Here is a 144179-nt window from a genome sequence, read left to right on the forward strand (position 1 = left end):
AACTCTAGATCAAGTATCAGAGGGGTAGCCGTGTTAGTCTGGATCTGTAAAAGCAGCAAAGAATCCTGTGGCACCTTATAGACTAACAGACGTTTTGGAGCATGAGCTTTCGTGGGTGAATACCCACTTCCTCAGATGCATCTGAGGAAGTGGGTATTCACCCACAAAAGCTCATGCTCCAAAACGTCTGTTAGTCTATAAGGTGCCACAGGATTCTTTGCTGCTTTTACAACTCTAGATCAGTAATTCACACCTGCTGGGCCACTTCTGTTTTTTAGTAGTAACACCCAACCACAACAGGCAATTCTATGTCTGTGTAAAGTAGGCAGCTAGACACACCTGAGTTTGCTTTTGCAATTAAATGATATCTTAGAAGACTAGAACTCAGCTTTGAGAAGCCCTCTACACTTCAGAACTGTCATTACTGCTGCTGGAGTAGGTGACAAATAGTTTCCTAAGAGAGGGCTGTCCCCTCTGCTTCAGCAGAAATGAGACAACTACCACACTGCCTATCAGAAGCAGCAGCAGCTCACCTGCCCCTCCCAGAACAGGCATAATGCTGGCCTTTGATAGGGCTCACCTGCTGGAAACTGATCATTCTGGGTGATTTTACTGGAATGGTAGAGGGCTATATGCTGAATATTTGTGCCCTTGTTTTTTTTTGTTCCAATGTCTTGCGTGATGGTGGGGCCATCAGGATTGGCTCTCCAACTGCGCTTCAGGGTCCTGGTGATGCTCTAGGCTTCTCTTCCCTATGCCTCGGTTAGGTCAAGAGAGAATGCTAACCATCTAAATTGTATGAATGTACCACTCATCCTGCTGCTACCTTTGAACAAAACAAAAAACCCTCTTTACTATAAATTGAAATCACAAGGAGATGATAAAAACCAGTACCTTGCAACATCTGTAGCCAGAGGGCTCTGCATAGCTTTCAAGTAAAAGTACTTTTTCCATTTGCTAATACCCTCAAACTAGGTTCTTTAAATTTTACTTCTCTATAAAAGCATCTCTAGACTAAGCTTGGCCCTCCCACCTTGGTAACACTGTTGGCTCTAATTTCTGCCATGCACACTCATTGCTTTTACCAGTTTGCACCCAGATAGCTCAAACTTAGGGCTTGTCTCCAATATGCTACAGCACCCCAAAATACTGTGCTGTAACTGCCTGTGTGGACATTGAAGTCAGAGGTACTTAGTTCACTTTAATACAGCCTTCCTTCCAACAGGACCATGTTAATATGAACCAGGTACCTTTTTTATTCCCACAGCATCCACACAAGTCAGTTACAGCACAACATTTTGGTGTGCCTTGGAATTCACCCTCCCCATTGTCTATACTGTGGTTCAGCACAGACACTGCTGATGATACACAAGAACAAACAAAATGTAGCTCCCTCTCTTACCTGTGCTGAATCTACTGGACTAGCAGTAGTAAAAAGCAGTACAAATGACTAAGCGCACCCAGAGAGCTGATCCATTGAGTAAGAAGATCTCATGCTTTTCAAGGTACAAAGCCATTTTAAAAAATTGTAGCTAATTTATACAAGCAAAATATTGAAAAGTGCTTATGAGGAGGGAGAGGAAGCACCAATGTAGTCCATGATGATAAAGTGGAGATAATACCCTTTTCCCGTGAGTAGCTTTTTGTACAACATAAATACTTGAGAACTTACCTGGAAGAGAGGAGAGGATGACAGGCTGAAACCATCTGAACCAGGCTGCTTTCCTAAAGGAAAAGCATCTGCATGATCAATAGCTAATTTAGCATGAAACTTCACATTTCCAAACACTTCTGCCTGGGTCTCAGGTTGAGCTTTATCCTGGGGGAGTGAATAAAACATTGCCAGAATAATTTAGAAATAAAGCCTGAAAATAGTACTCTGTGTGAACTAACCATTTACATATCAGGATTTTGAATCTGTTCAATAGGCTAGGTGAGTCAGCCAGGCATCCGTATTCCCCGGACTGTATTTGGGCACATATCCATCAGCCTCAGTGCAGAGAAACACCTTCTCAATGTTACAGGTGAAAGAGTCTCCTAAATTCTGAAAAGGGTCAACCATCACTAGGCCATAAATTTCAGACCCTAATAAAGCAAATTAAACACTTGGTAACCACACAGGAAGTAATCCATTTCATACATGCATCCACTGAAGTGGGTATTCACCCATGAAAGCACATGCTCCAATACGTACGTTAGTCTATAAGGTGCCACAGAACTCTGCCGCTTTTACAGATCCAGACTAACCTGGCTACCCCTCTGATTCATTTCATGTTGTACAAACAATGGTAAATCATAATAAAACCAATGCAATGAGACCTATGGCTGTGCAGTCCAGAAATGATCATGTTAAGGTCTCAATTGCCTGTATGCATGTAGTTAAATATAGTACCTTTATTACTGATTTAACACTGGCTACTAATCTGCACTAGTTACTGCACCGTAAATAGTGTTTCCTGGGAAAGCAGGCTTTTTTACTTTTCTTCTCACTAGGGGGCAACCCATAGCCACATAAAAAGGTATCCAACATGATAGCTATTATGATCACGTAAACTACTGATCTATGCAGTGTTGGTGTAGTCAAGTCCATCCCAGGATATTAGAGAGACAAGGAGAGTGAGGTAATATCTTGAACTGGATCAACTTCTATTGGGGAGAGAGACAAGCTTTTGAGCTTACACAGAGATGGTCCAATACAAGATATTACCTCCCATCCCACCCCCAGTCTCTCTAACAGACTGATCTAGCAGACTATCTTGGTTTCATAAGGAGGTCTTGTGTTGGAGACCAGTTACATACATAATGAATTGTGCTGTAATGTTGGCATAATTGAACTTTATTATGAATCCCTGAAGCACATCCAGAACTCCAGTCAGTGCACAATGTGAAAGTAGGTAACGTGTGCTTAAATCTTTGCACTGGCTTCCTGTTTCTGGTTGCAATTCAGTGTGGTGGTGATTGGGTGAGGCTCTCAGTTACTTGAAGGAGTGAGCTGAAGTTTTCTGGTGGTAGGATCTTTCCACTTAAGAGGTCCCATCTGTTTTGAATTTGCTCACACCAGAGCTACAGTCTAATAACATTCAAGGGAAGAATCATTTGTTTTGTTTAGCCTTTGATAAACATTTAGAAATCCCACACCCACCAGACAGATGCCTCTGTAATAGATGTTATAGAAATGAGTAAAAGAAATGTTCAGTTTTGTTAAAAGTAGTTCTATTTCTGTGTCCATAGCAGATTAGCAACATGTAGTACAATGGGGTGCGGGCTACTAAAAGATGTATTAACCTTCAGTAAATGCCACATCTGTTCCTTCCCCAAATCCCATGGAGCCGCTGGATATCCAGAGCTCTTTCTTCGACAGCAGTAACATTTGGGTATTAAGACTGAACTCAGCTGCTACTGGGTCACTGACCTGTGGCAAAAAAAAACAAAAAACAAAAAAGCCCTGAAATCTAGCTACAGTTTTACAAAGGTCAGTGTTTACTACAGATTCTGTGATGTTCAGTTAATAGGATCACTCAGTATTCTGTACATCTCAAATCCTAACATAAAATTAATACATGCAGGGTTGCTGTACAGGATAAAATGGGATAAAATCATCATTTAAGAGCTGTATGAGTTCTGGCACTGGTCCTATGCTGATAATGTGTCGTGAAAAAGATCTGTGTAGCTTTAAAACCTCTCTCTTTCAGCCTATGTTCCTCTAGTGTGCACCTTGCCCCCACTCCTTCCTTCTGGGGCTACCACCCCACTTCTCCTACGCCTGTCAAGGTTCCCACCAGTTGAACCAGGTCGGGTGGCATCGACTCTAGGAGTCAGAACATGACCAGTGAAGCTGGATTGATTACACCAACTCATTTCACATATGCCAAACAATCAATAATGACTTTTGGTCATATTCAAACTAACGACCTAATCTCCATGTGTCACAACCCAATCCCCTGAGTTATGTTCCTCCATGTATTAAATTATTATTTCAGGAAAAAAGCCAAACCCTACTGCTATAACCTTAATAGTGCATATTTGCATAGGTCTGGAAATAATTCAAAATTATTCACAGCGCAACCATAACCCCTTCTTTAGCACATAAATCATTGTACAAAGTCTTAACTTTCTCTATGTACCTCTATGAGTAATGACTATGCTACTGTGGAAGGCATATTGTTTGGTTTCTTGACCTTGTCTGCTTAGAGCCATAATGCTGATTTGGTACATTTTTTTCATTTAATTAATTAGCATATAATAAGAGTCCTATTTACACTGACAAAGATTTTTCAAAACTGAGTGCCTAAAATTAAGCATAAAAATTCTTCCTTAGGCACCTATGTTAGGGGCCTAATTTTTAAAAAGATGAGCACTCTGCAACTCCCATTGAAATCAAAAGGTACTGTTGGGTGTGTAGCATTTTTAAAAATCATGCACTAATTTAGGTGCCTATATAAGGATTTACAACACTAAATTTAAGATGTTTGAAAATTACGGCCACACTGCAGATTAGTGGGAAGACAAGTGCTCAGTTATGCAATCCTCTTGCTTACCCTGCTACCTAGATGCTCCTCCTTTCAACAGAAAAGGAGAATCTGGTACACATAAGACATCCTATAATACAGCAGAGGTAATTAATGGAATGCTATATTCATTCATACCATTTAATTATTTTCATAAGCACAGGAATATTCTAAATTTAAACAAGCACATGTCCATGAAAAATCTGAATGAAGTGTCAAATGTACAGGCCTGATTTCCCACTCCATTACAGCCAGGGTCACCTCAGTGTATTTCCATAAAATTAAGCTGAGTCTCAGCATTAAAAAAATCTGGGGTTCTAATGCTAACTGTTAGGAAAACAAATGATCTTATTTTCAGTCTGCTCAATTTCTAATATCCATGAACAGCTCTCATAAACATGGTGTAAAAATGATGAAGTAGTTAAGCCATAGGCTATAATAAATTGTGAAGGAAGCAAATGAAATATATTAGTTTAATTGTCATGGTACAGTGTAAGATACACCAGACAAACACAGCTCTACAGCAATTTGAATACACTAAGACAAGTAAGGCATTTAAATAGGTAACCTTAAATAAAAATGCTGTACCTGTTGGAACCTGATATTCACTTCAAAGGTGATTGGTTCCCATAGGTTACAGATGATAGGAAGGGTATATTCCTGGTTAGGTGCAGAAGTACACGGGATACATTTTACAGTGTAGTTACCAGAATAGTCTCATACTTAGCACACACACACACACACACACACAAAATAGGCATAATATTAGAAAGCAAACACTTCTCCATAGTCTCTGAACAACCGGTGCTTCAGTTCAAACTACAGGGCACTACCACTACCTTCATTGTAATCCTTCAATCTAAACAGCATGTATATTAAAAAGCATAGGTCTTCTATCTGTTATCTTCCTACTTAACAGTGTCGTATGTACACAAGGACACCCAATTGTAAATACTTTGCTCAGGGAAGCAGGATAGTTCAATCAGTAGGAGCCAGAACTGGGAGTCAGGAGACCCAAAGTTCTAGTCTGAGCTGTGTAACTGACCTGCATATTGAAAAAGCTATTATAATTTCTTCCTTTTCATAAATTTTCCTGTTTTAGCCAATCCAACCCTAGGCCCCAGACCTGCATTGTAATCCACACAGCCTGTCTGCACAGATTACAATGTAGAATCAGGGCCATGATTGTACCTATTTACTTACATGACTCCCATTACCATAGCATCAGATTTCTCTGGCAATGACTCCCTCTGGACAAGTCACTTAAACTCTGTCTTCTCTTAGACAAATCATTTACTCTTCTTTTCCCACCCCCCATCTGTATACTGGGGATGATAATATCTATACACCGCACCAGGGAGTTGTGATCATTCATTATGTAAAAGTAAAGCAGCTGGAAGCTGGCAAGCATTAAATGATCATTTTTGTTATATCCTTGATCAAATCTATGTGAACAGACAGACTGATTTTGTAGAACCCAATGCAGAGACAGCTTTCATCGGAACAGTCTCCCCAAATTCCCACTCTGAATGGGAACTCACAGCAAAGTCCACTGCTGCACGGGCTGGTGGAAGGTTGGTTCACTTCGTAACAGACTCAGTGTGAAGGTGAGGTCAGGATGGTCAGCAGACATCACCATAGATGACAGAGAAGTACCTGAAGAAGCAAAGGGTGAGTTATATCCTGGAAGGGATCAGCATCAATCAGCACACTGTGACAGAGGCAACAAGATGACACAGGAATCTCTGCCATCCCTGAAAAGAATGGTTTCAATTTCTTTTCCACCCCCCATCGGTTGAAACATGCTCTTTGTTATAAAACACCTCCCGTCCGCTGGGAACAGACAGTGCTCTTGATGTCTGTTGGAGATACTAGTCCAGGAGAAAAGACCAGGTACTTACCTGAGTGAGACATTCCAAGCTGTCCTCAGAACCGAATCTGAGTCCTGAAATTCACCACCAATCTCCCTTCATCATTGATTTGCATGCTGGTTGGGTAGAGGGAACCTAGACAGAAAAAAGCCACTGTGTTAACTGAGAATGGTTTTCCGTTTCCTTTTTGAAAGAAAGGCTTTTCGCTAGTTTCAGTATTTGGAGAAATGAAATAGGTTGCTACGATTTGGCACTCTCTGGGTGATCTAAACCCTCCTGCATTATAGAACCTTACTGTGACAGACAGACTAATTGACTTTAATCGAACCAAGGGTCTGCTCCACTGGGATAGATTCTGAGTTACATTGATATAAATCAGGGGTAGCTCAACTGAGTAAATGGAATTACTGGTGTAAAATAAGTAGCAGTGGGAGTAGATTCAGATCCAATCAGTTTTTCTTCAAGCTTTAACACAAAGGCTTCTGGCTCAATTTCCAGTAGGATCCCTCTTTTGCTGGCACTCAACCATTTCCATTAACGCAGGGGCTTGTCCATTGTTTTGTAAACCTACATCCATCCAGCACTCTAGGGGTTTACCCTCCTAAATATGGCCTCTTATCTATTTCTAAAATGTGGCTGCCCATTGTTTTTACACATTCTGTGGTAGATTTAAAGCGGTATATGCTTGGGAAAACTTTTAAAATATAGAATTAAAAACAAACAAACAATCTTATTCCTTGGGTATTTTAATAGTGGGAATTGGCCTTGATGCTGCTTTTTGTCTGATTCTCAAGGCCAGGAGGTGTCTTGATTAATCACACAAACTGCCATATGCTTCCACAGGAAGGAAGGGGGCCATGATGGGAGACAGTCTAAAAATAAGAAGGAAAGCAGCAAGAACTGACCTTGGAGCTCTGATTCCAGTGAGCTGCCTATGCCATCTTTCCACAGCATGGCGGTATCATATACAAAGGTGAGTCTCAGTTCAGACTGCAAGTCAAAGTGCTGCCAGCCACCAATGGCAGCAAGAGAGTGAAAGATGTAGGAGACATAGAGGGGCACCCGCAGTGTGACATAGGATTGTACCAGATTTAACACCTGAAAACCATTGGGGCAGAAGGTTACTGTACTCGTGTCTAATGCTGAGAAGTTAGTTGCCAAACTTTCATTCTAACTTTCATTGTACTTTGCTAACCATAAGAAAACACCTCATTCATTTTATAGCTTCAATTAGACAAATGTATGGAAATGTCTCTCTTTTTTTTTTTTTTTTTTTTGCCATTTGCATTGCTTACATTTCAGATCTTGCACACATTTTACGCGGTGTGTTTACAAATCTACTTTCCACCATTGTGAGTGATTTCCAGTGCATGTCAAAGGAAGAGAGTTACGGCACAGGCTGAAGCACATCAGCTCTGGCCACAGCTCTCACAAGATACAAGACATGCTAGCATTGACCTGAGAGTTGTTCCAAACACTACAGTTGTTCTGGGATACATAGACATATCCATTATGGAATCAGTATTCACAAGCTCACCTTCACTAGTGAACTCTGGTACACCTCAGCCCAAGACTGGAAATGAAACTAAGCTCTGGAAATGCACTAAACTCTTCCTTAACCAAAGCTTCTTTTCAAACTGACACAGCTGATGTCTTCTCACACTTAGCACTAGCAAAGTTTTGTTTCTTTTTATTTTGTTTCTTTCAGAATTGATTACAAGTTACATGGTGTTAGAGATTGGCTGCATCAAAACACAGATTTGACAACCACATACTTTTAGGGCATTGAAAAACAGAACATAGATCGAGAACCCAGTTTTGCAAATGGCACCTGTCTTTATAGTATATTGAAGCAAAATTCCAGTCTGGAGTCTCTCCTCTGTTTTATGCATGATGGGGTTGGAGTGGAGTCTATAGCTATATACACATACATACACACACACTATTATGACAGAAACCAAGATGCTGGGAGCATTTGTAACAACAAAGAACCTCAGCACAGGAGAATGAACCATGTGTTGTAATCAGGGCCTGATTCAGGGAATATAGAGCCAGAGATGCTCTGAGGACCTTAGTATCATATATTAAATGACATTGTGAGTGGCCAGGGGACTTTTCATTTTGGAGTAGGGGGCAAGCTTTAGTCTCATTGGACTTTTCATTATGGTGATTGATTATAATTGAACTCAATTATATCAAGGCCTTTTCTAAACCACCACTGGGTACAGTTGCTGGCATGGCTGGACATTCTATTAACTCATACATAATACAGTCTGGGATCATGGCTGGTTTTTCTCAGGAAAGTGGATGTGTGCGTGCGTGGTGTTTTTTTAATTCCCCAGCATCCAGGCCTCTGGCTATGTTTGTCACCTGTCTGGCAGCACTACCAAGGTGCAGTCATTGCTAAAATGACTGAGCACTGTGACTCTGTCAATAATTAGAGCTCCCAATTTAGGAACAGCTGAAGGGGTGCCTTTGCTTTCCATAGCAAACAAGCACACAGAGTTATGAGGCTTCTGACAATACGTTAGGTATATATTATCGACAGGGCCAAATTCTGCCTTTGTTTGCATCAGTGTAGCAATAAAGACAATTTGGCTGATATTGTGCATGTGTACACACTTGGAAGAAGAAATATTTTGGGTCAACAAAAAGAGCTGAAGTCTACAAGCTTATTCACACCCAGGTTAGGAGCAGCAGCCAACAGGAATCATGCACGGCTGTGTATGTGTAAAACCCACACTGAAAAATGAATCATGGCAGCATGCAGAGGTACAGTGCCCAACAGTACTGCTCCCACCTAGTAATAAAATAAATAATACCACTACCCAGCTCTTGTGTTGTTTTTCATCAATAGCTCTCAAAGTGCTTGTTAATGTGTGTAAAATGGTGGGGGAAAGAAAATAAATGGCACAGAAACTCTTATAAAGGAGCAGTTGTTTTAAAACCAGATCTTGTCTCACTTCCTAGTTAGGTTAGTTGTCAGGGTTTACTAATGAACAGAGCACTGCTTTTATTTAAGCCAGGAAAGAGAAGTATTCTATTGGAAGTCAGAGAGGAGTGAGGTGGCTCTTCTACTTTCCATCTCTCTCTTTATTTCCTCCTCACACTACTTCAAACAAAATCTAGAAAGGAGATTTGTGCTTAGGAAAATAATCACCATGGCTATACTGGGCTAAATCTGCCAGTCCAACTGAGCTGCTCTCAGTATAGTATGGGTGGAAGGACTATAAAGGCAGCCAGAAATCAGAAGGGTGCAAGGTGAGCTGGCTACACTCTCTACACCAGGTGTCAGGACATGCTATTATTTATCCAGCTAGGTGCCAGTTTGCAATTTCCAACCAATTGGTGCAAAGCAGCCAGACTGGGAGCCAGGATCTGGCCCACTGTCTCTTCTCAGTGGTATTTCAGCAGAAGTTGCCCTCAGAAGGGCACTCAGCACTTCACTGGATTAGCCATTAGTGAAGAGACTAATTTAATGAGCGGAGTAACTGATGGAGAAGCTATTTATCAAAAAATGAAATACAGGAAACCGAATGGGTTTTGGGGACTTCTGAATGTCTCTAAATGGTTCTAAAGGAATTGTGCCCAGAACAGCTGAACCTTTCTTGTGAGAAGTTGTATCAAGTGATCTGCATAGCGACTAATGCTTTTCTTATAAAATAAATGTTTCTTGCTTGGACTTGGTTCTTCAACATTCTGTCTCTGAGGCAAGTGCTTCCGCAATGACACATACCTGGCCATCTGTGCCAATGGAGCCACCGCAGTCAGTCAGCAGTTCAGACATAGCATAGTAGCTGTTGAACTCCCAGAGGCAGGCCTCCAGGTTGAGGTTACGGTAGAAACGCAAGGTCTTAGTAGATCGCAGAGAGTTGCTGTACTGGTAGGGTGAGGTTTCCCCAATCACTTCAGGGTTCTTGGTTTCATCTGTAATGAAGCCATGCTTGGTCTGGATCTCATTATAATCCAGCAGGTTGGAGCACTTGTTGTTGCCCACACGAGTGCCATCAGGGCTAAGAGTCAGCTCAAAGTTGGATAATGGATGAGTTGATATGACAGGCAACATTCTTGAAACAAAATGCACACAGTCCAATTAGCATTCTCAGCTGAAGAGACTGATTGGTAAAATGTTCTAAGCGTCTTACAAATGTACTGACAATGCTGACATCATAAATGGGTTAGGGAAAACTTCATCCTTCTGCTACATGGGAACATTCTGAAGCTATAAGGCCATATGTATACTTCTGTACGTTTGTGAGAACGGAGACCGTATGTATGTCGTGAATTAACCATGTTGTTTCAGAAGTAGTTTCACTATGGACTATGAGCATGTGAAGTATGCTGTGTATATTAGCTGTGCCTATTTCAGGTTATCTTTTTTTGGTGGCTCACTATTTCTTGTCTATCAGTGACCCTGAGTACAAAATCTATTGCTGACAGCAAACTTTACATTTCAGAAAAATTTGGCTTTGACTGTTAAAGGGTTAAATGCATATGTCCCTGCAACTGCCTAGGTACCCAGTCCCTGCCACTGTAGCAGTATGGCAATAATGCAGAGAATTGCATGGAAACCTTGTTCATACTAGGAAACTGAAACATTGCTGATCATAGTTTTTTCAGCAATGCTTCAACCATGTACTGGCACTGAAAAGGTTTTAGGCCTGAATGTATAGCAGACAAAGACATTTTGAACAGTTTCACTGAGTGTTACCGAAACTCAACTATGCTTCCTATAATAGTATTGGAAATGATTTTGTCGTCTCGCGAAGGCTAATGCCTACGTTATTGCTGGAAAACATTTTCAGCAACGGGCTCAGTTTCCTAACAAAGACCAGTCTAGATAGGGTGTCCAGTGAACAAATGAAAGCAATTTCCATGGCAAACCTCTGTTCTGCAAACGTAAGAGGTAAAGGCCTTGGCTATACTTCGAACCATGCTACTAATAACTGTGCTACAAAACATTTAACACACATGGTTCTACTAGACCACATAACAACTCTCTTGTTCAAAGATGGCTGTCAACCACATTTTCCCCCGATCAGTCCAACCAGGCAGTTGCTAGCAGAGTTCTAACACACTGGTTTTTAGACTCAGGCTAGCCCAAACTGCAGCAGCTACCTTCTGCAGATAGTCTAGAGCATGGTTTCTAAACATGAGGTTGATTCTCCTCTCACCTTGCTGTAAGCCAGGAACAATACTGTTGAGCTCAGTGGAGTTACACCAATGTAAATGAGAGGAGAATCCAGCACACTGTGGGTACGTCTACACTGCAAAAAAATACCTGTGGCTGGCCCAAGTCAGCAGGCTTGGGCTTGGGCTGCAGGGTTATAAAATGGAAGTGTAAATGTTCAGCCCGAGCCCAAATGTCCACACTGCAATTTTATAGTCCTGCAGCCTGTGCTGCACAAGCCAGAGTCAGCTGACAAAGGCCAGCCATAGGTATTTTATTGCTGTGTAGAGACAGCCTGTGTGTAACAAGATTTTTGTAACAGTTTCAGTTTTCAGACGTAAACCATGTGATAACATACTAGGCTGTAACAGGGTTTGAAAACAGATTTAAACAAAGCACGTTCCATACTGTGGACAAGACCTAATGTACCACCACAGGGGAACACCTCTCTGACCAAAAGCCTACAGTGCTGTTTCTTTCAAGAAAAATCCCTCTTTGCCAGAAGCAATGCTAAAATTTGTTATAAGGTGGGTACGTGGCTCATGACTGCCACTTATCTGTGACTGCTGGAGATGAAACTCCAAGGCAGCATCTGATCATTTCTGTGGCCTTTTCATGCTTACCATCCATATAAGGCATTGTAACAGTTAATTTGATCAGGATGGGGTGATCAGGATCATCTGAACCCATGTAGCTAATCTTGGCTGAGAAAGGTTCTGCTGCAACTGTTCCTGGGATCCGAGGTTGACAAAGACCTGGGGGGAAGGAGAGCTCATGAAGAGTCTGTTAAATTGTGACACACTGTCTAAACGAAAGCAAGTCAGAGCTCATTCTACATGTCTATAACAGGGCTGGATTAAGACAATAGGGGCCCCGGCACACCATAATGTGGCGTTCCTTGTGGCTCCAGCTCTACCCTCCTGTCCCTGTTGGAGCCCTGGCATTTGGGATGGAGCCATGCATGTCCACTTGGAGTGGTGGTGGCAGGATGTCTCCCTCCCAGAGAGGCAGATGCAGCAGCAAAGGCCTCCAATCCCCTAAACTGTCAGAGAAGGAAAGGTGGCAGGAACGGGGCCTCCCAGTATACCCCAGCAGCCAGGAGGTATCTAGGCACATGGGGGAGTGGTCCAAACCTGCTCCTCTCTTCTCCACCTGCCACAGAGTAAGTATACACTGCAGCTGGAAGTGAGCCTCTCAACCCAAGTAGACAGACTCCCGCTACTGAACATGGCTGCACTGGTGGAGGCTTGGGCTAGCCACCTGAACTTGAAACGGGGGGAGGGGGGGAAAGGGTCAGGTGGGTCTGAGCTCAGGTGTCTAGCCTGAGCCTCTGCTGGTGCAGCAATGACCACTCTGCTATGATAAGAATGCTAGCACGAGCCTGCTAATACAAATCTGTCAAATTGGGCAGGGAGGCTCAGTCCTACCTGCAGTGAGGACATACAGAGTCCTCTACCCTGGGGTATTGCTGACAGAGCCCTTCAAAGTAATGGGTCTTGGAAATAACACCCCACTGAGATGTATGGGGCAGTTCACACCATCAGAGCTATTGTTCCTGGCTCTCTGCAGACTCAGGCAGACCTCACTGCATCAGTTACACACACTTCCGTGTTTTCAAGCTCTTCTTCCCATGCATCAGACAGGGAAACTTACATGCTTTAAAAAACAGAAAACAGAGATTCTGATCTAATCAGTCACATAGTTCTTCAGGAGCTGAGGCCCTGGGCATGGGCCGACAGTGCCTATGTTTAAACCAGCCCTGGTCTGTAGATATCTAAATGGTCCCATGGTCAGAGGTCCTTTGTTTCTTCTAAGCTGGCTTCACTGCTCTCTACTCCTTGTCGGTAACTGTGCTGTTTTGAGGTTTAAAATAGAAATATCCGTATTTGCTGCACATACATATAACGTGAAAAGCAGAGGACACATTCAGGAGTGATCCTGCTGTTTGGTTCACTAGAAAGAGATGCCAAAATGAATCATTGTCTCCATTCCACTCCCGCCCCCAATGTCAATCACACTTGAGTTATGGGTAGACCCGAAATGCTGACATTACAGGGCTGATGTGGCATCTGCCTTTCATTCAACACATTACCACATACTGTCTTCTCTGTTTACTGTGTAAATAGTGCTTAGCAGTTCCTGACCCACATCACCATTGGCACTGACAGCCCGTGCTGCACACTGGACCCTTGATCCGGACTGGAAGTATATGGAGTCCAGGGAGATGGACTTGGTGTTGGTAAAGAAGGTGTTGGAGTGCACTTCCTGCATGGGGCTGGTGACACCGTCGCTGCCACTCAGAACACTGACAAGCCAGCGGTACAGGGTCAGAGTATCATTTATGTTTTCAGCAGCACAGAGACCTCCAATCTTGTCACAATCTGAATACTTGGGATTACAAGCCTGCAGGTCAACAGACACACAAAATATACAACTTTATCTCTAGTTGCCTGTGTGCTCTGGGAAAGCTAACAATTAATTGCTGTTCTAACATTCTTCTGGTAAAGTTTCAGTACTTAGCACCCTCTTTTTACAGGTAGAGTGCTCTGTCACACAACTCAATTGAGACAGGAGCAAAGGTCTGGGACTTCAAAATTTAAGAGAGGAGGAAGTGTGAAAAACTCTTCAATTTATCATATACTTGTTAATTGCATCTCCCTTTGCTGCGCAACCTTGGAAGGTAATGGGAGCTACACGTGCTCAGCACCTCTGAAAATCAGGCCACTTACTTGTGTGTCTAAAGATGGAGTTGGGTGCTTAGCTTTAGGCACCCAGGTTTGAAAACTCTGCTCTTAATCTCTCTGTATTTTCATTCCTAATCAGTAAAATAAGGGGACTGATACTTATGCCTTAGCTATACTTATCGTGGTCTGCAGGGTCTGAGTAACTACACGCCACAGTGAAAGGCAGGCTGTGTCCACACTTGTCACTGTGGTATGTAGCTACATGCAACAGTGAAAGGCTCCAGAAAGATGGAAGCAACAGGAAAAGGTTCTGGCCAGGGGGGAAGCAATAGGATACTTTGCTAAAAATAGCAGTGTAGATGTGGGAGGCACTGGTTGGGTCTGTAGGGAGTTGTGAAGGGTGGGAGTTCAAGCATGAAGGACCTTCTACTTGCTTAAGCCATGCCTCACTATCAACACTGTTATTTATACCTTCGCTAGCTGGGTGCGCAGTGTCTGTACTCTACACACCACCGTAAGTGTAGACGCACCTTTACATACCTACTCACAGTGGGATTGTGAGCCTGAATGATGAAGCTTTGAGCTCTAATCCTGGTTCTGTGAGACCTTCCAATCTTAGTTTCCCTGATTTTACTTACCCACCTTTTCCCAGGTGCATTGTGCAGAATACTAAATAAATGTCTGTACCGCACTTTGAACCATAAACCACTATGGAAAGGACTAATTATTATTATTTTTATGTATAACAATATAGCTACACTGCTGTTACCCTGTTGGCAGGCAACCTTAAGAGAGCAGAAAGTTCACTGGAGGCTTGATTCAACTGCATAGGTAACTAATTTTATATGGCCTGCAAGTTCTTCCTAGGATTGCCCTTATAAAAAAATACTATAGTACTCTATAGCATTCATTCAAACCACTACACTGTACAAAAAATGTAAATTACTACAATGTCAGAGCCATTATTGTAGAATTTACTAAACAAGCATGTGCACCCTTGGAGTTTTTTTGTTTTTTTTTAAATCATGGCTATGATTGCCAGGCCTTCCCAAGCTCACTCAGGTCTAACAGTAGCACACAGTAACTGGCTGCTACTTGTAGTTCTTATCCAGGAGTTTTTTTCTCTGTTTGCAGCCTGAAAAGCACCAAATGCCTTTTAGACCATTAGTAAGTAGTATCGTTTAGACAAAACCATGCAGGAACAGTTCATACCGTTACACACACAATAGGGTAACCAGTAGGAGGATGTGGGTTCTCTTTGCTTTTAGAAGTGTCATCGTACACCAGAAGCGATACACAGAAGCTGGGGCACAGTTGGGAAAGTCACATCTGCAATGCTGTCCATTTCTTCGATGTACACAATGGCTTTGTTCATCTGAATTGAGAGAACAAAGAGGCTACTACTGCAACTGACAGGGAAAAAGTAGTGCTGCAGCTGGACTTCTGCCTCTGAAATTCATTCAGGTTTTTTCCCCCCACAGAGTTTTCTTCAACTGTTGCCCATTGATCCTGCCTATAAAAGGATCGTGTTAACCCTCGCCTGTGCTTTGAGTCTCTCTGTAGAAGGTCCGTTCATGCACAATTAACTATTAATGAATATTATACTGTCCCTGTGCCTGAGAAGGGAAAGATAATGATTGGGAGCAAGAGTAAAGATTAATTCTAAATGTTTGCTCCATATGTACAGGTGCCATTGATCCCAACAGCGGCATGGGCATGAATCAAGGTAAGTATAAGGTCCTGGGGGCAAGATTTTTTATGATGGGTGGTTAATGTTCGGCTCCTAAATCCACATTTGGGTTCCTAAATGAATTCAGCCTGATTTTCAGAGGTGTTTAGTACCTGATGCTTCAATTGATTTCAAAAGTGCTTCTGGGTGCTCAATACTTGAAAATGTGGCTGCTTATTTAGGTGCCTAAATACAGATTTAATACCTAATGTTAGGCTCCCAATTTTAAAAATCTTGGCCTACTTTGAGTTTACCTTGGTACAAGTATAGGAATGGTACAACATATCCTAGAATTGTAGTATTTATTGCGATACATGCACACACTATTACATATACGTTACCCACATATCTCTTGATGCCAACTGGCAAAGGGCACAAGAGGTACATAAGGGTTACCGTAATCCCCAGGGCCTGGTATTTACATTCTAGTTCTCAAAAGAGTGTCCTGTGAAGTCTCAAATGAAAGCTTGTGTCATAGTGGGCATCAATATCACTGCAAAACAAGTGTATGGATGTTGTGTAAGGAGTTATGTCTATATATTGAAAATTATGTTCTTAAGGTCTGTGTCTAGGGACTGGTCACCAGCAAAGTGAAAAAAGGTCTTCTTTCATGCAAGAAATGTTTATTTATCTGTCTGTTTACATGTAAATTAAGTATTGTATGGTTCACAGTAGATCTCCTCTCACCAGTCTGAACTGAATACTAAAGAGGAATTATGAAATCTTCAAACAGAGGAAAGGAACAGGAAGAGGTAAACAGCAGGAAGAGGGAACCCAACCTTGAGGTGCACCTCAAAGGGTGTGCTGATATATTTAGGGGTTCAAAGACGCACCCTGGCATCCTTCACCTAGTCAGTAAATGGACAGTAAATTTGCTTCATGAAAAAAAGGGATCTCAACCAGACTTGGCTGAAAATACTGGAGAGAACTTTGAGTGAGATAAGCTAGTATAGACAGAAGGATAAGGTTGTTAATTAAGCTTAGTCTCTAGGAAGCGTGTTATGATTTTGTTTGCTATATAACCATTTGTTTCCAATATTCTTACTCATTATCTCTCAAATCTCTGTCCTTTGATAATTAACTTAGTCTTGTTCTCACTATAAATGTATCTAAAGTGCTGAGTGTTCAGCAGAGCTGTGTTCTAAGGTAAGCTGTGGTGTACTGAGCACAGTGAGCTGGTAAAAATGCTCTGTGAGCATTCAGTGGACAAGGGGCTGGACACAACAGGGAATATTCTGAGGACTCAGGAGTTGGTGTGTGCCTGTCGCTAACCTGTATGGAGAGAGTGAGGCCTGCAAGGCAGTGCGTGTTGCCAGAGGCTGGTGGTTTCAGGGAGCTGATCCACGGAAGGCACAGTCAAGACTTTCTCGCACTAAGGGCAGGTGGCGGTGAGGTGCCTCACAACCTTAGGTAGCCCCAGGAAGTGTCATAATATAGTTACAAAACAAGAAGATGTAAAAAGAGCTGAAGCCAAATCCAGTCTCTAGAATACAGTCCAAGGAACCAGGACCCGTTGGGCTGCAGTAGTCCCCACACTCACAGTGCTTCCCTTCTGCACTTCCATGGAGTAGAAAGGAATGGCCAGTGGCTCCACATCATCTGTTTGTCCCAGACCCACCTCAGTCCTGTCCCCAGATCTCTGCCTATGGAGATTCAGAAGGTGTCTTTATGGAGCCGTACTCTGCAGTGCTGAGGGATATGGAACACTGCTCACGACCCCACAAAACTCCCTGTCAGCACTGCAGAACACTACTATGTCTGTTGCATCCAGAGCCCTCCACACCATGCAGATTGTCCTTTACAAGGAGTCTGATGGCTGAAAATACATAGCACTGACATGGAAATATTAAAAGCTGGGTCCTAACTATTGTAGCAGCCTCTGTCATGGTTTGCCATGTCTGTAACTGAGATCAAAGTCAGTAGACTGCTGCAGAAAGATTTGCATTTTATAAAGGCAGAGAGCAGAAACCAATGTCATATAGATGAGGAAATCACTGCATTCCTCTTTTTCTCCCTCTATCTATCACATCTGAATTAGGGCCGTTTGACAATCACATTGAAATTATGGGATTCCCAGGGCCATGGAATTCACTGTTTCTGAGGCCAATTTTCTAAGTTTGATACATGCATTTGTATCTAATTCATGTGCATCTGCACAGCCAGTTAGGGACCTAGCTGACCATGTGAAAGAATGAACACAGGACTGTCATGCATGTGTTGGCTATTTAAGCAACCAAACAGGCACACCGAAAATCTGAGGCTACAGCTACACTTAAGCCAGCATGTAGAGCACAGTAACTACATGTGTAGATACATGCAGCAGTGAAAGGCTCTGCTAGAGGAGAGGCAGCAGGGAAAGGGTCAGGCAGAGAGGAAAGGTTCCAGCAGCTCTTTGTTGCTGGAGTCTTTTCCCACCTCCAGACCCCTTCACTATGGCAGGGAAAGGCAGAAGGGAGGCACTGCTTGGACACGTAGAGAGCTGTGTAGTATATATATGTTGGGGGTTCAGGTGCATAGGGCACTCTACTCGCATAAGCCATGCCTCACCTTCTATATGCTCTTTATACCCATGTTAGCTGGGCATGCAGTGTCTGTACTCTACACACTGCCCTAACTAGAGTGTACTGCCTGAGGGGAAAGAATGTAGGAAGGGGGAGGCCTTTGAAAATCTGGAGGTCAATATTTCACAAAATATCCCTACAATTACTACATATCATCACAGGGAAATTTATTTTGAAAAACTTGCAATCTAAATTTTAAAAGTATCTGTTATTAATGAATAAAGGGATATTTAAAACATTGACTGAGTTTAAAAAACAAGCATACAAACCAAACCAAACAGACATAGCAAAATTAAAAACAAGCAAACATCATTACCAGTGTTTCAGCCACCATATTTTCATCTGGTTTCAAGTGGACTGTAAATGCTTCTCTCATTTCTCTCACGCCATCATATAAGACCTCAACTTCAACAATATGTTCAGCTTCTGCTTCCTTGAATTCAATGTCTGGTTTAGAGAAAGACAAATTAACCTCTTTTCCTAATCAGCAGAATCACTGTTTGCTCTATCACGGATGTTCAAATGACACATTATGTTGGAATGGAACACTCTGGCTTTTCTGTTGGTTCCAAACATTCAGAGTAGGCTCTAAAATATATGAGCTCATTAAACTGTTGAAGTGGTTCTGCTGAATGACTGAGCCTAAGTACACGAGTCTACTTTCATCTGATACAAGATACATGAATTGCTAGAGTCATTTTTTAAAAAGAATTAGGGAATTATATGTAAAGCCAATAATGTTGCTGCTTGCTATACTTAATTAATTTGAACAATAACTTTCTGAACTAGCATTTCAATAATTCCATGACAATCCTTACCATCAGACATTGGATTATAGTCTTCCCCAGAGATGGCAGAGCCATCTTTTGTGTGGATTCGCACAACAGATATTTTTGAGCTGTCACCCAGACGTAAAATGGGGATCTTTACAACTGCAATCTCTCCAGACTCCTGAGGCTCCTGAATGCTGTGTTTGATTTTGGAGAACTTAATCACTGGTTCTGTACGGGAATTGAAAAAAAAAGTCATTCTTTTCCATTTGGATCAAGTGCAAAAGTCATTAATGGACTGCCAATAGACAGCTTACATGAGAAAAATGGGCCAAATTAACCTGGAAAGTCAAACAAATGGGCTGACTATTTTGTATCTTTTCTTAAAAAGAGAATGACTAGTACTGTGGTTGAGAAAAAGTGGGTGAGGTAATAGCTTTTATTGGACCAAATTCTGTTGATTAAAGAGACTTAGGTTATATCTACACTACCGCGGTAAGTCAACCTGTGCTACAAAGCTGGAGTCAACATGCCTTAGGTCAAGTTATCGCAGGGTCTACACCACGGGGGGTCAATCGGAGAAACTCTCCCGTCAACTTAACTTATTCTTCTCATCGGGGGTAGAAGAAGGAGTCAACTGCAGAGCGGTCTGCTGTTGATTTGGTGGGTTTTCACTAGACCTGCTAGATCGACTGCCGGTGGATTGATCTCAGAGCATCAATCCCGGCTGTAGTGTAGACATGCCCAGAGACAACCTTTTGAGCTTATACAGAGCTCTTCTTCAGCTCTGGGACAGGTATCAGAGATCACAGCTAAATGGCAGGTGGAATGATTGGTAAATATAAGTGCTAACACACATAATAAGGTACCATTCAAAATGAAGTGGGCAAGTAACACCTGTAGCCATAGGAATAAAGGGGGTGTGTGGGGTTAGGCTGTGATAAGGCCACTGTACTTTCTTATCCAAGAGTGTACACATATAGGACTGTGTAAAAGGGTGCGACTCAGACTGAAAGGGTTAAGCAACTTGCAGGTTAAATGACCTAAATTCAACCTTTAAAAACATATTAGAAAAGTATGTAAATTGTAATTGGGGCCATTCCTTATAAATAGTCAAGAAAGCCACGTTAGACAGACCAGTGCTTTGAAATGTAGACTTGTATTGTTAGAGAATTGGAAGAAGATAGTGATTGTATTGGTCTGTGTTTACCTATACTTTGTTAGAGGTTAACAATATAACCAGACAGTTCCTGTCTGTCACTATATTCTATTGATTCAGAGATCAAACAAGGATATACCCCCCACCCCAAAAGCAACCACAAGTCACACAGGGTCTTTTCAAACCCAGTGTCAGACCCTGCTGCTGTCTCAGTTTCCCTACTCTCATATAAACTAGCATGCCAACTCACCAGTAAGAGCATCAACAAAGCTCCTACCAGTGTCAATATTTCATTTTTTCCCTAAGGGGTGCATTTATTGTTCGAACGCAAAATTCAACATCATGGGGAGGATGGAGACATTGGAATCACTGCTTCATCTGGTTTGTTCTGGTGGAACCTCTGGATCTGGTGCATACTCGTCCTCAGCTGGATCTGAGGACAGGTCCAGTTGCCTTCTCCAAGGGAAGAGAAGGGGTGACTTCCTAGCAGACTGGACCAATTCTGAGGGATAGTACTGGTTCCCCAGGCTCCAGTATGGCCAACAGGATGGATCAAAGTGAGGTTGTGGAGGTCTCCATGGCAAAGTGTAGCAATAGTTTTGAGGCAGATGATGAGGTGGAGGTTGGTCCCAAGCTGGTGCAGACCTTCTTCCCAGGAAGGTGCGTCTTTGGAGGAGGGAGTAATGATTCACAGGACAGCTCAGAATTTTCTGATGAGGAGAAAGCCAATTCCAGATCCGATTCCAGTACAAATGGTGCCACCAGAGGGAAACTGTAGCCAAAAGATGGAATGGGAGACAGACCCCTCAGAAAGTTCAGCTCTCCAGGTGGAGTCAGAACTTCTCTCAAAAGGGAGGGATCCAATGGAATAGGAGACTCCGGGTCTGGGACAGCGAAGATCTCCTCAGGAAGAGCATGGGTCTTGGCTCTTAGGTCTGTCCGAGTTGCAGTAGAGATAAAATGTGCCACAGCCATAGAAGACAAAGATGGTAGCGTGGGTAACCAATGCTCTTGGTGATCGGTCTTCATTGGTGCTGGCAGATCCCAGGGTTTGTGTTTGGGAGGTACCAGAGGCATCAGTGCTGCTGGGTTGTGATCCGGTGCTGACGGAGCCCTAGACTTGTGGGCTTTCTTGTCATGCCTCTGAGACTTAGTCCATCCTAAGTTCTCTTGGGCTGAGCTTAGAGACTTGCTCATCTTAGGAAGAGCTGTATCTGACTTATTGAAGTGGATTTCAAGGAGGATTTGCTCTCATGTTTATGAGATTGCTCCCTGCTCTCCCGACAAGACCCTGTGGGGATAGACTCCCTTGCTTCTGAGTTGAACCTTGTGGTAGGAGATGCACTTCTTGCTGAGTCAGGCCAATGCACAGTGGGGGTCCCTCGCCCTGGGTCCAACTGCAGCCTCATGGGCCTGTCCATTAGGTGCTTCCTACAGATCTGAGTGCTTCCCAGGTACGACTGAGGAACAACCAGCAGGTCCTGCAGCTTGTCACAACGTGGGCTTCCCTAAAGCAGCACAGGCAGTGTTGGTTGTCATCACTGATTGAGAAGTACTGTAGGCAGGAAGCAAAAATTTTGAAGGCCCGAGTACTGAGCATAGTCCAGTACTCAAACAGGGTACCAGTTGGGGGGGTGCACCCCAGGTCAGAGAGGCTAACACTAAAATCTTTCAGATAAAACTTTAAAACTCTCCAACTTCTAAAAACTAATTGCAGATATTTAAACATATGTTCACAGATAAAAAAATAAAGCTGAAGCTTTGGACTCTGGAGGTTCCAACCCAGACCATGCTGTGGTGAAAAGGAACTGGAAAGGTGGTCAATTCACACTGCCCTTGATCTCCTTAGTTGGAGGCACAAAGTAATCCAGGGCACATGTGTGGACCAAGAGACACTGCTTTCAAAATTCTCTTGCTCTGGAAGCATGGGGTGCATGCATTCCTACAGTAGAATACACATAGGGACCAGCACTCAAAGAAGCACTGCTATTCACCATGTATCATTACACAAGAACAGAGGGAAATTCAGTGAAATTGAAAGGTGTTAAATTCAAAACCGATAAGCAGGAAGTACTTCATACAATGCACAACTAGCCTGTGGAACTCATTCCTATAACGTCGATATCAGAAGCTTAGCAGGAACAAAAATGGGTTAGACATTGATAAGGGTAGCGAGAATATTCAGAGTCATAGCAGTAAATACATAACAATAAACAACAAAATGCTTTGAAGGGATTAAACTTCTTGCTTCAGGTGTAAGCCAACTTCTAAACTATTGGGATTAGCAGGAAACTTCCCTTAGGGATGGGTTATTCAATAAATGTCAACTAGAGGGTTTCTTGTCCCTTCCTTTGAAGCATCTGGTACAGGCCTCCGTTGGCAATGGGATACTGGACTAGATGGACCAATAGTCTGATCCAGAATAGCAAATCCTACATTCCATCTTGCAGCTACTGCTGTAGTACTTCTTTGAATCTGTATATTTAACAACAAACACAAAGATGCTTAAAAACTCACTGTCGTCTTCATCCTTAATCTTGATCAGGGTCTCTTTTTGCTCCCCAATGGAGGCACCAAATGTTGAGGTACTTTTTGGTGTTCCAAGCACTAGTCTGAATTCTTGCTCTTCTTCATAAATTGCATCATCCTCCAGTATTTACCACACAGGGCTTCTCAATCTCTCCTGCAGACAGGGGATAAAATAGGCATTATGATCACCCTCATATGTGCTTACAAATCAACTGCAGCACAAAAGACCCAGGATAAAAACCAAATGCACCTAACTAATTTAAAAAAACAACTAATCTCAAAAAAGTGGAAGCAAACAATGTAGTTCTAGGATAGGGTAACTCAGGCCTTTCTGCTAGTTCTGTTTGATATCACTCAGCATATTTTCAGTATGGTTTTCATACCTTCCAATATGACAACTGGCACTAATGGGTGTCCTCAGGAGCACTCAGTTGAGAGACCAAGGGTTGAGTGATCACATAGACTGAGCCTCCTCCTTACTCTTAGAAGGATGGTTAGGATTGAGGTATATTGGTGGGGCAGCATAAAAAAAGCTCTTTGGTCAATAGAAAATTCTGTCTCCTGGGCTGTTAATTCCCATTAACACCTTTCATCAGTGTTAAAATATACTTTGAGAGACAAAAAGATATCCACTGAGAACTAGGACAGAAAGCCATAGTTACAAGCAGTGAAGGAGATCACTGACCAGGTAAAACTCATTTTGTCGGAAAATTAAGAGTGTCTTTAAAAAAAAAAAAAAAAAAAAAGATAAAACCGGGATCCTCATGGATGGGTCCTGTGGTGTTTAGGTGCAGCCCTGAAGAAAGCTGCTTGCCAATAATCGCGCTGTGCTCCCACTGAAAGCATCAGATCTCTCTTACCCTCATGTTTTCTGTATACATACTCTGCTTCAGAAGGACAGCAGGGGAAACTCACTTACCTAGTTTGATTTCCCTTCCTTCCCCATTTTTGGATATAAAATATTTGAAAATGCTGAAGACTGAAGCTGTGGGTACAGAGCTCTGCTGAAAGCCTGTGCTGCTGCAGCTTGTGACTTAATAGCCAGTTGGCATTATTTACATTGAGATTCTGCCCAAAATGTCCTAGGCGCTTAGCTTTTATTCATCAGCAGATGAGTCTTTTCCTCAAAAGCAGTGAGAGTAACTATTCCTTCTGAGGATCTCCAGTTCTCACGGGAGAGATTTTACCTGGGAGAAACACCAGTACAGAGTCATCTGCATTTGGTCGCTCCTCGTAGTCCATCATGACTTGAGCAGAACCTTGGCAAGTGTAGCAACGGATGGTAGATTTATGGTTAATATCACCACTACGATAAATGACAGCCACTAACTGTCCATCTTTTTCATTCACTGTGTACCATGGTTTCTTGAACTGGACTTTGGGTACTGAAAACAGAAGACTTTACACATTTCATTGTAAAGTCCACATGATAAGAATGCCCATGACATATGGACAGAGGATGCTGGTTACATTCTGGAAGAAAAATTTAGGACATGTACCCATTTCTCCTCATGGCCATCTACAGCAATCAAAAGGGGTTCAGCTCAACAAGTGCTTTTGAAATAATACAGATTTTAACTCCTGAAGAATTAAAACACTTTCAATCTGTATTGACTCAGCCACTGACCCAGTTTATTCTTATCCTGCTCATCTTATCCTGCTGTCTACACAGAACACTAGTCTCCACCAGAGCTGTGTAAACATTAGTCCACATTAGCATGCAGTGCACTGACTGGCCCATATGGACCTTGCTGGTGCACATTAATATAGTCTATTTCATACACTACTATACTGATGCTCACTTGACCAGGGAATTTCTAGTTCACACCAGCAAGCTCCACATGGGTCAGTCAGTGCATGACACACTAGAATGTACACTCCTCTGGTGTGAAGTAACACACCTTCTAGACAAGCCCTTAGACTCTACTGACCTCACTGCCTTTCTTCCAAAAAAAGCAACCCCAAACCAACCCAGCAGCTGAAAATTTGGTGTATTTTCATCTAATCGGTTTCTGAATGATGGGATTATTTTTGGTAAGTATTTACTAAGGCGTCTTTTCCATTCTGAGATTTAGGCATGGAATTCATGCAAAAGGAATTGAGCAGCACCCTCTGAAGTCAGTGTCAAAGCTTCAAAAAGATACAGGGTTGGGCCTGGTGGTTGCAAATTTACACAGCGTAAGATTGGAACTAAACTTCGAAGAGCATGTTTAAAGACCAAACTGGCCTAGAACTATGTAACTTCATTTATTTATTAAAATTAATCCGCAGAAATTTGAGACCCCAGGTGATTATACCTGGTTACTTATCAAGTAGCCAAGTGCTCTGAAAGGCATTGTGCAGATTATTAAATGTATGAATTTTCCGTTTGTTATCTCATTGTGAGCAATGCAAGTCAGTGAAGTAGTCTTATTCCTAACAAAAGAGGCACTACATGTCATTTGATAGAGCTGCCTTTAAGCATCAAGATTTGTACAATTATGTGCGAAACCTCCTTTGAATTTTATGGTCCAAAAACTCTTATACCAACAATGTAGCTGGATAACTCACCACTTTTACAGTTTCGTACTGAAGGCCTCAGCACCATTGACACAAACATTTATTTAATGACCAAATTCACTCAAGTGCAGCAGGCCCCAGTGAATGAACTTACAGGTAACTCTAGAAGGGCAACATGAGCCATATATACTTGTCCAAAACCACCATCTTCAAGCACATAGTGACCCAGTGAACAGGCTGGAGTATGGACCACAGATGAGCTGTGCTACAGACTTACTTCATCTTGTGCATGGCGTCCATTTTCCATCATGTCAGTTAAGGCAGAATTTCACTATAATGAACGGCAGTACATAATTATACATGTAACAGCTAACACTATTGCCAGAAGATTTCCTGGATCTTGTGTGTGCACTTTAAGTACTAAAAAATTTTAAAAAGCTGCTTGCTTTACACTTACAGTCAGTAATGCTGTCATTGATGAAGATAGTAGTTTTGCTAGGCACCCCAAGCACTGTGCTCATGCGCATACGGGGAACCAGCTCAAACTTCTCTGGACCCTCCAAAACAGGCTGCCCCAGGTCGTCGAGGATAGTCACTCGGAACACCTGCATCTTGATTCCAGGAGCAAAGTCCAGATTCCTGCTGATGCCCACGTAATCAATTCCATCTGTTTGGGAAGCAAAAAGTACACAGCCACTCATTGCCATTTATTAAGATTTTACCATTTACTTGTAGAATATGTTCACAAAATCAAGACAGTCTGTGCCTTATTTTTCTGAAGAGTATTTATTTTGGATTTTTGTCACCTGTAAGTTTAAAAAAAAAAAGGAACAAGCATAAAAAGCAAAAAACAAACAAAGGTCCTGATTCTCATTTGCACTAAAGGCTTGTCTACCCAGCAAGTTACTGTGTGGCAAGCCAGGGTGTGAATCTACAACACACTAGCTTGACGCGCAGTAACATCCTGTATGGACACAGCTACAGTGCACTGAAAGTTGTGGAGGGCAGATTGTCTTACTACAGTACTCCCAGCTGCACTCCAGGACTTGCTCTGTGCCGTAGCAATGTCCACACCGAATGTTGTTGCATGGCCAGTTGGCGTGCTGTAGATTCACACCCTGGCTTACCATGAAGTAACATCCTGTGTAGCAAGCCCTAAGGCCACTTTACTTCACTCTGGCAGTACAAAAGGACTAGATGATCATAATGGTCCCTTCTGACCTTAAGTCTATGAGACTAAAAATGTGTCTCTTTACACTGCCAAAATGGTGTAATGCTGTAAATGAGAAACAGGCCCATAGTCCATACAGTTTTAAAATAACTATTTGGTCAATACATTGAGCATCATGCCCATGGACCGTGTTTGCTCTTAATAGTGAAATAGAAATACTCAGTGATCAGAAGCAGTTTCTGAAGTATTACTTTACAGGTCAGCATTTTAAAAAGAAAGGAACAGACCTACAGTAATTCCACACAATCACTTGGGCTGGAAGGGGCCGGTGAAACCCATCTCCAGCACAATGCCAGGATCACTGTACTCCCAAAACATCCCTACCTCAGGATCTCATCATTAAGTGTTGACTTTCTATATATATATATTTTTACAGTAACTTCAATACTGGTGAAAAGCACTAGATTGACATCCTCTGGGGATGGATATTTGCTATTCACAGAAGAAGTAAAATAAAGTCTTGACTGGAAGATTTTCATAGATGGTAACTCCACTGCTTCCCTGCCAAGCACGTCCCACAGCCAGACTGATTTTATTCTAATTTCACAGCTCTGCACTATTTATTCCAAACCTTTCTCCTTCACCGCAGCTTAAATGCACTATTCATCACCTTTGATCAATGAGAGCAACCATTTTCCCTTCTCCTCACAGCAGACTGAACGTTATTGTTTATACGCTGCTATCATTTCTTGCTTTGGCTATCTTTTTGGCAAACTCTGAAGATAGTGAGTTGTCAGATGTAAATCTCGGCAGTGCGTCACTGCAACTCTCACAGTTCTTCAAACATGTTATAGGCACTACTTCTGATTAAGAACTTAGTCCTCACCAATTCTGAGCTTTATAAAATGTTATTTTGATTTATAAAATCATTTTAGTAAAAAAATTTCTTTGAAAAGTTTCTTAACCAATATTTCCTGCTTGGGTATCTCACATAGATCCAAATGGAATTTCATCAAACTTTACAAATATTTGGAAAGTATGAGAAATTTCAGAGGAAAATTATTTTTTTCAGAAACAGTAAATGCCTGAAAATAAGGGGTTATAACTGAAGTGCCTCCTCAAATCAGACATGTAACATCCTGAATGCAACATTATTAAATTGCTTTGTAGCTAGCAGAGAACCCTACAGGAATCCAATATCGATAAAAGCCTCCATTTCTTCCTGAACTAACAACGAGCCTTAATATTTACCACACGCCATGTGTGGTTGTCTAATTACTTTCCTGACTTAGGGCTAGTCTACACTGGCAACGTGGCAGCACTTTAACATGCCTTGTGTGGTCACGGCGCAGTGCTGTGAGAGCTCTCTTCCAGCACTGTTAAAAAAAAAAAAAAAAAACAACAACACACCTTGAGGAGCGTAGCTCCCAGTGCTGGGAATGCAGCTTCCAGTGCTGGTGCACTGTTTACACTGGCACTTTACAGTGATGCAACTTGCTGCGCTCAGGGGCTGTTTTTGCAGCGCTGTTACAGAAGTTCCATCCAAACCTTCATTTCTCCTATTTCCCTGTACGAATATCATAAGTTATTTAATTAAATGCCACTTGTACCTATTAAAGCCCTTTATTACTTGTTATTTTGGCAGCAGCAGTGACCATTTATCACACACTTATTAAAAAAAGAAAAGACCACTTTCAGCTTCATTAATGGGAAGGTCACTGAAGCATTATTTGTCTTTTGCCAGCATATCACCCATGAGGAGGAATGAATGATCCTATTTTCTGTTTGCTTCCCAATACCTAGCAGTTACCACAACTGCTCTTTATGTTACTGGCTGCTTAATTAAATTCAAACAAACATCATCCCAGCAAACTCCATCCTACCCAAATGCTCCCAAAATCCCTCAAAGAGATAGTCTTTACAACCTGGCCGAGAGATGAGCTATTTTGCAGATGCCGTCAACAGGTCTGGGCTACTTTGGAACAAAGTGCGGAAGGGAAGGTCTCAGGGCTCTCATGGAAAATGCAGTGCTAGCAGTTTCCTCTCTAATAACTGAGGGAAATCCAGCTTGTATACCCTCTGTTCTCTGCAGCTGTGGCAATATTAAATGGGAAAGAGGTAGTCTCTAAGGTAGACTGACCCCAACCCAGTGAGGGCTTTATAGGTTAAAAAAAACAATTACACCCTAAATTCCAATCATGAAGCAACAGGCAGCCAGCACAAACCACAGCGCACTGGTGACATGTGATCCTGGTGAAATACAGCAGGTAAGGAGCAGACATTGCCATTCTGCCCCATGCAGAGCTCATTGCAGTAATCTTATTACAAGGTTAGGGGGTTGTTATAGAAGTGGATGGGTGAGATTCTGTGGCCTGCATTGTGCAGAAGGTCAGACTAGATGATCATAATGGTCCCTTCTGACTTTAAAGTCTATGTTTCTATGTTATAAACTCTTTACTAGAAGCAGCAGGAATAAAGCTATCCTGGCCACTGTATGTTATGATTATCTAAAGCAACTGGAGGCCTAACAACAGCCCTAAGTTGCAAACTCAGGTGACCAGTGGCAGAGAAACATACACAAAGGGGACAGTATTGTCTGTGCCATCTGTTCTAGTTGCTTCCCCCAGCCTATCCTCATCACTTCAGTGTTGTGTGGATTGAGCTATAATCATCTTAACATTCATGCCCCAGACTCTACCAGATGTTGGTGAATGAAATCATCTGCACTGTCTGAGTCACACATCAAACTGGGTATCATCTGCCTGCTGAAAACACCAGATAACACACTTCAATAACCCTGCCAATAGCCTCACACATGCACATTGAATCAGAGGAGTATCCAGAATGAACCCTGATAGCAGCCCATGTGAGTACAGATCAGAGAACAATCGGAACAACATTTTTTATTTGAAAGCAACTCAGCCTCCGCTGATATTGGCTCCGTTTTCCTGGAACGTGCAGTGACAGAGGCCGGTTTGGAGAGATCTGTTCCAGTTCTCCAGACACGAACTTCAATGTAACCCGCACTTAGAACTAGAAAGCAGGTTCTAAACATAGGGAGAGAGAAAGAAGGGAACAGAATGGAGACAGTAAATTTTCCAAAGAGCCTTTTCCAAAGAGCCTCATTTGTGCACGTGTAAATATGGGGACATGTACTTGCACTCTGCAGGCACACACAGCTGGTCACCTTCTACCACCTGTACGCCCACTTTCGATGGTCTTAACACCTGCATGGAAACAAGTGTCAGAAACTGCACCTGCAAAGCCCATTGACACCAATGGAATTTGCAAGTATAAATTCCAACACTTGTGAGCACACAGGTATTAAATAATTGAACATGTGCATGCTGGTGTTAGAGTGTGGCAGAGGCATGTATGTGCATTTTTTGTCCTCACAAGTAGAGGGCATGCTTTGAAAATGTGCTTTTAAGAGTGAGAAAGTATTACATTTCCTGAAGGTTTCTGATTTTCCCCTCTGTGACTGGCGTAGTTCAGTTGAAGAACCTCAGTATTCACTCTAGCAGTTTAGCTTCACACCAGTTCCAAAAACTGTACTGTATGTCGCCAACAAAGACGTGAATCTGTGGGGGTGACCCTCACAGTATCTTTTCTTTTAACTAAAATAAAGTCGAAACATATCTGAAACTTGCTATAAAGCAAATTAAAAAAAAAATCCCCAAAAATACCAAGTCAAAGGGATATGTGCATTGGGGGGGGAGCAAATGGAACTTCAGATATTAAAAAAATCTGTTTTTAATTACTATCAAAGCAAATTTTTGACATGGACATAGCAGCTTAAAATGTAATCTTTCTTCTCTCTCTCCTGCGACCCTCCCCCCGCTGCCAATGTGACAAACTGGCCTTAATTTTTAATGGGGAGGGGATGGAGTCTTAAGATCCAGATCAGAAAAAAGTCCAAAGTTAAAACGGGCTTAAGCAGTCACCCTGTTGTTTAGAGAGTAAGAGATCAAACATCACAAGAGTTTAGAGTAAGAGATCAAGCACCACATGCATCCGACGAAGTGGTATTCACCCACGAAAGCTCATGCTCCAAAACGTCTGTTAGTCTATAAGGTACCACAGGACTCTTTGCTGCTTTTACAGATCCAGACTAACACGGCTACCCCTCTGATACATCACAAGACTGTTTCAAACTAGCAGTAATTTAGCAGCTTTTAGCAAATCAGGGTGACTTGTGGAGGTAAGCAATGTCCTCTGAGTCCCAGCCAAAATGCATGAAGCCTGCACTGGGGGTACTTTGCATTATAGGAAGGTATAACACATCGTACAGTGTTTTCTAGCCTCTATTCACAGCTTCAGCTACTTCTGTCATCTAAACAATAGCTGTGTTTATATTATGACATGTATTATCTGAAATCAGGGTTACTACAGCTTGACAAGTTTTTCCCATGCTACATATTATTACCGGTATGTAGTAATGCCTAGAATAGGTAACATCTGTAAGATCAAGGTAATACGATCTGTTTTCACACTGAAACCGGCACCTTTTTAATGGTAACCACTTTAGATGCCAGTTTAACACTTTGCACTTATACAGAACCTTTCAGAGGAAAGCTGCATAAGTGCCATTATCCCCACTGAATCATTGGGGAAACTGAGGCCCAGAGGGGCTAATGCTCAAATTCCCATAAATGGCCAGTAATGCAAGGTGGCTTGGTTTTCGGTGCCCAGTTGGAGACAACTAGGGCCTGATTTTCAGAGATGCTGAGCCTGCACAGTGCCCAATGACTTTAGCTGTGGATGCTTAGCACCTTTGAAAATCAGGTCCTAGTCAATTATGTTGGGCACCCAAAAATGGAGGCACTTCAAACTAGTAACCACTTTTGAAAATTTGGATATAAGTGACTTATCCAACTCTGCACAGGGGGTCAGTGGCAGAGCCAGGAAAAGAATTTAGCTGTGTCTTTCGAGAACGAGAGCAGTATCTTTCAACTAACCCTTGCCACAGGCATTATCTACTTCATATACACACATACATGCATACATACAAAAATCGAAACATTTGCCATCCAAGCTGTCAGCCATCATTAGGTACATGCGGGAATTGTGTCGAGTCACAGAACTGTAAACTCTTGTGTTACTTTACTAACTGAGTAAAACCTAATCATCACAACAGACTCTCTGTTGTTGTAGAGGAGACAAGGAACCTAGCAGGCATTATTAAGGAAGGTACAAGTGTTCCAGCTGAGGCTTCATGCATATTTATTTCCAGCCTTTTGACAGATTAGATTTAAATAGACCAAAATAAGTTCTTCCTCAACAGTCTGTGTAGTAGTAAGACTGATAGACATTTTGGGATGGAGAAATCCAAGGAGAGATTTCGATATGTAACCAGGGGCTTTTATTTACAACAGTAAAGGCAGTAATCACTTCCCTTTTTTCCTTCAGAAATGTGCAGACTTATGTAGCATTCAAAACAGAAGTTTTTGGCGCTCTGCTGGATCACATTTCAGGCACTATGGTGACCATTAATTACTACTCCATTAGAAACCCCCACCTCCACCACCAAAAAAAAAAAAAAATTAAAAAAAAACCCACCAAAGGTCTTAGGAACCTCCAAGATGTTCTGACATTGCTCTAGAAAGTAGATGAGAGTTTGATGATAAAGTAAATGACTTCAAGGTGCCCTATTCTCCTCCCACAGAATATGAGTTATTCCTACTGAAGTCCTGGGGAATTATTCACATCCTGAAGGGGAAGAATAGGATTCCAGATATCTAAATATTTGGGTGCTCCTTCCTGGCACATCTCTCAGATTAACCAGTGACTAATAGTGCACTATACACCAAAAAAAGGGGTTATTTAACAGTGTAGAGCATAAAAAGATTAAGTCTACTGAAGTCAATGGAGAAATTCCTGATTTACATCAGTGTAACTGGAATCAGAATCTGACCCATTGACTCTGAATGGACAGGGAATAAACACTTTTTTTTTCAAAAGCTCAATATAAATAGTTTATCGTAATCATTCTAATTGCTTGGGGAGTGCAATTTTATAGAAACTGTGATTTTACTGATCTTGTTCACAAAGTACACTTGTCATTGTGCAATGTATTATAGTCCCTAGAAGGACAGCTAATAAGCTCTGCAATTTCTCTTCTCTTCTCTTCTCTTCCTCCCCACCAAAAAAGAGATTGCCCCAGGTACTGGACTTATTTGAAATTAGCCTGGTTCATTTGCTCTATTGACATAGAAACTGGCTTTCAAATACCATATGTCCACTTTCTCACAAATGGCTTAACAGGTTTTGAAGTATGAATGATAAATTCCTTTAAAATTTCAAGAGATCAAGCAATTTAATTTCTTGCAGTCCAGGATAACTGTCTCAAGCTAAGCCTTCAAATGTCAGGCTCAATGGTGCAAGTAGAAATCATTTCTTGCCTGTACACTGCACTCATGGGAGGGACACATGATCTCCCTATGTGACCCACCACCACCACTCCTCCCCACCCTGCCTGGGGCCCCCAATGCTCTCCCAGTCCCCTCCCCATGATCCATATCCATCCCATGTTACCTGGGTGGGGAGGCTCAGTCCTCCCACAGCACCAAAGACTTATGCTGTACAGACCCCAGGCATGACGACTCAGGAGAGGCAGCTGGTGGAGGGCTGGGGGCTGGCTCCTCCTGTGTCTTTTTGGTACACCGTACCACCCTACTTATATCTTACCAGTATGGCGTACCGAACCACCCTACTTGCACCACTGGTCAGGCTCCTTAACTAAGAGAAGAGTAGCATTTTCTTTTTTTAATGCACATGTTGTGTCTACAAATACATGTACTACAAACTCATTACAACTTAAGGGATCAACACTGCTTCCATTGAAAATGAGCCTATAGTTTGGAAATGGGACTTAATGAAAATTTGATGACCTGTTTACTGCATTGTTCTTCCTCTCCTGATGCTTTCTACTGTTTGTCATCTCCATTGTAAAACCTTGTCTTAAATTGGATTGTAAGCTTTTTGGGACTGTCTCATACACGTGAAGTGCCTACTGCAATTAGAAAATGATCTAGATTGGGACTTCTAAGCCTAAGTCTAACAACAATGAAAAACAAAAATACGTATTAAAACACTGTTCTTAATTTCTAATATTTGTGGATACTGTAAGTTTCTAAAGGACAAGCAACTATGTACTTCTCATAATTCAAATGAATTTGTTTTTCATGCAAGAGAATAGTTCCTTGTGTTCATGTACATACAGTGTGTCCTTAGAACAGACTTGGAATTTATAGCATTATCAGTATGATGTCAGTTTGCGAATGTCTTTTAATCTAGATATACTTGTTCTCCTAGAAGTAGCAGACATACATAGTCAGTAGACTATGAAACAGACATGACCTTAAGGAACACGACACTTGTCATGCCTCATTATTACAGGGCTTTAATTGCTTGTCTCTGAAACATAATCAGCTCTCACTATGTGGACCTAAACATACTGCCAGTACCCTCTATACAGTTGATCTTAAAAATAACTGGAGAGGAACAGAAGCCTATCTAACATATCCTATCATCTGTCTTGATAACAGATAACAGGGAGCTAGATTCCCAACTGAGTTAAAGCCACATGCTTTTTGTAAAATTATAACTGTGAAGCCAAACCAAACCAGTAACAAATCTACTCTACCAGATCATTTTATTTGGCCTGCTGGTAGGGTTGCCCCTAGAATTTATTTATTTATTCATTTTAAGATTGAGCCAAGGCACTGAGGGAGGTCTTTTAGTACAGCTGCTCCTGACTCATACTGCTTGGCTTGGCTCTGCTTCCCATCAACACTGGCTCCAACTCCACCTCACAGCACCCAAGTCCAGTGATTGCCTCCCCACAGGCTGATTGGCTCTTCGCTCCCAAACAATCAGGTTCTGGCCAGACCCCACCTAGCAGTAGTGCTATGGTACCTTAAAGCTGCCCATTCGTGATCTAGATTACAATCTCAGTGACACTGAGGTAATCCAGAGCAATCCTATGGAAGAAAATGGTCTCATGGAGGGAACACACTTCCCTATGGTTCGTGAGAAAGCCAGTGCAAATCAGATCCCATGTTACACCAGTGGTACTTACAAATTCTGCAAAATCTGGTTAGTTAAATCACCATAACACATAGCTAATTCTGGCCTGGGGAAACTGCTGCTGAGCCAAAGCTTTCAGTGACACTTATTATGAAGACAAAGAAGGGGAGCACCGCACAGCATTGGAACTGGGGAGAGCAATGAGCCTAAGCTGTTCTGCCACATTAGCATTCATTCATTGCCAGTGTACTGAAGTCACAAACTCTCAGCTCAGATCAGGATGGCAAACAGCACCTACAGACCATAGTGCTCAATCCCATGGGAGTTATGACCTACTGTGTTTCCTTACAATAAAGTATGCTATGGTTCTACCTTAGAGCTACAGGGCCAGATTTTGGCCTTTTTGCACTGCTCTGATGGCACAAATGGGTCATAAATCTGTCCACAATAGAAATCTGGAGATTCTCCTTGACATGGGTGCGGGTCCTTACAAGAAAACATAATGTAGAGCAGTTTGCCTGGTTCAGTGCATGTGATGTCGCCATCTAGTGGCTGTCCGCAGAAAGCAACAGTAGTACTTTAGTATAGTTGACAAGGCCCTGTGATTTGGTACCAAAATTGCTAGACTGATCCCTGGGGATGACTGTGGAATCTGTATGAGTAAGAGGCAGTGGTTTGTTACACTGATTTTATTTTACAGCTAACTCTAAACAGAAGAATCAAGAAAGTATGTTGGTCTTAAAACTCTACAACAAGCCATTTGACTCTGAGATCACGCAGACCTAAACAGAGAAATAGACAGTATAGCATTTTTCTCCAGGATTTAGTTTGTATGGCCTTGCCACATAATCCCTGTAACAGCGCATTCACCATTTACCAGGGAAGGTTATGTTAATTCTTATGGGGGAATAGGATGAAACTCTACCTTTCTTGTTTGTCCCCAATGACCTGATCAAAGAGATTCCCCTAGTTTTAATGACCATGATTTTTTAAAAGAAAATTCTTTGCATTAAGGGGACATATGCTAGTATGTACCCTAAACATGCCTGGGGAGAATTTTCAAAGAGAAACATATTTGGATTTTAAACAGCTGATATTAAATCAAAGGGGGTGAAGAGATTCCAGCCAAAGTAGTTTATCTTGAAATGCAGTGGATTAAGAAAGAAAGCAACTCTAACAAAGGAGGTCATTCAAGTTTTTTTATCCTCTTCTTTCCTATCCGTTTCCGTTCCTGCCAATAAAGAAACTATCAGTTTAACTATTATCCACTTAATTACATGAAGTAGAATGGCTTCTAAGTGAACTAATAACCTGTACTGATGGCCATGAATTGCCATAAACAAATCATTCATTCAAAATCCATATCCTAGTTTTCAAAAAGGCCTATAAAGTGTTTGCTCGGGGCAGACAACCTGGCATTCCCTTAACTACTGAAAAAACAAAGTTATGGTCCTGAAACCTGTTCTATATGTGATGCTACTAAGGCACTACCAAAGAGCTGATGAAGTTTTCTGCTTACTTATAAAATTATAAATTGTTTGCATCTCTTTCTTCAAAGCTCATTATTGAACAACTGGTTCCTTTTATTTGGTTACACATAGTTAGACAGCATGTTCCCACATAATATGAAAATGATACAGAACCTAGAGTTTACTAGGATATGATCAAGGGCCTCATTACAAAACCTTCATTGTCTACTTGCATGTAGAGAACCTAGATCAAAGGACTAGCATTTTGTCTTGACTACCTGTTTCTGCTACTTCTTTAATATTTGAACAAACAGTTTCCTTTACTTAAATACTACCTGTGATGTTACTGGTATGTGGAGTACTAATTAGCTTTAGATATCCTTATGCTTTAAACCTTTTCATCTGTTGAGTTATACCAAACTGATTCCTATGGAGGCTTCACATGAGTCCCGAGACCTAATTATGAGCTTTCTCTAGGTATTTATAACACATATAAGATGTCAATACAGGTACAGAGTAGCATAATGAAAGCCCCGATCCTGCAACAACACTGGCAGGCAGAGCCCTGCATCTGTGTAGAGCCCCACTGACTTCACCTGCACATGCTGTTGCAGATTGAAGCCTAGGAGAAGTGACAGAAAAGTCTAGAAATATTATTTCAACAAACAATTACAGGTCTCTCTCATTATAAAGCTCTTCATTTTAAGGAACCACTTGACATATGCCTCTTAACTCCATTCAAATTCATTTCAAGCTCCTTCTAACATTCACTCCATTATAACATGCAAAATATATTTGTATCCCAAGTAAAGATGTGTCAAAACTAGAACCTCAGCTTTGAAACCCTTCAGAGTCTGAAGGAGTGCATGACAGGATATGAATTAGCTCCTGTGATGTTGGTCCCATGTCAGAACTAAAACCTGAAGGGGCCAATGTTTGGAAGCAGCCAAAAATTTCACAAGATTTTGGTTCAAGATGGGGAAAAGAATGGAATCTGGTGAATCATGGAATCTGGTGATCTCATAAGATTTTTGAGACTGGGCAGAAAGCTCACTGGAGCTACTTGCAAGATACTAGTGCTGTCTTGTACCCATGCTAAAGCTAACATGGATCTGTGTCTGAACACCATCTCTTCACCTTTTCTCTAGCCCCAGTACTAGACTTACAGAAAGGGAATACTGCCTCAAACTATTGCACTGGTGATTGAATGGCTGACATTTACCTCAGCTACACCATCTTTACTGTTAGAACAGATTTTCTGTAAGACATTGTTTAGTTTGTTAAAGGTGCCATGTAAATATTTAAATAGCACTAAATGCTGTAATAAAACTTTTCTACAAACACCTGTAATTTTTACTGCTAACATCTGAATTCACTTTCTTTCTGTTGCAAGGAGAAAGCTTAGGTTGCGTACCCTGTGTGGCTCTGTGACTGTCACTGACATGCTGGAGCTCTAGAAACTCTTATGTCGATCAGCCCCTTAGTTCAAGGCTCTAGTGATCAAATATATCTCTTAGTGCTGACACATTTGATAATGGACTATCCGATAACCCAAACCTGTTCCATTAAGCATTTTGAGAAGTGTAAAGCAACAGACACAAGAAATGAAACCCAACACTTTGTGTCTTTACTGTCAGGAATCCTCTGGAAAGAAATCTTTTTTTAAAAAAAAACTCCACAAACCTAATTCTTTGGGTTTGATCATGCACAGTGCAGTTACTGAGTGTTGTGCATACCAGTGCAAGGTAAAAAATGATTACTGGTACAGGTTGTGCACATGGAGTCTGATCCAGCATTAGTGAGAGAAGTGCAGTGTGGCTGACAAGCTGCTCATGACTATTAAAGCATAAAAGAAGGCCTTGCTAAGCTTCTTATTATAATGATAAAGATCATGCTTCTACCTACCTAGCTACCTAGCCCTCCAAGGGTCAGATCCTACGCTCATTGAAACCAATGGCAAAACTCCGAGTGACTTCAATGGTATCAAAGCAGCCCCACAGAGGTTAATATTATGCACTCATTGGGTGCTCAAGTCTGTCTCCTCAGACATATCTGTTCTCTACTCACTTACCTCATTTGTACCCTGTGCATTTGCAGCTAAGGGCGTTCAGAGCTGAGACAGTCATCCATGCTGAATGGTACAATGGCTAGCACTTCCCCTTAATCTTATCTGCCCCCAAGTGCAATCTCTACTCACATTTGTGCTGGACTGCAACAACCTTCTGCACCACGCAACCACTCAACAGCATCTTTTCTTGTAAAATCAAATGCTTTTTATACACAGAGGTGCCTCTGTTTGAACCAACTATGGACTTTTTTGGCTTAGCTCACACTCCCCAACACTGACCATTTCTTCTAGGAGTGCAGCATGCAGGAATGTGGATAATGGATAATTTCATGCACTGGATCTTTCCCTTCCATATCTTGTGTACAAGCTGCTGCTGAAAGCTGACATCCTAACTCCGGAGTAACAAATGGAAAGACAGGTACCTATAAAAGGGGTCAGCTTGTGTACTACAGTTCCCAGAACACAATTTACCGTGCTGAGGCCACAACAAGGGTTTTTTTGATATTGTACTGCAGTAGGACAACTGTTTTGAATTTAAAAGGCCACAAGCCTAAAATGTGTTCTTCTTCGAGTGATTGCTCATATCCATTCCAGGTAGGTGTGCGCGCCGCGCGTGCACGTTTGCCGGAAACTTTTTACCCTAGCAACTCCAGTGGGCCGGCAGGTCGCCCCCTAGAGTGGCGCCACTATGGCACTAGATATATACCCCTGCCGGCCTGCCCGCTCCTCAGTTCCTTCTTACCGCCGTGTCGGTTGCTGGAACTGTGGAGTGCGGCTTGCTGTCCTCCACGTACCTAGCTCTCCTGTACTCTCTTCGTAGTCGTAGTTGTAAATAGTTTTATACATAGTTTGAAGTAGTGTATTAGTTAGTTGTTTATTATCTATAGTTGTTTAGCTTGTTCGCGGGTGGGCTGTTGCCCTTCCCGGCGCCCGGCACCGGGCTCATGCCTGGTTCGCCGGGCTTCAAGCAGTGCTCGGCATGCAAGAAGCCGATGCCAACTAGCGATCCCCACGACGCGTGCCTCAAGTGCCTGGGGGAATTGCACATCAGTGAGAAGTGTCGTATATGCAAGGCCTTTAAGCCTCGCACAAAGAAGGAGAGGGATCAAAGACTCTGCGCTCTCCTAATGGAAGCGGCACTGACTCCGGCACCGGCGGCGCAACCGGCCACTTCTACTCCGGCACCGGACCGCGCCGGCACCGGCAAGACTCCACGGCACCATCCATCCCCGGCACCGGGAGCAGATCCAAGACCCTTGACGTCTGCAACACCATCGAGGCAGGCTCGAGTGGAACGCCCGGCGTCTACCTTGGCCACGGCACCACCTGCAGGGCTGCTGTCGACTCCGGGTCCGGATGCTCCGTCGAGTCCAGCCCCTCCTAGCTCCCCCTTGAGATCAGGGGTCGAGCTGTTAGTCCCATCTACGCCAGAGACCTTTGCCTCGGCACAGGACTTGATAGCGCTCACGGAGCCATCGCAGCCTCAGAACACGGCACCGCCGGGACGGGTAACCTCCAGAGGCAAACCGATGCTGAGAGCGCTGTCTCCGGAGTCCCGGCACTGATCGCCCCGGAGATGTGAACGCTCGCGCTCGGGGCGCCGCTCGCAGTCCCGGCACCGTTCTCCCCGGCGGTACCGGTCGCACTCGCGGCGCCGATCAGCATCTGCACAGTCCCGGTCTGGCTCCTCTTACCACCGGCACCAAGACTCTAGGAGCCGTTCACCTCGGCGTTCAGCTCCTCGGTCGACCTCCCGGCACCGAGCCGGTGGTAGGTCCCGATCGTGGTCAACCTCCTGGCACCGCGTCGGTGGCAGGTCCCGGTCCCCACTGCCATTCCGGCACCGCGCTGATCGAAGGTCGCGGTCCCGCTCTCGGCACCGGCCTCGAGGCAGATCCCGATCCGGATCCCGGCACCGACTACCACGCCGTTCCCGGTCCCGATCCCGGCACCGATACGGGTCGCGGCACCGATCCTCGGCACCAAAGAGAGCGTCGGAGTCGACATATAGAGAGGCCTATCAAAGTGGCTCAGCGCCTCCGTGGCCTTCAAGGGAACCATCCACGTCCTCTCAGGCAGAGAGCACCTATGCGTTGGGCCAGGACAGACACTCAGCCCTGTTTCAGGACCCTCCACCTCAGGAACGAGGGCCTCAACAGTGGGGGTTTTGGACCCCATGGGCGTACCGCCAAGCCCAGGGTCCACAACATTTTACTCCCCGCCCTGCGGCGGAACGCAGGCCACCAGAGGCAACGGTGTCTAGGCCCCCTCCCTCCCCAGAAGCAGAAGACAGGTCCAGCCACCAGGACCCGGAGCTCCCTCCAGTGATGGAGGTGCAGCCCCAGACAGAACCCTCCGTGGACGCTCTGTTGCCGGGGGTTTCCTCGTCGTCTTCCCCGGATGAGGCAGTGGCGGGTACCTCGTCCTCCAGCCCTCCCCCTCTAGATCTTAGGGCACACCAGGACCTCCTCCGACGAGTGGCACAAAAACTGGACATTCAAGCAGAGGAGGTCTCTGAAATCGAGGACCCGGTGGTGAGCATCCTCTCCGCCGATGCACCCACCAGAGTGGCCCTGCCTTTTATCAAGACTATTCAGGCCAACGCCGCTACTATCTGGCAGTCACCGGCCTCCATCCCTCCGACCGCTCGAGGAGTGGAAAGGAAGTACATGGCCCCCTCGAAGAGCTATGAATACCTGCACGTTCACCCGACACCCTGCTCCCTTGTGGTCCAGTCAGTGAACGACAGGGAGCGCCACGGTCAAGAGGCCCTGGCGCCCAAGTCGAAGGAGGCGAGACGGATGGACCTCCTGGGCCGCAAGGTCTATTCAGCGGGGGCGCTACAGCTCAGGGTCTCGAACCAGCAGGCCCTCCTTAGCCGCTACTCCTTTAACTCTTGGGTAGCGGCGGGAAAATTTGCAGAGCTGTTACCACAGGATACCTGCCAGGAGTTTACCACCATCCTGGATGAGGGCAAAAAGGTAGCGAGGACCTCGCTACAGGCCTCCTTAGATGCTGCGGACTCGGCCGCTCGGACCCTTGCCTCGGGGCTTACGATGCGCAGAATTTCCTGGCTTCAGGTCTCTGGCCTTCCGCCAGAGCTCCAGCATACGATCCAGGACCTCCCCTTCGAAGGCCAGGGCCTGTTTTCCACTAAAACAGACCCCAGGCTAAAGGACCTTAAAGACAATAGGGTCATAATACGGTCTTTGGGGATGCATACGCCTGCAACACAGCACAGGCCATTCTGGCAGCAGAACCAACAACAACAGCGTCGACCGTATCCTCAGTTCCGTCCGCGGCAGGACTTCACTAGGCGCCGCGGCAGGAACAACCGACGCAGACAGTCGGGTGGCCAAACGGGGCAAAACCAAGGCTCCGCCAAGGCCCCTCCTGGACCCAAGCCTTCATTTTGAAGGTGCGCCCGAGGGCACAGTACCAGTTTCCCCTTCGGATCCTTCCCCGCAGTTTTCCAACCGTCTTTCATTTTTCCTCCCGGCGTGGACCCAAATAACATTGGATCGTTGGGTCTTGCGTACTGTGCAGGCCGGTTATCGCCTGCAGTTTTCATCGCCCCTCCCCCTCCCACCATCCTCATCCCTCTTCAGAGACCCCTCTCACGAGCAATTCCTCCGTCAGGAGGTGCACACGCTCCTCGTCAAGGGAGCCATAGAGGAGGTTCCAGAGAGCGAGAAGGGCAAGGGGTTTTATTCCCGCTACTTTCTAATCCCCAAGTCCAGGGGGCCTCAGGCCTATCCTCGATCTGCGGGGACTCAACAAGTATATGGTGAAGTTGAAGCTCCATATGGTATCCCTTGGAACCATCATCCCATCCCTGGATCCCGGAGACTGGTACGCTGCCCTCGACATGCAGGACGCTTACTTCCATGTCGCCATATTCCCCCAGCACAGGCGTTTTCTCCGCTTTGTGGTCGACCGCCAGCATTACCAATTTGCGGTCCTCCCGTTTGGCCTCTCTACGGCCCCGAGGGTATTCACGAAATGCATGGCAGTCGTCGTCACACACCTTCGGCGCTGCCGCATTCACGTGTTCCCCTACCTCGACGACTGGCTGATCCGGGGCACATCGGAGCTGCAGGTCCGCGACCACGTCCGCAGGATCAGCAGCCTCTTTGCTGCCCTCGGCCTCGTGATCAACGTGGACAAGTCTACTCTGCTCCCCACGCAGAGGATAGAGTTCATCGGGGCCATTCTGGACTGTACCCTTGCCAGGGCCTTGCTACCCTTGCCCAGGTTCCAGTCGCTGTCGGCCATCATTCTGCGCTTGCAGGCGAACCCGCTGACCTCTCTAAGAACATGTCTGGCCCTCCTGGGCCATATGGCGGCCTGTACGTTCGTGACAGCGTATGCCCGACTCCGCATGAGGCCTCTTCAATCTTGGCTCATCGCGCAGTACCGGCCGGCCAGACATTTGTTGGACACAGTTGTCACCGTTCCCCAAAGGGTACTGGACTCCCTTCGGTGGTGGCTGGACCAGTCCGTAGTCTGTGCGGGGCTCCCATTTCATCCGCCCCAGCCCTCGGCATCCCTGACTACGGACGCCTCAGATCTGGGTTGGGGGGCGCACTGCGGCGCCCAAAGAACTCAGGGCTTGTGGACCCCTCAGGAACTGGACCTCCACATCAATATACGGGAGTTGAGAGCGGTCCGTCTTGCTTGTCAAGCGTTCGTCCATCACCTTCAAGGTCGTTGTGTCGCGGTGTTCACCGACAACACGACGACCATGTTCTACATCAACAAGCAGGGCGGCACCAGGTCCTCTCCCCTATGTCTCGAGTCGATGCGTCTCTGGGAGTTTTGCATAGCACATGCCGTTCACCTTTCCACATCCTATCTCCCGGGAGTACGAAACACTCTAGTGGATTGACTGAGCAGGTCCTTCCGCTCGCACGAGTGGTCCCTCCGTCCAGACGTCGCCTTCTCACTCTTCCAGAGGTGGGGTCGTCCCCGGATGGACCTCTTTGCGTCCAGGGAGAACAGGAAATGTCAAGCATTCTGCTCCTTTCAGGGTCGGGAGCCCGGGTCTATAGCGGATGCCTTCCTGATCCCATGGGCGACCCACCTGTTTTACGCGTTCCCTCCCGTTCCGCTGATACACAGGGTTCTCCTCAAGGTGCGCAGAGACAGAGCTCGGGTGATTCTCATAGCCCCAGCGTGGGCCAGACAACATTGGTACCCCATGTTGCTGGACCTCTCAGTAGCCAACCCAGTTGCCCTGCCCCTGCATCCGGACCTGATCACCCAGGACCACGGCAGGCTCTGTCACCCGGACCTTCCGTCTCTGCACCTTACGGCATGGCTCCTGCATGGTTGATAGGCTCCGAGTTACGCTGCTCTACCCCGGTTCGGGAGGTTCTCCTGGGCAGTAGAAAGCCTTCCACCAGGGCTACTTACTCGGCTAAGTGGAAGCGTTTCTCCTGTTGGTGTTCGGAGAAAGGTCTTCTCCCTATGGAGATTCCCATCACCACTATTCTAGACTACATCTGGTCCCTCAAGGCCCAGGGTCTGGCGTTGTCGTCCCTCCGGGTCCACCTAGCGGCTCTCTCCGCGTTTCATCCTGGAGTGGACGGGTGTTCCGTCTTCTCCCACCCCATGGTGGTGAGATTCCTGAAGGGACTGGAGCGTCTCTATCCACAGATCCGCCCTCCTGCCCCTTCATGGGATCTCAACCTGGTCCTAACTCGGCTCATGGGTCCTCCATTCGAGCCGTTAGCTACTTGCTCCCTGCTCTATCTCTCATGGAAGACCGCCTTCCTAGTGGCCATCACCTCAGCTAGACGGGTGTCAGAACTACAGGCCCTCACAGTAGATCCCCCGTATACGGTCTTCCATAAAGACAAGGTGCAGCTGAGACCACACCCGGCCTTCCTTCCCAAGGTGGTCTCAGCTTTCCACATTAACCAGGAGATCTTCCTCCCCGTCTTTTTCCCAAAGCCCCATTCGTCCCGCAGGGAGCAACAGCTCCACTCGCTAGATGTCCGTAGGGCGCTAGCATTTTATGTGGACAGAACCAAACCGTTCCGCAAGTCCCCCCAGTTATTCGTGGCGGTAGCGGACCGGGTCAAGGGGCTACCGATTTCCTCGCAGAGGATATCTTCCTGGGTTACCTCCTGTATCAGGACCTGTTATGACCTGGCCCACGTTCCGACGGGCCGTGTGACTGCTCACTCTACCAGAGCACAGGCATCATCGCTGGCTTTCCTTGCCCGCGTGCCAATTCAAGAGATTTGTAGGGCGGCGACCTGGTCATCGGTCCACACATTCGCTGCCCATTACGCCCTGGTTCAGCAGTCCAGAGATGATGCGGCCTTTGGCTCTGCAGTGCTCCAGGCCGCGACTTCTCACTCCGACCCCACCGCCTAGGTAAGGCTTGGGATTCACCTACCTGGAATGGATATGAGCAATCACTCGAAGAAGAAAAGACGGTTACTCACCGTTGTAACTGTTGTTCTTCGAGATGTGTTGCTCATGTCCATTCCACACCCGCCCTCCTTCCCCACTGTCGGAGTAGCCGGCAAGAAGGAACTGAGGAGCGGGCGGGCCGGCAGGGGTATATATCTAGTGCCATAGTGGCACCACTCTAGGGGGAGACCTGCCGGCCCACTGGAGTTGCTAGGGTAAAAAGTTTCCAGCAAACGTGCACGCGCGGTGTGCACACCTACCTGGAATGGATATGAGCAACACATCTCGAAGAACAAGTTACAATGGTGAATAACCGTCTTTTTCAAGTTTTGGGTTCAGTTACTGCAAAATATTTTGTCGGACTGTGGGCCTCCTGATCCTCCACTGCCTTGCGCTTTGGGTAGTCATTTACATCTGCACAAAATGGGGACATTGTGGGTGTGGAATGGGAATCAATCAAAATAGGAACCCTTCACATGTGTGATGATTTATACCTCTGAAAAGTACAAGGTGAAAGGCAGTGGAGAAGCAGGCACCATGACTGCAACCTTGCCACTAGCTCCAGAGTCCTCTTTCATCTGTTTTCATCCTCTCCTCTGCTACTTCCATTAGGTTTTGTTGCAGCTCAGAGGACTAATAGAACTGTGGCATGGTGCACCTAGTCATGAGTAATTTGGTCAAAGAACTCTGTGCTAAGTTACCAGAGAAATTAAACACATTATTTGGGAGGCTTGGGCATACTCTTTGTATCTGTTGTTTTTAGCTTTTAAAAAGTTATCATTATTATTCCAGTAGGAAAGAGGCATTTTTCTGGTTTGAGAGTGCCTGCAAATCCCATTAAGTGTAACAATTTGAAATGTCAATTTGGCCCAAGTGTTCTGTCCAAAGCTCAAATCCAACACCAGCTACCAAAATTTGGGAAGACAGAAAGTTGTTCAGCTTCTCCTCTCTAGATCCAAAACCACCTATGTAGTTTTGGTTTCCAGATCAGATCCCACAACAGCAAGGGCCTGTTTTCTGGATCCAGTTCAGATTTGGCTGAATTAAATCATCCAGTCTCAGAAAACTTCAGTCATTTTGGATCAAACTCCTCCAAGGACAATTCACATGACTTCTGAACCTAAGCCCAAACCCTAGTTCAGTCTGAGACACAAATGTCAAACCATAGCTGAAATTAAATCCAGATTTTGTCTAAACACTACCTCCTCAGACTACTATTAGCTCTTAAAAACTCCTCTCTTGAAATCTGAAGGGGACATGTTTCACTTTGAAGTCAATGGGACTGTTCAGACGCTTATAGATAAGCATATACTTAACCTGGACTGAGGCCTTAGAAAGTTCTATGACTGAAAGAGACAAGCAGAATAGCCTGATGCCAAATCAAGGACCGATAAGAAGCATGCTGCAGAACAGTGGCAATTCTCAGCTGCACCCTTTGATGGCATTAAGCCTGAGACAAGCACATAGCATGGGAAGCAGTTTTTAGCTATAGCGACTAAGTGGATTTTTTTCCATGAAGGTAAAAAACCTGGTTTTTAAATCTGGAAAATCACTTTTCTTTTCATGGGTGGCTTAATTCCTCCTTTATGCTCTCTTCCTGTTCCCAAAATAGGATAAAGGAGCAGAGATGTCACTGTCAGCAAAAATTATAATAGCTTTTAGACAAGCCTCATCTAGTTAAAGACCATTACATTTTCATTAACTTAAATACCTTGGCCAAATTCATCCCTGATGTAACTCCACTAGCTTCAGGAGAATTACACCAGGGATGAGTATGACCCGTTCTCCTCTTCTCTTCATTTGAGAAAACAACATATGATCTGTCCACATATCAATTTGCTAGTGTCTGTCTTGAATAGCTGACTTTCTGCAGGACAGGAAAAGTTAGACAAAAACAATACTTAATAGTAATGCTTGTTTCTGGATCTTGCTTTTATTAACATCTCTGCTTCATTTAACATAGTGAAGTAAATTTTTATTGTGGTGCATAGAAAGTTAGGCCCAAAATTCCCAAGAGTATTGAAGGGAGCGATATGCCTTGAGCCTCACTGAAAACACAAATCACTGCTTCAAGAGTTCAAAGATGCCCTACTCCTACACCTGACACTATGGAGTATAGTAAGGTGATGTGGTTAGTTAGTACACTAGCCTGTTGCCTCTAAAAATCAAGGTTCAAATCCTGTTTCTATCACAAGTGAAAAACTGTTTTATAGTCAAAGCCTAAACCATAAAGACTCTCCTTACAAAATCTCTGCCTAAAACAGCACAATTAGATTCTGATCAAAAAAGGACTGGATTAGCATGGATAGCGAAGATTAGTATTGAAATACATCCGATAAACTATGTAGCTATAATACATAGCTCGTCCTTTGCTGTCTTTGTATCGTATTACCAGATCCTGAACCAAATTCTTTCTCGTTCTTTCTTACCATCTCATAAAAACACACAACATCCATATCTTCCCAATAAAGTGATTAAACTAAACATATCAGGGTACAGTGTGTCATAAAATAAACGAGCCATTCCCAGCTGCCTACTATCTACTTCTAATCTTCAACTTCACCTAACAATATACAGTAAAAATTCTATCCAGGGCATGGTACTTCAGAGAAAAAAGTCTAATGCTAGATATGGATTGCATTCCAAAAACTAGACTAATCCTACATCTGTGCAAAATATTCAAAATAAGCATAGACTTGTACCTCGGTGATACAATAGTCAGTCTAATCTGATAGATCAATCCTTGGTTAATAAAATTGCAAGACTACTCCTAGACAAGGAATAAAATTCAGTGTAATCCTGGACCCTTTACTTCAGTAAGAAAATAGCTAGTGTAAACCCAGATCTATGATTCAGATAACCATTTGATCCTATATCTATACACTTCAATAGAACAAGCAGTTACTCCTAGGTCTATGCCCTTGTATCATAAAATAGTTTAACCTTAGCTCTGTGTGATGGAAAATATGGTGAAAAAAAAAAGGCACCTAGCACAATAAGATCTACAAGGGAAAACCCTACAGAATAAAATTACTTCTGCCTACTCACCATCCTCTGTGCTAGCTAGGATTACCACTTTGGTGCTAGAAAATTTAGCACCGATTTGCCCACCCATCGGCATGCTCAGTGTGACACTGAAGGTCTCATCTTCCTCATACAAGGAATCATCAATAATGATGATGCAACAGGTTTTCTCGCTCTCATCCTCATCAAAGTTGATGATGCTGGTATGATCTTCAGGGCAGGAGATGTAGTCAGAATAGGATAACACAGTGGAGGGATTTGTGCCTGTGGCAGAGCCTACATTGGGGGATGGGAGAGAGAGAGAGATAGAGAGAAAATGAATGAAAGGGAATCAGAATATTGAGGATAAACCAGTCCTTCCACGCTGCAACACAACAAAAAATGGTTTAAATGTATTTTATGTTGGTCCTGAAGTATAAATATATTAAAAGCAATTACTTAAACATAGTAAAAGTTTGTTGAGTTCTCACAATTAACTGCATAAAGTGTTAATATATTTCATGTCTTGAATAATATGCATGGAATAATGGGTAGCTACTTGCATTTTTATTCCTATGTGTGTGTTATCAGAAGAGTAAAAAACACACCTTTTGCTTCTTGAAGTTACATTTTTTTAAGCTATTATAACTCATTTGACACAACAGTGAACAAATGCATTCCCTTTGAAAAGTACTTTTAAGTTGCAGCACTGCTTTTTAAACTAACATCTATGGGTCAGATCCTGCAGCTCTTATTTAAGCATGACCATGACTTCAAATGGACTTCCTCAAGTATAGATGAGAGCAGATTTTGGCCTATAACATATTAAACATTACTTCTGATCTTTGTTATACATGATACTCAAATACTGGGTCAAGAGTGTATATGCAAAAATTAATATATTGTAATGAAATAAATCAACTGTTTCTTTTTGTCCTGGCAGAAGACGACAATTTCATTTTATCTTCAAGTTAAGAAATCACACAGGTGCCTGGATTGGACCCCTCCCACACTGTTGAAAGATGATGATCAGTAGACAAATCTACATCTTGACAAATCTTCATAAATCCTTTTGCTCATTAGAACTGCTACATTTTTACTATGAACAAATCCTTTAAGGATCAACCTTGTATTGCACACCCAGAATGCTCACTGAAGTTTAAGATCAGGATCTCAGTCAAACAAATGGTAGGAATTCAGACTCTACTTTCATCTCGCTGTAATTACTAGGACATAAAAATCACTCTGGCTTACAAATATATTTACTTAATCTAAACACTGTGAGCCAAAATTTAAGACTGAGATGCCTAAAGTGAGACAACTAAATCTATATTAAACACCTTAAGTAGCTGGCTGATTCTCCAGAGGGCTGAACAACTCATTTTGCAGTGACGCCATGGTCCCCAATGTGCAGACTGCGGTCTTTCATGTGTCAGACGGGTACATGGAAGTGAGACTTTCAGGGATAGGAATGCATTAGAATCAAAAAATAACAGTGAAGTGGAGACTGCCACATTTAGGGCTTTGGATAAAACCCTGTTTTACTTGCAACCAGTTTGCTGGCCACATAGAACAACATAGCAATTAGGTAATTGACTGACTATTTGAGTAAAATGGCCAGTATTGCTTAGGCCAGACAGATTGACAACCTACAGGGATGCAAAGTCCTAAATCGCTCAGTGAGATCTTTTGTACCCCAGGATACCACAAAAGAGGGAGGGAGGGGAATGCTAGTAAAGCCCTGTAAATCTCTCGTAAGGGAACAAATGACCTTTGAGACCTTGACTTTCTAAAGATTCCTGCCAGTCACAGAGGCTTTCTGACTATGACAGCCAAGGTAAGGAGCAAAATGGAAGGAGAAGACTTTAAACAGACTTTCTGAACTAGAAATTAAAAAGAAAAAAAGGCTACACAACTGAGAATGAGCTTCCATTTTTCCTGCTCAGAGAGCAAGCAGAATGTTGATATCACAAGCTTTGATTAGCTGATAGAGGACTTCTTTCTACATGAAAAAGAGTCTCATAAAAATCTCCACATTTCACTGCTCAGACTAAATGCCAGCATCTATCTAAGTTTCATTTATTAATGGTCATTGCCTTATCTTTATGAGATCTAGTCCCCTAGTACATTTTATTTTTCATCATCAAATAGTTTTCTGGTATTGTCATAAACAGATAAGTAAGAGTTAATAGAACAAAAGTGCTTCATATCTCTTTTGCCTGGAAAGGGTTAACAAGAACAGTGAGCCTGGCTGTCACCTGACCAGAGGACCAATCAGAGGACAGGATACTTTCAAATCTTGAGGGAGGGAAGTTTGTGTGTGTGCTGTTAGTGTTTGATTGTTGTTCACTCTGGGGGCTCAGAGGGACCAGATGTGCAACCAGGTTTCTCTCCAATCTCTCCGATACAGGCTCTTATAAGTTCAGAATAGTGAGTACTAGGTAGATAAAGCGAGTTAGGCTTATGGTTGTTTTCTTTATTTGCAAATGTGTATTTGGCTGGGAGGAGTTCAAATTGGTATTTTGCTGAAAAGATTTTAAATTTGTACTTGTATACTTAGGCTGGGAGGGTATTCCCAGTGTCTATAGCTGAAAGACCCTGTAACATATTCCATCTTAAATTTAAAAAGATAATTTTTACTGTTTTTCCTTCTTTAATTAAAAGCTTTTCTTGTTTAAGAACCTGATTGTTTTTTTATTCTGGTGAGACCCCAGGGGACTGGGTCTGGATCCACCAGGGAACTGGTGGGGAGAAAAGAGGGAAGGGGAAGAGAAAGGTAAATTTCTCTCTGTGTTAGGATTACTTTCTCTCTCAGGGAGAATCTGGGAGGGGGAGAGAGAAGGAGGGGAGAAGGTGGATTTTCCTCTCTGTTTCAAGATTCATGGAGTTTGAATCACAGTGATCTTCCAGGGTAACCCAGGAAGGGGAAGCCTGGGAGAGGCAACGGTGAGGGAAAGGGAGCTTGTGTTAAGATCCAGAAGGACTGGGTCTTGGGGGTCCCCGGGCAAGGTTTTGGGGGGACCAGAGTATACCAGGCACTGGAATTCCTGGTTGGTGGCAGCGCTACAAGTACTAAGCTGGTAACTGAGCTTAGAGGAATTCATGCTGGTACCCCATCTTTTGGACGCTAAGGTTCAGAGTGGGGAATTATACCATGACATGGTGTGCAGCGTGTGGGATAGATAGATAAGATAGAATCTGAAAGCCATTGAGGTTTTATTTCTCTCCCTGCTATCTATCTGCAGGCATACTGAGAGGTTTGGGTTTAGGAGCAAAAACCAGTAGGATTTTTTCTGTCTCTTTCCCTGCAGTTGCGTGTAAAGCAGGCTAGAGGAGATTGTTTGTTTGTTTTTAAAAGCAAAGGTCTGCAAGTTTTTTTGGTGTCTCCCTTCTGAGTACTCTGAAGCCATAGGCATTAGGTTTAACATGGGTCTTTTGTTAAACAAAGGGACTCCAGTTGTGAGTCAGCAAACACCAACAAAACACATTTGCAAATGAATGTTTTTTTTTCCTTTCTAACTCTGTCGGGAATAGCTAGGTAGAAGAAGTTTAAAAAAATAAAAGACTCTGTTGCTAAGCAACCCGAAGAAGGCAACAGAAAAGCAGCAGTTCAAGCAGCAAACAGCAGAGGGCACCCCAGCACAAGGAAGCTGGAAGTATGAGTTCCAAGGAATGGGCAAAACTGGATGCGGAGAAACAAATCAAAGACGCAGACCACAAGCGAGACATGGAAAAGAAACAAAAAGAACTAGAAATAAAACAAAAAGAGATAGAACTGAGAGAAAAAGAGATGGAGCTGAGAGAAAGAGAAAAAGAGGCTACCCACAGGAGAGAGCTGGAGATAAGGGAAAAAGAGGGGGAAGACAGGGAAAAAAAGAGAGGGAAAGAGAGAAAGCATGAACTGGAATTAGCGCAGGCTAAGCAGAACAACACAGCCAACCCTAACAACCCTTCGCCAGTAGTTGTTCCACATCCCAGGAAATTTCCCACCTACAAGGCAGGTGATGACACTGAGGCCTTCTTAGAAAATTTTGAAAGGACCTGCCATGGGTACAACATCTCTGAAGACCAGTACATGATAGAGCTGAGGCCACTGCTCAGTGGACCCCTAGCAGAGGTGGCGGCTGAAATGCCTAAGGAACACATGAACGATTATAAACTTTTTCAAACCAAGGCCAGAATCAGAATGGAGCTAACACTCGAGCATGCCCGTCGGAGGTTCAGAGCCCTAAGGTGGAAACCAGATGTGTCATTCACCCGACACGCCTACCAAATTGGAAAGAATTATAATGCCTGGATATCACGAGCCAATGTTAAATCTCTGGACGACATGCACCTCCTAATACAATTGGAGCAGTTCTTAGAGGGTGTTCCTGAAGAAATAGAAAGGTACATCCTAGATGGGAAGCCCAAAACTGTAACTGAGGCGGGGGAGATTGGAGCCAGATGGGTGGAAGTGGCAGAGAAGAAAAAAGCTACTATCAAGGGGAGCGAATATCACAGGGGTCACGACGACAATAAACCCTATACCCAAGGGCAACCCAAGACCCCACCTACAACCCAAGGAAAGCCGTCAACTCCCTATTCTCTCACCTCACCAATCTCCAGTAACCCACCTCGGCCCAGTGACCAGTCAGCTGGGCGATGCTTCAAGTGTAATGAACTGGGACATATAAAGGCCAACTGCCCCAAGAACCCCAACCGAGTGCAGTTCATTATATCTCTATCACTCCAAAGATCCCCAGGCCCAGATGCCTCTCAAATACCCTCAGAGCGAAGGGAAATTTTGAGAGTAGGTGGAAAGAAGGTTATCGCGTGGAGAGACACAGGGGCACAAGTGTCAGCTATCCACCAATCCTTAGTGGACCCCAAATTCATCAACCCAAAGGCCCAAGTGACAATTTACCCCTTCATGTCACAAGCTGTAGACTTGCCTACAGCTTAACTGCCTGTCCAATACAAAGGCTGGTCAGGAAAGTGGACTTTTGCAGTCTATAACAATTATCACATCCCCATGCTACTGGGAGAAGACTTGGCCAACCAAGAGTGGGCCAAGAGGGTGGGAATGGTTACACGCAGCCAAGCCAGGCAAGCTTCCAGACCCATCCCTGTTCCTGAGCCGTCCACAGAGGCCCCGTCTGTGTTAGCAAAGACCCAGACAGAGGTAGTGGACCGGGATTCCCTGCCAACCACTGCAACAGCCACAGTACCTCCAGTCCCAGACCCGGACCTGGAAACACAACCAGCACTAGAACCATTGCCAGCACTGACGCCAGCGCTTGCAAATGCATCTTCAACCCCAACACCAGAGAGCGCCAGCGAGCCTGAACTGGCAGAAGCAGCAGACAACCATACCCAAGAGGCTCAACCGGAGCCTGAAATACCACCTGGTGCACCAGCAGAGAGCGGTTCACCAGCCACGAAAACAACCCCAGCACCTACATCGCTTCCCGAGGGACCAAGCCCAAGTTCACAGTCTAAGGAAGAACTGGTGTCTCCAGCCTCCAGGAAACAGTTCCAGACTGAGCAGGAAGCAGATGACAGCCTTCAGAAAGCTTGGGCGGCAGCATGGAGTACCCAACCGCCTCTCAGCTCTTCTAACCAATCCCGTTTTTTTTTTTTATAAAACAAGGGCTTTTATATAAGGAGACGCTTTCTGGTGGACACTGGGAAGACTGGCATCCACAAAAACAGTTGGTGATTCCAACTAGGTATCGGGGGAAGCTCTTAAGCTTAGCCCATGATCATCCCAGTGGCCATGCTGGGGTGAACAGAACCAAAGTCAGGTTGGGGAAGTCCTTCCACTGGGAGGGGATGGGCAAGGATGTTGCCAAGTATGTCCAGCATGTGAGGTGTGCCAAAAAATGGGAAAACCCCAAGACCAGATCAAGGCCCCTCTCCAGCCACTCCCCATAATTGAGGTCCCATTTCAGCGAGTAGCTGTGGATATTCTGGATCCTCTCCCAAAAAAGATACCCAGAGGAAAGCAGTACATACTGACCTTCGTGGACTTTGCTACCCGATGGCCGGAAGCAGTAGCTCTAGGCAACACCAGGGCTAACACTGTGCGCCAGGCCCTAACAGACATTTTTGCCAGGGTAGGTTGGCCCTCCGACATCCTTACGGATTCAGGGACTAATTTCCTGGCTGGGACCATGAAAGAACTGTGGGAGACTCATGGGGTGAATCACTTGGTTGCCACCCCATACCACCATCAAACCAATGGCCTGGTGGAAAGGTTTAATGGAACTTTGGGGGCCATGATATGTAAATTCATGAATGAACACTCCAATGATTGGGACCTAGTGTTGCAGCAGTTGCTCTTTGCCTACAGGGCTGTACCATATCCTAGTTTAGGGTTCTCATCATTTGAGCTTGTGTATGGCCACGAGGTTAAAGGGCCATTCCAATTGGTGAAGCAGCAATGGGAGGGGTTTACACCCTCTCCAGGAACTAACATTCTGGATTTTGTAAGCAACCTACAAAACACCCTCTGACACTCTTTAGCCCTTGCTAAAGAAAACCTAAAGGATGCTCAAAAAGAGCAAAAGGCCTGGTATGATAGACATACCAGGGAGCGTTCCTTCAAGGTAGGAGACCAGGCTATGGTCTTAAAGGCGCAACAGACCCATAAAATGGAAGCATCATGGGAAGGGCCATTTACGGTCCAAGAGCGCCTGGGAGCTGTTAACTACCTCATAGCATTTCCCAGTTCCTCCCTAAAGCCCAGAGTGTACCACGTTAATTCTCTCAAGCCTTTTTATTCCAGAGACTTACAGGTTTGTCAGTTTACAGCCCAGGGAGGAGATGATGCTGAGTGACCAGACGGTGTCTACGATGAAGGGAAAAGTGACGGTGGCGTGGAAAAGGTGAACCTCTCCACAACCCTGGAACGTCTCCAGCGGCAACAGATCAAAGAGTTGATGCACTCGCCCGTGAAAGTTTCCCAGAATCAATTGGTTAAAAATTGTCCTTGCAATGTGAAGAATCTTGTAGTTGTACATAATTAGTAGCATATGTAAGGGTGCATATGTTTATTAATCTGTTTATCCTAGAGTTCTAGGGAGAAATCACTGCCAGTGTGGTTCCACACTGTCAGCTATTTGGGGGGCATGTCATAAACAGGTAAGTAAGAGTTAATAGAACAAAAGTGCTTCATATCTCTTTTGCCTGGAAAGGGTTAACAAGAACAGTGAGCCTGGCTGTCACCTGACCAGAGGACCAATCAGAGGACAGGATACTTTCAAATCTTGAGGGAGGGAAGTTTGTGTGTGTGCTGTTAGTGTTTGGTTGTTGTTCACTCTGGGGGCTCAGAGGGACCAGATGTGCAACCAGGTTTCTCTCCAATCTCTCCAATACAGGCTCTTATAAATTCAGAATAGTGAGTACTAGGTAAATAAAGCGAGTTAGGCTTATGGTTGTTTTCTTTATTTGCAAATGTGTATTTGGCTGGGAGGAGTTCAAATTGGTATTTTGCTGAAAAGATTTTAATTTGTACTTGTATACTTAGGCTGGGAGGGTATTCCCAGTGTCTATAGCTGAAAGACCCTGTAACATATTCCATCTTAAATTTAAAAAGATAATTTTTACTGTTTTTCCTTCTTTAATTAAAAGCTTTTCTTGTTTAAGAACCTGATTGTTTTTTTATTCTGGTGAGACCCCAGGGGACTGGGTCTGGATCCACCAGGGAATTGGTGGGGAGAAAGGAGGGAAGGGGGAGAAAAAGGTTAATTTCTCTCTGTGTCAGGATTACTTTCTCTCTCAGGGAGAATCTGAGAAGGGGAGAGAGAAGGAGGGGGAAAGGTGAATTTTCCTCTCTGTTTCAAGATTCAAGGAGTTTGAATCACAGTGATCTTCCAGGGTAACCCAGGGAGAGGAAGTCTGGGAGAGGCAATGGTGAGGGAAAGGGTTTACTTTCCTTGTGTTAATATCCAGAGGGACTGGGTCTTGGGGGTCCCCAGGCAAGGTTTTGGGGGGACTAGAGTGTACCAGGCACTGGAATTCCTGGTTGGTGGCAGCCCTACAAGTACTAAGCTGGTAACTGAGCTTAGAGGAATTCATGCTGGTACCCCATCTTTTGGACGCTAAGGTTCAGAGTGGGGAATTATACCATGACAGGTATATATTATAATAGGCAGCATTTTGCCCTCCGCCGTCATCTTCCTTTTTCAATTTATAGTAAATTCAACAATAATCAGCTACGACAGACAGATCCAGAGATTACAGCATTATCCTGAGTGCATTGTGTATGTAGGTAAATTCTGTTGGGAAATTTAAGATTTAAAAACAGAAAATCCCTCTGTGATATTAATCTAATACTCAGTGCTCTGCCTGTATTCATGAAAGTAATTCAATATGCAGTATTATCAAACTAGGAATAAGCACAATTCCAGGAAGTTGCATCTGGAAATCCCTGAACTTTTGGGGAAGCTGGAATCTGGGTCTGCATTTTGCAGTCATCTACCTTATAGGATATGTCTACATTGCAGCTGGGAACAAGGCTCCCTGCCCGAGGAGACAGACTCGCACTAGCTTGGCTTGAGCTAGGGCACTAAAAATAGAATAGTGGCCTTTCTGGCACTGGTAGAGGCTCAGGCTAGCCACCTGAGCTCAGACCCAGGTGATTGGGTGAGTGTGAGCTAGGATGCTAACCTGAGCATCTGCTGATGCTGCAACGCTCACACTATTTTTAGTGTGTTAGCACAAGAGTCTGTCTGCTCAGGCTGGGAGGCAGTAGTAGGGTGACCAGATGTCCCAATTTTATAGAGACAGTCCTGATTTTTGGGTCTTTTTCTTCTATAGGCTCTTATTACCCCCCACCCCATCCCAATTTTTCACACATGCTGTCTGGTCACCCTAGGAGGCACATTCCCAGCTGCAGCGCAGATATACCTGTAAATGACCCACCCAAAAATCTGGATCTGAATTTAGGGAAAAAGTTTGAATCAAAATCTGGATCTGATCTTTGCAGCTCAGGTCCATCTCTTCATAAAATATCCTATCTAATGAAGTATGGTAACAAGTCTGTTAAAAGGTATTATGTTTTGAAGTACTGAGAAAAACATAATTTGTGGAATGTTCTATGTCCATTACCTACAGGAAAGAGAAGTGGAAATCAATGCCTTTAGTGTGACAATTTTGAAATACAAATTCCTATTACAGTATCATCTTAGATTAGATGATGTTTCATATACAGTAAAAGGATTAGGGATCCGTTACCATGCTGTATGGTCCCAAGGTCACTGAAGTCAGAGACCACTCGTACCTAAAATTAGGCACATTCTAAAGTATCTTGCTGAATCAGGACCTATATCATCAACAAAGGATACGTAGTGAAATGTTTTCAACTAGAAGTTCTGTTGCTGGTATTTCTGCTTCACCTAATTCTACTGTGAAGCTGTTGCTAAAGAAAAGCTGAATGGCACAGTAGAGATTTGACTATCCTTCTGCTTCACTAGAAAAGGAGAAAGGAAAATGCCTGAGTGTAATTATGAAGGGATGATGACACTGTTCTCCAATCAATCCACTATCTGACCCCTGTATATATATTTGAGCAGTAATACAAGCTGCCTGAATCTCTCTCATTCTCTCTCTTCTTTTTAAAAGAAACTTCCAAAACGCTGCCTGCCTCTGACCGAGTCTTATTAACCAACCATAATTTCTCAGGATGTTTGAGACATTAACAGTGGTGAGGAATACAGGTTTTTACTATATTCTGTGAAAAGGCTCCACGTCTTTGGCTTCTGCTCCCCTCTCCCACCACAAACTGATGTATTCTTCCCCTCATGGAGGTAAAACTACTTTCTCCTTTCATTGGGAAGCTCATCCAATGATAAAGAGCTTGTCCATCAATGAAGAACATTTTATCTTTAGAAAAAAGCAAATGTGTAAAGAAAGAAATTTATATAAAAGTAGTGGCTGATTTTTTTCAAGAAAAGAAACAACATAAAAGTATGTGACTGACACCTGGGGGAAACCCCCACTCCACAAAGATTTAGACACACAGATACAATCTGTGTGTCATATACTGCCTATAAATGTCTTTCTAACACTGAGAATAACTCTCCAGATTATGAAAGAATTTATCCTCAACAAACCATATGCCTTTGCTTTTTGACCATCTAGCTGAGGTTACCGGGACAGTGATTTCACTTTCTTTTCAGCATTCATCCAAACTCATGGGTATTCAATTAGCTTCCTTCATTTATAGCACAATATGCCGGGGTAAAAATTAGTCAGTTTTTGTCTTTCCACACTGCAGGAGAGAATATTCTCACTCCAGTAATTAAATAAAGGGCCAAACTGCATCTTTCCCTCACATGGAAAACCCATGAGAGGCTTAGAGGGGCCAAAACACTTTGCCAGGTTCACCTCACAGAATCTTTTCCCCCTCAGTGAGAGAAATTTGGGGGTTCATGTAGAATAAAAGTATGTTGTCTGAATCCCAGATTCCCTGGATCCATGGAGAAGAGAACCCCCAGTCTTGTGGAATCCTAATTTGTGTTTGTCTTCTGCCTGTCAATGCAACATGGCTCCCAGAAGCCATATTATTGTAAAGTAATCGTGTGCAACACTGGATCTGATCCTGTGAGGTGCAGAGTGCCCTTAACTCTACTAGGAGCAAAGCTGCTGAGTATCTTCCAAGATCAGACCGACAGATTATACAAGCTTGGATAAAACAGTTCTGATCTCCCTCTTTCATGTAGTCTACATACACTGAGATACTAAAAGCATATTGCATTTTACAATATAAAGAGGAGTTGCAAGAGCTACACCTATGCAGTAAATTTGAATCACTTTATATCACCATATCTGCATGTGCAAATGTGTCAGTGACTGAATCGTGGACAGTCCTGCCTAATGCTTGGATCAACAGTCCTGCCTGCCAGTTAGAGTTGAATCCAGATGGGGCAGGTCCGAGCGAAGCCAAAGGTGGTAGCTGGGAGTCAAAGACAAAAGCCTATGCCAAAGGTATTTCAGTTCACAAATCAGATATTAGGAATGGCAATATACAAAAACCTGTAGGAGAACACTTCAACCTCCCTGACCACACTATAGCAGACCTTAAGGTGGCCATCCTGCAGTAAAAAAACTTCAGGACTAGACTTCAAAGAGAAACTGCTGAGCTTCAGTTCATCTGCAAATTTGACACCATCAGCTCAGGATTAAACAGAGACTGTGAATGGCTTGCCAATTACAGAACCAGTTTCTCCTCCCTTGGTTTTCACACCTCAACTGCTAGAACAGGGCCTCATCCTCCCTGATTGAACTACCTCATTATCTCTAGCTTGCCTGCATATGTACACCTGCCCCTGAAAATTTCCACTACATGCATCTGACGAAGTGGGTATTCACCCATGAAAGCTCATGCTCCAAAAAGTCTGTTAGTCTATAAGGTGCCACAGGACTCTTTGCTGCTTTTACAGATCCAGAGTAACACGGCTACCCCTCTGATATGTGTTTCAGTTTGAAGGTGGAGCCGAGAGTCTGAGCTGGGAGTCACAGGTCAGGAAGGAGCTGGGGGCTGGAGCAGGAGCATATACAGGCTGGGGCTGGGGCACAGGAGAAAGGCTAGAGAAAGTGGAAGCAGGGACAGGACCAAGTGCAGCTGCAGGCAAGGAATGTGTTGAGCAGCCACTGGCCTGCTGCTGCTACTGAGCTTAAGTATCAGCCTGTAGACTCCAGCAGCCAATCAGGTTGCACAGTCAGATAGCTTCACTCATTGGCTTGCCACGAGACTGGATCTGCTGCAGGCTGGCCCCTGACAAAACACCTTTGAGAAAGCTCCATGGCGAAAGTTAATGAAGCTAAAGCAATCTAATCTCTGTAACATGGCTATAGACCAGTGTAATATTTACATCTTGTCATGAGACCCCACAGCTGGGCTAACATATTTAACCTCTGAAAGTTCAACAGGTTCCTCCTTCCCAACAGCCGACACGCTTCACAAACACAAACCTATTTGCCTTAAAGGATCTATAAATCTTTCAGCATGTGCAGAAACCAGAAAGTGTTTCCTAAAAGCAAAAAAACCCAACAACTCTCTTTATGTATGCTGTTCACAACCTCTCCCACTATGGTCTATATAATCTGAGTAAGAAGGTATCCTTTATCATAGGAGGGGTTGGTAGCATAGTCTATTATTAAGGTTGTCCAAAGTATGTCCCATTATAAGAATCTATTTTCAGTTTATAACTTTGACAAACTACAGACAATATTCTCTTTCACTAAACAACCCTGATTCATCCCCAAAGCAGGTCTATCCTGTGCACTAAGTGAAGCAGGGGTTCTGTGAAAAAAATAATCCGTGGTAATGTAATTAAAGACTATATCATAACATATACACACAAAGGGGCTGAATTATGGTTACACAGGAAACTTTAATTCAGGCATTTCCTATCTTTTGAGTGCTTGACTTTAAAACCTGAAGAATGTTAATTTAAATGTAGGTTTTTGTGTTTAGTAAGAGATATGTTGTGTGGTTTAACACACAGTCAACTGTATTTGGTAAGGTTTAGTTCTTAAGACTTCAACAGATTTGTTTTAAGGGCTAAAATGAAACCACTGTGAGACTACAGCTATTATGACCTGATACACATGAAATAAGGGCATAACTGTCCTCTTAGATCCCTTGTACTATAGGTATTGTTTATGAATGTTCACTCAAATATCTTACAGATGAACTGCCAAGTTAAAATGAAAAATGCAAGCTAAGGCCCCTATCTTACAAATTACTGTGGGTGGGTGGATACCTTTACCCACACGCTCCCACCAAAACCAAATAGGGCTCCATGAAGGAACAGAAGTCTGCCTACACTGAGATAACTGAAAGATCAGGGCCATAGGGGCTAATTGTATCCAGGCCCGGCTCTAGCCATTTCGCCGCCCCAAGCACGATGCGGGGGCGCTCTGCCGCTCGCAGGTCCCGCGGCTCCGGTGGATCTCTCGCAGGCATCCCTGCGGAGGGTCCGCCGGTCCCGCGGCTCTGGTGGACCTCCCGCAGGCATGCCTGCGGATGCGCCACAGGAGCCGCGGCGGACCCTCCGCAGGGAAGCCTGCGGGAGGTCCACCGGAGCCGCCTGCCGCCCTCCCGGCAACCGGGAGAGCACCCCCCGCGGCGTGCCACCCCAAGCACGTGCTTGGCGCGCTGGGGCCTGGAGCTGGCCCTGACTGTGTCAGCAATGCTACCAAATTATTCACTCTGGGTTGTCCTCAGCTAAGCAGAGAGCACCAGAGGATTTTAAAATCACTGAAAAAAATATTTTAAAATGTAAGCTACAATGTATTTCACATCTGTATTGCCTGGCCTGTGGCATGGTCAGTGGGGCATTTAGCATACATTTCTGGGTTTATATATCTTGTAAATTAATTTCTGAAGTATACTGATTGTATAAACTTTTGATCTGAGCATGGTCTCAAGCTGCACAAACATGGTCTCTCTGCTGACACTATTAACAAGGACCACCTATAGTACGATTATGTTTTTGTAATGCGCTTGGCTGAACACAAGGAACTGGACTAGAACCAACAACAGCTTTCCATAGAACAGCAATCATATCTTAACAACTTCTACTTACTACTGAACTGTGGCAAGATTTGAATTAGTAACACCATGGTGAAAGATTTTGTAACCCATTAAGAATTTCTTACACCATTTAGTTTGCCTTAGCAATTTACATTAATTTTAACATTATATATTTAGTAAGTGATTCATCCATTATCTCTGTATAAAACTGTACATAAAGCTCATGAACGTGCAGTAAAATAGAGTGAAGTATTTTATTAATTCCAATATCAATACTATTCTGTTGCTAGATCTCATTTTAAGGTATAGTACATATAAGTATAACCTTACCATTGTCTTCAATGGAGAAGTAGAAGATGTCACTGGTAGAACTATCACCCTCTTTCAAGACATAGCTGATCTTCATTTCATCAATATCAGCTGATAAAAGAAACATGCTAGTGAATCACCAAAGCATTTTACTGCAGAACAGAACACTTACCAATACATTTTGAACTTTAGTATTTTAATTCAATAAATAATACTTGATAATCGTCCCATAAATTACTAATTGTTTTTGAAGAATACTACTTTAACACGGTCTTAGACAAAGAAAAAGCCAGTTTTAGAAGATATATCACTTTAAATTGCATAAACAAGAACTCAAACTCTATTGCGGTAGCATTAGTTCCTACCATGGTTCTTGCTCTGCAATGCAGCAGTAATTAACCGGATGACTAGTTTAAAGTTAAAAAAACTAACTTATGTTGTGTTTTAATCTGTTCTTTAATATATTATTTTAAAAAGTTTAAATTAATTGCAAATCAAGTTTTCAGAAACCCTTCACCAACATTATAATGAGAATGACTACGCTACACCTAAATTATATACTGGGGAGTAAAACTTAATCCCGGTAGTTTTGTGCTTTAAGAAAAAAAAAGAAACCTGTAACACACAAAGCTATTCCAAATGTCTGGGTATAAGATGAAATAGTGGGAACTGTGGGAATTTTAATTAATTTTACTTTACACTGTGACTATTTCTGAATTTACTAAAAGTTTGAGTCAAATCTCATTAATGATCTTTTACTTTTGCTTCTTCACACACAAGAAATAACTTGACAGTTTGAGTTTTATGTGAACGCTCTTCATGCATCTTAAAATACCTATTTCATACCCAACTCAGCAATGCAAATGTCCTGAATCTTATGCTACCCTGCCATATGTGAGTGTTAACTCCTGTGGACTTCAACAGCAGTGGCACCTGCTTGCCTCATGGTTGATTTCAGTACTTTCAGTGAATTGAAATCATAATCTTTACAGGTGTGGAACATTCCTAGCTGAATTGTAAACAATTTTTACTATATTAGAGCTTGAAAGATTAACTGAAAGATTTTTAAGTATAGTGCTTTGCAACCTAATAGCTTTTTCTTCTTTTTCTAAATCCAGAAACAAAAAGGTGGCTGCCTTCCCCCTTTTACCTTTGTCCCCACCTTTTGGTCAGGAATCTACCCATGGGAGCTGGAACAGAGGTCTAGAGTCAAAACACTTGTGGGGCCAAATTAAGACTTGATTTTCCCCCTATAAGAGATGAGTAACTCCACATTGCTATCAATGGAAATTACTTGTGTCCTGTGGCAGGGTCCCATATCAGACTTTGACACATCATCAGTAAGTCTCCAAACATCTTCAACCCCATTTTTACAGATACTGAAACCAAAGCACAGAAACTTGGAATGACTTCTCATAGCTTACACAGCAAGACAGGAATAGAGGCTAGGGCTAAAATTTTCTAACGTATTTCTGTGATTTTGGCTCTCAAGTCCCAGTTTCAAATGTGATTTAGGCATCCCTTTCAAATATCATTGAAAGTCAATAGGGCATGGGCTCCTAAATCCCATAAAGTATGTCTACACAGCCCGTGGAAACAAACCAGCAGTAAGCCTCCCAGTCTGGGTCAACAGATTCGAGTTTGCAGGGTTCATGCTAGTACTCTAAAAATAGCTGCATAGACACCACACTGAATTGCAGCTCAGGTTCTGAAACCAACTCCCATCTCTAGGCTTAGCGCTCCAGCTTCAGCCCAAGCTGCAACTTCAAAGTGCTGTCTACACAGCTAGTTTTAGAGCGCTAGGGTGAATCCCACAATCCCGAGTCTGTTAATCCAGGCTCACAGCATGGGCTCTGTAGAGATACCCACAGTTGCTTTTCAAAATTTTACCCTATGCCTCCCGATGCATTGTACCAGGACCTAACCACTAGACCACATGTTAGGGATGTATCAAGTCTTGAGAGAACTTTAGGTTAAGTGTTGGCGGTAAAATAAGCCTTTCAGCTTCCTTTTAAAATGTATTTATTTGTAATTTCAAAGCTACCCATGTACCTTGTAAATGGTTTAAGTTTGTGTCATTATTTTTAAAAGACAATCCAGTTTAACTTTAAAATTACCTCATAAGTGAGCAAGTGAATTGTCTAAGGTATAGTCTTGGATCTAAAGGCTGTAAATTAATAAATCCATTAGCACCAATCTTGTGTAAATGTGTTAATGTTCTCATTTCCAAGGCCAATATTAATGATGAATCCATGCTCTAGGCCATCTGTGATTTTGTACTTCAGCAGTTTGTGTGGGCTGTCTCGGTCTTCTGCCTTCAGTGACTTGCTGGTGATCAAGAAACCCAAGTGTCCAGTTGGAAGGTTTCTCAGAGTTGGGGCACCTTTGTTCACCACTAACTGTGGCATCCCATTGCCCAGGGGATTGATCTGGATCTTCAACAGCTGGGGTTGATGAGTCTCCAGGATAGTATCAGGGAAAATGTAAAAGTCTGTGTGGGTCCCATCAGTCACAGTGAACGATAATCTATCCTGGCTGGTTTCTGTGCCATCATGTCTATAGCTAATCAGATTCTCATTCAAATCTAGTTTGGTGAAGCTGGTCACAGGATAGCTGCTGTTACATAAAATCTGGCCATGGACAGGGACCTGAGTAACCGTGAAACGGAGCAAATGGTCAGGGGTGTCCTGATCTTCCACAGTCAACTCAAAGGGGGAATCAGTTTGGTCTTCCCTTCCTCAACCACAAGGTCACTGATAGTCAGAATTGGCTTTTTATTGTCCACGTCTGTAATGGAGACCCTGAAGGTGCGGAAGACTGGATTATAGCCATCTGTCACTTCAAACTCGAAGCTGTCCATCTTCACTTCATCCTCTGCAGTGTGGATGTAGTAAATCTTATTGCCAGCTAGCTGGAGCTGAGAGAAAGAAGGAAGCAACAGGATTGTCCAAGCTCTCTAAGTGTCCTCGGCTAGGGGCCCGAGTGATGCTGAAGCACAGGTTCTCATCAGGGCTGTTAATGTCACTAGTACTGAGCAGGTCAGTTGTTAGTGTCACCTTCCCACCCTCTTTCAGAGTTACCCCTTTGTTAATCACCTCAGGGAAAACTATGTCAATGCTGCTGATGGTAATATAAAAATATCTGTCTATCAAGGGGTTAATGCCATCAGTGACATCAAATTTAACCAGGTCACGGACCCCTTGTTGGCCAGTATGAGCATAATGGATAAAACCCTGGTCTATATCATCCTGGGTGAAGTTCATACCCACTGTAATGTTCCCTAATGGCTCCCCATGTTTGCTCAGATACTGCAGAAGACCCTGCCTGGGTGCCAAGTGGATGATGTAGGTGAGGTTCCTGTTCTCTGAATCTATGTCTGTGGCTTTAAGGTCTCTGTTAGTGATGACCTTGGATTCACTGATCTCTATCTCCAGCCCATCATTGATAGTCATCCTAGGGGTCTCATCATCCACAAGGATCACCATGATCAGCACTTTCTGTTCCACTGTGTGCTGGCCATCACTTAGCTGGACTTTGAAGCTGTCCTCTTTAATCTCTGAGTCATCATGCTCATAAACAATGCAGGAGGCCTCCTGGATCTCCTCCAGTGTGAAGTTGCAGATGGGTATGGCGCCAGATGTCAGCTGCTGCACAATTCGCCCATGGTTGGGGGGAACACTGATGAAGTGCAGGTGGTCTGGGGGGAAGATCAGCATCGGCACCATTGAGGATGGGCGTGTCAATAACCAGACTCATTCCCTCCAGCACCACAAACTCATGCACAAACAGCTCAGGCTTTTCATCATTGGTAGGGATGATGACAATCAGGAAGAAGTGGTGAGGGGAGACATTGACGCCATCAGAGCAGCAGAAAGTGAATCTGTCCTCTAAGGGCTCCACCTCCTTGTGGATGCTCTGAATATAGCTGACATGTCCCAGGTGAACATCTTTGATGGAGAAGGCACTAATGGCAGTGCCAGCCCTAGACTTTTCAGATCCAGGAGCTGGAGAGATGTTCTCCAGGTATCCAGAAGTGGACTGAACTGTGATGGTGTACAAAATGTCATCCATGGGAGTATCCACATCCTCCGTATCCAGCTGCTGCTGAGTCAGAGCTTTCTTCCCTCCCTCTGAGACAATGAACAGCTTGGGTCCCACAATCACTTTAGGTGCAATGCTGTCCACAGGCAGCACAGTCACAGACCCCTGCCCCTTGTACTGTGCTGCCTCCCACCACCCATTCATGGGACAGGTCAGACATGGTCAGATTGAAAGAGTCAAACCTCTTCTTCAGGCCAATCTCTCCACCAGTGTGAGCATAGACTACTGTCCCACTGATAAAGTCTTGCTGGGTGAATCTCTCCATGGGCACCCAATTTACCAGGATGTCACCCAGCTTGGGTGGATCCCTCACAAAGAATGTCAGTGACAGATCATCAGTATCCTCATCTGTGCCTGTCATAAACAGATAGTTAAGGGTTAATGTCTCTTTCACCTGTAAAGGGTTAACAAACAGTGACCTGCAACACCTGACCAGAGGACCAATCAGGAGACAAGATACTTTAAAATCTTGGTGGAGGGAAGCCTTTGTTTGTGTTTTTGGTTTTTGCTGTGTTCTCTTTGGGATCTGAGAGTGACCGGACGCACTACAGGCTCTAATTTTCTATTCAAGTAGTAAGTGCAAGTAGAAAGGTGGTTTAGTCTTTTTAATTGGTTTTCTTTATTTGCAAATGTGTATCTGGCTGGCAGAGTTCTAATGTGTATTTGGCTGGAAGTATTTTAAATTGTATTTCTGCTGGAGGAGGCTTTTTCTCCAATTTCTATAAGCTGAAAGACCCTGTAACTTTTACCATCTAAATTACAGAGATAACTTTTTACTTTTTTCTTTGTTTTTATTAAAAGTTTTGCTTTTTAAGACCTGTTTGATTTTTTCCCCTTGTTGAGGCTCAAGGGAATTGAGTCTGTACTTAACAGGGAAGAAGGAGAAGGGAGGAGAGAGGGGTGGAATCCCTTTGTTTTAGATTCACGGAGCTTGAATCTGTATTGCCTCTGGGTGAGGGAGAAAGGGACATTCCTGCCTGTTTTAAGATTCAAGGAGTTTGAATCATGGTAATCTTCCAGGGTAACCCAGGGAGGGGAAGTCTGGGAGAGGCAATGGTGAGGGAAGGGGTTTACTTTCCTTGTGTTAAGATCCAGGGGGTCTGGGTCTTGGGGGTCCCCACAGAAGGTTTTTGGGGGGACCAGAGTTTATCAGGCACTCCAAGTCCTGATTGGTGGCAGCTTATCAGATCTAAGCTGGTAATTAAGCTTAGGGGAATTCATGCTGGTATCCCAGCTTTTGGACTCTAAGATTCAGATTGGGGAAAGATACCATGACAGTGCCCTGGAGAAGGGAAGTAGTGATCTCAGTGACACCATTTTCTTGCACATCTATAGAGGGTCCCAGCAGTTCATTACCACCAGGTAGAGTGATACTAGGCCTTTCATCGTCCACTGGCTGCACAGTGATCCTAACAGTGATTGGCACATGATGAATGCCATCACTCACTTCCAGTTGATAGGAGTCATTAGTGGACTCATCACCACTGTGCTGGTAGGATATACGCCCACTGGCATTATCATCTAGCAGGAAAGATTCTCCCTGGACTATAAGCCCCTCCAGGTAGCAAAGGTGGCCATGCTGGGGTGCTTAGTTTAAGATGAATATAATTTGATCTGTGTCTGTGCCCTGGTCAGTGGCATCCAACTGACTGCTGGTGAGAAGGAAGTTGCTCTCCTCAAGCACAGTGAAACCCATGTTGGTCATCCGGGGTGGCTGATTGTCCACTGGCTGCAGGAAGAGAGTGAAAGTCCCTAGCACAGTGTTGCTCGCTGAGTCCTCTACACTGTAGTTAAACTGCACCACCCTTGGGGTGATACCCAGCTCCTGGTCAGGCGGCCGGTATGCCACCTTCTGATGGTTCACCTAGCCTTGGGTGAACTGAATAATGGACACCAGAGGGTTATCAGCCAGCACAATCTCTTCAGCCAGTACAGGGCGGTTCTCATCTATGTCAGCTGGGGGTGTAAGCAGGGTGTATTTCAACTCGCTATCATCTGTGTCCAGGTCATCGTAGTGCAGATAGCGCTTTCTGAAGTAGGTCACCTGGTACTCCAAGACTGTCATTGTAAGCTGATGCCTGGGTACAGTTCCGGGGGCAAATTGTCTACTGGTTGCACTTTGATGGTGAACACTTGCTCCCCAGACTGGTTAGGGGGCTCATTGTCATCCTGGAGGCGGAACAGAAAGTAGCCCATCACAGGACTGGTGCTATGGGGTCCTGTGTGCCTGTAGAACAGCCTTCCATCCAGGATGTCTTGCTGCAGCCATTCGCTCACCACCTTCTCATACACACCCTCCCTTTCCACAAAGCACCAGGAGGAGGAAGCACCACCAGCCTCCTCCACATCCTCTTCACTCTCAAAGGATGCCGGTGGCTCTGTCTGGTACAGGAGCAGCTCACCCAGGTGCTGGGAGCGTGAGACGTGGGCAGACTCCTCAGTGTCTTCCTGAAGTATAAAGCGAATAGTCGACTCTTCCGAAATCAATGTCAGTGGCACTGAGAACAAAGGGCGAGAGCTGGACAGCCTGGCGCTCTCTCAGCACCAGCCCGGTGTTGGCATTGAGCAGGGGCGGCTGGTCATCAACAGGGGCAATGATGATGGGGAAAAGAAACTCTACCTGGTGCTGCCCATCCTCCATGCGGAACACAGTGTTGTCACTGTAGCTGTGCTCGCTGCCATCGTTCTGGTAAACAACCTGCCCAGCCTCCAGTTCGGCTGCTGTGAAGTACTTGCGGCTGGGTGGTGCACCCAGTACCCTGAGCTCGCCATGTGGCAGGCCCCGTGTCTCCCAGACCTTCACCTCACTCAGATAGTCCTCATCGCTCATCCAGAGTGCCAGACAGAGGCCTTGCCTGCCCCTCAAAGAGCATCAGTTGGGGGCCGGCGGCTTGGCTGAAGGTAGCCACTGGGGCCAGCGTGTTCATGGGCTTCACCACACCATGAAGACGAAGGGCTCTGAAGAGACGCCCTCAGGGTCCAACACCTTTATTTCCCGCTGGAAGATGCACTCCTGGTCCGAGTCCACCGTGGGCGGCTGGTAGGCGATCTTCAGTTCCCTCAGCTCCCGCTGGGTGAAGGAGGTGAGCGGCGGGTTGGGCTCGTCCATGCTGAGTCGGTAGCCCCACAGTCGGAGATCCTCACCTTCCCGCCCGCCGGGGCTGGGCCAGGGCGTGGTGAGGCTGAAGAGCAGCAGCTCCGGGGGGCTCTCCAGGTCCTCGGCCGCCAGCATGTCGGGAGTGAGGGCGGTGAGCACGAACTGCTGCACCTCGGCCACCAGCAGCGCCCTGAAGCCCAGGGAGGGGGGCGTGTTCTCCGCGCCGCCCCGCAGCCGCACGACCACCTGGAAGTACTCCCGCTCGGGGCCGCCCAGCAGCTCCACCCGCGCGGGGATGGAGTCGCGGCTGGGCCAGGGCTCAGCCGCCGTGTGCTGGTAGCGGATCCCCGCCCGCAGGAAGCGGCCGCACTCGCTGCTGTAGCCAGGGGGCAGCAGGCGCCCGTGAGCGGGCAGGGGGGCGCCGCCGTCCGACAGGGGCCGCACGGTGAGGCGGCAGCGGCCCTGTGGGAAGCCCAGCACGTTGCCGTCCAGGGGCGGGCTGAGTCCCAGCCGCGACTCCACCTCCAGCGGCAGGAGGCGGCGGCGAAGGCGCGGCGGCCGGGCCAGCACCTCCACCGGCAGCGCCAGGAGCAGGAGCGGGCGGCTGGGCGAGCCCGAGCGCAGCTGGAGGCGCAGGCGGTAACGGCCGGTGCTGGGGGCGCCGCAGTGGGTGTAGTGGCCTTGGCCGAAGCGGCAGGGGAAGCGCCGCGGGGAGAGGGCGCCGGGGCTGGGCGGGCCCGGCTCTTCGCTCTCCAGCGCCGATACCTCGCACGTCTGCCCCGGCGGCACGCGGATCACCAGGTCCCGCGCCGGGTCCAGCGCCGCGGAGCGGCCGCAGGTCACCCGCAGCAGCCCGGGCGCGCCGCCGCCGAGTCCCGGGGGCAGGAGCAGGGAAGCAGGGGCGGGTCCTGCTGCGCTTCTCGCCCAGCCGCCCGCAACACCGCGGCCAGCAGCAGCGTGCAGCAGGTGTGGCGGAGCGAATCACTAGCCGTAGCCCCCTGGAAGCGCAACTGGTCCTCCGGCTGGGCCGCCTCCTCTTCTAGCGGCTGGGCGAGCGGTGCGCTCTGTTCTGCCCCAGCCGGCTGCAGGTACTAAAGAGAAGAGGTGGAGGGGGGCGGCAGCTCCTAGCACCGCCCCAGAGCAGCCTGACACAGCCCACCCGGGGACCCAGCGCCTGCCCTACAGCCTAGAGCTGGAGAAAGCAACTCCTGGACAAACTAACCCAGCACTCAGGAGAGTGGGAGACAGGATCCCTCCCCCCAGGCTCTGATTTTCCAATACAGGGACCCACTCGTCTTTTCTGGGACTGCAGTGACTTCAGCTGACTAAGGCTCCAGTCCCCCACGAATGGCTCTAGTTTAATGTGTACCCCACCAGGGCACAAAGCCTTCAGTTTATGCTCTGACATACTAATCTCTCACTTCACATAAAATGGTTTGTCGTAACACTAGAAACCACAGTTTCTCCGTGCTTCCTTGAATCAGCTTTAAGAGCCAGACGCTACCCTCTGTTTAAACGCAACGTCTCTGCCTTTACACCGGTGTCATTGAGAGCAGCATGGGGCTTTTTAGCTCTTCTTTCAATCAACTAACTATAGAGCTGTACTGTGGTAAGACTAATTATGTAAGAGCAGTATTAGTTTCAGCTGTAGCTCTTCAGCTTGTTGAGTGCTGTCCTAACTGGGGAAAGTGACACTGAACCTGCTTCAAATCCCTTATTACCATAAAAGCAGCAAAGAGTCCTGCGGCACCTTATAGACTAACAGACGTTTTGGAGCACGAGCTTTCGTGGGTGAATACCCACTTCGTCAGGTGTACCCACAAAAGCTCATGCTCCAAAACGTCTGTTAGTCTATAAGGTGCCACAGGATTCTTTGCTGCTTTTACAGATCCAGACTAACACCGCTACCCCTCTGATACTTATTACCATAAACATCTTTCTCTGACTCTCCAAAGGTGTTTAAGGAACAGGAGGGCAGTTGCTCCTTTCCGAGTTTGGCTGTCAAGTTCCCTGGGGTGTAAATTAAGAAGCAAACTTTTGAGCCTACTGCAGAAAGTTTGTGTTGTCTTTTACTTAGTATCTGGTTCTGCCAAACAAACACTAGCAAATCCACATGAGACAAGGCTGAGATTTTCAAACTATAGCACTGGGGAGAGAAGAGGAAGGCTTGAGAAACTAATTTACTGAATGGCTATTCTTATAGAGACAAGGAGCTTATCTAAACTTATGCAACTATGATGACAAAATTATTAATTGTATACCAATATTTACAGAAAAGGCAAATTAAAGATACAAAATAAATTACATTCATGGTGGTTTTTTTAAACAAACAAAGCAAAAGCAAACATGCATTTAGGGATCATTTATATTATAACATTGAGTGCTCAGTTTTGCTTAATTGTTAAAATGGAAATAATTGTAAAGTCATATTTATCTTTTACACTTTATTCTGTTTACTGTTTGCAATTTGGATAGTGAAAATCGCCTGGCCAGTGTTACATTTTCAGTACGTTTCTTGGTGAAGATGGAAAGTGAAAGTGTGTATCAGCTCAATGCTAGAGAAAAGGAATGTTTATTTAAATCAATGTCTATGGGAATAAAACAGTCTTCATTTTTTAAAAAAGCACATTATTTAATTTTTTGACTAGATTTATCCTAATGCTACTCTGGTATGGAGAGAAGAGTATAAAATACTTATCATATTTTATTTACTTTTTGTAACATCCTCTTAAGAACTTGAAGAAAAAATAAAAACTGGGTTAATAATTTTAAGTATGTTTACCCTGCTACTGCTTCCATTTAAATGAATTGGTCATTTGCCATCAACTACAGCGAGACCAAGCTCAGTCCCTGTAAGTCTTTTTGTGTTTTAAAAACATTTTTTGGTTTAATTTGTGGTTGTTGCACCAGTAATGCTTTCAAAAAACTATTTCTAGTTTGTTTCTGTAGGAACAGTAGCAGGCACGCTGGGAGACCAGATACTACTTTTATCCAGAGCTTTATAGAATTTACTGCTTTTATTAGTTTTTAAATTTGCCAATGGTGATTTAAAGAGTAAAAACTTTCCCCTCTCAGATATAGTACTTTTAAGGTACAGTAGGCTAAGCCATAGTTCTCCATAGTCCTTGGCCATATTCTTTGGAGTTAAGACTTCAAGATTAAAGCGTGGTTGGGAGCAATCAACTTTTATCGGGATTTGTCTCTTCAGTGACTTAAAGCTGTACATTGTACATCAATATATGCAAAAAATTATTTTGAGAGACAAGGTGGGTGTGGTAATATCTTTTATTGGACCAAATTCTGTTGACAGAGAGAGCGCGTGCACCCACGCAGCTTTGGAGTTTACACTTGAAGATTTTTAGTAATAAAGATTGTATGAAGAATGCTATACAAAATGAAGGCCAGATCCTGCTCACTTCCTCACACAAGCAGTTCCATTGAGGTCAATAAGTCTACTTGCTTGAATAAGGTGAGCAGGGCTTGGCTATTATGTTGTCTATTATTCATCCTATAACTAGTATTCCAAGTAATATGTGGTGTGTGATCAGGGAATATGCAGAACATAGATTAGTCAAGCATCAGGACAAAAACATATAAAAGGGCCTGACACCACAGTGTTGCTCCAGTTGTACACCAGTGTAACTGACTGAAAAACTGATTCACCACTATGGTACACCAACCCCTATATTTTCTTGGGTACCGATCTAGCATCTATATTCTACACATTCCCTGGTTAAGATCTAGTTGTGAATCAGACCCACAATTTTTCTTCTTTATGTTCTCAGATGAATTAAACAATTAAAAAAAACCCTTAGAGCAGCTCAAGTGACTTTAGCTAAGGGTCTTGCTCACCATTTCTAAGGAAGGATGAAGTAAGAGTAACACCTGTTTTGAGGGTTTAGTAAATGATAAAATGGAGAGGGGGGGAGGGAAATAAGATAGACAGTGTTCCAAATCATCCTGTGGAGAATTAAATTAGCCATGGGTGGTGGTAAGAAGTTTTTTTGCAAGCAGGAAAAATGGAAGTTAGTTGCCAGTCTTCTCTGATGTCAATCAGATGTTTTCTTATGACTAGTACATTTTGCTTTTTATTGTGAGCATTGCTGCACACAAGAAGGTGTGGCTAGGAGGTGACTAAGTAGAGTAATCCATTGTCAATTACTCTTTGATGTACTATAGGGTTAACATTTCACAACAGATTACCATGGTAATTAGAAACAGCAGCCCAAGTGAGCAGAAAAGTCTTTCACAAAACCTGACTTCTGGTAATGGACCATGCTGTCACACTGTGATTCTTTTTCATAGTTACATTGACAAACCGGCATCAAGCTGACAGCCAGAAAGATCTCTGAATGTACAGAGTTATTTACTGCATAAGTAGGTATGACCCTCAACACTGAAAATGAGGAAAGGTCTTTCAACAGAGGTAGCTATTTTCTAGCACTTCAAAATTCCAGAGTATAAACCAAATGCTACACAGGTGTCAAACTGCACTGAAATGTCCAAAGATACATCTCCTTACCTATCTTAGGAGGTGTTGAGAGCTCTCAACCGACATTCATCAAAAGGTCTGGTCCTCTGAGCAGTGCCTTGGAGTGGTGCTTCCATTGGTTCAAATCAGGTTAATACTCAGTTTCCAGGTCCATTCAAGCTTTTCATAGATCAAATCCCTCTTCCTTAGATCTTGTATAAAGAGGTTTGTTCAAAGAAGCTCTGCTGCAGTATTTGGGTGTTGGGGAGGGAGGTTTTATTAATGGATATCCAGAATAGAAAATGTACCAAACAGTCTGAAAAAAATATAGAAGAGGCATGTTTCTAAATTTAATTGTAAGTATGGAACTATTTTCTTTTGCAGATGGATACATTTAGCTACATAAGCTAAAAAAATGAAATCCCTGTCTTTTGAGTGGCAGCATGACTAGATCTTGGTGCACAGATATTATGACATAGACATTCCTAAAATAGGCAAATAGATCTAAATACAGGGTAGCAGCTTCAGCCATTGCTTTGAGGATGCACACACTGGTCATGTTTTCACTTGAGATCTTTCGCAGCAACTAGGACAAAATCAACATAGCCCCTGTAAGACAAAGGGCAAATTCTGCCCTAGAATGTGCAGGTGGAGCTCATATTAATTTAGTTGGGAACCACACAACCAGCCATTCTTCCTTTTTGCTAAGGACATTAGGACAAGATGAAAAATTTTTTCCTGGTTTCCAAAGCCTGGTTCCTCTGATTGTAATATCATAGGCACAAATGAGATTTCAGAGACTCTAATGTCTACACAGCAAAGAAAAACCTGAACCCAGAAGACCGCACTACAGTGAAACAGCCCACAGCCTGAACCCTCTGAGCTCAAGTCAGCTAGCATGGGCCAGCCACAGGTTTTTCTTTGCTGTGTAGACATACCCAGAAACACTATCCACAGGGCTGGCCCCAGGGTAAGCGGTAAGCGTGCAGCTGTCAGGGCCTTGCTTTGTTAACATTCTCTTTCCCCTGTTGGGTAGAGGAGGGTGTTGATGCATGCTATGTGAGTACACTCGATGAACATTGACCCTTTGACCACCAACAACTTGAAAAAATGAACTGCAGTAGCTCAGTCTTCATTTTAAGTGCTGTGGAAGTAGGGAAAGAATTGACAAGGATTTGTAGGGGATCTCAATGCATGTCAGTCTGTTAGCAAGAGTCAAGCTAGCAGTTAACAGGAGTTAGGCCAGCTGTAACCCTAATGACGTGAGACTTGTAGAAGTGAGGATGGTGTGAGGCGAGTGGAAAAGAACTGTGTGAAAAGTTGTCATGACCTTGCACTAATAACCAAATATGTAGACTGGCGTCTTCTAGAAGTAAGGCTATCCTGCTATCTTATTTTTCTATGTATAAACAAAATGCAGCTGTTGCTTATTATTGTTTGTATTATTGCTTGTTATTGTCTGTAACAAAGGTATAAATGCTTGCTGTAATTGTTTACCTGTGGAGAGACCTGTCCGGGACTGGGGCGACCCTGTGTCCTAGGGCACTCCCTCCCTCTATTGCAATTGCTGGAGAAATAAAAGTATTTGATTTTGCTGCACTCAAACAAAATAGCAAGAACTGAGTTTTTCTCCGACAGTGCTAAGTCCTCCATTCCCCACCTTTCTTGCTGATGAAAATCTTTGATTTGTCCCCACAATTACAATGTATCCTAACCTTCTTTCCCTAGTTGCAAGATCTCCCATGCAAACCCTCCACCCAGCTTTCAAACTGACACACCTAGATGTATTATACAGGTTATAGATGTTTGCCAGAGCCCTAGCAAAGGTTAGTGCTCTTAGGGCTTGCAAGTTTCTAGCACTAACCCTACTCCTAAATCAGGAAATTTGGAAGTGTTTTTAAAATTTGAATTCTCAAATCTGAAACAAAGACACGCACACATACACAAAACCACTTCTTAAAAAAAAAAAGTACATTCTGTACACCTGAAACATGACCACAATTATGTATGGTTCCTTGACTGAGATATGTAAAAATGTTGATAAACTGTTAGTCTTTAAACTACTAAGCCCCCATCCTGAATAGATTTACATTTAGCTTTACACCTTGTGGGTAGCGCCATTCTGTTCACTGGGATTACACACAGTGCATACGTCTGTAGAGAATTAGGGCTTAAGTATGTAGAGCAGTTTCAGTACTATACACATTGTGTCCACTAGAGTTGAGGATTACAGTAACTCCTCACTTAATGTTGTAGTTATGTTCCTGAAGAACGCAACTTTCAGTGAAACAATGTTAAACGAATCCAGTTGTCCCATAAGATTTAATGGAAATGCTGGGGGTTAGCTTCCAGGGAAATTTGGGGGGGGGGGGGGCAGACAAAAGGCATTATGTACTGTACTGTGGTTGGGAAGTGCCCCTGGCTTACCCCACATAGGCACAGCCCGCTGCAGGCAAGGGTGCTAGGAAGCACCTTTGCAGCAGCAGCGGCAGCTTCCTCAGAGAACAGGCTCAGATTTTGCTGGGAATACTCCAGGCCCACCTCTTCCTGTCCCTGCTCCACTCCAGGCCCACCTCTTCCCACCCTCACTCCACCTCCTCTCTGGAGCACACCACAAGTCCTAAGTGCCACCAAACAGCTGTTTGGCAGAGCTTAGGACTTGCTGGGAGGAAGGGGGAGGAGTGGAGATGCAGTGCTTCCCCAATCCTGCCCCTCCCTCCCAGAAAATCCTAAATGCTGCTAAACAGCTGTTTGGTGGTGGGAGAAAGGCTGGGAGGGAGGGGGGGGAGGAGGCGGCGACGACGACGACGCGGAACTTGTGCAATGCTTCCTTGTAAAGTCACTGCTTTCCCACAGAATCTTACAAGCAGGCAACCAAATGACATAAGGGAGCATTGCACAACTTTAAATGAGCATGTTCCCTAATTGAGCAGGGAGGTAACATTGAAAATGTTAAATGAGAATGTTAAATGAGTTACTGCATATGGATTTTCTTAAAACAGGGGACCCAAGCAATAATAATTAAAATAATGCACTTTTTCTAGCTTTATCTGAGGAGATCAAACATTTCACATAGCACCCCTGTAAAGTAGATAAGGAAAGAACTGTCCCAGTTTTAAAGACAGGGAAACTTGGACACAAAGGAGAAAAGTGACGTGCATAGAATCACACATCAGATGAGAGCAAGTGGACTAGAACTTAGGTCTCCTTACTTACAGACCTGTGCTCTAACCTCTAGATGCTACTTCTTCCCATGCAAGGCCCATATCACTAGAAATATAGATGTCAACATTCCTCCCCACCCCCAATCTCCTGGAAGTAAGTCACCGAATTTGGCTGCAGCAAAAACACGCAATGGAGTTAATAAATATTAAAATATCCTTTTAAACTATAACTGATCTTTAATTTATGACAAGAAATGTACTTAAAATTATCTGCATATCTAGTATAGAATATGTTTATGTTATGATATTTCAGATACTTAGAGTGCTAAATTTATTGCTGGATCAATTCCACACTTCCACTAAGTTGCACCCACATACTAGCTCAGAGTTTTGGCCTGTAATCTTTAGTGTGGGAGCTACATTATGTGTATCTCCTTTCAGCAAAAGGAAAAACAAACCGCTAGTTCACTTGCTTGTCTTGCATGATGTTAGGGCAAATTGTATCATGTGATGTTATCTAACTGAATATAAATGAATGAGAAAAGGTAATGTAAAACAGATGTTTTTGTGCCATAGGTTAGGCACCTACATGCAGAAGGCTTGCCACCTACGTAGCTTGATAGTAAGGTGAGTATCTGAGAGTAGGCTGCCGTAGATCTGCAGGATGTGATTCAGTCTGTATAGAATTCTGGTAAAATTGTAGTAGAATGCTTCTAAAATCCCCCCCCCCCCCCGCAGTGTTCTATACCGGGAGCAGCTGTTGATTCTCATCCAGTGTGTATAATTAGCTACAACAGAGTTTATTTGTAAAATTCAATATTTGTGTAAAAGTCTGGTAGGGACATGGTACAATGCATGAAAACCGGGTAATTAAGTCCTGAGTCTGAAATCCTTATGCAAACACCACTTTTATACTTTGTTCAACTGATGGCACTAGGCAGAATTACAGGGAATAATTAATGGTATCTGAAGAGCACTGGAAGATTTGGCAGCTTTTTGGTGGGACGTTTACAACTTCAGTAGATTGCATTGGGTTCTAGGACAATAATTTTGGGTACCGTTCTCTTCCCCCTCTCCTGAACACTCTCTCCAAGTCTTTCCTTAAAATTCCCATTTTCTCTTTAAAGATTCTATATAGGAATATATTATTTTTGTATGTTACAGTAAAAGATATCAGACATTTAAAGAGAATAGTGGAGATAACAGATCTGCATCTGCAGATCTGGGTCTTTTGAGTGCATTTCCACTAGGACTAAAATATTAAAATCTAAATATGACTGAGAATGTGTAACCCACTGTAAAGTGACAGGGTACATGCAAGCAGTGGAAGTGATACTCTAGATCAGCTGTCTATGGGTTACTTTCTATCTTGTTTAATAAGATGTCAGATTTATTAGTGATTTAGGACTCAACTCTCGATCTTTCCTGAAACTGAGTTGGTTAACCAGATATATAAAGAGCAAGACAAGATTATGCAGCATATAAGTACTTTCTATTTTAAAATCAGCATTAGGTACCTCTAATCCTAGTAGTGAAAACTGCAGTATGAAAGACTCCAGTACCTAACAAATTGGTGCCACTTTGAGCAGCACTGAAATCAAAAGGAGTTGCATGTGGGTATCTCAGGTTAGAGGGAAAAATTGACTCCTGGAAGTGAAACCTCCAGAGGGGACTGGAAACTGATTCACTGGATCACTGACTGTCAAAAGGGTGAAGTTTGGTCCCTTTGGAATGATTACGGGAAAGAGGGTGGTGACTTCAGGAAACCACTGAAAAGAGAAAGGCATTGCCAGTGGAGCAGCTGTAGCTCCATTAGGACTGTGCTGTCATGGAAGCCCTGTAGCTGCAACATTTGGGGTGTGAGAGGCAGACATGGCCCTCCACAACTTTTTACCATTCTGTTTTATGCCCACTTCAAGGTGGCTGTAGGACCCCCGAGGAGTGTGTGTGTGGTTGCACCCACCTATGGTCCCCAGCTTCTCTCCATGGTGGTGCTACTAGCCTGTAGGGAATCTCTGCTTTAAAAAAAAAAAATGTTGAGAGCAATAGCATTATCTGATGTTGACAGTTTCCAGGGCTTCTGAGGGGGATGATGTAGAGGATACAATTATCCTCCCCAGCCTCTCCCATCTATACTATGAGATCCCTGAACACACACACACACACACACACACACACACACACACCCCTACCTTAGATGCACAGAAAAAAATCTTGAACAGGTCCTAAGTGGAGAATAAGTAAATCTGTTTTAGCACAGTTCCTCCGTTGTGCACGTATAGGAGCCAATTTTGACTGGTACTTGGTGAATTTCCAGCTTGTGTGCACACACGCAGGGGAACCTGTCAGGCAAATTCTGTCCCAAATACTCAGTATCTTGACCTAATGAACATACCTAATCAGATGATGCTGTAAACAGAGAATAAAATCACCTCACTGCTTGCTTTTACATAACTGACTTTCAGGATACTATAATTCTCCTCTCTAGTTATAAAAGCACTTCCCAGCTGTCATGTGGTTTCAGTGTTATTAACTTTGTGTTAATAGATATATTACTCCCCCCCCCCCCCCGCGCCAGGAAAAAAAACAGGTTTACTTTTGGGAAAAAATTGTTTTAAATAACTTATTTTCCTTCCAACATGGTAAAAAAAATTTAAAAAAATCATAATTGGTCTTCTGGTACAGGGAAGGAATGCTTTAGATTCACAGTTTAACTTTTTCACCCCAACTACCACTTCTGTACACATAGACAAACAGCATGTCCTATACTGATGCTCATAGAGTTTGCATCTTTTATCTCTATGCACATTTATTTACTTTTCACTTTAAGCTGCTTTCAATCACTGGGCATTCAGTAGATCGTGTATCTGTGCTGATCAATCTACTTACCAGCCATGAGGCTACATTTGCTTTCGGGGTTGCTCAAAACACCAACGATCTGATGATCTACCTCATCCCTATGCTGAGTTAACTTTCTCTATTCCTGGACCAGATGGCTGTTTTTCTCTCAACACAGAAACCCAAGTGTGCATAGAAGTATATTACACTAACCTTAGTTTCAAGTAAAGCAGATAGTCCACAAAATGATGACACTTACAGTATACCACACTACCTACATACTGTAGATGCATTTTAAAAAGCAACTGGACACAAATATTTTGGGCTTAACAGCTTTAACATTTAAAACAAAATCAAGGTGTTGTGATGAAGCAAAATTATCAAGATTCATACATTTAAAACAAAATAGGTAATTAAATATTTTAGAACTATGCACTGGTCAATTCTCTGAATCTTAACTCGCATGACTGATTCTTATTACTAATGGGAATAATCCATATTCCCAAAGGCAAGAGTACTAAGGACAGAGTTTAAGTTACTAACCTAAATCCAGGCTTATTCGATAGTGCATTAACATTTTTTCCCAGATCTGGACCTTAGCGTCCAAAATATGGGTGTTAGCATGAAAACCTCCAAGCTTAGTTACCAGCTTGGACCTGATAACGCTGCCACCAGCCAGGGATTTATACAGTGCCTAGCTCACTGTGGTCTCCCCAAAACCTTCCCTGGGGGACCCCCAGACTCAGATTCCTTGAGTCTCACAACAAAGGGGAATAAAACATTTCCCTTCCCCCTCCTCCCCTCCAGGTGTTCCCTCCCTGGGTTCCTGGAGAGATATACAGAAGCAAGCTCCGTGAATCTAAACAGAGGGACTCCACCCTCCCTGTTTCCAGTCCTGGAAACACAAGTACCGAGAGCTAATCTCTCTTCCCCCCTCACCCAGAGGGTATGCAAAGTCAGGCTTAGTAAATCTAACACAAAGATTTTCCCCTTGACTTCTTCCTCCCACCAATTCCCTGGTGAACTGCAGACTCGATTCCCTGGAGTCCCCACTAAAGAAAAACTCCAACAGGTCTTAAAAAGAAAGCTTTATAAAAAGAAAGAAAAATACATCAAAAATAGTCTCTGTATAAGTTGAATATACAGGGTCAATTGCTTAAGAAAAAAAGTGAATAAACAGCCTTATCCAAACAGAATACAATTCAAAACACTCCAGCAACTACACACATGTAAATACAAAATATTATATATATATATATATATATATATAATAAACCTGTCATCTTACTATCTTTGTACTTACAACTTGGAAACAGAAGATTAGAAAGCTGGAGATAGAAAAATCACTCTCAGAGCTGAGAGGGCACAAGACACAGCACAAAGAACAAAGAACTCAGACACAAACTTGCCTCCACCCAGATTTGAAAAAGTCTTGTTTCGTGATTGGTCCTCTGGTCAGGTGTTTCAGGTTACTGGTGTTACCCCTTTACAGGTAAAAGAACATTAACCCTTAGCTATCTGTTTATGACAGATAGTATTATGAAATCTGTACATAGACCAAATCATGCTTGTCTTCTCTAGGTGGGGATGGGCCTGAATCAGAGCATCTCCATTACAGAAAGAGGAAGGGCAAGATTTGGGTCTCCCTGTGCTTCAATGTACATGGACTTTTTGTGGCTAGGCAGGGAGAAGGCCAGTAAATGCAGGACTACCACCAGCTGTTCTCTTGCATGGAGGAAGGATGTAATCAGCTGTCAAGGATCCGCCTGAATGGAAGCATAATTAATTCATTCCCAGCTGTGATGAAGCAGCTCAGAGAGCAGAGAGCCATTTGGGCTACATGCTGAATTGAAGAATTGGATGCACATTCTCCTGAGCTATTCGTCTTCCAGCAGCAATTTTAGTTCCATTTTGAGATTTGTTTAAAACACAGTAAAGGTGAGCAATTACAGTTAAATTTTGATCACTTAAAATTCAGTTATGTTTTGGTTGGCATATCTGGTGCCTGCTCCTCTCTCTAGTGAGAACTGAAGATGTCCAGTTTTCTAAAGCGCTGAGCCACTTTTATATAGATGCCTAAATGGGGATTTGACCATCCAAATTTGGGCTCCCAAATGCTTCTTTAAAATCCTTTACTATTTGAAAATACTTGAAATCATTTTTAGTTTCTGCTGGTTTTAAGAAAAAAAATCCATGAAATTTTAACTCAGCTGCCCCTTGACTGAATTACTAAATCACCTTTAGTCATTCAGGTTCACAATCACTGCTGTACCCTCTCTTTCGAATCTACTCTTGGCAAGAAGAATGATTTTCTGTGGATGTGGGCCTCACCACCATTCCGCACGGTTTGCCAGAGTTATCTGTGCTTTTTGGATTATTGCACTGTGCTCTATTTGTACCATCTCCTGAAGGTGGCTCTGAAATTTCAGTTGGTGCAGAATCTGGCTCACTGCTTGGTTACTTGCTTATTAATGCTTCCTGCAGTGAGCGTATTAGACCTCTGCTATAAAGACTGAACTGGCTGACAGCATGATTATTCTATAAAGCCCTTTTTTATTTTGGTCCTGCATTTAAAGGTTACCTCTCTCTAAGGTGCAACTTAGGCCAAGTGGAAGGCTCAAGTTGATGGTCCTCAGTTATATGTGTTTGGAGAAAGAGGTTCACAACAGAGGGCCTATGACTTCGGAACTTACTCTCCCCTGGGCTACCAGAGCCACACTCTATTGATCATCAGGGCACCTTGCAAGGTCATGGTAGACTGGAAAAAAAAAACACATTAATGTGGCCATTGGATCAATTTGACCATTAGATCAATTTGAATTTGTATTCATGTATTTTATGTTGAGCTGCATATGCATCTAGAGCTTTGGATAAACACATTTTATAAATGGGAATAAAGAAATAATGCACTAAGTGAAAGTTCTGTAGAATACATTGTTTTAGAGCTCAAGGCTTCATCATTATAGTGCAAAACCAAAGCAACTGAATAATTAGCAATTGAGTATAAGTAAAGAGGTGCTTAACAGTAAGAATAGTCCTTTTCTAGAATGATTGTGCCATTTCTGAAGTCTAGTGAAGCGATTGTATAGACTGACACTCTTTAGTTGGGAGTTAGAATCCTCTATCATTACACGTGAGTAAAAATGGCTGCTTCATGACTCCCAAATCATATTTTTGCATACATCATTCACACCCTGCTGCCTTTCGTTCGCGTAAAAATCTTTGCCCTAGCATGAAGATTCATGAAATTATTAGGAAACAATCGGAACTTTACTTTTAAGAAAATAAGCCAAGCTTGAGCGGCTATGACAAGTTCACCCAATCAAAAAAATTGAGTACAATAGCTTATGTGTGTAAGACATGACCAATATAAGCCACATGTGTATATAGAAAATATTGAGAGCTAAATAGTATTAATCTAGCTATATTGCTTTTTCCTTAAAAATATAGTTTTGCACCTTACAAGATGCAGTTTGAGGATTTAGAAACTTTATATTGAAAATGTCTGACTATTATTCAACTTTTAGAGGGCTCTATTCACTTAAAAAAAAGGAGCCTCTGCAGCTGCTGTCACACACAAATTCAAGTTTTCTTAACTCTGAAGCTGCAGAGGACAAATACAGTTCAGAAGCTTTTATCCAGAGTTCCCTGTGGAATGCCCCAGTAGGCATTTCATGCAATCCCACTCTTTTACTATGGAGCTCCACTGAGTTTGATTGACAAGGTGGGGCAATTGGGCAGTGACACAAAAACATTAAGGAAACTGTCTATAGAACACAAGACTGCTAAACATATGGATAAGCTGTCCCCTGGTTAGTAGGACATTGTATTCTAGGGAACAAACAAATGTTGCAACTAGTGCAGATAAGAGACTTTGTAAGAAGTTAGTGTTTAAAATCTTTACATTTGTAGTGTCATGTCTAAAGTAGTCTCCACAACCAGAACACTTTGAGAATGACTAGTGGATCTTCAGAGTCATAAATGTACCAGTCTCGCCCTCAAACTCCATCTATGGCCATGTGCAGGGATTCCTCCCAAAGCCAGGCTCTGCAACATTGAGTAGCGACCCTCCTGGAAACCCAGTGGGCACCCCAAATCCTGTGCTTCTGCACCGTTGAACAACACCTATTCTGCCGTATGCAAGGATGTCAGTACCTGTGAGGGCAGAAAGGACAGGATGTGTCTCCATGTACATTCTTAGATTAGCTGAGCAATGAATCTCTGAGCACCAGATCAGAAAATTAGATCAGTAGGGCTGTCAGGTGATTAAAAAAGGAATTGTGATTAATCGTGCTGTTAACAATAGAATACCATTTATTTAGATTTTTTGAATGTTTTCTACATTTTCAAATATATTGATTTCAGTTACAAACACAGAACAAAGTGTAAAGTGCTCACTGTATTTTTTATTACAAATATTTACACTGTAAAAAACGAAAGAAATGGTATCTTTCAATTCACTTAGTATAAGTACTGTAGTGCAATCTTTGTCATGAAAGTTGAACTTACAAATGTAGAATTATATACAAAAATAACTGCATTGAAAAACAACGTAAAACTTTAGAGCCTACAAGTCTACTCAGTCCTATTTCTTGTTCAGCCAATTGCTAAGACTAACAAGTTTGCTTACATTTATGGGAGATAATGCTGCCCGCTTCTTGTTTACAATGTCACCTGAAAGTGAGAACTGGCATTCGCATGGCACTGCAGTAGCTGGTGTTGCAAGATATGTGTTCCAGATGCACTCAAGATTCATATGTCCATTCATGCTTCAACCACCATTCCAGAGGACATGCGTCCATGCTGATGATGGGTTCTGCTCAATAATGATCCAAAGCATTGTGGACCAACATATGTTCATTTTCATCATTTGAGTCAGATGCCACCAGACAGACACTTTCCAAAGTTCCTGATCTCCCGCCTTAAGCACTTCTGCTGTCAGACCGTCCTTACCTGAAGCTTTCCCCTCTTTCATTTGATGGGCTGTGTAGTGGACTTCGCTAATGAGAACCAGGAGTATGTGTTCATCCATTTGTTGAAGTGATGACATTGGGACGTCTATAAGTGATGCAAACAGCTGAGTATAGACATCCCTGCAGATTGCCTCCATCTCTGTTCGACTGGTTACTGATTCTCCATCCCTGTTTACAGCTATAAATGCAACACAGACAGAATAGGAAGAGAAAAATTATATTAATCCTTATTCAATGCTAGTGTTTAAATTGCAAACAAAACACAAGTACAGGTAATATTATGCATTAGCTACTTATTACTATAAAGCATGTCCTTAACAGTGACAGGTTTTACGATGACAGGCACGAGTGCATGCAAAGCTATTATTATTTGTTAACTATTAACCTTACAAGTTCTATTCCTGCCCTTAATAACCACAAATACAACAAAGATACTATCAACTGATTAACAACTTTCTACTATTCCTTAACAACATAACACTGGTATAAAACTTACTACTATTTCTAATACTGCAGAGATCAAATTATCCCAACACTGGCATTAATACTATAGTGTCAGTACAACTTGAGATCAAAACAGCTCAAGCAACCCAGACGTCTTTACTCCGTAACCTTATACTGCATGCAACCAAACTATTTTACTTTAAAACCTTACCCTATCGAGAATACGTTACTGTCATAAACAGATAGCTAAGGGTTAATGTCTCTTTCACCTATAAAAGGGTTAACAAACAGTGACCTGAAACACCTGACCAGAGGACCAATCAGGAAATAAGACTTTTTCAAATCTGGGTGGAGGGAAGTTTTGGGTGTGAGTCCTTTGTTCTTGGTCTGTTCTCTTTCTCGGCTCTGAGAGTGCTCTCTCTATCTCCAGGCTTTCTAATCTTCTGTTTCCCAGTTGTAAGTACAAGGATAGTAAGACAATAGGTTTATACTGTTCTTTTGTATTTACATGTGTGTAGTTGCTAGAATGTGTTAAATTGTATTCTTTTTGGATAAGGCTGTTTATTCATTTTTTCTTTTAAGCAATTGACCCTGTATATTGTCACCTTGAACCAGAGACCATTTTATGTCTTTTTCTTTTTATATAAAGCTTTCTTTTTAAGACCTGTTGGAGTTTTTTTTTTTTAAGTGTTTCAAGGGGATTGAGTCTGCAGCTCACCAGGGAATTGGTGGGAGGAAGACGACAGGGGGGGAAGAGAGAATCTCTTTGTGTTAGATTTACTAAGCCTGACTTTGCATACCTCTGGGTGAGGGGAGAGAAATATTTGATTTCTTGGTGTGGTATTTCAAGGACTTGAAGCAGGGAATCTCCTAGAGTACCCAGGGCGGGGAAATCTGGGAGGAGGTAAAGAGGGAGAAGGGAAAATGGGTTATTTCCCTTTGTGGTGAGACTCAGGGCATCTGAGTCTTGGGGGTTCCCCAGGGAAGGTTTTGGGGAGACCAGAGTGAGCCAGACACTGGAATTCTGGCTGGTGGCAGTGATATCAGATCCAAGCTGGCAATTAAGTTTGGAAGTTTCATGCTAGCTTCTCATGTTCTGAACTCTAAGGTTCAGATCTGAGTAGGACAGTTATGACATGAGCGACAGCGGTGTGGAAAGATAAGAATCCAGAAGCCGGTAAGAATATTTTCTTTTTCTCTGCTAGGGCTTTTATGCAGAGAGAAAGGGTGGGTTTAAAAAGAGCCAGAGAGAATTTTTTCTTCTCTTCTCTGGTTGCAGTTTGGCTTGCATATTAAGCAAGGAACTATTAAGGTTGACAAGGGGTCTTTTGTTAAACTATAGCACTCCGATTGAGAGTCAAGTACCCAGCACAACACACATGCAAATAAAGTGGTTTTTCTGGTTTACTTTACATTTAAAAGATTAGCTAGAGGAAGAAAAAAAAAGGCACTGTTGCTAGGCAGACCCCAGGAGACAGAGAGCCGGCAGTTCAAACAACAAACACCAGAGGGCACCCCAACACAAGAAAACAGGAACCATGACTTCCAAGGCAAAAAGGGAGGCAGAGAAACAAATCAAAGAAGCAGACCACACGCAACAAATGGAAAAAAGAGAAAAAAAGAGGTAGAACTGAAAGAAAAAGAACACAAAACATCAAACAGGCAGCCCATAAAGGAGAACAAGAAGCCAAAAATGCAGCCCACCGTAGAAAACTAGAAGAAGAGGTGGCCCACCGCCGAGAAATAGAAAAACAAAAAAGTGAAGAGAAGGAAAAACAGAGAAAGCATGAACTGGAGTTAGCGCAGGCTGGGCAGCAGGCTTCAGCCAATCCTAACAACCCTTCGCCAATTATGGTTCCACAGCACAAGAAATTTCCCACCTATAAGACAGGTGATGACCCTGAGGCCTTCTTAGAAAATTTTGAAAGAGCCTGTTTTGGGTACAGCAACCCTGAAGACCAGTACATGGGAGAGCTGAGCTCACAGCTCAGTGGACCCTTAGCAGAGGTGGCGGCTGAAATGCCAAAGGACAGAATGAACGATTATAAACTGTTTCAAACCAAGGCCAGATTCAGAATGGGGATAACCCCGGATCATGCCCGTCGGCGTTTCAGAACCCAAAAGTGGAAACCAGATGTGTCATTTCCCAGACACGCCTACTACGCTGGGAAAAATTATGAGGCCTGGATATCAGGAAACAATGTTAAATCCTTGGACGAACTGCACCTCCTCATACAAATGGAGCAGTTCTTGGATGGTGTTCTTGAGGACATAACACGGTACATACAAGATGGAAAACCCAAAAATCTCACCGAGGCGGGGGAGATTGGAGCCAAATGGATGGAAGTGGCAGAAAGCAAGAATACCCCAGGGGGCACACCAACAATAAACCCTACAACCGAGGACAACCCAAGACCCCTCCTACAACCTAAGGAAAGCCACAGACACCCTATTCTTCCACCTCACCAGTCTCCAGTAACTCACCTCGACCCAGTGACCAGTCAGCTGGAAGATGCTTTAAGTGTAATAAACTGGGACATAAAGGCCAACTGCCCAAAGAACCCCAACCGGGTGCAAGTCATTACACCACCATCACCCAAAAGATCCCCAGACCCAGATGCCTCTCAAATACCCTTGGAGAGAAGGGAAACTTTGAGAGTGGGCAGAAAGAAGGTTACTGCGTGGAGAGACATGGGGGCACAAGTGTCAGCTATCCACCAATCCTTCGTCGACCCCAAATTCATCAACCCAAAGACCCAAGTGACAATTTACCCCTTCATGTCACAAGCTTTAGACTTGCCTACAGCTGAACTGCCTGTCCAGTACAAAGGCTGGTCAGGAAGGTGGACTTTTGCAGTCTATGACAATTATTCCATCCCCATGCTACTGGGGGAAGGTTTGGCCAACCAGGTGAAGCAGGCCAAGAGAGAGTGGGAATGGTTACACGTAGCCAAACCAGGCAAGCTTCCAGACCCATTCCTGCTCCTGAGCTGTCCACAGGAAACCCGTCTGTGCTACCAGAGACCCAGACAGAGGTAGTGGACCTGGATTCCCTGCCAACAATGGAAACAGCCACAGCACCTCCAGTCCCAGGCCCGGAACTGGAACAGCCCCCAAAACCAGCACCAGCAATCACAACCACACCTTCAATCTCACCACCAGAAGGTGCCAGCGAGCCAGAACTGGCAGAAGCAACAGACAACCATACCGATGAGGCTCAGCCAGAGCCTGAAATACTCCCAGGTGCACCACTGGATAGCGGTTCCTCAGCAACAGAAACAACTCCATTACCTACATCGCTTCCAGAGGGACCAAGCCCAAGTCTACAGTCTAAGGAAGAACTGGTGACCCCAGCCTCAAGGGAACAGTTCCAGACTGAGCAGGAAGCAGATGAGAGCCTTCAAAAAGCTTGGGCAGCAGCACAGAGCACCCCACCGCCTCTCAGCTCTGCTCACTGATCCCGGTTTATGATAGACCAAGGACTTTTATACAAGGAAATTCTTTCTGGTGGACGCTGGGAAGAATGGCAGCCGCAAAAACAGTTAGAACCACCAACTAAGTACCGGGTAAAGCTCTTAAGCTTAGCCCATGATCATCCCAGTGGCCATGCTGGGGTGAACAGAACCAAGGACCGGTTGGGGAAGTCCTTCCACTGGGAGGGGACGGGCAAGGACGTTGCCAAGTATGTCCGGTCTTGTGAGGTATGCCAAAGAGTAGGAAAACCTCAAGACCAGGTCAAGGCCCCTCTCCAGCCACTCCCCATAATTGAGGTCCCATTTCAGTGAGTAGCTGTGGATATTCTGGGTTCTTTCCCAGAAAAGACACCCAGAGGAAAGCAGTACATACTGACTTTCGTGGACTTTGCTACCCGATGGCTGGAAGCAGTAGCTCTAGGCACCACCAGGCTAAAGGTGTGTGCCAGGCCCTAATTGACATTTTTGCCAGGGTAGGTTGGCCCTCCGATATCCTTACAGATTCAGGATCTGATTTCCTGGCAGGGACCATGCAAGAACTGTGGGAAACTCATGGGGTGAATCACTTGGTTGCCACCCCGTACCACCATCAAACCAATGGCCTGGTGGAAAGGTTTAATGGAACTTTGGGGGCCATATGATGTAAATTCGTCAATGAACACTCCAGTGACTGGGACCTAGTGTTGCAGCAGTTGCTTTTTGCCTACAGGGCTGTACCACATCCCAGTTTAGGGTTTTCACCATTTGAACTTGTGTATGGCCATGAGGTTAAGGGGCCATTACAGTTGGTGAAGCAGCAATGGGAGGGGTTTACGCCTTCTCCAGGTACTAACATTCTGGACTTTGTAAGCAACCTACAAAGCACCCTCTGACACTCTTTAGCGCTTGCTAAAGAAAACCTAAAAAATGCTCAGGAAGAGCAAAAGGCCTGGTATGACAAACATACCAGAGAACGTTCCTTCAAGGTAGGAGATCAGGTTATGGTCCTGAAGGCGCAACAGGCCCATAAGATGGAAGCATCATGGGAAGCGCCATTCACGGTCCAAGAGCGCCTGGGAGCTGTTAACTACCTCATAGCATTTCCCAATTCCTCTCTAAAACCCAGAGTGTACCATGTTAATTCTCTCAAGCCTTTCTATTCCAGAGACTTACAGGTTTGTTAGTTTACAGTCCAGGGAGATGATGCTGAGTGGCCTGAAGGTGTCTACTACAAAGGGAAAAAAGATGGTGGCATGGAAGAGGTGAACCTCTCCACAATCCTGGAATGCTGCAGCGGCAACAAATCAAGGAGCTGTGCACTAGCTTCGCCCCATTGTTCTCAGCCACCCCAGGACGGACTGAATGGGCATACCACTCCATTGACACAGGTAATGCTCACCCAATTAGAACCCCACCGTACTGAGTGTCTCCTCATGCCCAAGCTGCTATAGAACGGGAGATCCAGAACATACTACAGATGGGTATAATACGCTCATCTACCAGTGCATTGGCATCTCCAGTGGTTCTGGTACCCAAACCAGATGGGGAAATATGCTTTTGCGTGGACTACCGTAAGCTAAATGCAGTAACTCATCCGGACAACTATCCAATGCCACGCACAGATGAGCTATTGGAGAAGTTGGGACGTGCCCAGTTCATCTCTACAATAGACTTAACCAAGGGGTACTGGCAAGTACCGCTAGATGAACCTGCCAAGAAAAGGTCAGCATTCGTCACCCATGCGGGGGTGTATGAATTTTATGTACTTCCTTTCGGGCTGCAAAATGCACCCACCACCTTCCAGAGGTGGCTAGATGGTCTACTAGCAGGACAGGGCGAATATGCAGTTGCCTACCTCGATGATGTGGCCATTTTTTCTGACTCCTGGCCCGAACGCCTAAAACACCTGGAAAAGGTCTTTGAGTGCATCAGGCAGGCCGGACTAACTGTTAAGGCCAAAAAGTGTCAAAGAGGCCAAAACAGAGTGACTTACCTCAGACACCAGGTGGGTCGAGGAACCATAAACCCCCTACAGGCCAAGGTAATGCTATCCAAAAGTGGCCTGTCCCAAAGTCAAAGAAACAGGTCCAATCCTTCTTAGGCTTGGCCGGTATTACAGGCGATTTGTACCACACTACAGTCAAATCGCTGCCCCACTGACTGACCTGACCAGAAAGACCCACCGAATGCAGTTAAGTGGACTGATGAGTGTCAAAAGGCTTTTACCCAACTTAAGGCAACGCTCATGTCTGACCCTGTGCTAACGGCCCCGGACTTTGACAAACCATTCCTAGTACCCACAGATGCATCTGAGCATGGTATAGGAGCAGTTCTCACGCAGGAAGCAACGGATCACAACTTCCATCCTGTTGTGTTTCTCAGCAAGAAACTGTCTGAGAGGGAAAAAGTCACTGGTCAGTCAGTGAAAAGGAATGCTATGCCATGGTGTACGCCCTGGAAAAGCTACGCCCATATGTTTGGGGACGGTGGTTCCAGCTACAAACTGACCATGCTGCGCTAAAGTGGCTTCATACTGCCAAGGGGAACAACAAGAAACTTCTTCGTTGGAGTTTAGCTCTCCAAGATTTTGATTTTGAAATTCAGCACATTTCAGGAGCTTCTAACAAAGTAGCTGATGCACTCTCCCGTGAGAGTTTCCCAGAATCCAGTAGTTAAAAAGTGTTCTTAAAAATGTACAAGTCTGTTAGTTATATACTTAGTAGTATATGTAAAGGTGCATGTGTTGTATTACTCTGTTTATTTTAGAGTTCTAGGAAGAAATCGCCACCAGTGAGATTCCTCACTGTCTGCAATTTGGGGGGCATGTCATAAACAGATAGCTAAGGGTTAACGTCTCTTTCACCTATAAGAGGGTTAACAAACAGTGACCTGAAACACCTGACCAGAGGACCAATCAGGAAACAAGACTTTTTCAAATCTGGGTGGAGGGAAGTTTTGGGTGAGAGTCCTTTGTTCTTGGTCTGTTCTCTTTCTCGGCTCTGAGAGTGCTCTCTCTATCTCAAGGCTTTCTAATCTGTTTCCCAGTTGTAAGTACAAGGATAGTAAGACAATAGGTTTATATTGTTTTTTTGTATTTACATGTGTGTAGTTGCTGGAATGTGTTAACTTGTATTCTTTTTGGATAAGGCTGTTCATTCATTTTTTCTTTTAAGCAATTGACCTTGTATATTGTCACCTTGATCCAGAGACCATTTTGTGTCTCTCTTTTTATATAAAGCTCTCTTTTTAAGACCTGTTGGATTTTTTTTTTTTTAGTGGAGGCTCAAGGGATTGAGTCTGCAGCTCACCAGGGAATTGGTGGGAGGAAGAAGACGGGGTTGGGGGGGAAGAGAGAATCTCTTTGTGTTAGATTTACTAAGCCTGACTTTGCATACCTCTGGGTGAGGGGAGAGAAATATTTGATTTCTCAGTGTGGTATTTCAAGGACTTGAAGCAGGGAATCTCCTAGAGTATGCAGGGCGGGGAAATCTGGGAGGAGGTAAAGAGGGAGAAGGGAAAATGGGTTATTTCCCTTTGTGGTGAGACTCAGGGCATCTGAATCTTGGGGGTTCCCCAGGGAAGGTTTTGGGGAGACCAGAGTGAGCCAGACACTGGAATTCTGGCTGGTGGCAGTGATATCAGATCCAAGCTGGTAATTAAGTTTGGAGGTTTCATGCTAGCTTCTCATGTTCTGAACTCTAAAGTTCAGATCTGAGTAGGACAGTTACCCTTTAGTCGACCGCTCTTTGCGCTGGCCAGGTACAGACAGTCAGTGTGATTCAGGTTTCCTCGGTTGAGGGGGTGTGGGTCAGATGGTCAAGGAGAACCACATCCTAGACCACGATGTGCACACCCACCCAACTGAGGCTCTACACATTTATTCTTATCTGCCTGCCATGTTTTGAAGCAGGTCAACCAGTCAGGTTAGGCCAGATCTTTAATGTGATTAGAGTTGTTGCTTTGGCTGTATAAATCATGCTTACTTATTTTCTTGTAGCCAATTGTCGATTTAGTGTCATAAGTTATGCACAAAGAGATACTTATGCCCATATAGCCCATTGTCTCGACTGTGGTTTGCCTAATAGTCAAATGTTCTAAATATGGCCAATGTGGGCTAGACAAGCTGTGCTTGCTTCTTAAAACTAATTCTACAAGGCTTGCTTTGTCAAGCTTCTGGAAGTTTTAGACCTAATACTGACAACACTATTGTTCTTTTTAAGCTTGATAACATTCTTGTTCAAATTAATCACAAACAAAATCCCTAAATTTGGTCCTGACCACCAACTTTTCAGGTGTTTTGCTATGCTATTTCTTCTGCATGCCCAAGCCATGTGTTATTTCCTGTTAGTTCCCATTGACAGCACATTCTGCAGTCCTTAGGTATGCCAGGTGCAGGGAATTTGATTTCCTGCAACAGGCAACTCAAACACTGGGAAAAAGTGATATGAAAATTAACCCGACTCTTTTGGGAGGGGCAGAGAGAAATCTGTGGGGGCTTTCCCCCTTTCTTCTATTAAATACTTTAATTTATTTTATTTGTCCTTGCCATTATTTGAGGAGAAGCATTGAAGAGGATTCTCTAGGACACCACCAATGTGTCAGTATCATTCTGAGACATTCATGACACCTGAAGTGTGTGTGAGAGACAAATCAAGGAACTAGTAATGGGCTTACTTCCTTCTGCAATCTTAGTGGTAATAAGCAGTTCAAACAGACAAATACTTATGTTGACCCTTGGGTCAACATGTGCCCTCTGTCTATACATGCTTACACTTCTGGAGTGCCTGAACAAAGGCAGGCTTTCTGGCACACCTTTGGAGATTTCTCTTCTTGAGAATCAGTACAGCCACAGGAGAAGGTCTGTACATGAGTTTCTCCCTTTTGAATCCTGTTATTAGGACCATACTCCTGTGTTAGGGTCTGCATTGTTAATAAGGCTCTCTTTCAATAGGTTTCTCATTAAACCACTTGTGTGTGTTATTGATTTTCTGCACCAGCGCTTCCATTTCCTCACCGCAAAATTGGTTCTCTTCTCCATTAGCTGTGAGAACCCAAGCCAAGATCAGTCAGGCCTTGCAAACTGTTGCTGGCTCACAGCAATGGAGGCAGAAGTGAGAGAGGAGGGAGGTGTGGTTGGCATACTCCATCTAGGAAGAGGCTTGGATTTTGCTATCTAGTTGGTATGTACATCCCCCTGCCAGAGACAATGCAAAGTGCCAGCAGGAGAGTTCCTGGGGGAGTGGTGGCTCCCAACCTCCCTATTTTATTTTTGGTTTCTGCTTACAGAACAGGCACTAGCTAATGACAAGCGCAGCATGATCACTCCACTTCCTCAGAGCACTTATGGAGGCCATAGGTCTCCTTCCTTTACAGCTGCTAAGGACGTTAGGGAGTGGCAGGCTGGGGGTCAGGGAGGCCCCATGCCACCCCAACAGAAGTAGCAGCTGCAAGCCATAGTGCCCCTGCTCTATCTAGAGGCTGGAGGCCCAGAGCCCCACCTCACCCCAGCTGAAGGCTTTTATATGAATGACTGCTGCCCTTACTACCATAGGTCAGCAACGAGAGGACAAGGACTGTAGGACTACTCTGTGTGGCTCTGATGAGGGCTGGATTGCCATAATCTAGCCCTGCATATATGGTATGGGAGGTAGGGGCAGTGTTTTAAGATTCAGTGTGCATACACATAGGCCTGGTTTACACTACGCGTTTAAACAGAATTTAGCAGCGTTAAACCGATTTATCCCTGCACCTGTCCACACAACGAGGCCCTTTATATCGATATAAAGGGCTCTTTAAACCAGTTTCTGTACTCCTCCCTGACAAGAGTTGCAGCGCTGAAATCGGTATTGCCATGTCGGATTAGGGTTAGTGTGGCCGCAAATCGATGGTATTGGCCTCCGGGTGGTATCCCACAGTGCACCATTGTGACCGCTCTGGAAAGCGATCTGAACTCGGATGCACTGGCCAGGTAGACAAGGAAAGCCCCACGAAGTTTTGAATTTCATTTCCTGTTTGCCCAGCTTGGAGCTCTGATCAGCACGGGTGGTGATGCAGTCCCAAGTCCAAAAAGAGCTCCAGCATGGACCATTCAGGAGATACTGGATCTGATCGCTGTATGGGGAGACAAATCTGTTCTATCAGGGCTCCGTTACAGAAGATGAAATGCCAAAGCATTTGAAAAAAAAAAGTCTCCAGGCTATGATACAGAGTCCACAACACAGTGCCGTGTGACAAGCGTAACGGAAAGCCAAAGAATCAAATGGATGCTCATGGAGGGAGAGAGGGGGTACAAAGGACTCCAGCTATCCCACAGTCCCCAAAAAGCATTTGCATTCTTGGCTGAGCTCCCAATGCCTGTAGGGTCAAACACATTGTCCGGGGTGGTTCAGGGTATATCTCGTCAATTTACCTCCCCTCCCCGTGAAAGAAGAAGGAAAAAAATCATTTGACTTTTTTCAATATCACTGTATGTCTACTGCATGCTGCTGGTAGATGTGGTGCTGCGGCACTGAACAGCAGCATCCTCTCCTCTCCCCTCCCTTCCCCCGTGGCAGACGGTACAGTGCAGGAGGACTGGTAACTTTCTGTGTCATCATCCCATGAGTGCTCCTGGCTGGCCTCAGGTGAGGTCAGCCAGGGGTGCCTGGGTTAAAAATAGGAATGACTCCCAGTCATTCCTGACAGATGGTACAGAATGGCTGGTAACCATCTTCATCATAGCATCTGGGAGCTGAGCTCCATCAGTCCCTCCACCCCCTTTCCTGTCTAAAAGGAAAGATTCTGTACTGCCTGGACTATCATAGCAGCTGGAGGCTGCCTCTCCTTCATTTTAGCTCACTAAAATGTCAGTATTTCTTATTCTTGCATTCTTTATTACTTCATCACACAAATGGGAGGACACTGCAACAGTAGCCCAGGAGGGTTGGGGGAGGAGGGAGGCAACGGGTTGGGTTGTTGCAGGGGCACCCCCTAGAATGGCATGCAGCTTATCATTTCTGCGGGATCTGACACAGAGCGGCTGTGCTCTCTGGTACACTGGTTCTCTAGTACATTTGCCCCATATTCTAGGCAGGGCTGACTGTTTTTAGATAGAACATAAAAGGAGGGAATGACCCAGGGAGTCATTCCCATTTTTGTGTTTGTGCCCCCGGCCGACCTCAGTGAAGGCCAGCCAGGAGCACCCATGACAGCAGCAGACGGTACAGAACGACTGATAACTGTCTCTGCTAATGAATGTTGCTGTGTAGCGCTGCAGTACCGCCTCTGCCAGCGGCATCCAGTACACACACTGTGACAGTGACAAAAGGCAAAACGGGCTTCATGGTTGCCATGCTATGGCGTCTGCCAGGGCAATCCAGGGAAAAAGGGCGTGAAATGATTGTCTGCCGTTGCTTTCACGGAGGAAGGAATGAGTGATGACATTTACCCAGAATCACCCGTGACACTGTTTTTGCACCATCATGCATTGGGATCTCAACCCGGAATTCCAATGGGCGGGGGAGACTGCGGAAACTATGGGATAGCTACCTACAGTGCAACGCTCCAGAAATCGATGTTAGCCTCGGTACATGGACGCACACCACCGAATTAATGTGCTTAGTGTGGCCGTGTGCACTTGACTTTATACAAACTGTTTTACAAAACCAGTTTATGTAAAATTGGAATAATCCTGTAGTGTAGACATACCACTAAACTCACAATACAATAGATCCACTATATAAACTAGAAGCTGAAATATTAAAGAAATCCCTGTTACAGTCCCAGAAATACCTGTTTGGCTTTGAGCACTTTCACTGGTGGTGTGATTTTTCTGTTTGTAATGCTGTGGTACCTAAAAGAGCCCTTTTTTGTGAATGAAAATCTTCCAATAATCCCATTAAGGGGTTCAACTTCTGTTTATTAGTCAGTACATTGACTAAATGCAATCTGGCCACCTGGTTTACTAGTAAGTGGACAAATATTTCTAAGCAGCTCTGTAATTAGAGTCTTAAAGCTATGTCCAAAGCAATTTGCTTGTTTCTATGTACCATGTGTCAATTTTATTACCATTTGAGGACTATGAGAAGACAGAGTTTAAGTCTGTCAGACTGCTAAAAGCCAGGAAATCAGGATTAAAACAGAAAATCCATCCTTAACCCACCTCATTGTGCCCAGATATTGCAGGTGGGCGATGTACCATAATCCCTAGACAGACATAGAAGGAAAAAGCTTAGGATGGGATTTCAGCCTTCCCTCTGAATTTCCTGGTTTTTGTGTGTTTTAAAAAACAGATTTGTAACATTTTGAACATCTACAAACAGCATTAAGAAAAATACACCAGCTTTAGAATGACAGGATATGCTGAGTACCTCAAAAAGGAAGGATCAGAGAAGCATCCAGCACATCATATTAAATTTGAGGACATATATTAATCTTTCAGAAATTTGTACATAACCATTCATCTCCTCGTGCTCATAAGAACATAAGAATGGCCCTACTGGGTCAGACCAAAGGTCCATCTATCCCATTATCCTGTCTTCCGACAGTGGCCAGTGCCAACTGCCCCAGAGGGAATTAATAGAACAGGTAATCAAGTGATCCATCCCCTGTGGCTCATTCCCAGCTTCTGGCAAACAGAGAGACTAGGGACACCCTTCCTGCCCATCTTGACTAACAGCCATTGATGGACCTATCCTCCATGAATTTATCTAGTTTTTTTTAAAACTCTTATGGTCTTGGCCTTTACAAAATCCTCTGGCAAGGAGTTCCACAGGTTGACTGTGCGTTGTGTGAAGAAATACTTCCTTTTATTTGTTATTTGCTCTGTGCTTGTGTTGTCTAATTGTACCCTAAAATGTGAACCTTAAAAACAAAAAGATAAGGAAACTTCTCCAAGCCAAAATATTTTACTTATGCCAGCTCCTACCTAACATTTAGTGGAGTCCTTCCAGTTCTTTGGTGGAGAGGGCCTCATAGGTTTATTTATTTAAATTCTTCTGTGGAGTATGTAACACTTCTCTCCCCCTTTCAGATGTTTGCATCTAACCAAGCTGGTTTCAGCAGCTTCTCAGAGGGAGAGAAGGTCAGCCATCAGTACAGCCTTTGCTCACTCAATGTTATTTAAATAAGTACCCTGGTGTAGCCAACTACACAAAATATACTTTCAAAGACTGTGAGCCAGTAGAGCTCAAGCTATGAGGAAACTTTGGGAACCTGAACAGGTTTTATTCAGATAGGATGCAGGAGAGAATGATACAAAGTGCTCCACTAAAATGCTAGGGATTTATTATAGTTTGGAGAATAGGCAGGTTCTGGACTGACTTACTGCTTTAGCTGGCTGTAAAGGTCAGTTTTTAAGGCAACCATCATTCAGCTTCAGATTCAGTTCACCCTCAAATATGAAGTGTCCCAATATTCAATAGTCCAAAATGCAAGTATGGTATCTCTCTTCTCGGTATCCACACTTAAGCATGGCGTACAGGCTTGCTAATCATTTCAGAAGATAGATGAGAGGGGAATAGGATTGTTTTGTTCTTTTTTTGTAGGGATCTTTAAGCTGCATAACTGGACACACTGGCTGGCTGAAAAGAGATTAGGCACAAGTAGGGTTCGTTAAAGCCACCTGCTTAAGATATGACAAAGTCAGTCAACTGTGAAGCTGAGCTACTCAGACATCCAGGAAGTCTTCTGAAGACAGGAGATTATATATTGCCCACATAAAGAAGCCATGTCAGGGGCAACAAGATTAATCAAATGCTTTAAGTGCCATTGCCAGTAAGAGTATTGTATTTACTAATTAATGTTACTTGAATCTGTCTGCTAGTTCTTTCTACATATGCAAGATATTATAGAGCAGACTGTGGGATCCGTTCAGTACAAATATTATGTATCTCAACCTTCTGAGTGCTTATACAAAGAATTTTTTAAAAAAGTGAAAAGAGACCGTCTAGACAGGGAAATATAAACCAACACAACCTGTACGTTTTTCCACTCCTGTTGTGGAAGTGAGGCATTAACAAGTATAGTACTGAGTTATCCCAGATAGATAATGCAAAGTCTGAAAGATTAGTTTATTTACAGTTCAAAGAAGAGGTGTGGCCATACTATAATTGTGAGAATGGGGGCAGACAAAAAGGTTTTTTATGACCAGTATTACTCCCACCATTCTGTAAAATAAATTGGGCCACATCACACTATTATGCTTCCACCAGAGGGGTTATATGGCTCCCATTTATCTAATAGCCAAGCCAAATTCAATGTGTGGGTCATTAAAGGGGAATTTTTATGGTAGTTAAGCAAAATGTTGTACTTTGCACTAGATATCCTACAGTTAATTTGTGTTTTAAGTTATTGTTTAGCACCACCCCTGTATATGCTGGTACACAGTGTTCATCCCAGAGATAGCTGCACTCTAGGACTACGGCCCAGAGCTGCATTCATGACTGTGGCCCAGATCCACAAAGGGACTTAGGTGCTGGGAGGTGGAAGACCCAGGCTCCAGTCATCCTGCTCCAGTGACTTCATACGAAGTGGAACAGCTTCAACAGGAGAGATGAGGGAGACCCTTTTCTTGCCCTCTGGCAGAGGGGTGGGGATTTGAAGCCGGGTCTCCTACATCCTCAACAAGTGCTCTAATCCCTGGACTAAAAGTTGTAGGATGGGCAACAGCTGCAGCACCACTACCAGTAATGCTCATATGCCCAGCAACCACTCTTCATAGCTCACTAAGCAGAGATAGGTGAGTAACTCCAGATTGCAGGAAGGTGCTTATCTCCTAGAGAGGGATGGGGCTTAGCCCTCATCACTGCTGTTGGCATCTCCCTTTGGTTTATTTAGGTGGCTCCATGCAGTCATGAGCTGCCAAAGTCTTAACAATTGGTTCCCTATAAAAAGTTCTGATTTAAGGGATGTACCACAGTATGTATTTTTTGTACCAACAGGGTTACCATACTTCCGTATTTTCCCGGAAAGAATTTTTAAAATTCCTCCTGGATGGCAATTTAAGAACCAAAAAGCCTGACATGTCTGGGAAAATACAGATTTATGTTAGCCCTACCTAACTTTTTTTAAAAAAAAAGTTGGACCTGAACTAGAAATAAGCTCTGTTTCACATGTGTGGGTCCCTGCCACTCCCTGGGAGTGTGCTAGGGTGACCTGATGTCCTGATTTTATACAGACAGTCCTGATTTTTGGGTCTTTTTCTTATATAGGCTCCTATTACCCCCCACCCCCATCCTAATTTTTCACATGTACTGTCTGGTCACCCCAGGGTGTGCACGTGTGGGTCCCAGCTGCTCCCTGCCCCCCTCATTGAAGCAGGTGTGCAGGGTTACTGCCCTGGGAACTGCAAGGCACCAGTGGACATGGGGCCAGCAACAGGGCCACAGTGGGGTGTGACAGGGGCTGGCTGTGAGTAGGGCAGGGGGTGTGGCAGGGGCTGGCTGCAGGCAGGGGGTTCAGGGCTGGCTGCGGGCAGGGTGGAAGGTACTCACCAGGAGAGTGGCTCAGAGCAGCAGGACACAGCCCAGGCCTACCAGAGCAACCAGGGACCCACCAGGCAGCAGCAGGAGTCCCAGGGCCAGGGGTTGGGGGAGCAGCAGCAACAGGGTCAGTGCCCAGGGCAGATGGTGGCCCACATGGCTCCCACAGCACAGCACCTCCAGCTAGGGCTGGGTTTAGGCCGATTCCCCCCCGAATTGGGCTCCATGCCCTAAGGAAGAGGGTCTTTTTAATTTGTACTCAGCCGGTGGCGCTCCGGGTCTTCGGTGGCAGGTCCTTCAGTGCCGCGGAAGACCTGGAGCGCTGCCAGGTGAGAGTCATCCCAGCTGGGGCTCCCATCGAAACTATTTGAATTGGGCCCCGCACTTCCTAAAGCCGGCCCTGCCCCTGGAAGCTGGAGGGGGAATTACATCACTTCCCGGCCAGAGCCCATCAAAGCCGCAGCACACCCTCACAGGGAAGCTGATTAACAACTGGTTCACGCAAACCAGCTTCAGCTCACCACTGGCTCCATGCCTACTGTGCTAGCTTTGTGGATTCTGAGGTGTCTATCTTTCCACATTAAATTGTATAGAGAGTCTACTCACCTAATTTAGCTTTGTGGATCACAGTGCTGTTCCTGTGATTTTTCTAGATGACTAAAAGTTAGCAGTGAGTGAGTATCACAGTGCCAACACCTAAGTGCTTTTGTGAATCCCACCCAAAATCCATAGCTTAGTTCCAGGTGTCTCAGTTTCAGGGTAACTGCACTTGTAATTTCCCCTACACCCAATCTGTGTTCCACTCCAGGCGTGCCCTGTCAGGCCTCCAGCCATCACTTGTATCTGAGCAGGGACCATTGTCCTTCTCCCTCTGATGCACAGCAGCATCCCTGCCTTACACTGTGATATCTCCAGCAAGCCAGTCTGCCTGATGGCCAGTGTCTGTGTATTGCTTTCTGCACCTTATCACATGGCTCTAAACAAGCATCTTTATTAAGGTAAAAGCCTCCAGAGAGGACATTATATTGTTTCTATTTCCTATATAGATGCAAAAAGATGACCAGCAGTCACCCATCAAGCCTACTGGGCTCTTGTAGGCCAAAGTCTTTCCAATCCTTCCAAAGGTTGGGGCTCCCCCTTGGAAAGCAAGAAGGCCTCAAGTCAGTTAAATGCAACCTTTTGGGACAAAAGTGCTTTGTCTGTTGATCTCCAGAAAACCCAGTTTGAACCAGTATCTGCAAACCCTCACAGTGGGTAGTTGTCATAAACAGATAGCTAAGGGTTAATGTCTCTTTCACCTGAAGCACCTGACCAGAGGACCAATCAGGAAACCTGATTTTTTCAACTCTGGGTGGAGGGAAGTTTGTGTCTAAGTCTTTGTGTCTGTCTGCCTGCTTTCTCTGAGCTTTGGAGAAGTAGTTCTACTTTCTAGTCTTCTGTTTCTAAGTGTAAGGACAAAGAGATCAGATAGTAAGTTCTATGGTTTCTTTTCTTTGGTATTTGCATGAATATAAGTGCTGAAGTGCTTTGATTTGTATTCTTTTTGAATAAGGCTGTTTATTCAATATTCTTTTAAGCAATCGACCCTGTATTGTATCATCTTAATACAGAGAGCCCATTTGTATTTTTCTTTCTTTTTATATAAAGCTTTCTTTTAAGACCTGTTGGAGTTTTTCTTTACTTCAGGGAAATTGAGTCTGTACTCACCAGGGAATTGGTGGGAGGAAGAAATCGGGGAGATCTGTGTGTTGGATTGCTAGCCTGATTTTGCATTCCCTCTGGGGGAATAGGAAAGTACTTTTCGTTTCCAGGATTGGGAACAGAGAGGGGGAGTCTCTCTGTGTAGTTTCACAGAGCTTGTGTCTGTGTATCTCTCCAGGAGCACCTGGAGGGGGGGAAGGGAAAAAGGATTATCTCCCTTTGTTGTGAGACTCAAGGGATTTGGGTCTTGGGGTCCCCAGGGAAGGTTTTTCAGGGGGACCAGAGTGCCCCAAAACACTCTAATTTTTTGGGTGGTGGCAGCAAGTACCAGGTCCAAGCTGGTAACTAAGCTTGGAGGTTTTCATGCTAACCCCCATATTTTGGACGCTAAGGTCCAAATCTGGGACTAAGGTTATGTCATGAGTGGCAGTGGTGGGAGGATCTAGACAGAATCCAGAAGCCAGTAGGAATATTATATTTTTCTTTTCTCTGCTAAGGGCTTTTTAGCAGAGAGAAACAGTTGGTTTTAAAAGGGAACCAGAGAGAATTTTTTTTTCTGCTCTCTCTGGCAGTTTGTGGCTTGCATGTTAAGCGAGAAGCCATTACCAAACTGTTGAGGGTCTTTTGTCATGCAATAGCCCTCCCATTAGGAGGCAAGTACCAGCACTTATATGCATGCAAATAAAGTGGTTTTTCAGGTTTACTTAACATTGAAGATTAGCTAAAGGCACTGTTGCTAGGCAGACTTCAGGAGGCAACAGAGCCTGCAGTGCAGAAGATAAACACCGGAGGGCACCCCAACACAAGAAAACAGGAATCATGACTTCTAAGGCAAAAATTGAGGCCGAAGAGCAAATCAAAGAAGCTGAACACAGGCGACAACTGGAAAGAAAACAAAAAGAGATGGAGATGAAAGAAAGAAGAACAGATCAAAGAGGCAGCCTACCAAAGAGAACAGGCAGCCTTCCAAAGAGGCAGCACACAAAAGAAAACTAGAAGAAGAAGAGGTGGCCTACCGAAGGAAACAAGCAGAAGAAGAGTTGGCCCACCGCCGAGAAATGGAAAAGCAACAAAAAGAGAATGAAGAGAAGGAAAAACAGAGAAAACATGAACTGGAGTTGGCAAAAGCTGGGCTGCATGTGCCAGCCAACCCTAACAACCCGGCGCCCATTATTGCTCCACAGCACAGGAAATTTCCCACCTACAAGGCAGGTGATGACACCGAGGCCTTCTTGGAAAATTTTGAAAGAGCCTGTCTTGGGTACAACATCCCCGAAGACCAGTACATGGTAGAATTAAGGTCACAGCTCAGTGGACCTTTAGCAGAGGTGGCAGCTGAAATGCCTAAGCTGCAAATGAATGACTATAAACTTTTTCAAACCAAGGCCAGATACCGAATGGGGATAACCCCAGATCATGCCCGTTGGCGCTTCAGAACCCAAAAGTGGAAACCCGAGGTGTCATTTCCCAAACACGCCTACTACATTGCAAAAAACTATGAGGCCTGGATAACAGGAAACAACATTCAAACCTTGGAAGAACTAAACCTCCTCATACAAATGGAGCAGTTCTTGGATGGTGTTCCTGAAGACATCACACGGTACATACAAGATGGAAATCCCAAAGATATCGCTGAGGCGGGGGAGAATGGATGGAACTGGCAGAAAGCAAGAAAGCTACTGTCAAGGGGAACGATTACCCCAGGGGGCACACAGACCATAAACCCTACAACCGAGGACAGCCAAAGACCCCACATACCACCCAAGTAAAGCCACAGATACCCTACCCTTCAACCTCACCAGTCTCCAGTAACTCACCTCGGCCCAGTGACCCATCAGATGGAAGATGCTTTAAGTGTAATGAACTGGGACATATCAAGGCCAACTGTCCCAAGAACACCATGCGAGTGCAATTCATTACACCACCATCACACCAAAGATCCCCAGGCCCGGATGCCTCTCAAATACCCTTGGAGCGAAGGGAAAATTTGAGAGTGGGCGGAAAGAAGGTTACTGCGTGGAGAGACACGGGGGCCCAAGTGTCAGCTATCCACCAATCCTTCGTTGACCCCAAATTCATCAACCCAAAGGCCAAAGTTACAATTTACCCCTTCATGTCACAAGCTGTAGACTTGCCTACAGCTCAACTGCCTGTCCAGTACAAAGGCTGGTCAGGAATGTGGACTTTTGCAGTCTATGACAATTATCCTATCCCCATGCTACTGGGGGAAGACTTGGCCAACCAGGTGAAGCGGGCCAAGAGAGTGGGAATGGTTACACGTAGCCAAACCAGGCAAGCTTCCAGACCCATTCCTGTTCCTGAGCCGTCCACAGAGGCCCCGTCTGTGTTACCAGAGACCCAGACAGAGGTAGTGGACCCGGATTCCATGCCAACCACTGAAACAGCCACAGCACCTCCAGTCCCAGGCCCGGAACTGGAACAGCAACCAGCACCAGCCATTGCAACCCCATCTTCAAACTCAACGCCAGAGGGCGCCAGCGAGCCAAAACTGGCAGAAGCAACAGACAGCCATACCCAAAAGGCTCAGCCAGAGCCTGAAATACCCTCAGGTGCACCAGCGGAGAGCGGTTCACCAGCAACGGAAACAACCCCATCACCTACATCGCTTCCAGAGGGACCAAGCCCAAGTCCACAGTCTGAGGAAGAACTGGTGACCCCAGCCTCAAGGGAACAGTTCCAGACTGAGCAGGAAGCAGATGACAGCCTTCAGAAAGCTTGGGCGGCGGCACGGAGCACCCCACCGCCTCTCAGCTCTTCTAATCGATCCCGGTTTGTTATAAACCAAGGACTTTTATACAAGGAAATTCTTTCTGGTGGACACCGGGAAGAATGGCAGCCGCAAAAACAGTTGGTGGTTCCAACTAAGTACCGGGAGAAGCTCTTAAGCTTAGCCCATGATCATCCCAGTGGCCATGCTGGGGTGAACAGAACCAAGGACCGGTTGGGGAAGTCCTTCCACTGGGAGGGGATGGGCAAGGACGTTGCCAAGTATGTCCGGTCTTGTGAGGTATGCCAAAGAGTGGGAAAGCCTCAAGACCAGGTCAAGGCCCCTCTCCAGCCTCTCCCCATAATTGAGGTCCCATTTCAGCAAGTAGCGGTGGATATTCTGGGCCCTTTCCCAAAAAAGACGCCCAGAGGAAAGCAGTACGTACTGACTTTAGTGGACTTTGCTACCCGATGGCCAGAAGCAGTAGCTCTAGGCAACACCAGGGCTAACACTGTGTGCCTGGCCCTAACAGACATCTTTGCCAGGGTAGGTTGGCCCTCTGACATCCTTACAGATTCAGGGTCTAATTTCCTGGCAGGGACCATGGAAAAACTGTGGGAAACTCATGGGGTGAATCACTTGGTTGCCACCCCGTACCACCATCAAACCAATGGCCTGGTGGAAAGGTTCAATGGAACTTTGGGGGCCATGATACGAAAATTCATCAACGAATTCTCCAATAATTGGGACCTAGTGTTGCAGCAGTTGCTGTTTGCCTACAGGGCTGTACCACATCCCAGTTTAGGGTTTTCACCGTTTGAACTTGTGTATGGTCACCAGGTTAAGGGGCCATTACAGTTGGTGAAGCAGCAATGGGAGGGGTTTACGCCTTCTCCAGGAACTAACATTCTGGACTTCGTAAGCAACCTACAAAGCACCCTCCGACACTCTTTAGCCCTTGCTAGAGAGAACCTAAAGGATGCTCAAGAAGAGCAAAAGGCCTGGTATGACAGACATGCCAGAGATCGGTCCTTCAAGGTAGGAGACCAGGTTATGGTCTTGAAGGCGCAACAGGCCCATAAGATGGAAGCATCATGGAAAGGGCCATTCACGGTCCAAGAGCGCCTGGGAGCTGTAAACTACCTCATAGCATTTCCCAATTCCTCACTAAAGCCTAAAGTGTACCATGTTAATTCTCTCAAGCCTTTCTATTCCAGAGACTTACAGGTTTGTCAGTTTACAGTCCAGGGAGATGATGCTGAGTGGCCTGACGGTGTCTACTACGACGGGAAAAAAGACGGTGGCGTGGAAGAGGTGAACCTCTCAACCACCCTAGAACGTGTGCAGCGGCAACAAATCAAGGAGCTGTGCACTAGCTTCGCCCCATTGTTCTCAGCCACCCCAGGACGGACTGAACGGGCATACCACTCCATTGATACAGGTAATGCTCACCCAATCAGAACCCCACCCTACCGAGTGTCTCCTCATGCCCAAGCTGCTATAGAACGGGAGATCCAGAACATGCTACAGATGGGTATAATCCGCTCATCTACCAGTGCATGGGCATCTCCAGTGGTTCTGGTACCCAAACCCGATGGGGAAATACGCTTTTGCGTGGACTACCGTAAGCTAAATGCTGTAACTCGTCCGGACAACTATCCAATGCCACGCACCGATGAGCTATTGGAAAAGTTGGGACGTGCCCAGTTCATCTCTACAATAGACTTAACCAAGGGGTACTGGCAAGTACCGCTAGATGAACCTGCCAAGGAGAGGTCAGCATTCGTCACCCATGCGGGGGTGTATGAATTCAATGTCCTTCCTTTCGGCCTTTGAAATGCACCCGCCACCTTCCAGAGGCTGGTAGATGGTCTACTAGCTGGACTGGGAAAATTTGCAGTTGCCTACCTCGATGTGGCCATTTTTTCAGACTCCTGGCCCGAACACCTACTACACCTGCACCTGGAAAAGGTCTTTGAGCGCATCAGGCAGGCAGGACTAACTGTTAAGGCCAAAAAGTGTCAAATAGGCCAAAACAGAGTGACTTACCTGGGGCACCAGGTGGGTCGAGGAACCATAAACCCCCTACAGGCCAAGGTGGATGCTATCCAAAAGTGGGCTGTCCCACGGTCCAAGAAGCAGGTCCAATCCTTCTTAGGCTTGGCCGGATACTACAGGCGATTTGTACCACACTACAGCCAAATCGCTGCCCCACTGACCGACCTGACCAAAAAGACCCAGCCATATGCCGTTAAGTGGACTGATGAGTGTCAAAAGGCCTTTACCCAACTTAAGGCAACGCTCATGTCTGACCCTGTGCTCAGGGCCCCGGATTTTGACAAGCCATTCCTAGTAACCACAGATGCATCTGAGCGTGGTATAGGAGCAGTGCTCATGCAGGAAGCAACAGATCACAACTTCCATCCTGTCGTGTTTCTCAGCAAGAAACTGTCTAAGAGGGAAAGTCACTGGTCAGTCAGTGAAAAGGAATGCTATGCCATTGTATACGCCCTGGAAAAGCTACGCCCATATGTTTGGGGACGGCGGTTCCAACTACAAACTGACCATGCTGCACTAAAGTGGCTTCATACTGCCAAGGGGAACAACAAGAAACTTCTTCGTTGGAGTTTAGCTCTCCAAGATTTTGATTTTGAAATTCAACACATCACAGGAGCTTCTAACAAAGTAGCTGATGCACTCTCCCGTGAGAGTTTCCCAGAATTCAGTAGTTAAAAAGTGTTCTTAAAATGTAGAAGTCTGTTAGTTATATACTTAGGAGTATATGTAAAGGGTTATGTCAGTAGTACCTCTCTGTTTGGAACCCAAGTGATTCACCTTAATGACCCCCACTGTTTTTAAGTTCCTGAAAGAATTGTGGCAACTCCCCCACCCTGAAATTACATATATAGAATCCCTGATCCACAATAGGTTAATACAATAGGTTCCTCTAAAAAGATACTCCATGTGGTTGCAAATGTCCACCAGGCTTCTGGTCAGGTGAGTTACTCTGATAATTGAGACATCAAGGTGCTGATGGGAAGGTGGGAGAATCTAATGTGACTGAAACAACAACAATAAGTGACAGACACACCCTATTACTGCTTAAACTAATGTACTAACTGAAAACTGAGATAGATGCTCCTCAGCTAAAACTATTGTTTAAATAAGTTTGGTTTTGCAGTACAAAATTTAAAGGATACACTTACATTAAACAGTTTCAGATTGTGTGCTCAGTAAGAAACCTTCATAGATCAAGTGACAATATTTTCAAAATAAAATCAGGACATTTTTAAGATCACAAAATAAGACAAAAAAGCACACTTAAAGCGTACTGTCACTGCTGCCAGATCTTACTCAAGAGCACCACATGCTCTTTCCTTGAGCACAGGATTCTTCCAATAATGTAATATTCTGAATGAGTTTGACGCACTAAACAAGTATTGTTAATTCATTCCATGCAAAACAGTAACTTTGATAGTATCAACTCTAAATTGACATCTCTTTATTCTGACCACTCCCCATGACACACAGGATTCACTCTACAGGAATGTTCTAGTCACCACAGAGCAAATTCTGCTCAGTAGAGCAAAAGGTTTTTGCTCCCAAAATTTCGTACTACTTTTTAAAAAATTTTCTTGCCCTCTTAAAAATCAGAGAATAAAAAAACTTTAGAAGCATATCTTCCAATCATAGGAGTGGGGGAAAAAAATCAATGAAAAAGGCAAATCAAACTAAGTGCAATCTAGGGAATAAGGATGAAATGTGAGCCTGAAGACAACTGTGAAAGCTTAAATCTGAACTCTTGACGACATTTTTACCACAACCATGCAAGGAAATGCAGGGCGACCAACACAGAACAAAAGGTCAGGTGTGAAAACAAAAGCATTTTTCCAAGGGAATTGCAAAAACCTTACAACATGTCAGTGTAAAGAAATATTTCCCAGACTTCTAAACTGTAGTCACCAAATTTGTGCAAGTTAGCACATAGCTCAGATAGAAAGTAAGTCCTATTTTAACCTTTGTTAAAATCTTTACAGAATACACACCGGAAGGCCTCAGTTTAATAAAGTGGTGCACGATTAAGGTATTTATTGCAAAAGGACCCTTTTTCATTTGCTGATAACATTGTAAGAGTTTCATCTTTTCAGTTCAAATTTGGTATGTTTACTCTGAGTAATTTGTTGCTGAAAGTTTCATCTAAAATAGTGGTTCCCAAACTTGTTCTACTGCTTGTGCGGGGAAAGCCCCAGCGGGCCAGGCTGGTTTGTGTACCGACCGTGTCTGCAGGTTTGGCCAATCACAGTTCCCAGGTACACAAAACTGGCCTGGCCTGCTAGGGGCTTTTCCTGCGCAAGTGGTGGAACAAGTCTGGGAACCACTGATCTAAACCATTAGAGCCCACACCCTGGCTCCATCAGATCAAATAAGATTCCATTGATTAGAGTTCAGCAAAACACAGACTTTTCATGGTGCTGGAAATTCCAGGAGGAAAAATGTTTTGAGTTGAATGAAATTTTATTTCAACAAAACAAATGCTGTGTGTCTATTTTTACCATTTTAAAAGTTGACTTTTCAAAATATCTAAATTTTTGATCGTTTCAAGCCCCCCAAATGGAAACATTGATTTCTCTCTCTTTTTGGGGGGTGGTGGGGCAAACCAGAAACATTGATGTGAATTCACAAAAAATATTTTGTTGTTGCCAAATCTGCATTTTTTTCTGCAAAATAGTCAGTGGCAAATTTGGGCAGAATTGTTCAGCCAAAATTAAGGAGCTATTTGGATTATAGTGATTTGAATAAATTGTTTTTATTAAATATTTGTCACTCAATACAATTCAGTCTCTTTTTTGGATCCAGAAAGAGAATGTTGATTGCTGAAGACCTGATCTCAGTATATGCCTGGAATTTCCAATTATTTTATTGGGAATGGGAGTTGCTTTATATAATAAAGAGAATTTCCAATTTCTCCCCCTGTCCTGCCTCTGCTTTCCTCTCCTTCTAAGTGCTTCTTTGTTACAGTGATTTTTTTTTGGAAGCTCAGAGACTTATGCATGTGACAATTAGCAGGAGAATTTTAATCTCCATACAGTAACAAGCTACCTCACCAGATAAAGATATGGGGCCCACATTCTCAGACGTTAACTGGTTTAGCTCTACCTGGCCCATGATTTAAATTACTCATTTCCATTCTATTTTAGATATATTCTGTCTTCACCCATGCATCCTCCATCAAGTAATTCAGAAGCCTGCGTGAACAATTAATGTAAAAGTATGAGTGGAGAGGGAAAAAAAAGGAGCATAAAGGATTATTCTGTGCACAGAGATGGAATCAAACCAAGAAACTTTATCTGAACTCTCCCTAAACTTGATGCATCTGATAAAAATGGAATCCACATCTCATGAGCTTCTTCTTCGTTTGGTTTTGCAAAACAAAAATCCAGCTGATAAAGTTTTGCAAAGCCCACATCTAGCTGCCTTGGCTTCTCTAGAACCAATTGAAGAGTCTCTCCCCCGTTTCTGCTTAGCCCTCTCAGAAAGCAATAGAAACCACTGTTATGTTTAGGATTGAATAGTACTCTTCTCTTCATTGCCCCTCACCTTTCAAGCCTTGTGAACTAGGGATCAGGAGTTTAGAGTCATAGGCACTGCCTTTCATAAGGGCCATTTCCTTCAGCAAGCTTCTAGTTTTGTGGTGAATAATTAACTGTTGCTTCTAGGCTGACCATGCATCTTTGAGGATTAGTTTGGCATCAGTTCTCATTCAGCTTTACCTAAACTGTCATCCCAAAGGAGCAGTTATGAATCTGAACTTTATCCCCTTTTAGTCCATTATTCTTTAAAATGAGCCATGACTGTCAAGTGCCGGGGGAGGGGGTGGAAGGTCTGAAATCTAGTCTTTTGTTTTAAAGCAGTTTTTCTCCTGTGGTGCTGTAGGTATGGGATGAGGGGACAAAATCTACCAGAGAGTTTTTCCATGTCCCTAGTTAAATGACAATGATCGTTACCTTTCCTTCTTACCACCACTTACTTAATCCGCTCATTATGGCGGAGCTTTATTGTCCCCATCTGCCTGGTAGATGGAACACATGGGAATCCCTTTTGAGCTCATTAGGGCTTCTTTATTCCTAGCAATTTCAGCAGAGACATTGGAGAGTGAGCTGGTTCAGAAACTGAGTTACCTTCTCCGAGCTACTGTCCTTTTAAAATAGAACATTATCTAGGCAGTGGGTGGATCTTTCATGGCTACTATAGAGGATATTAGTCTCCAATGCCTGATCTACACTGGGGACTGTGGGGGGTAAATCGATCTAAGTTACGCAACTTCAGTTATGTGAATAATGTAGCTGAAGTCTATGTATTTAGACCTACTCACCGTGGTGTCTTCATTGTGGTGAGTCGACTGCTGCCGCTCCCCCGTCCCCATTAACTCTGCCTGCACCTCCTGTGGTGGTGGAGTACAGGAGTCAACAAGAGAGCGCTCGGGTGTGTGTGTGTGTGTGGGGATTTATTGCATCTAGACTAGATGCAATAAATTGACCCCCGCTGGATTGATCACTACCCGCCGAGCCGGTGGGTAGCGTAGACCTACACCAAGGCTGTCAATCCAAGTAGTATTCCACTGGAGACTTTCTGATCAAAAAATGTATTCAAACTAATGAGATACAAGGAGACAAAATTGCCCCTTATCAGATGTGGTTTTAAGTGACCTGCAGGGATATTAGCAATATTCTTCTCTTTCGCAAAATTTTTTCCAAGCTTGCGTTTAAAGGATGATCAACAGGTATGCAGGGTATCATCTGTACATTACAAATTTGTTAATCTGCAAAGCATGATGGCTTCACATATTAAAGAAATTGAAGCATTTACATTATAGCTTGCTTTAGTAGATTAGGTATGATGATTGAAAGAGGCCATCAAGCACCAGCAAGGAATTAGCGAGCCTGCACAGATACTAAATTACAACCACAGAGTATGTTACCATTTAAGACTATGTATCAGATCTTTGTTAAACCATTTCATCTTGAGAAAATAGATCCAATTTTTCCCATGCTGATAATCAACTCAGGAACTGAGCAAAATCATGAGTAGGTACACTTTTATTCAAGTTTTCCCAAATACCAAGTGTCATAACCTTAGTCCCAGATTTGGACCTTAGCGTCCAAAATATGGGGGTTAGCATGAAAACCTCCAAGCTTAGTTACCAGCTTGGACCTGGTACTTGCTGCCACCACCCAAAAAATTAGAGTGTTTTGGGGCACTCTGGTCCCCCTGAAAAACCTTCCCTGGGGACCCCAAGACCCAAATCCCTTGAGTCTCACAACAAAGGGAAATAATCCTTTTCCCCTTCCCCCCTCCAGGTGCTCCTAGAGAGATACACAGACACAAGCTCTGTGAATCCAAACAGAGTGACTCCCCCTCTCCGTTCCCAGTCCTGGAAACCAAAAGCACTTTCCTATTCCCCCAGAGGGAATGCAAAATCAGGCTGGCAAATCCAACACACAGATCTCCCCTGATTTCTTCCTCCCACCAATTCCCTGGTGAGTACAGACCCAATTTCCCTGAAGTAAAGAAAAACTCCAACAGGTCTTAAAAGAAAGCTTTATATAAAAAAAGAAAGGAAAAATACATACAAATGGTCTCTCTGTATTAAGGTGATAAAATACAGGGTCGATTGCTTAAAAGAATATTGAATAAACAGCCTTATTCAAAAAGAATACAAATCAAAGCACTCCAGCACTTATATTCATGCAAATACCAAAGAAAAGAAACCATAGAACTTACTATCTGATCTCTTTGTTCTTACACTTAGAAACAGAAGACTAGAAAGTAGAAACTACTTCTCCAAAGCTCAGAGAAAGCAGCCAGACAGACAAAAGACTCAGACACAAACTTCCCTCCACCCAGAGTTGAAAAAAATCCGGTTTTCTGATTGGTCCTCTGGTCAGGTGCTTCAGGTGAAAGAGACATTAACCCTTAGCTATCTGTTTATGACACCATGCATTTCACTGTTTGTTATAAAAAATGGTATGAGATCAAAACTACTACTGTTTACAAAGCCACATCAAACAACATTAGCGGGACTTTGCCAATGAAATTTAGTAATTGTTAGAATTTGAGTATTTTCTCATAGAATCATAGGACTGGAAGGGACCTTGAGAGGTCTTCTAGTCCATTCCCCTGCACTCAAGGCACAGCTAAGTATTATCTTCCAGACCATCCCTGACAGGTGTTTGTCTACCCTGCTTTTAAAAATCTCCAATGATAGAGATTCCACAGCCTCCCTAGGCAATTTATTCCAGTGCTTAACTACCTTGACAGTTGGACTATAGGAAAAACTTCCTATTGTCCAACAAAACCATTCTTGCTGAAATTTAAGCCCATTGCTTCTTGTGCTGTCCTGAAAGGTTAGAGAGATGTTAAGGTGAGACTTAACCATTTTTATCCACCACCTTTTATTATCTACAACACATTCTTTTTAAAAGACATTACTAGGTAATGTTTGAAAGAACACGTCATCGTAGTGAAAACAAAATCAGAACCACGCCGGTATCTCTTAAGTCATATTGGTGAGGAAAAAAAAATGTGCATTTCCTTTTTACTACAGCTTCTTTATGCAGACATCTGAGCTCAATGACCACATTCCATAACCAGAGGATAGCTTCTGCATTAAAGGAGGCTGGGTATTGTAAAGTTGGGGAGGAAGTCTACAGTCTTCACGTGGTTTTTCCCCCACCCCCATCTGTAGTGAAAGCAAAGATAACAAGGGTATTCAAAAGGCAAAATTGGAGCTCAAATTCTCATTGTACAAAGCAATAGACAAATACAGCCTCAAGGAGTTGTCGTTCCCTTTTACAAGCCTCTCTCACTCCTGGGCTTTTATATGTCCTGCTCTATTCCTCAAGGAATCCCCCAAATCCTTGCCTCCCCTCCTCACCATACTTACTCTAAGGTTATCCCATCCCAAGACTATCACAATCAACGTTCTTCCCCAGCCATGCATGCTTCCATGCCCCTATTGCTAGACACACTGCGCTGTTCAGTGCTGGCTAGCAAGTGAGCTCCATCAGGAGGCATCTACCTCCTAGCTATTAGGAGGGGAATTCAAGGTTCCCTCTCATCTTGCCACTAATGCTGCTCCCACATCTTCTGGCCAGGGGTCCAAAAGGTAGCTTACAGAAACAGACAGAGGGTGGGATTTTTCAAGTGTGCTTAGCATTGGCCTAACTCCAGTCTTATTGAAGTCCACGATAAACTCCTCCATTTGTCTCCAGTAGAAACAGAGTTAGGTCAATGATGAATGTCAGAAAATGTGCAATATTTCTTCTCTGCCCCCGCCCCCAAGGAAATGAAAATTCTAACTCCTTCCTAAATACAGAGACCTCTTAAAATGGCTATAAATATCAGGGTTAGGATTTCACCCCATTTAAGTCATTAGCAATACTCCACTGATCTTTATCAAACTTTTGATGTGTTTGGAAAGTTAGTCTGAGAAGTTAATTTGTGTGTGTTGTAGCCACTTGGAGATGTAACTTTATATCCTCTTGTACCATTGGTGTATATTTGTTTGGATCAAAAAGAATCATCTTTCCAAAGGTATGTCTAGACTGCAATCACAAGGTATGATTGCAGCTAGAGCTGAAATATCTGAGCTAACTTGGATCCTGGAATAGTGAAGCTGTGGTAGTGAGTAATTTCCCAGAGTTCCAGGTGGTCTTGTATAATCCAGGCTGAAGCAGCTTCAAGATTCTGGAACTAGAGCTAGCTAGATTAGAACTAGGTTGGGTATGTCAACTTGATCTGCAATCAAAACCTGTGACTGCAGTGTAGGCATACCCACCATAACTATATGCCTACTGTTTTCCTTTAACGATATGTTTAAGACCTTACTTCCCTTATGTTCCATCCCACCAATACAGCTCTTTGACCAAAGGCTAGTGCACACTATTTACATAGTGACCTACCAGAGTCTCACATCTAATAGTATTATAATGCACTCTCTCATAGGAGCTTAGTGCTGGGAATACTGGATAGCTATTTGGCAAGCATATTTATCTGGCAAAGAAACTGCCCACTCTCCTTAGTTCAAATGTTATAATCATGAGTTAATAACCTCTGCTGGCCTAAGGGACTGGTATACACAAAGGTCAAGGAGCCTATGGAAAAGTAGAACATTGAGTAGCTAGCTACTATAGTATAACAACTTATATGCAAAGATGACTGAAGTGTTCAATGAAGGGATTTATGTAAACAATTAGACAAATTTAATTGGTTTTTTTTTTAAAAAGGGGAAGAGGCTAATTTTAAGATCTCTGCTGCCAGCAGCTAGCTATCTCCCTTCTTTTTAATTAAGAAACCAAAACTACATCCATTTAGAAGCCATGAAGCCATTTTGGATCAATTTAAACAGATAAGTATGTGCGTTAAATACTGCTCATGGCCACTTTTAAATGTTTGGAACTGTGCCTAAGTTATTCTCCCATGTAGAACAGAAAAGCAGCAATTAAAACCAGAGTATTCTATAATGTAACAGTCACTATCTTACTTCTCAAAGCTGACAATGGAATGCCAAGAACCGCTCCCCCCCCCCTTCTTTGAAAATATAAAGAACGATAGAGTTTTGACTTAAACATTCACAAACAAAGCAAGAAAATAGGATTGGATGACTGAACCTAGCTGGCAGCTCGTATTTGTTTCCTCATCCCCCAATTATCCACTTTGCTTGTATATCGAGATGGTTGAAATTTTTTAAAATTTTCTTTAAAAATGTACATTGAATTTCTGACTAACCCCTCCCCCAACATTTTCACCAGTTCTCCCTACAAGCACTGTAGTAATTCTTAAGAATCTACATCGATTGCAAAGTGTCAGAGATACTGCAGTAACTTGGAATAGGAAATGTTACACCTGTAACATCGTGTGACTCCTTTCTGATCTAGGGGAAGATAACAAGGTCTCCCCAGACTCTCACTGGGTCAGTTTCCCCACTCATCTAAGCCAGCAGGCCAACTCACTGGCCAGTGGATCAATAAGTTTCCCACCAGTATTTCCCTCCCTTTTCCCAGGGATGCATTTATTGATCAAACATAAAACACATAGTTCAACATAAATCAAGGCAGGTAAGTTAGATCCTGTCACCTGAATGCCCCCCCCACCTTTCCTCCAGAGGGCTTCTGTCATGACCTATATAGTAGGCATCCCCCCCAGAGTCTTTCACTTAGCTGGTGTGGCAATCACCCTTACAGATCTTTCCTGACCCTTGTGGTGGTCTTATCTCACCACCTGGAAAGCAGGTACTTAGGGACAGGGAGGGCTATGCCCAATTGCCTTAAAAAGGCCCATTCCACTCTGTGACAGATGCACACTGGTGAAATTCTGTCCTGACTGAAGTCAATGGCAAAATTTCAATTGACTTGAATAAGGACAGAATTTCATCCCATATATAGTCACTAGGATGGTAGTGAAGACCACCACATATAGGTTATGGTGTCATGCACAGTAAATAAAACAAAAGGAATTTTTTTAAGTCACTATAAAAGTAGGAGTTGCCCTATAACCTTAAGAAAATGTCCCCTCCCTCCATTGATATCCTGGTTGATTGCCATGCTAACTACAGAGGGCTATATTTCAGTTGTGCTGAATATATAGTTCAGGAAGCATCTGGGGATATTTTTGATTAAACCAGGATTATATGAACCTAAAAAAATATATTTTGTAAATTTCTCTGACTGAGCGCCTCTAGAGTGGTTTTTGGATTGGAGTGAGGATAGTAATTAGTTGTGACCAACTAAAAGGTGTCTAAAGGTTAGAAGACTGTTTTAGCCTGAGAGACATTAAAAATATACACAGAATCCTTGAGAGATTTTCTCTGTTCTTTTTTCTTGATAGTTCTATTTTTATTATGCCTTTCAACACATGAGTTTCGGTGACATCTAGAAAAAAGGACAAACAGTTTATATGTGGAATTTCCTTCCCTGGTCAGTTTGCTTTTTAAAATTTAAAACAAATCAGGGATTGTTTTAATCATGTTAGAATACCCTGTTCTGTTTTTTTCTGAAGACAGTACATTTTGTCTTACTTGAATTCAAGTGTCATTTTAACTGTAACAGACTGGCCACAAGCGTACATTATGGACATTCAGATAAAGCAAAAAAGTTCTCAAGTAGTGAAAGTAGACAGCATAGAACAGCCATGGAGATACAGAGTACACCCAAAGTATAGGCATACACTTGGGCACAGCAGTCCAACTTAATGCTATATATAGTGTGTTTCAAGGTTACATTCAGATGGTGGAAGGTCAAAGAGTGACCTCTTAGCACCAGCAACATGACATTTCTAGTGTTCTGATGCTATTTTTAGCCACATCAGTTTCAGAGGAAAGAACTGGTAGAACATAACATGGTTAGATCTTAGTTGTTACTGTTTAGTAGTAAAAGCAGGGCACAAAGCTAAAACTTCATGAAGTTTCCCCAAGCTTGATTCATAACAGGTGCATGTATTTCAGACAGACACACTCTCTAAGAAACCAAGTGAAAATGGCATCTGTTGAGCTGAGAGGACGTCCCCAGTCACGTGGGGCAGGCTCAGCCAATTAGGGATGCAGAACAAATACCATTTGACATACCCTGTTGGATCTATCCCAAACAAACATTACTTCAACAAGAAATACTTTATGGACAACCAGATAAAGAAAAAAAGTTCTCAAATAACTTTGAAGGGCAATTTATGAATTTAAAATAGTTCAACAAAACACCTGCTGGTTTGCAAACAAATATTCAAAAAAAATCAACCTTGACTGAAGTTTGACCTGCATTTGGTTAAAACCAAATTCTTCCACACAGTTTTAATATATAGGCAGCAGGATGAAAGAACATTTACTTTCTACCTAACAGAATGTGAGTATGAACAACCAGATTTCCGTGTCTACCTTATCAGAGTCAGCTCCTGAATGCACATGTGCTTAGTCCTATTGAATTCAGTAGGGATGCTTGGGTATGTTTGCAAGATCCTGTCCTAAGTCCCTATTCTAAAATAGGGCACCATTTCTACTGATCTGCACACTTTTACTTAAACTTATTCAGCTGAAGGAGGAAGTCATAACAAATGAACTAGTTTGAAACAATTAAAATCACTAGTAGTAAATTAAATTTCTGAAGCAAGCTGCAAAAGAAAAACTGCTTCGGGAATTGCTCAACAGCTAAGATGAATGAATAATGGGCATATTACCATAGCAGGTGCCAAAGTATTGCAGCTGCCACCATGCTCATGTGTTTGAAAGTTCCATTATTCTCTACTTAAGAGACCAATCTTCAGTAAATAGGATTCATATGAAAAAATTTTAATGCTGCAAGAGCACTGGCTGGTTAAGAATCCTACAAACATTTTTAGAAGGCAGTTCTTTTTCCTCTGTCCTCTCTTGTATTAGTCGACTGATTAACTTTGTTGAACAGCTTTGAGCTGAATGTTTTCCCCTTCAGTCTATACACGCATAGCACCATAAGTATTACTGTATGGGACTCCTCATGGTATCCTTCAGTCTCTCATTTTCCACAGAAGAAGGATCAATATTCAGAATGGTCTTTGTAATACATTTCAATTATAACTCAGAAGGAACAGCAATGAGAAGTCAGCCAAGGGATTTCTATATGGGATTAACAGCCTAAATGATCACATTTTGCCAAGTTCATTATGAAGCTGATGCTTCTTTTATTCCATTATGTCAGCTAGTTCTTTCCACATTCCATCATTTATCTTTGATAGTATTGTTTACAGGCAATGGATGTGTGTTTAAATATACTTCACTTAACCAATATTATTGATCAAAACCTGCAGCCTTAGATTTCAGGGTCTGATTTTGATCTGTAGTAGAGAGATTTTTACATGGGTGAAACTCCATTTAAAGCAAGGAATGACTTTTTACTCCAGTACAAATAAATGTTATCTTAACTGAAAATAGGTTAAAAAGAGCAGCCTAAAAGGGTTTTTGCTATTAGCTACTTCCAGAATTTACCCACTTTCAGCAATGGGCATTATTTATACTCCGGAATGAAAGCTTACTCCTGTATTAAAAGGTTAAGCTTATTTTGGTTTGGTTTAAATTAGGAAGACATGTCTGTCAATCTGATATTAATATTCCCTTTGGGCAAGATTCTGCTTTTCCTATTCCAGCTGAACAGGATGTTGTAGTCCCATAGACATTTGCTACAAGCTGATCATATATTACATATCTGCACAAAGAGCTAATCTACATCAGAGACATCAGTTAGAATCATAGAATTGCAGGACTGGAAGGGACCTCAAGAGGTCATCTAGTCCAGTCCCCTGCACTCAAGGCAGGACTAGTTATCTATGCCCCTCAATTGACTTACTGAACCATGAGTCCACACACACTCTAAAAATTATTCAGTTGATTGCCAGGAAAGCAAAGACAGAAGTTATTTCAATAATTTGTAGGGTGGTCTCTCAGCTGAGTGCCAGTGTGGATGCATTCCATTAGCACAATCAGTGCAGTCATTTCTCACAGTTGTCATCTTTGCCATCTGAGAGAGGCACCTGTCCCCTTTCTGCAAAGCCTATCTCCCCCAAAAATGTCCTCCCTTCCAAAGTGCCCCTTTCCCCAGCTTCAGCTTGGGGGCGGGGGAGGAGAAGAGTTGAAAAAAAGAGTGGGGTAGGAGGTAGTCAGAGAACTGAGGGAGTTTCTCACACCAGAATTAAGATATAGCCTGTCCTCACCCACAATGAGGTTTCTGAACTGCTAGAACAGAACCCCATATTATACCTTCTTCCTCTCACATTTGCACCACATAACATTTTGAATTAGAAAATATTTGGGATCCTGAACATCTCAGCTAAATACAAACCAGGATTATTGAACCACTGCTAGAAAACAGATGTGTTGAAAACAGACACCATGTACACAAAGTAACAGCATTCAGGTCTGATTTATACCTGAGCTTTAATTATTAGGTTCAGAGCACGAATAGACTATCTGTAGCCTCCTGTATCTCTGCTGAATTTCTGACATCTGTTAGAAATGGATTGACAGAAGATCCAGCTGCACGAATGACTGATAATGAACAATTGTATTTGAGAGATGCCTACTATTAGCATGTTAATAGCCAGTCTGAAAGAAATACATGTAAATATGAAGAGGGTCATGCTTTTTTATTATTCCAAATCTTTATGAATAAAGGTTTGATATATCAGGGAGTAGGGATGTTGCTGTGGCTACAGCACTGGACTTTGACTCCAGAATCTAGGCTTTATTCCTAGGTCTCTCACAGAATTGCTGTATGAGAGCTTGGGCAAACCATTTAACTTTGTGCCTCAGTTCCCTGTCTGTGACAAGGGAATAATGCTGCTTTCCTACTTCACACAGAGCTTTCTGAGAATTAATCCACTAATATTTGTGATGTGGCAGATATCAGTGATAAGTATCAAAAAAGCCTGTAAATAAAATTAAATAAATCAGTGCTATAAAAGCCAACCATCGCCATAAACACACAGAGACTTAACATTTGCAGAAAATCATAGCATCAGAGGCATAGCATCGTAATTGTAACTTACATAGCTTCCTTTTATCCGTAAATATAACTTTCCACACCAATTTAAAAATTAGACTAATCATTTCAACTCTCATAAGTGAAACATTGCAACTAATGGAGCAAGCAGCATCAATCATGAAAACAGTGCAAATACTAGTACTGTTATTTTTACTGAACTGCAATTACGTTATCTAGATCAATTTACATTTTTAGATAAAAATATTAATGGAACCTGTTTTTCCTGGATCTCAATATCTTCAGGAGAATGGGACAGTTCTAGTCTTGTAATATTCCCTCCAGCTGTTTCCAGAATTATAAGCACAGTCCACTGGTAGAGTGAGGACAAACCTCTTTAAAGTCTAAAAAAGAAATAATATCTTATTAATGACTAACAAACAATCTCAAAGGGCCAGGTTATGCATAAGGTACCTTGAATAGTACCTTGCACTGCAAGTAATTGCATAATTGTCAAAGTAATACATAAAAAAAAAAAAAAAAAGATACTACCTACCTCTCAAAGCACTTTTTCCATCAATGGATTTCAAAGGAGCTAAGTAGCACTATAACCATTTATAGATGGAGAAACTGATGCACAGAATAAAAGGTTTCACACACTGGCCCAAACTTATAAAAAGTGGCACAGGATCACCACACCCGGTATTTATCAAAGACATATGATGCAGTAAACTGTATCAGAGGTTCCAGACCTAACTTATTTCATTCTCTGCTTATCCATTCATCCAATTTTATTCCAGCAGGGATAACTTGACAGGAGTTGGAAAACCACATTTAAGCTATTTGAGCTGAAAGAGCCTGCTCTACCTATTTCAAGCTGAGGAAAGTATTGTACATACAGGAGAAAAAAGGAGGAGACTCGTTTATCATGCTTATTTCCCCCCCCCCCCCCCATCATGCTTTTGTTTTGTTAGAGACAGAATTTTATAGCTATTATTGTAATATTTATGATGGAACTGTAAAGTCATTTTTTCATATGTGGAATTCCTAGTAATGTTAGCTAATGGCCATTGAGGATGCAAATTATTGCCAGCATATGGTCCCTTCTACTTGTTAGGAAGTTATTTTTTATTAAATTGCCTCATATGTGCATATTCATCACTCAGTGACAGAATAGTACTAGTAAAGGAGAGTTTCACACCTTATTCTTTAAAGAGGGGAAGATGTACTACATATGCAATTTTTAGGCTAGTAGAAATAATTTAAAATTAAATTGTTTATGTCTGAGGGCCTTTGTAGATACAATAATCCAATGCATATTTAATAGTTTTGACAGTCCCTTTTAAGAACAGATGGAATTTCATGTTGCAGAATCAAATTTCACTGCATAGATGAGAGTTCAAACTTAACTTTTGTAGGTGCAATAGTTTTATAAATTATTGCATCTCCCTATCCATTGCAGACATTTTTATTCTTACAGTAAGCTCAGGAGCTAGTGTCTGAGAATAACCATTTATAAACAAACTAAACTTTCAGGTTCTAATCTCAGGAGCTCAGGTCAAACACTGACTTGTCCTAGCACAGAGAATTTTCCTGTTTGTTTTACATTCACCTAAGTGACCACAATGTTTTTTTCTGTTATGTGGCTATTTTTCAATTGATTGTCCTAGACATTAAGAGCTTAAAAACATGATACCAAGTATCTGTTTTGTGTTCAGGAGGATGTCTGGATAGGGGTGCTGTATAGGCTTTAGAAAGCTGTTCTCTCCAACTCCTGTGGACAGCAGCAGCTCTTTAGGGAAGAGACTGTCAGTGGTATCAGGACAGTATCACCATCGTGTGGGCACCAGGCTGATAGCAGTGGGACCTATCCAGTAGCATTGGCACCACCATGCTGGCAAGAATTGGGCTCAGTCAGCAGTGACTAGAGTTGAAGAAGGGAAGGGGTAAGTGCAGGGAATAGGCTCCTTGCTCACTGGGGTGTGACAGGTGACCCATTTTTCCATTTGTTAACCTGATCACCTTACCAACAGCCACTACACACACAGTTTAAATACTGAATTGCATGCAGTTAGCTGCATAGTCTGATTCTTCTGTTTAGAATTCTTCCCTTTGGTGTGCAGTAGTCTAGTAGCACTGCACTTGGTCTTCAGAGTTACTTACTTAGGGATGCAATAGTGAGAGTGCTGTTCTGAGGTGAGGAGTGTGGTACTGGGAACTGTAACATCAAGGGTTTTAGCTTCCCAGAGAAAGTCTGGGGGAGAGATGCTGAAGCAGCCATGTTCTGTTATACAGGGGCAGTTTGGAATTATGTCACTGTACCTCCTTCATGAACTTTGGGCCCCAGAGTGATTCCTGAACACTCATATGGCACCAAGAGTAAATAGAAATTAAAGACAGTAACTAGAATGGAAGAAGAGAGCAGCTTAAAGCTGCACCAGAGCTGAAGCTCTCTTAAATCTCGTCTCATTGTCTAGTTTCCAGTTGAGCTTCAATGTGTATCTGCAAGCTCTGGGAACTAGTGACAAGGAAAAGTATCAGAAGGTAGCTTTATTTCTGACAATAGCAAGTTCTGATGCACTTGAGGTGAGCCTCATTTGCCTGAGTTGCTATGAAACTGGAGAGCAGAAATTTGGGGAGCATTGCACTCCATGTAAAATGAGAGCTAAGATATTTTTAACCAGAGGTTACATAGAGAACATGTAACTATACATGAATATATGGTTGATCTAATCTTGTAATTTTATTAGAGGCCAGGTTATAGCTAGAATCCAGAACAAAAAACACACCAAAACAAACAAACAAAAAAAAAACAGACTACTGGGTCAGAATTAGTTCTTGACTAGGCACTTGGAATTTGCTAAGCAATGAAAGTCATCCAGTCTGGAACAAAAGCTTATGAACAGAGAAGTGTGATGACACTATAGACATAACTGAAAATCCAAAATACAACAAGAGACTTGAGGCAGCGAGACAAGTGGAGCTCAAAGTCAGAGTCAAGCAAGAACAGCACATGGAAATGCACACTGTCATCCAACACAAGTCGGGTAAATGCTTAGTATGTGGGAAAAGATGCAAATATCACTTTGCAAGAGTTTGCAAGCACCAGCAGTGTGCGCGCAGCATGGACAAATGGGATGATGATGATGACAGCAGCACCACTATCTCAGGTGAATTTTTCATAGGAGCAATGGACATTGTTGCAGCAGCAGATGATTGGACTGTCAGCCTGAAAGCAAGTGGTCCCTTTATTCATTTTAAATTGGAAACAGGTACACAAGCCACTGTATTTCTGGACACCAGTGTTAATAACACTAAAAGAAAACCCACAGGTAATGAAAGGTAAACTGGGAAAACTCAGGGTGAGCATATCCCCACTAAAGGTATAGGAGAACTCGACATATGAGTAAATCAGCTGGAAGTGATAAGACTTGTAGTAGTACTAGGCAAAGAGAGCCCCCATTATTGGATTAAGAGTGTGTCAAGAGGGTGCACTCGTTGGACAGGCAGTGGACCAAAATACTTGAGAAAGAGTTTGAGGATATATTCCAGGGGAAAGGAAAGCTTTCAACTGAGTACAAATAGAGCTGAAACAGCCCAGGTATACCACAATTCACACCCCTAGGAAAGTTCCAATCACCCTAAGGGAGAGGCTAAGAAGAATAGCTGGATAGGCCCATTGCTCTGGAAGTCAGAGCAAATAGAAGAGCCAAGAGGTGCACTTAATCTTTGTAGAAAAGAAAAAAAAAAAGACAGAAGCCTTCTCTTACATATAGAGCCAAAATAATTAAATGTTAAAAGAGAACAGTTCTCACTATCTACAAGGGGAGACATTTTGAAGGAGATATCTGATGCCAAGTATTTTTTTATGTTTGATGCATCAGGAGAGTTCAGGCAAATGTTTGTGCACATTCCACACCCCCTTTACAAAAAAGCATTACCACAGACCATTGCTTGAATTGCAGGCAGAGGTACCAAGTGGTAATATTGCAAAAAGTTACCAGAAGATTAATATTAGATCATAAAAATACTGTATAGGAGCATCTGTCTCTGACATGTCAATCACAGGATACAGCTTGTGCATCAGTGCTAATGAGAATAAAGAGAACTTAGATGCTCTATAGAAAATTGGGGTCCCTTAAGTTTCTAGGGGACACAGAGAGGGTTGACACTTTTATGGACATGCACAGAATACAGGTATAGACAGAATGACACTATAAAAAGGGGATGCCCAGAATGGGAAAATTGAGCTCCCTATGAAAGACTCCAGCAGCAACTATCCCTTTACTGATGATCAAGCCATGAGAGACCCAGTCAGACCCTAACACTAGTATTAAGGATGGGAGTATAATGTTATTTGTAACTTGTGCATAGGTCAGTATAGAATTTCTATATCCTTGGATAATCATAAACTTTAAGCGTAACTGTAATAAAACTTGTAAAGCAGACTAGACCTTGTACTTGTGAATGTATGTGTGGTCACTACCCTTGGTCTGTGTTCCAAGAGAGAAACTAAACCTGAAGCAAGTAGCAGAGGTGACATTCACTTTGTTAAGCTTGAAACTAGGGCTGCTAGAGCCAAACCCAGGCTGGTGTAACACCACATTACAAAATTTATTTTAAGTTAAATAAAAAGGCTATATCAGGCAGCTCTGAAAAGAGCAAGAGCTTCTGCACTAAAGCTGAACAAATGTGAATTCCATATAATGGAAATAGCATATCCAGCAGAGAAGTGAATACAGTGAGGTACACATATAAGATCACAGTAAGGTTGAGGCCATCCACAACATTCCTGCCCCAACAAACAAGGAAGAAGTACAAAGATTCCAGGAAACAGTGAACTACACAGGGAAATTAATCCAGCTACTCAAAAACCCAAGAGCACAACTATGCAAAAGATGTCTAGCAGACATAGGATGCAAAATCATGTCCAGATCCACATATAGCCTTACCTTAGGCCTCTGTTTATTCTTCAAAAGAAAAAAAAGACAATGTTCTATTCCCTACCTAGATTGTAGCTTTCCCCTGTCTCCACCCAGGATAAAAGGTCTGCAGAACCTCTTTCCCCTTCACACTGTTCTGCTACAGCCACAAAAGAATACACTTCCAGCTCTCTCCTATTCCCAGGCACCCCTTTATATTTCCCAGCTGGGAATCATCAGACGCAGTCACTTGCTGCTGTCCAGCTGAGTTTAATGAGTCCCCAGCACCTACCTGCCAAGCTATTTTTCAGAACAGAGCTGGCAACTCCCCAGCTCCCTGACCCTTAAAGGGGCAGACCACTCTGTTACACAGTGTGCTTAAGTAATTTGTTGGATTCTAGGTTTTACAGCTCCCATTGAAGTCAGTGGATATTTGGGAAAAGCAAGGAATTCAGTGGGAGGAGGCTTTGCTTATAATATTCAGACAATTGGAACAAAAATACGAGTGAAAGGTTCACTTCATCCTGACACCAGTTTTTTATCCATATGACATGCTAAATCACCAGAAGGACACAGAACCCCAATACATGAATATATTGTCTAAGCTAAAAGTAGGCTCTGATCCTGAAAATGAATCTGTATGGAAGGATTCTCATGCCCATATGGATCCCTTTGCAGGAATGGGGTTTAGACAAGGAATTCAAGGATGCATAAATCAACTTAAAAACTCATGCCTTTATTCCTATTCTTTCCTCAGTATGGAGCCATGAAACTGAACAGTGGAAAATGTTACCTTTCTCTGCATTGTTTCTCTATGCAACTGCTTAGAAAATCAAACAAAAAAACAAACAAACCAGCTTGACATGTGGGCTGCTGGGGAACCCAGATTTCAAGGGTCCATGGTTCTGGGACAGTGCTGTCCTTCACTTGGGGCTGCCACTAAAAGGCAGGGCTGCCTGGGTGGGGGGAAGGGAGGAGGCAAAAGGGGCTCTTTGCATCAGTATACCTCTTTGAGAGGGCCCCCAAACCAGTGGAACAATAGGACGGGGTGATGTGCATGGCTGGGCCTGTGACCTGGCATGCAGGGTCTCAGTACAGCTCAGGTTTGGCCTGGGTGACTAGGCCAAATTTAAGTGAGTAGTTTTATAAGCTGCGGGGTGGAATTTCAGCACCACAGTATCTAGATCAGCACTTGCATGCAGCATGCTGGGGCCTTACTTGCCAGCTGCAGAAACCATAGAGGCTTCTTTCAGCCCTGGGAACCAGCCAGGAAGTTGGATGGACCTCTCACCAGAGGGTGAGGCTCACCAGCAGGGAGGGGTAATGTAAGGAGTAGGATAAGGGAGTCCAGGGCTCCTGGAAGGAGGTGGGTTTACAGGCCCATCGGCCAGGGGAGTGGTGTGGGGTTAAGGCTGTTTGGAAGGGTGGAAGCTTCAGGTTCAGATTTTGCACCAAGCCCCCAACAACCTCTGTGCAGCCCTGCTGAAAGGCACAGTTCCTAATACCACAAGGAGCACCTACACTGACTAACTACATGGGGCACCAACATGGAAAGGCAACTCTCTGCAGCATAGAGATGTCAGGTTCTGTGTCACCACACACACACACACACACACACACACACACACACACACACACACACACACACACACACACACACACACACACACACACACACACACACAATTGCTTTTTCCTGTTCACTTGAACTTAAAACAACTGCTTCCCACTAGGTCCTGTGTATATTTTCCCATGTACAGAGGAAGATCTGCAGGTCCTGATTTCATACACTTGCACCTCTGTGACATTAATAGATAACACCACACCTTACAAGACACCCTGAGTAGTGATAGCACATAGTTCTGCTTCCTCATGTTCATACCATGTACTAAATTGTGACTCAAGCACTCTTTGGTCCCTGCCTTCCCTCCCACTTGCTCTGCAGGGGAAGTAAGCTGCATCAGCCCTTTTTCTGGCACAACTTACTTCCCAAAAAATGCTGGCTCACCTGTACTCCCCTTCCCCTCTCTGCATGTGTAGAATTGTAAGGTTATACCTTCTGCTCTCTTCCTTCTCACTGTGGGCACTGTCATAAACAGATAGCTAAGGGTTAATGTCTCTTTCACCTGAAGCACCTGACCAGAGGACCAATCAGGAAACCGGATTTTTTCAACTCTGGGTGGAGGGAAGTGTGTGTCTGAGTCTTTGTTTTCTGGCTGCCTGCTTTCTCTGAGCTTTGGAGAAGTAGTTTCTATTTTCTAGTCTTCTGTTTCCAAGTGTAAGGACAAAGAGATCAGATAGTAAGTTATATGGTTTCTTTTCTTTGGTATTTGCATGAATATAAGTGCTGGAGTGCTTTGATTTGTATTCTTTTTGAATAAGGCTGTTTATTCAATATTCTTTTAAGCAATTGACCCTGTGTTGTATCATCTTAATACAGAGAGAACATTCGTACTTATTTTTCTTTCTTTTTATATAAAGCTTTCTTTTAAGACCTGTTGGAGTTTTTCTTTACTTCAGGGAAATTGAGTCTGTACTCACCAGGGAATTGGTGGGAGGAAGAAATCAAGGGGAGATTTGTGTGTTGGATCGCTAGCCTGATTTTGCATTCCCTCTGGGGAAATAGGAAAGTACTTTTGTTTCCAGGATTGGGAACGGAGAGGGGGAGTCCCTCTGTGTAGTTTCACAGAGCTTGTGTCTGTGTATCTCTCCAGGAGCACCTGGAGGGGGGAAGGGAAAAAGGATTATTTCCCTTGGTTGTGAGACTCAAGGGATTTGGGTCTTGGGGTCCCCAGGGAAGGTTTTTCAGAGGGACCAGAGTGCCCCAAAACACTCTAATTTTTTGGGTGGTGGCAGCAGGTACCAGGTCCAGGCTGGTGGCTAAGCTTGGAGGTTTTCATGCTAACCCCCATATTTTGGACGCTAAGGTCCAAAACTGGGACTAAGGTTATTACATGAGTGGCAGCTGGTGGGAGATAGACAGAATCCAGAAGCCAGTAGAAATATTATATTTTTCTTTTCTCTGCTAAGGGCTTTTTAGCAGAGAGAAGCAGTTGGTTTTAAAAGGGAACCAGAGAGAATTTTTTTTCTGCTCTCTCTCGCAGTTTGTGGCTTGCATGTTAAGGGTCTTTTGTCATGCAATAGCCCTCCCATTAGGAGGCAAGTACCAGCACTTATAGGCATGCAAATAAAGTGGTTTTTCTGGTTTCCCTTCATTGAACATTAGCTAGAAAGAGAAAAGGAAAATTAGCTAAAGGCACTGTTGCTAGGCAGACTTCAGGAGGCAACAGAGAACCTGCAGTTCAGAAGATAAACACCGGAGGGCACCCCAACACAAGAAAACAGGAATCATGACTTCTAAGGCAAAAATTGAGGCCGAAGAACAAATCAAAGAAGCTGAACACAGGCGACAACTGGAAATAAAACAAAAAGAGATGGAGATGAAAGAAAGAGAAGAACAGATCAAAGAGGCAGCCTACCAAAGAGAACAGGCAGCCCAAGAGGCAGCACACAAAAGAAAACTAGAAGAAGAAGAGATAGCCTACCGAAGGAAACAAGCAGAAGAAGAGTTGGCCCACAGAAGGAAGCAAGAAGAAGAGGAGGCGGCCCACCACCGAGAAATGGAAAAACACCAAAAAGAAATGGAAAAAACACCAAAAAGAAATGGAAAAACACCAAAAAGAAATGGAAAAAACACCAAAAAGAAATGGAAAAACAACAAAAAGAAATGGAAAAACAACAAAAAGAGAATGAAGAGAAGGAAAAACAGAGAAAACATGAACTGGAGTTGGCAAAAGCTGGGCTGCATGTGCCAGCCAACCCTAACAACCCGGCGCCAAATATTGCTCCACAGCACAGGAAATTTCCCACCTACAAGGCAGGTGATGACACCGAGGCCTTCTTGGAAAACTTTGAAAGAGCCTGTCTTGGGTACAGCATCCCCGAAGACCAGTACATGGTAGAATTAAGGCCACACCTCAGTGGACCTTTAGCAGAGGTGGCAGCTGAAATGCCTAAGCAGCAAATGAATGACTATAAACTTTTTCAAACCAAGGCCAGATACAGGATGGGGATAACCCCAGATCATGCCCGTCGGCGCTTCAGAACCCAAAAGTGGAAACCAGAGGTGTCATTTCCCAAACACGCCTACTACATTGCAAAAAACTATGAGGCCTGGCTAACAGGAAACAACATTCAAACCTTGGAAGAACTGAACCTCCTCATACAAATGGAGCAGTTCTTGGATGGTGTTCCTGAAGACATCACACGGTACATACAAGATGGAAACCCCAAGAATATCGCTGAGGCGGGGGAGATTGGAGCCAAATGGATGGAACTGGCAGAAAGCAAGAAAGCTACTGTCAAGGGGAACGATTACCCCAGGGGGCACACAGACCATAAACCCTACAACCGAGGACAGCCAAAGACCCCACATACCACCCAAGTAAAGCCACAGATACCCTACCCTTCAACCTCACCAGTCTCCAGTAACTCACCTCGGCCCAGTGACCCATCAGATGGAAGATGCTTTAAGTGTAATGAACTGGGACATATCAAGGCCAAGTGTCCCAAGAACACCATGCGAGTGCAATTCATTACACCACCATCACACCAAAGATCCCCAGGCCCGGATGCCTCTCAAATACCCTTGGAGCGAAGGGAAAATTTGAGAGTGGGCGGAAAGAAGGTTACTGCGTGGAGAGACACGGGGGCACAAGTGTCAGCTATCCACCAATCCTTCGTTGACCCCAAATTCATCAACCCAAAGGCCAAAGTTACAATTTACCCCTTCATGTCACAAGCTGTAGACTTGCCTACAGCTCAACTGCCTGTCCAGTACAAAGGCTGGTCAGGAATGTGGACTTTTGCAGTCTATGACAATTATCCTATCCCCATGCTACTGGGGGAAGACTTGGCCAACCAGGTGAGGCGGGCCAAGAGAGTGGGAATGGTTACACGTAGCCAAACCAGGCAAGCTTCCAGACCCATTCCTGTTCCTGAACCGTCCACAGAGGCCCCGTCTGTGTTACCAGAGACCCAGACAGAGGTAGTGGACCCGGATTCCATGCCTACCACTGAAACAGCCACAGCATCTCCAGTCCCAGGCCCGGAACTGGAACAGCAACCAGCACCAGCAAGTGCAACCCCATCTTCAAACTCAACGCCAGAGGGCGCCAGCGAGCCAAAACTGGCAAAAGCAACAGACAGCCATACCCAAAAGGCTCAGCCGGAGCCTGAAATACCCTCAGGTGCACCAGCGGAGAGCGGTTCACCAGCAACGGAAACAACCCCATCACCTACATCGCTTCCAGAGGGACCAAGCCCAAGTCCACAGTCTGAGGAAGAACTGGTGACCCCAGCCTCAAGGGAACAGTTCCAGACTGAGCAGGAAGCGGATGACAGCCTTCAGAAAGCTTGGGCGGCGGCACGGAGCACCCCACCGCCTCTCAGCTCTTCTAATCGATCCCGGTTTGTTATAGACCAAGGACTTTTATACAAGAAAATTCTTTCTGGTGGACACCGGGAAGAATGGCAGCCGCAAAAACAGTTGGTGGTTCCAACTAAGTACCGGGGGAAGCTCTTAAGCTTAGCCCATGATCATCCCAGTGGCCATGCTGGGGTGAACCGAACCAAGGACCGGTTGGGGAAGTCCTTCCACTGGGAGGGGATGGGCAAGGACGTTGCCAAGTATGTCCGGTCTTGTGAGGTATGCCAAAGAGTGGGTAAGCCTCAAGACCAGGTCAAGGCCCCTCTCCAGCCACTCCCCATAATTGAGGTCCCATTTCAGCGAGTAGCTGTGGATATTCTGGGCCCTTTCCCAAAAAAGACGCCCAGAGGAAAGCAGTACGTACTGACTTTAGTGGACTTTGCTACCCGATGGCCAGAAGCAGTCGCTCTAGGCAACACCAGGGCTAACACTGTGTGCCTGGCCCTAACAGACATCTTTGCCAGGGTAGGTTGGCCCTGCGACATCCTTACAGATTCAGGGTCTAATTTCCTGGCAGGGACCATGGAAAAACTGTGGGAAACTCATGGGGTGAATCACTTGGTTGCCACCCCGTACCACCATCAAACCAATGGCCTGGTGGAAAGGTTCAATGGAACTTTGGGGGCCATGATACGAAAATTCATCAACGAATTCTCCAATAATTGGGACCTAGTGTTGCAGCAGTTGCTGTTTGCCTACAGGGCTGTACCACATCCCAGTTTAGGGTTTTCACCATTTGAACTTGTGTATGGTCACGAGGTTAAGGGGCCATTACAGTTGGTGAAGCAGCAATGGGAGGGGTTTACGCCTTCTCCAGGAACTAACATTCTGGACTTTGTAAGCAACCTACAAAGCACCCTCCGACACTCTTTAGCCCTTGCTAAAGAGAACCTAAAGGATGCTCAAGAAGAGCAAAAGGCCTGGTATGACAGACATGCCAGAGATCGGTCCTTCAAGGTAGGAGACCAGGTTATGGTCTTGAAGGCAACAGGCCCATAAGATGGAAGCATCATGGGAAGGGCCCTTCACGGTCCAAGAGCGCCTGGGAGCTGTAAACTACCTCATAGCATTTCCCAATTCCTCACTAAAGCCTAAAGTGTACCATGTTAATTCTCTCAAGCCTTTCTATTCCAGAGACTTACAGGTTTGTCAGTTTACAGTCCAGGGAGATGATGCTGAGTGGCCTGACGGTGTCTACTACGACGGGAAAAAAGACGGTGGCGTGGAAGAGGTCAACCTCTCAACCACCCTGGAACGTCTGCAGCGGCAACAAATCCAGGAGCTGTGCACTAGCTTCGCCCCATTGTTCTCAGCCACCCCAGGACGGACTGAACGGGCATACCACTCCATTGATACAGGTAATGCTCACCCAATCAGAACCCCACCCTACCGAGTGTCTCCTCATGCCCAAGCTGCTATAGAACGGGAGATCCAGAACATGCTACAGATGGGTATAATCCGCCCATCTACCAGTGCATGGGCATCTCCAGTGGTTCTGGTACCCAAACCAGATGGGGAAATACGCTTTTGCGTGGACTACCGTAAGCTAAATGCTGTAACTCGTCCGGACGACTATCCAATGCCACGCACCGATGAGCTATTGGAGAAGTTGGGACGTGCCCAGTTCATCTCTACAATAGACTTAACCAAGGGGTACTGGCAAGTACCGCTAGATGAACCTGCCAAGGAGAGGTCAGCATTCGTCACCCATGCGGGGGTGTATGAATTCAATGTCCTTCCTTTCGGCCTTCGAAATGCACCCGCCACCTTCCAGAGGCTGGTAGATGGTCTACTAGCTGGACTGGGAGAATTTGCAGTTGCCCTCCTGGATGATGTGGCCATTTTTTCAGACTCCTGGCCCGAACACCTACTACACCTGGAAAAGGTCTTTGAGCGCATCAGGCAGGCAGGACTAACTGTTAAGGCCAAAAAGTGTCAAATAGGCCAAAACAGAGTGACTTACCTGGGGCACCAGGTGGGTCGAGGAACCATAAACCCCCTACAGGCCAAGGTAGATGCTATCCAAAAGTGGCCTGTCCCACGGTCCAAGAAGCAGGTCCAATCCTTCTTAGGCTTGGCCGGATACTACAGGCGATTTGTACCACACTACAGCCAAATCGCTGCCCCACTGACCGACCTGACCAAAAAGACCCAGCCAAATGCAGTTAAGTGGACTGATGAGTGTCAAAAGGCCTTTACCCAACTTAAGGCAACGCTCATGTCGGACCCTGTGCTCAGGGCCCCGGATTTTGACAAGCCATTCCTAGTAACCACAGATGCATCTGAGCGTGGTATAGGAGCAGTGCTCATGCAGGAAGCAACAGATCACAACTTCCATCCTGTCGTGTTTCTCAGCAAGAAACTGTCTGAGAGGGAAAGTCACTGGTCAGTCAGTGAAAAGGAATGCTATGCCATTGTGTACGCCCTGGAAAAGCTACGCCCATATGTTTGGGGACGGCGGTTCCAACTACAAACTGACCATGCTGCACTAAAGTGGCTTCATACTGCCAAGGGGAACAACAAGAAACTTCTTCGTTGGAGTTTAGCTCTCCAAGATTTTGATTTTGAAATTCAACACATCACAGGAGCTTCTAATAAAGTTGCTGATGCACTCTCCCGTAAGAGTTTCCCAGAATTCAGTAGTTAAAAAGTGTTCTTAAAATGTAGAAGTCTGTTAGTTATATACTTAGGATATGTAAAGGTGTATGTGTTGTATTAATCTGTTTATTTTCAAGTTCTAGAAGGAAATCGCCGCCAGTGAGCTTCCCCACTGTCTGCAATTTGGGGGGCGTGTCATAAACAGATAGCTAAGGGTTAATGTCTCTTTCACCTGAAGCACCTGACCAGAGGACCAATCAGGAAACCGGATTTTTTCAACTCTGGGTGGAGGGAAGTGTGTGTCTGAGTCTTTGTTTTCTGGCTGCCTGCTTTCTCTGAGCTTTGGAGAAGTAGTTTCTATTTTCTAGTCTTCTGTTTCCAAGTGTAAGGACAAAGAGATCAGATAGTAAGTTATATGGTTTCTTTTCTTTGGTATTTGCATGAATATAAGTGCTGGAGTGCTTTGATTTGTATTCTTTTTGAATAAGGCTGTTTATTCAATATTCTTTTAAGCAATTGACCCTGTGTTGTATCATCTTAATACAGAGAGAACATTCGTACTTATTTTTCTTTCTTTTTATATAAAGCTTTCTTTTAAGACCTGTTGGAGTTTTTCTTTACTTCAGGGAAATTGAGTCTGTACTCACCAGGGAATTGGTGGGAGGAAGAAATCAAGGGGAGATTTGTGTGTTGGATCGCTAGCCTGATTTTGCATTCCCTCTGGGGAAATAGGAAAGTACTTTTGTTTCCAGGATTGGGAACGGAGAGGGGGAGTCCCTCTGTGTAGTTTCACAGAGCTTGTGTCTGTGTATCTCTCCAGGAGCACCTGGAGGGGGGAAGGGAAAAAGGATTATTTCCCTTGGTTGTGAGACTCAAGGGATTTGGGTCTTGGGGTCCCCAGGGAAGGTTTTTCAGAGGGACCAGAGTGCCCCAAAACACTCTAATTTTTTGGGTGGTGGCAGCAGGTACCAGGTCCAGGCTGGTGGCTAAGCTTGGAGGTTTTCATGCTAACCCCCATATTTTGGACGCTAAGGTCCAAAACTGGGACTAAGGTTATTACAGGCACAATGTAGGCAGCTCATAACTGAGCTCTTGGAAAAGGGCTGCCCAGGTAAAGAAATGGAACTTTTACACTCTCCTTGTATCTTTTGCTGAATTCAGATATAGGAGCCAATTATATTAACATTTACTTTTATTAGTACAATTGCTAGAAAGCAGAAACAAGGGGAAACTGTCATTGCTTCCTCTTCACCTCTCTTCTAGTTTTGTGTTTAACACCATCCTCCCCCACACAAGGAAAGTAGCAATGCTAGAACTAATCTGTTTCCTTCATGCCTGCATTCTTTACTCACGGCCAAATCTCCTTTGAAGTTAATGGGAGTTGTTTGTCCTGGAATGGACTGAGAAGGTACTGCAAGATTTGGGCATTACTCTGTTAATAATGATGTAGAACAGTTTGGTTTGTGAACCATTTGTTTGGACCAAATTCTGCCCTTAGATAGGTCTGTTCAATTCCCAAACACAATATGGCCTCATGTTTTAAAGGTTGCTGAGCCTGGAAATGGCCTGCTATCTCCACATTATTTGGTGAATACAAACTGAGGACATTTTGCAAGTAACTCAAGCTGTCTTTACCAGAAGCAGCATTACTGAATGCTTTATTGATTGAGGAAATGAACTCATTTCAGAGTTGTCATTATGTGCATCTGACCTAGAATGAAATGAAAAGCATCCCTGAATGTTAGCAAAATTTCTCCCCAATGACACAATAGCACCACGAGATCCATAGGAAATGCAGCAAAGGAAAGGAGAATACATCTCACAGCACAAGGCCTGTCTAGATTAGGAAACTGGCAAATACCAAGCTCAAGTAACAAGCTTTATTACAATATGTTTAACTGCTGTCCGGTTTCAATAGCGTGAGTTTATCAAGCCACTGGCTAATGAAGGATCTCACATTTGGAAGCTGCTCATCAATGCAAGTTACACAAGAGGTCACTTTGGCCCAATGAGCCTGCCACTTTGCATTTGAAATCTGGAGCCGTGTAGCAGTGGTGAGGAAACAATGAACACCACTGGAGAAGCCAGCCATAAACATGCACTTTACCTTCAGGGAAGCAGCCAAAAAGCCTATTTGCGGAGCCTTAGCAGAAATATATTTTCTGTCACTTCATTCAATAGATGCTGGAACTAGGGATGCTGCCACACCCCCTGGCTTGAATCAGTTTCCATCATGTATGGGGCTTAGAGTTTGGTTCAATGGCTCAGGACCCCCACTATGCACTCTTGCCTCATTCACCTGCTTTGTAACCACGGAAATCTTTCGTGGGCAACAAACTACTCCATGGGTTGGTTTCTATTTCAAGGGTGCAGGGCTTCCAGTGTAGTCAGTGCCAAATTCATTGCCACTGAAGGATTTACCTATGGCATTGCCTTTTTATCATGTGTCCTAGGTCTGTCTTCAAAGCCCAAGCATTAAGACAAAGCAAAAATTGAGTGTAAATCTAATTCTGGAAGCAGTTTCAGACGATATATTAAGGTCTCAGCTCTAAAATATCCATTCAAGTTCCTAAGCCATAAAAAATAGATGCTCTTATAAAATTATGCTAAAGTTCTTGCAGTACCATTTATACTTTATTTCCAGCCCTCTAACCACCACCCAGGAATACGTTTGGCCCATGGAGTTGGAAAAACATAACATTCTGGTTGTTCTCTGTGATCCTTTTGTTCAAACTTGGAGCCATTTGTTTTTGAAACAGGCAAAATAAGCAGCTGCAAAACTGCAAATACTTGATTACTGCCCTGTCATGTCTGTGCATCCAGCTCCTTGTCAATGACAGTTTGGGATTGCCTCCCTGTCAGTTCCTTGCAGGTAACCCATCCATCATCCTTGGGGCACTTTACAAGGACCTTTGTTCTTTCTGTAGTTCAGAAAATTGCTTTGACTGTGCAGATTGATGGTTATTGGAAAACCAAGTGCCTGATGTTACTCCTTCCTTGGCTTCCTTTCAATAGTTTGCAGAGTTTTCATCTGTTCCCCAGTATGGGAGAAATGAAAATCATATCAAAGAATAATTCACCATCCATCAAGACCCCAAATATGAGGCATTGACTGATAAAGTGAGAGGCAGCCAAAATGGGAAGAGAACAAAACAAAAATATGGCTAGGAAGAAAGCTTGACATGTGGGATTAGTGATGTAAAAAGCTATTTTTTCCCCTATAATCTCAGTTTCATAGCTCAAAGGCAGGGCCGGCTCTTCCATTTAGGTGACCTAGGCGGTTGCCTAGGCTGCCAGGATTTGGGAGGGCAGCAGACTGCTCCGGTGGATCTCCCGCAGGCGTGCCTGCGGACGGTCCACCGGTCCCATGGCTCCGGTGGAGCATCCGCAGGCACGCCTGCAGCAGGTCCACCGGAGCCGCGGGACCAGCGGACAGTCCGCAGGAAAGCCTGCGGGAGGTCCACCGAAGCCGCGGGACCGGCGAGCCGGCCCTGCGCCTAGGGCGCCAAAAACCCTGGCACCGCTCCTGCTCAAAGGTCAGCAATAATAAATAGTAAGATATCAATAGTTTGTATACCTCATAATCAAATACCATTGATAAGTAAGATTCCAAGAGTTGTAATAAGATAGTATTTACGATAAACTCCTGCCCAAATTCCAGTTTGGGTAATTGAATTCTGCTCCTCTAAATTCACCCTGTCCTATGATATAATGTTACTGCAAACTGTTAAACAGTTGCTGTCCTGCACCCCAGAAGGAGCTGCTTTTTGTTAGTAGGAAAAATAATTCCAATAAGGATAGTTAATAGATCTGTTTTCAAATTTTAAAGAACTTTGGAAGCTTTTTGGATGAAACAAACTAGATAAATGTAAATCTATTACTGGTATTAAACAATAGACAAGATAAAAAAGCAAAGTTGGGGGCTGGATTTTTTTTGATCAATGTAAAAATAGTCATACCTTCTTATCCATAACTACATGTACTTTGTGTGGTTACCACGTAAAAAATAGTAACAGTGAAGAGATGGTATACTTATCACTAATCTCTTTCTACTATTCACAGATTTTTGTATTGAATGTTTAAAATTCCATTATACTATTTGGTTTAGCATCTTTCAGCCCCCTACTGCTTCAGAAAGTTTAATCAAATGATACTCTGTGATAATATACTTAGAAATATAATAATTGGGTGAGATAAAGGTAACAAATACAAGATGGCATAGGTCAGAGGAGTTTTTCATCTTAGATTTAAATGGGATGGGGAAGGATACAGAAGGCAGGAGAATCAGCATAAGCTCTTGAACAAATCCTATTGCCACACTGGAAGATCTCTAACCCATTTACATTAACAGAATGAAGAGGGGAAAAATGGTTTTTAGCCTCCAGGAGACGCAGGATGAAACACAATTAGTCACTCAAGAATTTATCTTCCTAAATCCAACTCAAAGAGTCTTCTCACCTTAGGTACACCAGTTTTATCTCAACGTAACTTCATTTACTTCAGTGGAGCTACTCTTGATTACTATTAGCATAAGTGAGATTAGAAGCTGTTCCAGAAATAGAACACTAGTTGGGACATAGAGCATGTCTAATTTGGTTCTGAGGGCTTTTGACATGGCGACTTACTGCATAGCAAGCCAGGTGTGAATTTATAATACACTAGCCAGCCATACATTGACCTGCATTGTGGCCCCAGCTGCTGCACAGAAGAAGTTCCATACTACTCTCTGATGTACTTTCATTTCAAAGAGCAGTACGCTGATATGCACTACAGAATTTTTAACATGTGGTACCAGGATCCACACAGCCAATTAATGTGTGCCAGACTACTGTGCTGTAGATTGACACCCTGGTTTGCCATACACTAATTTGCAGTGTAGACAAGCCCTAAGGAGAAGAGAGTACTATGTGAACAGCATATCCTTTGCATTTTTACTTTTCAGTCTCCCAAACACCAGAAAGAAACATATTTCACAGTGGCTGTGTGGCTATATTTTATTAATCTTTTCATGAAAGGTGCTGACATCATAGATCTACACTAGAGAAATTTACTTGCTAAGCACACTTAAGCAGACATAAATTGTCTTGATCATTTTTGTGTGTGGACATGAGGTTTTTTTACAAGTGTGCCATCAGCTATGCTAGATAGATTATTATTTTTGTTTTAGAGTTAAGTACCAGTTTATTTTGAACTGATTCAGCCTGAACCATTTTAGCATGCCAGTAATCCTCTTCTTCAGGGATGCCAGCCCATACACCAAATCCTGTTCCAAGGGAGCAACTATTCCCCAAGAATTGATTCTAGTTACAGAGACTAAGGCAGAGAGCAATCTCTTTTGATGCCTGCCACAGCTCCCCAGAGAATTTGCATCAGAAAAACAACAAGAAACACCCCTAAGGCTTCTCCTAAGCCTAAAAACTTGTTCAGACTTGTAAGCCTATGTGTAACAATGCCAACTAGTGACATCTCTCATAATATTTATTTCAGTAGCTGAACACTAATATGGCAGGTGCTGTGGGACACCACAAAATCCTGTAGCTTAGCCCATGGCTTGTACTATGTTTTAAAAACCAGGGGGGTTTAATGGAAATTGCATTGATAGCTCCCACGGCCGGCTCCAAGTTTTTTGCTGCCCCAAGCAAAAAAAATTTGCCCTGCCCCAACTCCGCCCCATTCCAACCCCTTCTCCAAATCCCCGGCCCTGCCTCCTCCTCCAGGCATGCCACATTTCCCGTCCTACTCCTCCCTCCCTGTCAGGCGCTTGGGAGGCAGGAGGAGAAGCGGAGCAGCGGCACTCTAGGGGGAGGAGGTAGAGGTGTAAAGAAAGCAGAGATTCTGCTTGACTCAGAGTTTACTTCAGCAATGTACCAGGCCAAATCTCTTTTGATGCCTGCCACAGCTCCCCAGAGAATTGCAGAGATACTTCTGAAGGACTCATTGCTGAAATTTTTCGGTAGCTGCTGCTGTCCAGGGTGAGTTATTGCCTGCTCACTTCACCATCAAGGTTGTCACTGTGGAATAAATGTGGTATTTGATATGGGGCATTTTCAGAAGGTATCTACTTGGAGCTGTTACATGTTCCCATGAGCTTTCAGTGAAAACTACTTCCTACAACAAGACATTTTAATTTGCAAATTACAGCCCTATGTTATGCCCTGGGTATAAAACTTATGCAAATAACTTCTGTAGTCCTATGTTTGGTATATTTGACATGAGAAATTCATACAGAATCAATGAATAGCTACAAACTTCTTGTAACTGTATAAAAGACTTGTGTTCAGTACATGCTATTAAAATTCAAAGCTATGGCAAAACAGTTAAAACTTTTACATTTTTGCAGAGAAAGATGTGACTCTGCAGTGTCTAGCATTTGCATGTGGACAGAGTAAATGGAATATGCTAGTATTAATAATCAGGAACTCATAGTTGAGAGGCTCTCACTGGATATACCCCTTGAAACACAAATGCTTAGCCAATTTTTTGATATTACCTCTACCTACTTGGGACCTGCTGTATTACTCAGTTTACTGCTCCTTCTATACCTTCACAACTGTCAAGTTTCTGGCACCTTGTGCTGAATTTAGCCTAATGAGGAGTGTCACATTCAACATTTCACACCCCTCAAGGATCTGCTCTCAAATTCCTATGTGATCTCTACTTCCTATGTGCAGAGGACATCCAGGGAGTTTCCAGCATGTAGGGAGAAAAAAATGTGAGTCAAGCTCTTTAGTGTGCATGTGACGTGAGAATTTTGTACTGCCCCCACCTCCATGGCTACAGTACTCTCTCCAGCAGTAGAGTCTGTATGATTCAACTTTGAATGGGAGAAGGTTGGGTTCAAGGATGCTGCACAACAGCTACAAGACACTGAGCCAAGCTACAAGACACTGGGGCCCTTTCATGTCAATATGCAAAGGCAGGAAAGGATGGAGCAAGGGAATACCACTCACCAGCTCTGAGTTTGTGTGTGAAACAAGAAAAAACTTTCAGGGACATGGCATGAGCTTGGGGGAAATGACAATTGTATACTGAGGGCTTGGCTACACTAGAGAGTTGCAGCGCTGGTGAGGGGGTTACAGCGCTGCAACTTAGGATGTGGCCACACTTGCAAAGCACGGCCAGCGCTGCAACTCCCTGGTTGCAGCGCTGGCTGTACACCCGGTCGAGCCTCGGGTGTAGGGATTCCAGCGCTGGTGATCCAGCGCTGGTCAGCAAGTGTGGACGCCCACCAGTGCTTTTATTGACCTCCGGGGTATAAGGAGGTATCCCAGCATACCTTAGAAGCCTCTCTGGTAATCATGCACACTCCACTGCCCTGGGCTCAGCTGACCCCTCCTTTAAATGCCCCGGGAATTTTAAAAATCCCCTTCCTGTTTGCTCAGCCAGGTGTGGAGTGCAATCAATCATTCAATCAATCAGCGACCATGCCTCCACGCCCCAAACGAGCCCCAGCATGGAACAATTCCGAGCTGCAGGACCTGATCAGTGTTTGGGGTGAGGAAGCTGTGCAAGCACAGCTGCGCTCCAGAAGGAGAAATTATGATACCTATGGGCAGATATCGCAGTCCTTGCTGAGAAGGGGCCATGAACGGGACGCGTTGCAGTGCAGGGTCAAAATAAAAGAGCTGAGGAGTGCTTACTGCAAAGCCCGTGAGGGAAATCGCCGCTCAGGAGCTGCCCCCACAACCTGCCGTTTTTACAAGGAGCTGGATGCCATACTTGGGTGTGACCCCACTGTCAATCTGAGGACAACGATGGAGAGTTCAGAGCAGGGAGAAGTGGGGGAGGGTGTAGAGGAAGCCGACAGTGAGGCTACTGACGTGGAGGGAGACACCCCGGAGTCCCAGGAGGCATGCAGCCAGGAGCTCTTCTCAAGCCAGGAGGAGGCTAGCCAGTCGCAGCAGCTGGAAGTTGCTGGTGAGGAAGAAACTGAGGAGCGTGCTCGGGGTAAGCAGATTTTTATGTTTTGGGAGAGGAGGGTTTGGGTTATGGCTGCCTGCATGCATGCCTAAACGTGGAATAGCCCATTGATTTGCTCTATCACGTCTCTGTAATCTGCCTCGGTAATCTCTTGAAAAGTTGCAGCCAGAGCGTGCGCAATGTGCTTTCTCAAGTTTATCGGGAGAGCCACCATGGTCCTTGTCCCGGTCAGGCTAACTCGTCCGATCCACTGTGCAGCGAGGGGTGGGGGGACCATGGCTGCACACAGGCAAGCTGCATAGGGGCCAGGGCGGAATCCACATTGCTGTAGAAGACCCTCCCTCTCTTCCCAGGTAACACGCAGCAGTGATATATCTGGCAGTAGGAAACCCTGTTGAGAATTTAGGGATACTTGAGTGCAGGGCGCCAGGTTCGCGTTCCCCCCCCCAGCCCCGTGGTGCGTTCCAGTCTCCACACCCCCTTCCCAGCAGGCAGCCAGCCCCGCGGTGCGCTCCGGTCTTCCTCCCCCCTTCCCAGCAGGCAGCCAGCCCCGCGGTGCGTTCCAGTCTCCACACCCCCTTCCCAGCAGGCAGCCAGCCCCGCGGTGCACTCCGGTCTTCCCCCCCTCCAGCAGGCAGCCAGCCCCGCGGTGCGCTCCGGTCTCCCCACCCCCTTCCCAGCACGTAGCTAGCCCCGCGGTGCGCTCCGGTCTTTCCGCCCCCCCTCCCAGCAGGCAGCCAGCCCCACGGTGCCCTCCGGTTTTTCCCCACCCTTCCCAGCAGGCAGCCAGCACAGCTGTGCGTTTCCCACCCCCTCACCAGCAGGCCGGCAGTTACGCGGACCGCCCCCCCCCACCAGCAGCTCACCACCTTCCTGTTCACTACTGTCCCCTGTGCAGGACACCAGCTACCTCCTGTACCCAGTGCAGATAAACCCCAGTGACCCATCGGTCAATTCCCCCTCCCAGGTGCACTCGGGGCAGAAACACTCACCCCATTGCTCGCCATGCCTTAGCTTCCCTGGCCTCTCTGTGTTATGTGAGGTATGTGGGAAGGATGCTACAAAAAGTCTAAAAATTCCTTCACTGTGTGATAATAAACAATGTAGCCTCTGTGTATTACATGTTTCTATCTATGTTTTTTTTAGTGACCTTGAGTAATGCAGCCGGATCACCGGCCTCATGTCGGTTGCAGAACTTGAGAAAAAATCCCAGAAAATCAAAAGAAGAATTGATCAAAGCAGTTATGATTCACTACAACAGAGAAAGTAGGAAGACGCAGGAATGGAGAGAGAAAATGTATGAATGGAGAGAGAAAATGTATGACTGGAGGCAAACAGAAAGCAGGAGAAAGGAATTGGCTATCAAAAAAACCTCAAAGCAGATGATAAGCCTCTTGGCTCGCCAAACTGAGTCTTTCGAGTCTCTTGTAGCCATGCAGGCAGATATGTACCGTGGTAACCCACACCCCTCCCAAAGCTCTCTTTCTTGTTCCCCAGTATTTGCACAAAACACCTTTCTCCAGCAGCCAGTTTCTTATTACCCCCAGCTGCCCCCAACACCTGTGCGATCACCTACCAGCCCTGATAACTATAATTCTTACCCTGTGCACTCCACCCCCATTACCCTGCAGCATAGTAATCCTGAAGTGCAGCAGACATTGAACAGTAATCAAAACAGGACATATTCAAACCTCTGAATGTACAGTCCACCACCCTAACCCCCCTGGCCTTTTATGTACTGTACTTTGAATAAAGGATTTTATGGCTTTTACAATATGTTTTATTATTGCAGGAAGTGGTAAATATTGTACCCCAAGGTAGAACAAAGCACAGCAAAGGCACCAAACATTACTGTTGGCTCTCAGCATCAAATTGCTCCCTTAAAGCATCCCTAATCCTTGAAGCCCTTTCCTGGGCCTCCCTAGTAGCCCTGCTCTCTGGCTGTGCAAATTCATCCTCTAGGCGTCGAACCTCGGAGGTCCATTCCTCACTGAATCTTTCACCCTTCCCTTCACAAATATTATGGAGGGTACAGCACGCGGATATAACAGCGGAGATGCTGCTTTCCCCCAAATCTAGCTTCCCATAAAGACACCTCCAGCGGGCTTTCAAACGGCCAAAAGCACACTCCACAGTCATTCTGCACCGGCTCAGCCTGTAGTTGAACCGGTCCTTGCTCCTGTCAAGCTTCCCTGTATACGGTTTCATGAGCCATGGCATTAAGGGGTAAGCGGGGTCTCCAAGGATCACAGTGGGCATTTCGACGTCACCTACTGTGATCTTGCGGTCTGGGAAAAAAGTCCCGGCCCTCAGCCTCCTGAACAGGGAACTGTTCCGAAAGATGCGTGCATCGTGCACCTTTCCAGCCCATCCTGAGTAAATGTCAGTGAAATGCCCACGGTGATCCACAAGCGCTTGCAGAACCATGGAGAAATACCCCTTGCGATTAACGTACTCTGATGCCAGGTGGGGTGGTGACAGAATAGGAATATGCGTCCCATCTATTGCCCCTCCACAGTTAGGGAAACCCATTTCTGCAAAGCCATCCACAATGTCCTGCGCGTTCCCCAGAGTCACAGTTCTTCTTAACAGGGTGCGATTAATGGCTGTGCAAACTTGCATCAGCACCATTCCAACGGTGGGCTTTCCCACTCCAAACTGGTTCGCCACCGATCGGTAGCTGTCTGGAGTTGCCAGCTTCCAGATTGCAATAGCCACCCGCTTCTCCACTGGCAGGGCAGCTCTCAATCTCGTGTCCCTGCGCCGCAGGGTAGGGGCGAGCTCAGCACACAGTCCCATGAAAGTGGCTTTTCTCATCCGAAAGTTCTGCAGCCACTGCTCGTCATCCCAGGATTGCAGGACAATGTGATCCCACCACTGAGTGCTGGTTTCCCGAGCCCAAAGGCGCCATTCCACAGTGCTGAGCACGTCTGTTACTGCCACAAGCAATTGAGTGTCTTGAGCGTCAGGCGTTTCAATATCATCGTCTGACTCCTCACTGTCACTTTGCAGCTGAAGGAATAGCTCCACTGCCATGCGTGATGTGCTGGCAACATTCATCAGCAAGGTCCTCAGCAGCTCAGGCTCCATTTGTAACAGAAATCTCAGAAATCGCGCTGCAGACTCACAATGCCGCCAAACTGTTTGGAATGTGTAGCAAAGCACCACGGGGCGTTGGAACAGGAAGCGGAAAGACCCGCACACTTCCTTCCCCTTCCCACAAGCCACAGCGCCAAAATGGGACGAGGTGCTCTGTGGGATAGCTGCCCACAATGCACCACTCCCAACAGCGCTGCAAGTGCTGTAAATGTGGCCACACTGCAGCGCTGGTAGCTGTCAGTGTGGCCACACTGCAGCGCTGGCCCTACACAGCTGTACGAACACAGCTGTAACTACCAGCGCTGCAAAACTGTAAGTGTAGCCATACCCAAAGTGAATGAAAAGCAAAACATCCACCACTGTAGTAGCTTTAGCAGTGGTCCTTTCCTTCAATACCCCACCCATCAGCGTGAATGTCTGATAGGCAAATGCCCCATTAACATATCACTTCCCCCTCCACTGTGCTCACTCACAGTTTGGTGTCAGTGGATAGCATATTCCCTGAGTCTGGGAGTGCAGTTGGGCAGACCTGTCTCTAGTGCCTAGAGGAAGTGCTGCCTGGTCCAGCCCTGTGGCTCTGTCACCTAACCCAGCCATAGTGATTTCAGCTTTATTAGTGCTGGGGATGGGATGGGGCCTCACCAGAGTTCACTCAGCAATTTTTGCTTTAGCGAAGAGCCAGCTCTCATAGTAGAGTTGCCTCCATCATCTGTTCACAAAATCTTCAGTGGAGGAGGAGAATCAATATGAT

General features: G+C 44.2%; 2 protein-coding genes across 2 annotated transcripts; one reads left to right on the forward strand and one right to left on the reverse strand.

Moving 5' to 3' along the window:
• Nucleotides 1–393: 393 nt before the first annotated feature.
• Nucleotides 394–71900, reverse strand: FREM3 (FRAS1 related extracellular matrix 3). The gene is given in 37 exon segments (XM_050945492.1): nucleotides 394–560; nucleotides 563–729; nucleotides 731–816; nucleotides 1661–1819; nucleotides 1890–1960; nucleotides 1963–2085; nucleotides 3286–3412; nucleotides 5097–5224; nucleotides 5348–5367; nucleotides 6050–6164; nucleotides 6410–6514; nucleotides 7285–7477; nucleotides 10116–10446; nucleotides 12169–12304; nucleotides 13649–13952; nucleotides 15446–15529; nucleotides 15531–15608; nucleotides 18840–18970; nucleotides 19342–19524; nucleotides 22970–23108; nucleotides 23110–23135; nucleotides 24169–24366; nucleotides 25938–26147; nucleotides 29550–29684; nucleotides 47688–47939; nucleotides 61498–61604; nucleotides 63670–64192; nucleotides 64195–64415; nucleotides 64417–65180; nucleotides 65182–65683; nucleotides 65685–65931; nucleotides 66859–67644; nucleotides 67647–68058; nucleotides 68060–68405; nucleotides 68407–68518; nucleotides 68521–69590; nucleotides 71770–71900. Coding segments are annotated over 37 exon segments (8880 nt in total). The 3' UTR covers nucleotides 394–402.
• A 68002-nt stretch (nucleotides 71901–139902) lies between these two features.
• Nucleotides 139903–142026, forward strand: LOC127047826 (uncharacterized). Its single transcript, XM_050946661.1, has 2 exons — nucleotides 139903–140356; nucleotides 141476–142026. The coding sequence occupies exons 1-2, from the start codon at nucleotides 140164–140166 to the stop codon at nucleotides 142024–142026; spliced, it is 744 nt and encodes a 247-aa protein (XP_050802618.1). The 5' UTR covers nucleotides 139903–140163.
• The last annotated feature ends 2153 nt before the right edge of the window (nucleotides 142027–144179 follow it).

Source organism: Gopherus flavomarginatus, chromosome 3, assembly GCF_025201925.1.
Source record: "Gopherus flavomarginatus isolate rGopFla2 chromosome 3, rGopFla2.mat.asm, whole genome shotgun sequence".
Classification (NCBI taxonomy): domain Eukaryota; kingdom Metazoa; phylum Chordata; order Testudines; family Testudinidae; genus Gopherus; species Gopherus flavomarginatus.

Coding starts and splice junctions, on each gene's coding strand:
- LOC127047826 (XM_050946661.1), top strand. CDS start 140,164: ATGGAGAGTTCAGAGCAGGGAGAAGTGGGGGAGGGTGTAGAGGAAGCC. Junction 140,357..141,475: donor AACTGAGGAGCGTGCTCGGG/GTAAGCAGATTT, acceptor TGTTTTTTTTAG/TGACCTTGAGTAATGCAGCC.